General features: G+C 32.8%; 8 protein-coding genes, 2 long non-coding RNA genes, 1 other non-coding gene and 3 pseudogenes across 14 annotated transcripts; 8 read left to right on the top strand and 6 right to left on the bottom strand.

The window, feature by feature from the left end:
* Positions 1 to 8,770: 8,770 nt before the first annotated feature.
* Positions 8,771 to 10,182, top strand: LOC146912906 (F-box protein SKIP2-like). The gene has a single exon (XM_085720799.1). It carries the CDS (start codon positions 8,771 to 8,773, stop codon positions 10,154 to 10,156), a length of 1,386 nt encoding a protein of 461 aa, XP_085576925.1. The 3' UTR covers positions 10,157 to 10,182.
* A 2,949-nt stretch (positions 10,183 to 13,131) lies between these two features.
* On the bottom strand, positions 13,132 to 13,777 carry LOC146912905 (uncharacterized). The gene is made up of 2 exons (XR_015015217.1): positions 13,682 to 13,777; positions 13,132 to 13,520 (listed from the first exon to the last, which is right to left on the bottom strand). It is a non-coding gene; the product is annotated as an uncharacterized LOC146912905 (long non-coding RNA).
* A 3,217-nt stretch (positions 13,778 to 16,994) lies between these two features.
* Positions 16,995 to 19,903, top strand: LOC146912904 (uncharacterized). Its single transcript, XM_085716230.1, has 2 exons — positions 16,995 to 18,240; positions 19,630 to 19,903. The coding sequence occupies exon 1, from the start codon at positions 17,019 to 17,021 to the stop codon at positions 18,204 to 18,206; it is 1,188 nt and encodes a 395-aa protein (XP_085572356.1). The 5' UTR covers positions 16,995 to 17,018; the 3' UTR covers positions 18,207 to 18,240; positions 19,630 to 19,903.
* Positions 19,904 to 24,611: 4,708 nt separating this feature from the next.
* Positions 24,612 to 25,681, top strand: LOC146912903 (uncharacterized; annotated as a pseudogene).
* Positions 25,682 to 31,514: 5,833 nt separating this feature from the next.
* On the top strand, positions 31,515 to 33,516 carry LOC146912902 (F-box/LRR-repeat protein 16-like). The gene is made up of 2 exons (XM_085720798.1): positions 31,515 to 32,786; positions 33,122 to 33,516. The coding sequence occupies exon 1, from the start codon at positions 31,515 to 31,517 to the stop codon at positions 32,778 to 32,780; it is 1,266 nt and encodes a 421-aa protein (XP_085576924.1). The 3' UTR covers positions 32,781 to 32,786; positions 33,122 to 33,516.
* A 6,820-nt stretch (positions 33,517 to 40,336) lies between these two features.
* LOC146912901 (uncharacterized) lies at positions 40,337 to 42,299 on the top strand (annotated as a pseudogene). Its single transcript, XR_015013202.1, has 2 exons — positions 40,337 to 41,831; positions 42,165 to 42,299. The product of XR_015013202.1 is annotated as an uncharacterized LOC146912901 (transcript).
* A 9,429-nt stretch (positions 42,300 to 51,728) lies between these two features.
* On the top strand, positions 51,729 to 53,157 carry LOC146912900 (uncharacterized). Its single transcript, XR_015013200.1, has 2 exons — positions 51,729 to 51,842; positions 51,946 to 53,157. It is a non-coding gene; the product is annotated as an uncharacterized LOC146912900 (long non-coding RNA).
* A 1,129-nt stretch (positions 53,158 to 54,286) lies between these two features.
* LOC146912899 (putative beta-1,4-xylosyltransferase IRX10L pseudogene) lies at positions 54,287 to 59,006 on the bottom strand (annotated as a pseudogene). The gene is made up of 3 exons (XR_015016542.1): positions 58,948 to 59,006; positions 55,330 to 56,046; positions 54,287 to 54,991 (listed from the first exon to the last, which is right to left on the bottom strand). The product of XR_015016542.1 is annotated as a putative beta-1,4-xylosyltransferase IRX10L pseudogene (transcript).
* A 14,692-nt stretch (positions 59,007 to 73,698) lies between these two features.
* On the bottom strand, positions 73,699 to 73,805 carry LOC146912898 (small nucleolar RNA R71). Its single transcript, XR_015017064.1, has one exon. It is a non-coding gene; the product is annotated as a small nucleolar RNA R71 (small nucleolar RNA).
* A 2,786-nt stretch (positions 73,806 to 76,591) lies between these two features.
* Positions 76,592 to 80,430, top strand: LOC146912897 (F-box/LRR-repeat protein 16-like). The gene is made up of 3 exons (XM_085716229.1): positions 76,592 to 76,868; positions 77,415 to 78,750; positions 80,101 to 80,430. Exon 2 carries the CDS (start codon positions 77,490 to 77,492, stop codon positions 78,714 to 78,716), a length of 1,227 nt encoding a protein of 408 aa, XP_085572355.1. The 5' UTR covers positions 76,592 to 76,868; positions 77,415 to 77,489; the 3' UTR covers positions 78,717 to 78,750; positions 80,101 to 80,430.
* Positions 80,431 to 81,023: 593 nt separating this feature from the next.
* LOC146912896 (cell division cycle protein 27 homolog B-like) lies at positions 81,024 to 93,935 on the bottom strand. 2 transcript variants are annotated; one of them, XM_085716227.1, is made up of 16 exons: positions 93,748 to 93,935; positions 91,311 to 91,383; positions 89,562 to 89,671; positions 88,775 to 88,821; positions 88,424 to 88,521; positions 86,906 to 87,201; positions 86,502 to 86,669; positions 85,645 to 85,852; positions 84,985 to 85,211; positions 84,617 to 84,682; positions 82,834 to 82,953; positions 82,436 to 82,512; positions 82,224 to 82,343; positions 81,928 to 82,147; positions 81,537 to 81,818; positions 81,024 to 81,391 (listed from the first exon to the last, which is right to left on the bottom strand). In XM_085716227.1, the coding sequence occupies exons 1-16, from the start codon at positions 93,850 to 93,852 to the stop codon at positions 81,341 to 81,343; spliced, it is 2,268 nt and encodes a 755-aa protein (XP_085572353.1). In that variant the 5' UTR covers positions 93,853 to 93,935; the 3' UTR covers positions 81,024 to 81,340. The 2 variants fall into 2 exon arrangements, with proteins under 2 accessions (XP_085572353.1, XP_085572354.1); XM_085716228.1 differs by having other exon boundaries at positions 82,224 to 82,319.
* Positions 93,936 to 101,669: 7,734 nt separating this feature from the next.
* Positions 101,670 to 106,021, bottom strand: TSBTYPE2 (tryptophan synthase beta type 2). Its single transcript, XM_085716226.1, has 6 exons — positions 105,846 to 106,021; positions 104,514 to 104,841; positions 103,569 to 103,785; positions 102,864 to 103,401; positions 102,335 to 102,433; positions 101,670 to 102,202 (listed from the first exon to the last, which is right to left on the bottom strand). Exons 1-6 carry the CDS (start codon positions 105,961 to 105,963, stop codon positions 101,946 to 101,948), a joined length of 1,557 nt encoding a protein of 518 aa, XP_085572352.1. The 5' UTR covers positions 105,964 to 106,021; the 3' UTR covers positions 101,670 to 101,945.
* A 1,964-nt stretch (positions 106,022 to 107,985) lies between these two features.
* On the bottom strand, positions 107,986 to 110,754 carry LOC146912894 (DUF1262 family protein (DUF1262)). The gene is made up of 2 exons (XM_085716225.1): positions 110,414 to 110,754; positions 107,986 to 109,176 (listed from the first exon to the last, which is right to left on the bottom strand). The coding sequence occupies exons 1-2, from the start codon at positions 110,728 to 110,730 to the stop codon at positions 108,297 to 108,299; spliced, it is 1,197 nt and encodes a 398-aa protein (XP_085572351.1). The 5' UTR covers positions 110,731 to 110,754; the 3' UTR covers positions 107,986 to 108,296.
* Positions 110,755 to 115,271: 4,517 nt separating this feature from the next.
* Positions 115,272 to 118,640, top strand: LOC146912893 (uncharacterized). Its single transcript, XM_085716219.1, has 5 exons — positions 115,272 to 115,397; positions 116,490 to 116,665; positions 117,422 to 117,520; positions 117,613 to 117,764; positions 118,079 to 118,640. The coding sequence occupies exons 2-5, from the start codon at positions 116,495 to 116,497 to the stop codon at positions 118,464 to 118,466; spliced, it is 810 nt and encodes a 269-aa protein (XP_085572345.1). The 5' UTR covers positions 115,272 to 115,397; positions 116,490 to 116,494; the 3' UTR covers positions 118,467 to 118,640.
* The last annotated feature ends 25,539 nt before the right edge of the window (positions 118,641 to 144,179 follow it).

Genomic DNA, 144,179 nt, shown 5'->3' with positions numbered 1-144,179 from the left:
CTTCGTTAAATAACTCATTATTAGACATCACCATTTAACATGAGCATAACAGATATTGCACAAGCTTGATAAAAATAAAAATAGATATTGCACAAGAAAGGAAAGGGTTAATCACGTGACATGTCCTCCTCTTAAAACAATTTTCAAGGATAATTTGTTTCTAGAATTTTCGTATCAGTTACTATCATGTTTGCTAACAACTTATACGACAATTAATCATCACATGATCAGAAAAATAAAATAAAAACTGTTTGATCCAGAGTATAACAGAATTCATGGACTAAAAGATGAATCAAATACAAATTGAAACTAATATTGTCATGGTAGTTGCCGATCCAAAGTAATAAAACCAATGATAATTTTCTATGAAATAATATTATATAAATTCTTCAAAAACACCTAGTCATGTCACACGACACTAAGTACAATTTTCAACTATCTATTATCTTTCCAAATTTAATGATAACTATCATTTAATAAGTCTAGTTATATTGATTAACATGTATCAATAACAAGTGTATGCAATTAGGAACAACACTAGAAAAGACACGCAAATCTAAATTCAATTTGGCAATATCAATAGTAAAGTATAAACACACAGCGAATCAGAGTATGAGAATCAACAACAGATAGATACAAAAAAACCATAGCAAGGAATCATCAAAATCATAAATTCGGAGATAAAACATACACAAAATCAAGGCAACAAATTAGACCATGAATTTAACATGAATTCATTAACAGATCATACAAATAAAGAAAAGAATAAAAATACCCTTCACTATTCATATGTTCATACAACCCTAATTTCTCATAATGTCACAAACTCATCCTAAAGCATCCTAAAGCATGTTAGATGCAATCTAATGATTCACAGACCTAATATTAGTGAAAGATAGTCTCACCCTTACCTTAGATTGTTTTTCTGAAATCAAAAGCAGCGTTCTTCGTTCCTAGGGTTCTCTCTCTAAGTTCTCATCTTCCTCCTCTTTCTCCAAAAAGCAGTTTAACGTAAAAACTCTTTCTAACCTAAGCTACCTTATTTATAATACTAAATACTCTTCCTAAATCTATTTAGGCCCAATAACTTTTTCTTCTTTCTATTCTAACCCCCAAATCTACTTACTCTAATAATTCTCATATTCTAATAAATAATAGAATAAAGTCACTTAATAAAATACTAACACCTCATATATATAAATAAATAACATAAATAGATTCTAACTTAATAAAAATAATTAAATATCAAAGTGGGCGTTACAGTATAAGTCTTATTACTTAACATCTCGAGAACTTTTCGCTTGTCTCATGATACTTCTCATGAAGCTTCTTTACTGTTAACAACTTAACCGATTTACTTCCGTTGCGCTACTCTGATTCCCACCGGTTGTCTTTAACCAATACTCAAAATCATAGAGACGAGTGAAACTTCACGTTCTTTTTCTTACGCTTTATCATCTTCTTGGACTCTTCTAAATACCATTCATGTGACATCCAATGTCGCAACTTGCTTTCCATAAGGCCTTGTTAAATATAATCTCATGATAGACTCACCGTATCCTCATAACACTTCCTTATGGTTGAACTTTACATACTTAATAGTAGATTTACCTTCTGTCATATCAATACCATACTTAAATTTTATTCCTGAGCAAATCTCAAATTCCCATAGCATGCTTATATTGCACATCGTGCATACCTTTCATGAACATCCTATTTGCATCTTCGTCTCTCGCATGCTATGCTTTGCTTAATCTTACTAATGCTAGCTCGTTAATTTTCCTCTTGAAGAAAACTTCATAATTTTGCACACGGATCATTGGTGTTGATGTTTCTTTATTATATATATCTATGTAAAATATTGAATTCTGGGTCTCGGTCGTTACCATAAAATTCATGGAACGAGTTGATAACACAACAGTGTCATCAAATCTTGCTCCAAGTGTTCAAACTATTTTTCATAAGTAGTAACCGACCGGTACCTACAGAATTCCATTTAAAATTTAAGAACACCAATTCCAATCACCCATATGCGTATATCTTTTCTCAAATCTTATAAACTTTGCAAATATTTAAATTTGTCATGGTAACGAGCCTTAGTAAATTAATTAAGCAAACCATAGATTCGAGGGTAACTAATACTCCACAAAATCTGAGAATCTTGTGGTCTAACATAACTCTTCACGACCTTAACCTCTTACTTCATGCCTTCATGTCCGTTCCATATACAGGAATCTCTAAACACTTGGTCTAAACTCCTTTAAACTCTTGACAAATTAATCTCCCAAGTTGCCTTAAACTGTATTGACTCCGTTAATGGTTGTTCATGCTCTTTTTACTTTGAAAATCTTAGGATATGATATGCATTCGTTACTTGATGTCATAAAATATTTTTGTCACATAAAAGATTATTGCGAAGACATCTCCCCAATAGTCATTGCAAACCTTAGGAACGAATTGGTAGAAAACGAAAAGTTTCGTCCCCGGCTGGCTATTGGTGAGCTTCTCCGACTCTATTTTTTTTTCTTCAGAAACATTCTTTACATAAAGTTTTTATTTTCAAGTATACAATGCACATCATTCATTCCTATCATCGCGAAATATTCTATATCATTTTCATGGCAACATCACCCTTTTTCGATACAATTCTTGGCACGTCGGAAATCAATGCCTTAATCTTGATAACCTAAAACTTTCACTTGAATCATTAACTTCCTTCACATATTACTATTCCTGAGAGCCTCTTGTTTCCGCCAACATATGTCAACTTCTCACTATCTTGTAGCCTTGTTCTGACATTCCAGAATATCATAAACCCGTTCCAACAACAACTCTTACCGAATCTTTCGTTCATGATTAGTTATATATCCAACTTCTTCACTTACGATTACACGAAGCATCTCTAACATCTTACCCAACATTGTCGGAACGTTCCTTCTTAACATACCTTACATTTCCGGAGGATTCACACTTCTACTTACTTTGTTCACCGGCCACCTTTTGGCACGATCAAACTTCTTCATCACATACTTCGTTCCTCCTGGGTCCTATTCAGCTCTCAGGCATCCATTCCAATCGTTGAATGCTAAATTGAGTTGATCAGGCTCAACTAACAACAACAACTAGAACTTTTACCCGGAACCCAATGGTCCCACTACCTTAGTTGTAATTTAATGACCCAAGGCACGGTCTGAATCGACCTGCTCTGATACCAAATGTAACACCCATACCAGACGTATCTAGAAAGTCTAGCACGTGCGTTAAGTTTAGTACCGGATACATTAAAATATACAACAATAAAATTTCGATTGAATATTATTACGACAACATGCGTTCGTACAAAGATATACAACTCGTCTTTTCTAAAGTATAATAAATTGCATCCTTCAAATCCATCACATCATGCTGCAGGTACGAACGAACACTTGTTGAAACATCCATTCGGCTACTAGCTTGACATCCAACCTGTTTATCTAAAACAAAATAGGATTGGGATGAGACATAATGTCTCAGTGAGTTCCACCTAATCCTAGGCTATAGGCAACCACGGGGGAAAACCTACGGTCACCACGTGTCTATTTTACAACCTGCCGGTTGATTATACGTGTGTGGTCATATTTCCTAGACGGTAGTGCATGCTAGACCCGTCATAGGCTTATCTCACTTGTTATAGGCTTCTCATCCTATATGTGTCATGGCGGTCGAAAGGGAACCTAGAACCGCATTGCCAAAAATACGATCTACGTATCAAGGCCTAAACATATAACATGTTCATGACACCATCCTAAGCCAGACGATTAGGGAAACCTAAGATCGTCATCGGCATCACATTCTTTACTTAACATGTACTTGCACCTAACATATCATACTTGAGTTCATTCGTGATCATAATCATATAATGCATAATCGTGTCTAAGTTCATTAATCATTATGTTAGCGTTGAACAAACATCATTATCTTGATTCATTTTACGGAGAGTCCCGGGTGGAGTAACCCCGAGTACAATCCCACACATGACCGGCTTGAACCGTTCCCCTTAGGTCGAGAACCTCCCGTATCCCCCTGGCGTGGATAACAAGAGACACGAGCACCTACGTCTTGTTAATTTCAGTGACATGCGGGTCCCTTACGGCTTGAATCGTTCCCCTTAGATCGAGAACCTCTTGTATCCCCCTGATGTGGATAGCAAGAGACATGCCACCTACTTATTAGTCATGGTCTTGTCGTATACATAAGTTAAACATGTACATACTTGATTGTTTACCTCGGAACCTTAATCGAACCGATTAGTGGTAAACTCCTACTTGTTCTAGCTTATACGTTCTTATTCTTAGTGGAGATATTGACTAATCAATCCATGGCTTAATGTGCCAACTAAATGTACATGATCATATGCGAAGAGGTTACACTTCGCGTCTTAACATTCTAGGGATTCTTGCTTAACTTGCTAGTTCTCGACAACTAGTCGAGGCTCTAGTTCATTCCCTTACTTAAAGATTATCTTGCTACCCAAATCAAACATCATACTCTCGCTTACCATGCTTTACCATACTTTCCAAATACTTGTTTCATTTATAAGGAAGTCTCCTTTTAAAACTTTAACAATTAGGATCTTGGTTTGAGGGGTTTATTTCTCTTAAAAAGACTGCACAAGAAAAACAGCTCGCGAAACGCCGAAACGACCTGAGGCGAACAAAACAATGGGTTTCCCCACTGTGTTGCTCCCCTAGGCGAGTAAAATTACTGGGGAGGCGAGCTCCTACTCGCCATGGCGAGTTGGGGGCGAGCAGGACCCCCTGTTCGACCTTCTAGCTCGCCTTGCGAGCAGTTTACTCGCCGTGGCGAGCTGTGACAGTCCAGCAACTTCAAAATTGATATTTTTGACTTAAAAACCTCAAACCAAGCATCTCCAAGTGCTATATGACCCTTAGGATCATTAGAAACCTATAAAAACAGTCATGGAACAAGTACATACAAGTATAGCAAGCATGTCAAGAAAAGGGGCAACTAACTTACACTTTAAACCCTAGAATTCATATAGTTTCCTTACATAATTAAAACACATAAACCAAGGGTGGTAAGCTATCTAAGGAACTCACCTAGACAATTTCTTGAAGCATCTACAAGTCCCAAGCTCCAACAAGTCCAAATCCTAGCTTTTGTCCCACTTGCTTCCTTTGCTCCATCCATTTCTATCTTCATAATTCTTCTTTGATCAAGATGAAACCATATCCTATGCAAACTCTAGCTTCCACTTTACCATTAACAACCCTAGTTATTTATCTTGCCTTCAAGTCAACATCATAGCTTCAATACAAACCCAAGGCCTTAACTTCTTGATTCACAACTCCATGATACATGCTTCATCATAAGCTTCCATGTTCAAGCAACTAAAACCCTAGCCTCTTAATCAACATCCAAACCTTAGCTTTCATAACACATCTCTTGAGAACCAAAGTGAAAGGAGAGTTTAATCCAAACCCTAATACATGCAACTCCTTTCAAAAGCATCCAATCTTTGTAGATATTGGAGCTACTCCATTCTTAAAGAAACTTCATGCATAAACCTTTGATAATAACCACTACCAATCAAAAACCCTAATCCTTGTTTCTTTTCTTGAGAGAAGATGTAGAGAACCCAACAAAATCCATCTTCTAAAAGTAGAAGAGATCAAGGAAAACAAGATGAATTCTTATGCCATGGAAGGAAAAAGATTTGGAAGATTTGGTGGAGAGAAAGAGAGAAGGGCGTGGATGAAGAAGAGAGAAGGAGGAGAAACTTTTGGCCAAGCCTAGAGAGAGAAAGTGAGAAGATTGTGAAGATATTTTGGCCCCAAAACAATTAAATACTCCTGTGACGTGCAATTACCAAAATACCCTCGCCTCTAGCGTGTTAAATCCGACACTGATACTTTATCCATTTTAAACTGACATAACATAATAAATATTCTCCAAACTTACTTTCCATGAATTTAAATCCTCTGGCACGATCGACTGGTAATATTCCAATACTGACAGGCGGGATATTACAGTTATTGTCTTCATTTTGTTTCTTTGTGAAAAATACTATTTTACTTTATACGAATGATCTTTCGGATGTGTCATTCCTAACTCTTTTTAAATGATACAAGAATCTAATGACGATGTTAATACTCAAAAAGCAAGAATGTTTGATGTCAGATCATATTCATGATGAAAATTTGAGAGCCAGAATGTTCGTAATTTTTCATTGTATATTCATGACATGTATATAGTTTTAGTTTCATTTGTTTTTACCGCTTGGAACTTGGAGGTAATGCTAAAATGACATCCCTGCACACAACTAAAAATTACCATAATATGCCATTTGTATGTTCTCTGGTCATCTACATGCTTTAATCTATCTATTTTTGGATTTGTTTGTTAGATACTAAATTAATAGTATAAACTTAAGTTTGTCATTTATGATGCAGTTTAAGATATTAAACAGCAGAGAAGTTAGCTAGAGAACTCTACAATGGAGTAAGGAGACATACATCATTGAAGTAGATAGGCAGAAGAAATTAGAGACTCGTCCAAGAATTGTTGTCAAGTTTAGTTTGGAATATGTTACTATCAAAGTCAATTATTTTGGTTTTTGGCTCTTTTAAGGAAAGTTTTATCTGTTTAAATGAATTGCCTTAGTCTTGCATTAAACAATGCAAAAATCGCCTCAGTCTTGCATTCAAAATATTATGTCCGATACTGATTTATGTTTTCTTCTCTTTTGTGGAGTTATGATTATTTGTGTTTTCTTCTTTGACATGTGAACATGTGATAGTGTTAAACCAATGTGTTTCCCTTTGAAATAATTTAAAGCTCTAGTAAGTAAGCTATAGAAATATGAGAATTGTTTTATACTTGTTGTCGTCGGTGTTTTATCATAAGAATTACTTTATGCAGCTTAATTAATTAGGTCCATAATTTTGATAATTGACTATGGCTACCATGTTATTGGTTCAGGCATGACTGGTTTATGGGGCAACAATATTGGTTCAAGTATCAACAATGTTAAGTTTGTAGTCCATATAATTGTTCTCTCTTTATGTAATGTGAATTGAGAGGAAAACTAGAATTATCGTAAACATGCTGAAAGATAAAAGGACTTCCTAATTAAATATAAAATAGCTTCTAAGTGACACGCTAGAGTAAATTCTTGAGTTTTTGGTTTTTATCAACAGGTTAGAAATAAACAGAATATATTCATAACTACTGAGATGTATTGGTGGACACTATATAAAAGTGGCCCATCCTCAACATGTCCTAAGTTCAGCATCATCTAAAAGATTTGAACTTGAAATGAATAACTAAATAAATAACAAGGAATGAGACATTTAACCAGTGTGATTGTTGAATAACTAACTAATTGTCGAGATTTTAAGTGGTCCATCCTCAACATGCCCTAGACCGATTTCTTGCTAATATAACAATTTTTCGACAAATAATGGAGATTTTAGGTAACCCTGTTACGACATATATATACTCGAATCATATTTGAATGTCCTACAAAACTGAAGTCAATTATAGTGATCCGGAAGTGAATGTGATGACGGCTGCATGAATCCTATGTGACGCTTATTATCCACAATTAGCCGAAATTAAAGAAAATCAATGAAGATTCAGGTTATATGAAGCTTCACAATAGAAGCCCTGTTTGAACAGAATATGAAACTTCAGGTCACATGAGAAAATAAATGAAAAATGACATTAAAGTTGCAAGTGTTCTAGAGTGTTCCATTAACAGTCTAAAAATTTACAAAGCAATTAGAGAGCAGAGAAATTAGTGAACTGGGAAATCCCTATTGTATTTTGAAGCAATCAGTGTGTTATCAGATTCTAAATAATTCAGTCCTATTCATATTCTGAATAACTATCGTTTTGGTATTTTTATTGGTAAGATTTGTCAATTATACCCTTTCTCAAATACTCTTATCTTTTACGATAAAACTAATTAATATTATGTATTTCTTTAGGCATTTCAATGTTATGTATTTGGAAAATTGAAGTTGTATTTTTTAAACAAAGTTTAAAACTAAATGTATTTGGAAAATTAAAGATTGTTTTTGTTATCTTCAACGTTAAAATCTATGTCACAAGTGAAAATCTAGTATTGGTTGAAACCATAGTTGATATCTTAATCTAGTATTGGTTGAAACCATAGTTGATATCTTAATTTTGATTAAAGGAGTTTTTTTTTTTTTTTGTGGTGGTCCGGGTTTGAACCCCGGACCTTGCACATATTATGCATTGTCCCTACCCACTGAGCTAAGCTCGCGATGACAAATTAAAGGAGTTGAAAGAAAGTTAAAATTTTCTTAACTTTTGATTAATGTGAAATTGGAATAATTAATTTTTATTTTGCTTTACAATTATTTAAAAAATGTGTACAATATTTTGATTATTAATAATTGTTTGTTATAGGAGAGAGATAAAGTGTGTTAAAAAAAGAAATTGTTGGAGAAAGAGAATGTAACTAACAATTGTTTTGTTTAAAAAAAAAAACTCACAATTGTTTGTTATGAGAAAAAGATAACCCTTAATTTAGTGTTATTGTTCCAAAACGAATGGAGAAGGAGTAGATTATTAGAAAAAAATAAAAAAAAAATCTTCACTCATATATTTCATCGAGGTACAAAAGTGATTTACTCGAAAAAAGATTTACCACCATATATACAGTTCTCATCCAAAACCCTGTAACATAAACCCTGCAACAAATCACCGAAAGATTTACCACCAGAACCGACGGCACCATATGGTTTCTCATATATTCTATTTTCTTTCCCACAAGCGTCGACGGCGCTCATACAATTCACTGCCAACGAAAAGGAAGAAGAGAACTTCCCCAGAATCTTATTTACCCGATGAGTGTTGGGAATCTATCTTCAAATTCATCAATGTCAACAATGATGACGAAAACTTCTTGAATTCTCTCTCTCTGGTCTCCAATCAGTTCCTCTCCATCACCAATCGTCTTCGGTTTTCTCTCAGTATCAAAGATGGAACACGCCCTTTCCTCCCATGTCTCTTCAAAAGGTTCACCAACCTCACCTCCCTCGACCTCACACACTTTTGCGATGACCGCAACGCCAACGATTTTCTCACTCGTGAGGACCGCAACCTTGATGATCTTCTCACTCAAATCTCAAAATTCCCCTTGAAACTCACATCGCTCAAACTCCCAGATAGATGTCGCTTTCCCGCAAATGGGTTGCAAGTTTTCTCCCAAAATATTACAACTTTGACCTCTCTCACTTGTTACCGTGCTTATATTTTGTCTGAGGACGCTTTGTCCCCCATTGTTAATTGTTTCCCTTTGCTAGAAGAACTTAACCTCCGGTGCCCTATCGTACACTACATTCATAAGCCTAACTACATTGACAATGAGACTAACTTCGTTAATACAATTCACCGTTTGCTATCCAAGTCTCCATGTATACAACATTTGGACCTTATCAACACTTATTTTCTAAATGATCAACATGTTGTTGATTTCTCTCCGTTTCTTGGTAATTTGGTGTCTATAAACCTTAGTCGTTGTTGGCATCTCACTGAGACAACTTTGTTTTCACTCGTTAGAAATTGTCCTTCACTTAGTGAAATCAAAATGGAAATCACATGGATTGGGAAAATGAGTGTAGGGCATTCTGATTCTTTGGATGAGTTTGGTGTATACCCTCAATTAAAGTCTCTCTATTTGGCTTACAATTCAGGGTTAAGTGATGAAATCATCATCATGTTTGGTTCCATTTTCCCCAATTTAAAACTACTTGATTTGAAGGGTTGCCGTCAAATATCTGAAGGTATTTGTCATGTTTTACGGAAATGTTGTAAGCTTAAACATTTGAACTTAGCTTTCTGTTCAAAAGTGAAACTACATGGAATGAACTTTGTAGTTCCCGAGCTGGAGGTGTTGAACTTGTCAGATACAGAGGTTAATGATAAAACACTCTATGCGATCTCAGTTAATTGCTGTGGGCTTTTGAAATTACAACTTGATAATTGTAAAAGTGTTACAGAGAAGGGTGTGAAACATGTGATAGAAAATTGCACACAACTGAGAGAGATAAATCTGGCGGGGTTACATTTAAGTGACAAAAATAGGAAACTCTTCTCGCGTCATGGATGCCATATTTGCTAGTATTTTGAAATTGCTATGCTGAAGTTTGAACACTGTAAGTTCTTTTTGTTTCAACATTTACTTCTCTAAGAAATTTCCTTTTTAAAATGCATCGTACAAATTTGAATTATAGTTTCCTAAGTTAATAGTGTGACATGTTTATATAATAATGTACAATACAATACAAATAGTTGGCTGCAGTTTTGTTAAAAGGCTACGCCATGGCCAGATGATGGACTTTTAACAACCATTTTAGTCGATTTGTGAAAGAATGCCGATGACCACCATGGCAGCGCCATAAGCTGCAATTCAGCTGTCAAACTTAATTTAAATTTTGATTCAACTTGAAAGCTAAAATGAAGTAAATACGGCATATAGCTTATAAATTGATTAATGATATGTGTTTGAAGTATGATAACTCAAGTATGTTTAACTTGATAATATGTGTACGTGTGTGTCTTTTGTATGACTTTGAGATAAATTATCCTATAACCCATTCAATGTTTTGCATAACTTGCTATGATAGTCATTAAGATTTATATTTTGAGGACAAGGCATATAAAAATATCCGAAACATATTTTTGTGTGTGGTCATATGTTTGGGATCGACATAACTTATTTTAGCTCTCCTTCAAATTTCTACTGTATTCAAAGCTCAACCTCCTAACTACTTGGACTACTCTAATACCTATTATTTTATATTCTAACTGGTTACCTGATGGATAATGCCTATTCACTGATTTGTGTATGAGCTGCTATACAGTGATTTGTGTATGTCAAAATGAGGGGTTTATTCGGGTTTGAAAAGTTAATAATCTTCATTGAGACTATTGGATTTGGCCATAATATGCCATTTGTATGTTCTTTGTTCATTTACATGCTTAAATGTATCTATTTTTGGATTTGATTGTTTGCACCAACAGTATAAACATACGTTTGTCATTTATGATGCAGAGAAATTAGCTGAAGAACACTACAAGGGAGTAAGATGATATACATCATTGAAGAAGATGTGTGGAAGAGATTAGAGACTCGTTCAAGAACTACTATTGTCGAGTTTTGATTAGGATATGAAACTATGAAAAAAGATCTTCTGCCTTATGGATTGTATTTTGGAAGATAGAAGTTTTATCCATTTACAAGAATTGCCTTAGTCTTGATTTAAACAATGCAAAACTGAAGTTTTATCACCTTTATGCAGCTTAATTATTTAATGTCCATAATTTTGATAATTGGTAGTGTTGTTTGTCTATCACCTCTTTATGACTATTTTATTATCCCAGCTTAGGAATAAACTCAGAATATCTTCACACCTCTATTTTTATATGTGAATATATGTTACTTCGCCAACTCATCACTAATTTTTTTTTTTGAAGAAATCAAAAGCATATTTATAACCACAAAACTATCTTCCTGGCACAAGGTGTACCATAGAAGAAAGCCGCAAAATACAAGAGTAGTTCCAACAACAACAGTTCAAGTTAGTCAATTCCCTCACATAAGAATGGGTTTTGGCACCAATTATGAAAGCTATAATGAAATTATTGGTAGTGTTATACTTATATTCTGGCAAAATTTAATATCTAACTTTTGCTAGGATTTAAGCATATGCAACCAAACCAAATACTCATTTTATGGTCGTCATATTTGTCAATTAAATCCTTAACACTCCAAGATGAAATAAGTTTCAATTCGAAATAGTTTCTTGTTCACCGTTGGTGACACCCTGTTAGACACAACTCATTAAAGGTAAAATACTTCCTAACTACTTGTGTTGTGAAGCACTCTCTACTACAATTCATTAAATAGAAAAATAGCTTTTGAATCATGCTAGATGAAAAAAATTTGTGTTTTGTGTTAATTATGACTTAGTCATGTGCTCAAATCTTGCACTTCGAATGTTGAGCTACAAGTTGTCTTCCAACTCATCAGGCAAATACAATTTCTCAATGTCACGTGAGAAAATAAATGAAACGTGTTCTAGAGTTGTCAATCAACAGTCTACAAAATTACAAAGCAATCAGAAAGCAGAAAAATTAGTGCACTGGGAAATCACTATTTTAGTGCAGGGTACATGTGTTTGTTTTGGTCTTTTATGTTCATTTGATTGAAGTGAGTTTCTATCAATTTTGGGATCTAGTGTTCTGTTTTTGGGTTGCTACTGCTGTCCTACTTTTCTGGTTTTTCCATTCATATTTTGCGCGTATCTGGGTACATCTTGTGCTCGGGTATGTGATTTTAGTTGGTTTCCTTAGCTTATTTCCAAGTCTACTGTTCTGTTTTTGGGTTGCTACTTATATCCTACTTTTATGATTTTTCTAATCATTGCCTTTGAAATTTTATTTGTTCATGAATAAAAACGTGACGGATGGTTCATGAATTAAACTGAACGGAACTGAATTGATTCAATTTATTAACTTTCAATCGAAATTCGGTTTTTTGGTTCGGTTTTAACAATCCAACATAGCTAGTCAATTACTCACATGTCATCCTAGTGCTTGCAACCACCTAATTTAACTTCGATATTAGTTCGTGCTATGATGCACAAGTGAAAAATTTGTTGTACCATTCACAAATTTGATTCCACCGTTAGAACAATAGGTTTCAGAATTAATGATCCATTGGTGAATATCACTATTTTTACTTAGCATTATTGAATTAGCCTTTTCAAACACATTTCTTATAAGATATTTAAACACTTAACATTCAAATGTCTACCTAAAATGAAAATAAATGATTAATCACACATTTCTTTGATGAGTGAGTGAGTACGAGAAAAGAGAGTAAGTACAAACATGTTATAGTTTGTACTAAGACATCAATGCAACAAACTTTGATGATAAAGAAGATATGTTCAGAAAGTATAACATTTCCGGTCCATACCGTGCGTTATAATGTCTTGCGTCAACCTCAAATCAGCAACAAGTTTCACATTCATATCAGCAACACAAAATTCAGAGCCTCATATATTTAAACATCAGATGTATATACACAGATTACAACTATGAAAAATAGCTAATTTAAATACTTTGTCATTGCAAGATTAATACAATTTTTCTTTTCTTACATACAATTTTCGTAATGTGACGCATGTAGAACACTAAACTAATGTGACTTAAATTCGAGATACAAAAGCTCATCATCACAATCTCGGACTTCTCAAAATTATTTTGCAACTACTTCGCTTGGTATCTTTTAAATCAGATTTTGCAGGATTTAGAGTCTTACTCAAACTCTTTGCTAGAATTAACATTGCCACCCCTGACCGATGGCTACTGTGTTCTTGAATACTTATTTTGCACGAATTGAAGAATGTTGGCATGAATAAGAAGGTTTTCCAGAAACTAATGTCGCATTACAAATTGTTTTCCAGAAAAATGGCAGCCTGTTTGAACAGAATAAGAAGGTTTGGGTAACATGGGAAAATAAATGAAAAATGACAACCAGTATTCATCGAAGCAAAATCAGAAATCATGAAATTAGTCGACATGGAAAATGTTAGTGTTTTGAATCAGCCCAAATGGATTGCTCTTGTAAGCTAATTACCGTAATGGTTTTGAGCTCATCTAGGACTTCCAAAGCCTTGTCAAAGGTTTCCAAGCTCACTACTTTTGTCACACCAAATTGATCAGTTTATGCAATTCCAACAGTCATTTTAATTGATAGTCACACTAAGGGAAAAAAAAAACATATGAATGTATTTTAGTATAATTCTGAAATAAATTAGCAGAAAAAAAGAAAACTAATTCACCTTGGAAGGTATAATCGTTTGGGACATGGCTTCCTTGCTTCCTTTATGCCGTCTTGAATCCAGTGGTGCCTGACTACATGTATTTTTAACTTAAACATTGAACCATAAATGTGTATATATATATATATATATATATATATATATATATATATATATATATATATATATATATATATATATATATATATATATATATATATATATATAGGGTTTTTCTATCATGTGCAAATTTGCACATGTTAAGAAGTTCAAAATAGTAAATTTGTATTGTAACTTGTGCATTTTATATTAAATATGTAACTTTTCAATAAATGATTGTTGTTTTTCAATTAAAGGTTGCTACTTTTAGTTTCCTTAACATGTGCAATATTGCACATGTTAGACAAACCCATATATATATATATATATATATATATATATATATATATATATATATATATATATATATATATATATATATATATATATATAGGGTTTTGTTACAAGCCACCCTTTGGTGGTGTCTTTTAACAAGTCACACCTTAAGGTGTGATTTTCACTTTTTAGTTATAACTTTGCTAAAAGACACCTTCATAAAAGTAAGTTGGTGTCTTTTCGCAAATATTCATAGAGTAACTTGATAAAAGACACCTTCATAAAAGGTGTCTTCTATCATAACCCATATATATATATATATATATATATATATATATATACACACACACACACACACACACACACACACATACAGGATCCATTGACACCTGGTGTCAATGAATTCGTTGACACCAAATCTCAACTCTCAATCTCATTTAATCCAACGACTCATATTTATTTACTTGAAATCTCACATGATCACTACTTCACTTAATCTTTGCTTTGCCCAATTTCTGCATCACACAATATCAACTTTCAAGTTTCACGGATCTTGAATAAAGGTAGATTAAATTTTCTTTTTCCAGATAAAAATTACATCTTCTTCTCCATTTCAATCTAAAATTTGGAAATTCTAGTAAATGAGGGAGAATTATGATTTATGCAACAAAATCATCAAAATTCCATAAGATTGATCAACATAATAATAGTATGTGATTTATTCAACAGAAATCATCAAAATGTGCCCAATTAAAAACATGAACGAATTCTTATACACATGATTTGTCAAAATTAAGATTGATAAATATAGTGGATTATTTCAGAGACTCAATCGCCAAACCTAAAATCCCACAAAACAATAAAACTCTTCAATCAGAGACTCAATTGACAATTGCCAAACCTAAAATCCCACAAATACAATAAAACTCTACAAAAACATCCATAATCTTAGATTCACTAACTTTCTCTCAGGTTGCTATTGTTTTCATAAATTTGGTATAATATGTCATTATGGCCTGGAATCCATACGAGGAATTAGCTAAGAAGGGATAGAGATGCTTACAAGAATAATATTAACATGGGGTGGGTGTGGCATCATCATAAGAAAACAAATCCAGAAGAAAATAACCATGTTTTTTTTATGATTGAAAAAAAAATAATAGCATGTGATTCGAGAAAGGATACTCACAAAATAGAAACATGAATTAATTATGAGTCGTTGGATTAAATGAGAAAGAAAACAAATCCAGAAGAAAATAACCATGTTTTTTTTATGATTGAAAAAAAATAATAGCATGTGTTAAAGAGAAAGGATACTCTCGAAATAGAAACATGAATTAATTATGAGTCGTTGGATTAAATGAGATTGAGTGTTAAAGAAGAAAATAACCATGTTTTTTTTATGATTGAAAAAAAATAATAGCATGTGTTAAAGAGTCGTTGGATTAAATGAGATTGAGTGTTAAAGAAGAAAATAACCATGTTTTTTTTATGATTGAAAAAAAATAATAGCATGTGTTAAAGAGAAAGGATACTCTCGAAATAGAAACATGAATTAATTATGAGTCGTTGGATTAAATGAGATTGAGTGTTAAGTAAAAAAATAATAGCATGTGTTAAAGAGAAAGGATACTCTCGAAATAGAAACATGAATTAATTATGAGTCGTTGGATTAAATGAAAAAAAAATAATAGCATGTGTTAAAGAGAAAGGATACTCTCGAAATAGAAACATGAATTAATTATGAGTCGTTGGATTAAATGAGATTGAGTGTTAAGTAAAAAAATAATAGCATGTGTTAAAGAGAAAGGATACTCTCGAAATAGAAATAAATAGAAACATGAATTAATTATGAGTCGTTGGATTAAATGAGATTGAGTGTTAAAATTTGGTGTCGGTGTCAACGAATTCGTTGACAGCTGGTGTCAACGGATCCTGTCTCATATATGTTTACACAACCCCACAAAACCGGCTTTTGATGTGAGGATTGCCCCCACTTATAAACACATGTTCAAACCATATTTTATCCGATGTGGGACTATTTAACACACCCCCTCACGCCCAGGCCTAGATATCTGGAGCGTGGATATTAAATATGATGTGGGACTATTTAACACACCCCCTCACGCCCAGGCCTGGACATCTGGAGCGTGGATATTAAATGGTGGATTGCCCATAAATGGTGGATAGCCCAATGGATCTTGAAGGATGCTCTAATACCATGTTAGATACCACAAAACCGGCTTTTGAGGTGAGGATTGCCCCTACTTATAAACACATGATCAAACCAACCATATTTTATCTGATGTGGGACTATTTAACAGTGTGTGAAATCTATAATTTATTAAATAGGTAAAGCTCGTGAAAAAAAAACACCTTTGATGGATGTGTAACTAAAAGAGTCCAAAAAGCATCTTTTATTTAACTATATTTTTATCTTTTATTTTTACGAAAATCATTTTCATTAATTACATTAGCTGTTTATATATTTAAGTATATTTTGTAAAAAAATCTCTAAATAATAAAAAAAAAATATTAATATTTTGTCAAAAATATATATATTAACATTTATTGAATAAAATTTGTAAAAAACATGAATGTTGAATAAAAAAATAATAAAAGCTAAGCATGAAGAAATAGAAGTAATACCTCACCGTAAATTTACCCTCTCGAATTGTACGATTCCTCAAAACCCTAACTCATCAACTGCGTGGAAGACCCTCACACAATCCAGTGAAAAGGAAGAAGCGATCTTCCCTCTAATCTTCTTCACAAATTATGGTTTACGTAGAAACATATTCATATTTACCCGACGAGTGTTGGGAATGCGTTTTAGGATTCCTCATCAACAAGGATGACGAAAACTTGAGTTCTCTCTCCCTAGTCTCCAAGCAGTTCCTCTCCATCACCAATCGTCTTCGATTTTCAATCGTTCTCAAAGAGGCATCACTCCCTTTCCTCCCTCTTCTCTTCGATAGGTTCACCAACCTCACCTCCCTCGACCTCCCACTCGTTGACGACGATGACCTCGAAGATCTTCTCTGTCAAATTGCAAATTTCCCATTGAAACTCACATCGCTCAGACTCCCAGATCAATGCCGCTTTCCCGTAGATGGGTTGCAAGCTATCTTCCAAAATATTACAACTTTGACCTCTCTCACTTGTTACTGTACTTTTTTTGGGAAGAAGGATCTGACACCCATTGTTGATTGTTTCCCGCTGCTCCAAACGCTCAACATCCATTACCCATGGGTCGCCGATTACAATCAGACTAACTTCATTAATACAATTCACCGTCTGATATCCAAGCATCCATGTATACAACATTTGGTACTTAGTAGCACTCATTTTCTATATGATCAACAAGTTGTTGATTTCTCTTTGTTTCTTGGTAATTTGGTGTCTGTAGACCTTAGTGGTTGTTGGCATCTCACAGAAACAACCTTGTTTTCACTGGTTAGAAACTGTCCTTTACTTAGTGAGATTCAAATGGAAGGCACGTATATTGGGAAAGGGACTGAATGGCATTCTGGTGTATACCCTCAATTAAAGTCTCTCTATTTGGGCATAAATTCAGTATTAAGTGATGAAATCATCATAATGTTTTCTTCCATTTTCCCAAATTTACAACTACTTGATTTGAGATATTGCCCTGAAATATCTGAAGGTATTTGTCAAGTTTTAAAGAAATGTTGCAAGCTTAAACATTTGAACTTAGCTTTCTGTTCAAAAGTGAAGCTACATGGAATGAACTTTGCAGTTCCTAAGCTGGAGGTGTTGAACTTGTCAAATACAAAGGTTGATAATCAAACACTTTATATGATCTCAAAGAATTGTTGTGGGCTTTTGCAATTATTACTTGAAAATTGTAACAATGTCACTGAGGAGGGAGTGAAACGTGTGGTAGAAAACTGCACACACCAAAATAGGAAACTCTTCTTGCTTCGTGAATGCCTTGATTGCTAGTTTTCTGAAATTGGTATGCTGGAGATTGAACTTTGTAAGTGTAAGTTGTTTTCGTTTTAAGATTTACTTCTCTGAGAATTATAATTGCCTAAGTAATAGTGTAACATGTTTATATAATGTACAATGCAATACAAATAGTTGGCTGCAGTAGGCTACGCCGTGGCAGGATGACTGATTTTTAGCAACCATTGTAGTCAATTTGTAAAGGAATGTCGATGCCCACCATGGCGGCGTCATAAGTTGCAATTCAGCAGTCAAACTCAATTATATTTTGATTCAACTTGCAAGATAATATGAAGTAAATAAGGCATATAGCTTATGAATTGAATAATGATAAGTGTTTGGAGTATAATAACTTATTTAAGTATGTTGAACTTTATAATATGTATACCAACTAGCTTTGAGAAAAATCATCATATACCCATTTCAGTGTTCTGCAGAATTTGCTATTATAGTCGGTAAGATTTATATTTTGAAGTAAACAAGGAAAATAAAAATAAGTAAGTAATGATAGTGAAAACTGGTAGTTGCAATCTACCACTGAAATCATTGAAACATATTAGTGTATACCTCTGAAATCCTTATGTAATACTACTTTTGGTAAATTGGCAGTTTTTTTATATTTTGTTATGTTAATGGTTTTTTTGACGAATATGTTCATGAAATGTACCATTCTTGTTAGTGTTTTTTTTTTTCTTATGATAAATTGGCACTTTTATTGAAATCTTTGCATGTTGGTAAAGTTATCGTCATGATTTTGTTTCTTTATGAAAAATACTATTCTGCTTTATATATATATATATATATATATGATCTTTCGGATGTGTCATTCCTGCCTCTTTCAGATGTGTCATTCTTGCATGTTTTTTTAGTAAGATTCTGTCAAATTTTGTTTGCTATGATGTTTGTTAGTTAATTCATCAGTTTTTTTGGTGGGGTTTTTTATGCTTTGCCGCAGATGTTAGAGCATATATGACAGCAGCAGCGGTTACTATTGATGCAAATTATCTAATGTAGTTTAAATTTAGGGGCCTGCTGTTTGGTAGAAAGGTTATATGGTTGTTCGGTAGAAAGATTATAATAATGTCTTCTCAGTATATATTTTTTTATCCTCTATTCGCAAATGAACAATTCATTGATCCGCTTTTTGTTGTTTTCGCACAAAATCTGATTTTTTTTCTGCACATCATATGGTTTTCATAAGTTTTCTCATTGAGATTCTAATTAATAACACATTGAGATTCTCAATATAAGAATAGGATCCAAAGTCATTATGTTGCCATCATCGAAGTTCTGGTATCTAGCTGTTGGGTCTTTACTTTTCCGGTTGCAATTGTTAATTGTGTGTGGGTTTCTCAACCAATTGAGTGATATTTAAAAAAGGGGAAATTATCACTGTTGATTCATTTTGTGTCTGCTACAGGTTTCTGGAAATTCAGAGGAGATGGTTGGAGTTCAAACAAATTGAAGCAAGTATGATGTAGCGCACCAGATCGCCGGTCAAGTTCCAAAGCTGATATGGTTTTCTGTTTTGTACACTTTCTCATTCATTGTTTTGTAATAATTATTGGCGCGAAAAGTTTGTTTTATTGGATTTCTGTGAAGTTTTCCAACTGATTTGTTTAGTGCAAAGTTTTAATAACCTCGTTGTTATTGTGTATTCAAATTGTTGGGTTACCTATGCTTTATTTTTAGTACATGGTTCCCTCTATATGCTCATATAGTTGTATTAGTAAGACATGACTGCGAATAGTGAGAGAGGAATTGAGAAGCAAAAGAAGAAAATCGATAATCCTATAGGAATTGATGTTAGTAGTTATAACTACTTGAATGTAGCTTTAGTTATTCATCATATAATTGTAGACAGCATCAGAGGAATCATTATATATTGAGTAGAGGAAAATTGCATTCAAGGAAGAACTTGAATAACCACATAAGGCTTTTGTCAGAAAGTAAAATGCAAAGACTATATCCCATTCTCCTTATTTCCCTTTATTTTGGACATCAAAAAAGTTATATTTCTGTGAGATACAAACACTAACATTAATTTCATTAAGGTAAATGACATGTATGGCTTGTCTGCAAAAGGCCTCATCATATCCCAACTCACACAAGAAGCATTCGATTTCGGGGCCGTGGAGCTTTGAATGGATTAAGGATCACCATTGGGAGATGTTGGTGTCATCTTCACTCATAATGAGAAGAATAAGGTTATTCAAAAGCAACATCACAAGGGAGTTCCTAAATCTCAAATGCATATCCCTTCTCTGGTTAGTCTGAGGCGTGTAGCTCGAATGCCGCTTAAAGACCGACAAGCTTTGTTACGGATGTTCAGGAAGTATAAAAAGAAGAAAACAACCAGTTCTCTGAACAAGGGCAGCGCTGTTAATTTAGATTCAATGGGCACAAACACTTCATCTTCTACATCATCTGTTGGTGATTGGCAAAATTGGGTTATGCTCCATGATAAAACTGATGGGGGAGGTAGGGATATTGTGGATATTGGTAATTTAATGGTGAGTGCTCTAATATGTTTCAAGTTCTATCTCGGTCAAGTAACTCTGGTAGGAAGGTGCGGAAATAGGTGGTCATGGTGTGCATGGCGTTGATAAAAACCATGTTCCTTCTGTTGGTGGTTCAACTGGCTGTTAGTGGTTTTTTTGTGTTGATAGGTGATGGTGGTTAAAATGAAGTTTATTTCTTATAATATTAGAGGGCTGGGGAGTTGGGAGAAGAGAAAAGAAATTCAGAAGCTTGTTAAACAACATCGTCCTTGGATTTTATGTGTGCAGGAGACTAAGTTGGAAGTTATTAATGAATTTTTAAGTGTATCTCTTTGGGGTAATCAAAACTTTGGATTTTCTTACCGTCCTTCTGTAGGGGCCTCTGGAGGAATTTTGACTCTTTGGAACAAGGATGAGGTTGATGTTAGAATTACTCGAAGTATGGCTCATGTTATTATTATTCAAGGTTTTATGGTGAAGAATGGTGGGGGTTTGCTCTTGCTAATGTATATGCACCTTGTGATTAGTTGGTAGACAAGATGTTTGGTTATGTCTTGGTTTGCTTCTTAATAACCTTAACGAGTTGAGTTGGTGTGTGTGTGGTGATTTTAACGCCATCCGATCTTCATCTGAACGAAGAAGTAGAATTGTTGGCTCAAGTGTTCTAGAGTGGTCAATCAATAGTGACCATAAACTAGGATAATAAGTGGAAAATACAACTTATTCTAATCGTGACCATTTGAAACTTTGGAAAAGAGCTATTTACTCTCGTAAACACATTCTTTTAGTTTTTAATTTTTATTTGACAATATCATGATCAGATTGATAGATAAGATAAATAATTCAGGGATCGATTTGATAGTGAGTGACATAATTCAGACACCAACTTGATTTTTAATGAATAATTCAAGGATCCATTTGACAAAGTGACAGTTTGTAATGACTTTTGTTTAAAAAAAATCCAAAAGAAAAATCAAAATTTCTCGATCAAATTTGTCCAGTTACACGTGTAAGCTGACTTGGAACTCCACGTCAGCGCTTAATGTGACACGTCAAAACTGTTAACGGCGAGACTTGAAATTGAGCTATATGTGTACAAATTTGAGGACTATTTCGTAAAATTTGAGGATGAAATTGAGTGATGTGTACAAATTTGAGGACGAAATAATACGATCACTCCCAAGGGGCTTTTTCAAGAAAAAAATTTGGTGCGCCATAAATAAATTGGGTGGAAAAAAATATATATATATAATAGAAAAAAATATGCAAACATTCAAAAATTATAAATAATTTGTCAAAAAAAATATAAATATGAATTTTGAATCTATACTATATATAAAGAAAACTACCCCCCTTTCAAAAAAAATTAAAGAAAACTACCCTTTTTAGCTCTTTTGGGCTGACTTTTCTCTTTCCAAAAAAAACCCTCAATTTTCAATACAAATAACACATGTAACGAATAAATTTTTATTTTTTTTATATAAAGTTGTTGATGCAAAGAGCATCACCTATATATTAAAAGATAAAAAAAGCAAAAAAGAAAGGGGGACATAAAGCCAAAACCTTTCATCCATTTACAAATTTAAAGTAGGGAAGACCTAATCTATTTCTAATGTAATCAGTTCTAGCTTGGGTGTGGATCTCATTCATCCATAGAGTAGAGTTACAAGACATACCAATATTTGCTAATCGGTTACCTTCTTTGAAAATATGAGTCTCCAAAAAATTCATATGCCTGGTTAAAGCAAGACAGTTATCCCATTTGTTTCTAATGATCTAGGGAACCAGAGAAACTAACTTAAAAGCAAGAAGAACTAACATGATATGAATATATATGTTTAGTTTTTTGTTTTATCTTTATCATTTAAAAAGTGTAACAAACTAGATGAGTATATTTATACTTACTTTTTAATTATCCCAATTATACCCTTAAATAACTTTTTCTATAATAAAGATTGTTGTTGGTGTCATTAAAAAAAATTAGATTATATTTTTTTTATATTGTTGATGTCATTGAAATAGATAATAACGGTTAGTTTGCTTTGTTATAACTTGAAAACAACAAACATTTATAATTTTAGTTTTAATCAAAAACAAAATTTCATAAAATAAAAAAAAAACACTTTTCATAATTTTCAAACCATTTTTTTTTTTGACAGTAAAAAAACTTCATTCAATCAAAGGCAAAATTAATACAATCGATTGAGAGTTGGGACATTCTGTAACAGCCCGGGGCCCACCCGGTCTCACTATTACTCACAAGCTTAATCACTACCCCCCTCTCTAGTAGTGTTTTTGCCTCCCGTGGGAATCGAACCTAGTACCTGGGGATAAGTACTACTTCAATGCATTCCCACTACCAATTGAGCTACTAGCTCAATTGGTAGTGGGAATGCATTGAAGTAGTACTTATCCCCAGGTACTAGGTTCGATTCCCACGGGAGGCAAAAACACTACTAGAGAGGGGGGTAGTGATTAAGCTTGTGAGTAATAGTGAGACCGGGTGGGCCCCGGGCTGTTACACATTCCCCACACCCACAAATTGAGATCAGACTTAACAATCAAGATAGTAGGATACATCCTAACGATACATATATAAAGTTCGGAAAGCAAAAGGGCAACAATGATCCAAAAACAACACCCTAACAACCACACTAATTCCTTCGACCTATGGTCCAAGATCACCAAGCTTTTGAGATCCGCAGTCTTTGATATCATCCAACTCCGGAAAAAAGATTGTGCTGTTGTTCGCGCATATCGACTATAATTGATCTCTGGGATAACCAATACAACCATACGTTGAAAAGTCCTGTGTGAGGCTGAGAGGATGGTGGGTTTGATGATAGTCGCCATGAATTCCTTACTCGTAACAAAGTACCGATAAGACGAATCCTTCACTTTCTGCCCTAACACTGCAAAAATTTCCACCGCGTTGCTCTAAAGGAGAGAGGATTTCATTAAAATCCCCAATCATGATCCATGATGAGGTGATGTTAGCTCTTAAATTACCAAGAAATGTCCAAAGGTTGTTACGAATGGAATAAATTGGACTAGCATAAACTCCAGAACAATGCCAAAAAGCACTACCTCTAGAAATTTTTGTTGTGATACATTGAGGAAAAGAGGAATGAACCTGAAATTGTGCATGGGATGCCAAACTTGCCATCGCCCAAATCCCTCCTGAATGACCATTTGCTTCTTCAACTGCAATGAACATGTAGTCTTCCCGCTCCCAAAACATCTTGGATTTAGCTGAGTTATAGTGTGAGTCTCGTATAGGAATATTAAATCCGGTTTATAACACGAAATCAACTCGTGCATGTGTCGATTACTTCTCTTACTAGCAAAGCCACGAACATTCCAAGATATAATAGAGAAATCTTTAAATTCTATCATTAAACCAAGAGTTGGAGGATAAATAAATATCTTTATTCTACTTATATATCAAGGGGTGTTTCCACAACCATCTCAACACTCTGTTAATCCAAACTCTCATCATTCTTCTGATGCAATATGGCCCCATTTTTTTCTAAATTGAAATTCCCCATATTTTTATCAGGTGGCTTTGGATTAGCCAAAAGAATATCCCCCATTGCATTATTATGTTCGGATAAAAAGAGCAGAAAGATGGGCACAAGAGTGTCCGTCTTTTCGGTAGTAAAAAATAATAAAAGATAAGCATGAAGGGATAGAATTTTTAATTTTTTTTTTTTTAACAAAGCTGAAGGGATAAAATTTAAAAGTAATAAGAGCGTACCTCACCATAAATTCTCCTGACGAAGGAATAAAACCCTAACTCAAATTTACCGTATCTCAAATCATCATCGGAACACCCACTAAACTTTGACCATCTTCATCTTTCTTTTCTCAATTTTCACACCACCGTCTATCACTGATAATGATGAGGTTTCTACAATTTTTACGACACCGCAAAACCCTAACTCATCACCAGCATCAGAGGCACTCACAACAAATGGTTGACCAAGAAACATATTCATATTTACCCGACGAGTGTTGGGAATGCGTCTTCAGATTCCTCAACAACAACGATGACAAAAGCATAAGTTTTCTCTCCCTCGTCTCCAAGCAGTTCCTCTCCATCACCAATCGTCTTCTATTTTCTCTCAGAGTCAAAGTTGAAACATGACCTTTCCTCCCTCTCTCTTCAAAAGGATCACCAACCTCATTACCCTCGACCTCATACGCTGCTAAATTGACTGCGACTTCAAAGATCTTCTCATTCAAATCTCAACTTTTCCATTGAAACTTACATCGCTCAAACTCCAATATGGAGGCTGCTTTCCCGCAGATGGGTTGCAAGCTTTCTCCCAAAATATTACAACTTTGACCTCTCTCACTTGTTACGGTGCTGATTTTTTTTGTGAGAACGATCTGTCACCCATCGTTACTTGTTTCCCTTTGCTTGAAGAACTCATCCTATGTCAACCTTACGTCTACACTCACGTATTCAATAACAATCAGACCAACTTCGTTAATACAATTCACCGTCTGTTATCCAAGTCTCCATCTATACAACATTTGGAACTTAGTGCCACTTATTTTCTAAATGATCAACATGTTGTTGATTTCTCTTTGTTTCTTGGTAATTTGGTGTCTATAAACCTTAGTTTTTGTCATGATCTCACAGAAACAACTTTGTTTTCACTCGTTAGAAACTGTCCTTCACTTAGTGAGATTCAAATGGAAGGCACATCTATCGGGAAAGAGACTGTAGGGCATTTTGGTGTATACCCTCAACTAAAGTCTCTCTATTTGGGTTTCAATTCATGGTTAAGAGATGAAATAATCATACTGTTTTCTTCCATTTTCCCCAATTTACAGCTACTTGATTTGATGGTTTGCCCTAAAATATCTGAAGGTATTTGTCAGGTTTTATGGAAATGTTGTAAGCTTAAACATTTAAACTTAACTGGATGTGGTAGAAAACTGCACACAATTGAGAGAGATTAATTTGGGAACTATTCTCGTGTCGCGGATGCCATCTTTGCTAGTATTCTGAAATTGCTATGCTGAAGTTTGAACACTGTAAGTTCTTTTTGTTTCAACATTTACTTCTCTAACAAATTTCCTTTTTAAAATGCATCTTACAAATTTGAATTATAATAGCCCAAGTATTAGTGTAACATGTTTATATAATGTACAATGCAATACAAATAGTTGGCTGCAGCGTTGTCGAAAGGCTACGTCATGGTAAGATGACGGATTTGTAAAAACCATTGCAGTCAATTTGCGAAGGAATGCCGATGGCCACCACGGCAGCGCCATAAGTCGCATTTCAGCTGTCAGACTTAATTTAAATTTTGATTCAACTTGCAAGCTATTATGAAGTAAATAAGGCATATAGTTTATGAATTGAATAATGATAAGTGTTAGAAGTATAATAAGTTATGTAAGTATACGTGTTCTGAATTGAAGACAATTCATATAAAAATATCAGAAGCATATTTTTGTGTGGTAATATGTTTGGGATCTACATAACATATTCTCTAATTGAATTAATTAAGAAAATAAGAAATAATAAGGGTGAAGCCCTCCTTCAAGTTTCTACTCTATTCAAAGCTCATCCTCCAAACTACTGGGACTACTCTAATACCTATTATCCTATACTCTAACTGGTTCCTGAAACACTTACATGTATTTTGGTATTTTATACATTGATATGTGCCAGTATTGACAAAATAAAGCCAAATCCAATAAACTTCATTGTGACTATTGGATTTGGCTTTATTTTGTTGTTATAATTTAAGAATGAAAGATGTTGAACTATAATGTATTAGTTCATTCATGAGTGAATTGTGGACAAAAACAATTCAAGATTAGTAATACATAAGGACACCTTAGATTAATAAGTTTATTAGTTATTATTATTCTTTGAACTTTTCATTAGCAACCTTTTGTTATGTAATAACCTTCTTTTTAGTTCTGGATAGTTGCAGGGTTATACATATATGATCTTTTGGATATAATTGTTAGTAAAGTTATCGTCTTTATTTTGTTTCTTTGTGAAAAATACTATTCTGCTTTATATGTATGATCTTTCGGATATGTCATTCCAGCCTCTTTTAAAATGAGATAAGAATCTAATGATGATGTTAATACTCTTATAGTTAAGACGGGTAAAGAAAACATGTTTGATGTCAGAGCATATTCATGATGAATATTTTAGAGCCAGAATGTTTGTAATCTTTCATTGAATATTCATGATATGAATATAGTTTGAGTTTATTTGTTTTTACCGCTTGGAACTGTTGGAGGTAATGCTAAAATAATGACATTCCCTGCACACAACAAGAAAGTACCATAAAATCACATTTGTATGTTCTTTGTTCATCTACATGCTTAAATGTATCTCTTTTTGGATTTGTTTGTTTGATACTAAATTTATAGTATAAACATAAGTTTGTCATTTATGATGATGCAGTTTATGATGTTAAACAGCAGAGAAGTTAGCTGGAGAACTCTACAGTGGAGTAAGGTGACATACATCGTTGAAGTAGATATGCAGAAGAAATTCGAGACTCGTCCAAGAACTGATGTAACTATCAAAGTCAAAATTATTTTGGTTTTTGGCTCTTTCGTGGAATGTTTTAACCATTTAAATGAATTGCCTTAGTCATGCAATAAACAATGCAATAATCGCCTCAGTCTTGCATTCAAATAGTTCGTCAGTCTTCTACCACCGATTCAGATTTGTGGTGATTTGGTTATTTATTCTTTCTTCTTTGACATCTGAACATGTGGTAGTACTTTGGTGTTAAGCCAGTGTGTTAAACAGAATATATTCATAACTACTGAGATGTATTGGTGGAGACTATATAAAAGTGGCCCATCCTCAACATGCCCTAAGTTCAGCATCATCTAAAAGATTTGAAGTTGAAATGAATAACTAAATAAATAACAAAGAATAAGACATTTAACCAGTGTGATTATTGAATAACTAAATACTTATTGCGATTTGAAGTGGTCCATCCTCAACATGCCCTAGATGGATTTCTCCCTAATACAACAATTTTCACCAAATAATGGAACTTTTCGGTAACCATATTACGAAATATATATACTCGAATCCTATGTGAATGTCCTACTAAACTGAATTCAATTATAGTGATCCGGATATGAATGTGATGACGGCTGTATGAATGAATACACTCCATCATTTCTGACGCTCAGGTCACATGAGAAAATAAATGAAAAATGACAATAATCAGAAGTTTCAAGTGTTCTAGAATTTTCAATTAACAGTCTATAAAATTGCAAAGCGATCCGAGAGCAGAGAAATTAGTGAACTGGGAAATCCCTATTGTAAGCTAATCACCTTTGGTGGTAGCATCTGTTGCAGATGCTTTCAAATTCAAAAAGATGCTCTATCATGCATGTTACACCTTTTATAGATAATTCCCATCAAAGCAAATACACTACTTTCGTAGGGAGCATACTCTTTAAGCTCGTCTAGGACTTCAAAGCCTCGTCAAACCTTTCCATGCTCATTAATATGTTGTCCTTTTGATGCATGGGGAGTAGATTTTTCTTATTTCCCTAGAGATATTGCACACAAATGAACGAATACACTCCTCCAGCGTTTGTAATGCTCTTTATACACAATTGGCCGAAAGCAGACATGTTACTCAAATGTTCCACTTTAAATGTCAATTTACAAGTTGTGTTCCAACGCATCAAGAAAATACCATTTCTCAATGCATGTTGCACATTTTATAGATATTCCCCATCAATGCATAGACACTACTTTCAAAGGGAGCAAACTCTTATCAACTTGGACTTCTAAAGCCTCGTCAAGCCTTTCACGTCTCATTAGTATGTTTGCCTTTCTTATGTGCTAAAATAGCTCTCTCCATCATGACGAACCTATCATCACTTTTCTGAGAAATCATAGTAAAGCATAGTTTCAAAATCTTGAATAGAAAAACACAAGTGAACGACAACTGTAAGGTTGGCCTCAAAGTGGAGCAAACAATAGATGTATGCTTCTTACAAAAAAAATGTGTATAACCACACACGTAAAGTACGATTGATTATATATCCATTCCTTTCCAAACTATAAGGTTCATAATAGCATGACAAGTACTTAGCATACGCACCTCCAATAAGATGCAATATAAGAAACAGAAAAAAGCCATTTTAATAGCTTCAAATTCAAGCATAGGTATAAAGACAAAATATCACTAACTGCATATTGTATATACAATTGTACAAATTAAATAACTCAAAACTTTGACAATAAGAGGAAAGCCGGATGTTCTGATAATACTAACAAAAGGGCAGAAGATGCATAAGTAAAACTTCCTCAACTTTGGAATCTTTTTTGAAAGATTGAGGTGAAATCTTAAATTCCTTCAAATTGATAAATGAAAAATTCTCACACTAAAATCATGTAATTTTCCAAATTCTCTCAATTATATTATCCAAACGAGTGAATCATTCACAATTATGTCATTTTAGGAGGGAATCTTAAATTCCATCCAATTGGTAAATGAAAAATACCCATAAAAATCCTGTAATTTAAAAAAGAGAAATTCCACATCCGATTTTCTACAAACGCCACTTAAAACATATTTCAAATCATCCATCCTTAGTATACCTTTAGTCTATTCTCCAAAAACTTAATGTCTACCAAAAATACAATCTTACCCGTTCTTAATTTTTTGACACATTATCAAAATTATATCATTCTATGTGTTTTGCTTCAACTTCGCCCTATTTTTTATCTCTTAAAATCAAATTAAAACAAACTACCTCGATAAAACACATCAACTTAATCTTTTTTTTTAAAGAACAAACAAACTTAACCTTAATCCCAATCAAAACAAATTTTCCTACAATTCAAATTTGAAATATCTAAACAGTTAAAAAATATTACAAAATATTTATTAAAAGAAATATACCTACTTTTCAAAAAATTACACATTTTCAAGATCGCTTCTTTTCTAAATATAATTTTCCTTTGTTTTTTATTTATCTTTTTTTAGTCAAAAGAAAAATTATATTAAATAAAAAGAACTGGACAAAGAGTATGAGGACATTAGACCTGACTCAAGTACAATAAAAAACGGGGATACACCATAATAAGTCAGACCAAGTGGATCGACCCAAATCTATCGCAACAAAAATTCACTAATCAGCAAGCGAACTCGTATACGGGCGCGAAACCAGGTTTAAAAAAAATGGAAAGTGAACCTCTGCGAAAAACAATTAATAGATCGACCGTCAACACGGTATCAAAATCCAAGTGCCAACAACTCCCTAAACAAATCAACATGCATAAAAGCTCTTTCGAGCTTGAAGAACGAGAGCGTAGATAAACAAGACACATTGAAACCTGCAGATTTCAACATATTTAGAAACAACAAAGAATCAAAAAAGTCAGGCCAACATGTCATATTAAAAAATATTATTTTTTATTGTTGTAGATTATTAATTATTATATCTTTTAGAAAGATGACAATAAAAAACACTGAAAACATGATAAATTAGTCACTGGATAATATTGTTGTACATTTCATACACGAGACTCATAACGACATGTTTATCAATAATGAAATCTTTACTATATTAAATATTTCTACATAGTTTTAGTTTACCATTTCATAATATTTAATAACAACTATTTCAATGATTTTGTCATGGGAAAATTACACTAACCGCTCTTAAGGTCTTCTTAAATAACACAAACACCCGCTTTTTTTTTTAACTAAACACTAATCTTCCTTTTTTTTACTTTATCAAATTGACAAGAACTTTTCTTATAATAAAACATAGTTTCAATTTTGTTAATTCCATTTATTTTGAGCAATTAACTTCATCATACGAGTATGAACTAATTTAATATTCGACCATTTTTTCTTTTCATTTTTCACTAAGGTGATTTTTCTCAACTCATTGTTACTCAGTCAAGGTGTTTTAATTTTTAATCTTTAATGTAATAAAACGGATATATCGAAGATTATTTCCTTTTTATTAATCAACCATAATGCCCATCCACCAAAATTCTTCTCATTCCTATATTCTCTTTTGATCTCTTCTGTAATTGCCTATGTTTGATTCTATTTGGTGGTAAAAACAAATGTTGTTATTGTTTCTCCATTGTGAGAAAAAAACCCTCATTTAACTTCATTGTGAAAAGAGAAAATAGATACAAACAAACAAAGATAAAAACCTCATTTAACTTTTTTTTTTGTTCAAGTAGCGTAAGTGGCTAGAATTCATAATTTTCAATGTGAATAAGTGGGGTGTCCGGTCATTAAACTTAATTGTAAAAAGAGAAAAAAAATACAACCAAACAAAAATGACTGAAATTAAGGGTAGATTGATGTGTTTGGAATTTAAGAAAATCTTAAGGGAAGTCAAAGTAATTTGCCTTTTTATCATTAACGTCGGATTTATCATTAGTTTTTTTTCTTCTTATTTTCACAATTCACGTAGCATTGCAATGCGCTTTAATGCAAAGCCCCCATTTCGAATTAGCCCGTGCGGAGCGTGGGCCCGTGCTTAGCACCTGTTTGTTGCTAGTATACTAAATAATATTAACTTAAGCCCAACAATAACAATCATTCTTTTAAATCTCTCAAAAAAAAATCATTTTTTTTATTTTTAATTAAATTAGTTTAAAACAAATAAAAGGATTGCTCTACTTATATTGATCGAGTTTTGAGTCCAAAACAAAAAGCCCACTTTCTTTTATATATAAAAGGAACGAACAGTATTGTACGATACAAACTACCCCTTGTTCTGTTCTCACCAAAACCCTAAACCATCACCGAAACTGCCAATGAAAAGGAAGAAGATAACTTCTCTCAAATCTTCTTCCAAACAATTGGTTAAAGAAGAAACATATTTATATTTACCTGATGAGTGTTGGGAATCTATTTTCAATTTCATCACCATTAACGACTACGGTCGTCGATGTTTGAATTCTCTTTCCCGCGTCTCCAAACAGTTCCTCTCCGTAACTAACTCTCTCCTATTCTCACTCACTGTCCACAACTCAACACTCCCTTTCCTCAAACGCCTCCTCAAAAGGTTCACAAACCTCACATCCGTTGACATTTGCTACAGCATTGAAGTCGACAACAATCTTCGCTTAATCTCTAGTTTCCCATTAAAGAAACTCACATCGCTCGTTATTCGCAACCGCACCTTTCCAGCCAATGGGTTGCGAGCTTTCTCCCAAAACATAACAACTTTGACCTCTCTCACTTGTTATACCATGTTTCTCTACAACAACGACATGTTAGTCATTGCCAATTGTTTCCCATTGCTCAAAGAACTCAAACTCGAACACCCTTCGGTCAACGATGAAACTAATTTCATTAATGGAATTCGCTATCTATTATCCAAGTGTCAATGTTTACAACATTTGAATCTTGAGCGCACATATTTTCTAAAGGATCAACATGTTGTTGAGTTATCTCTTTATATGGGTAATTTGGTGTCTATAAGCCTCAATAAATGTCATCATCTCACAGAAACAACTTTGTTTTCACTCGTTAGAAACTGTCCTTCACTTAGTGAGATCAAAATGAAATTCACAGATATTGGGAAAGAGAGCGTAGGGTATTCAGATTCTTTAGTTAAGTTTGGTGTATACCCTCAATTAAAGTCTCTCTATTTGGGTTACAGCTCATGGTTAAGTGATGAAATCATCATAACGTTTGCTTCCATTTTCCCCAATTTAAAACTACTTGATTTGAAGGATTGCGATGAAATATCTGAAGGTATTTGTCATGTTTTACGGAAATGTTGTAAGCTTAAATATTTGAACTTAGCCTTCTGTTTAAAAGTGAAGCTACATGGAATGAACTTTGAAGTTCCCAAGCTGAAGGTGTTGAACTTGTCACATACCAGCGTTGATGATGAAACTCTTTATGTGATCTCAAATAATTGTTGTGGGCTTTTACAACTAATTCTGTACAACTGTGATCACATCACACAAACGGGAGTGAATCATGTGGAAGAAAAATGCACACAATTGAGAAAGATTTATAAGTGCAAAAATATGGAACCCATCTTGCATAGTGGATGCCTTCTTTCCTAGTTTGAAGTAAGTTGTTTTGTTTTTTAAGACAGATTTAATTTCCTTCATTGAAAACATTAGTCTGAAATATATTTTGCATTCATGATATAAATAAATAAATTTGCAATTACCTTACTTTTAAATGTAGTTTAATTATGTCGAGTTTTGGATTCCATGTAAACTGGTTAACTTTTATTTTTCTGTAACTAGAAATGGTCCAAAGGGCACGAAAAAGTGAACAAGTTGAGATATTGCTATGGGACAGTTTTAGCGTTATTTACTATGAACTTTAAGCATACTAAAGTTGGAATCCATGTTCTACGCGATGATTTTTGGTTCTGATTGGTCTTTTTCTTATGCAGCGGTTATTCATATTGCTTCTCGGTGAGAGTGTTTGCTACTGTTGTGGTTCTGCAGCTTTGTTTTGCTTCAGGTCTGGACTTTTGGTGGGGATTCTTTTGCGGTTCGAGTGTTATGTTTCGGTTCTGGTGGATGCTGTTGTTTCTGGATCGGAACAGCAGTTTTAGTGCAGGGTACATGTGTTTCTTTTGATCTTTTATGTTCATGTGATTGAAGTGAGTTTCTATGAGTTTTGGGGTCTAGTGTTCCGTTTTTGGGTTGCTACTGCTGTCCTACTTTTCTGGTTTTTCCATTCCTATTTTGCGCGAGTATCTGTGTACATCTTGTGCTCCGGTGTGTGATTTTAGTTGGTTTCATTAGCTTATTTCCAAGTCTAATGTTCTGCTTTTGGGTTGCTACCGATATCCTTCTGTTATGATTTTTCCAATCATTGCCTTTGTGATTTTGTTTGTTTAAGAATAAAACTGTGACAGATTGTTCTTAAATTAATCTGAATCAAACTGAATTGGTTCAATTTAGGAACTAGCAATCAAATTTCGGTTTTTTTGGTATTTTTTTAAACAATCCTACATAGCTAGTCAATTGCTCACATTTCATGCTAATGCTTCCAACAACCTAATTTAACGTTGAGATTTGTTTTACGGCTCGTGCTATGATGCACAAGTGGAAAATTTGTTTGCACTAGTTGCCTTATGACTGTTTGAGGAGCAAGTACAAACATGTTCTAGTTTGTACTACGACATCAAATGCAAGAGATTAACCTTCAAACAAGGCAAAACAGTTCCATAATACATAAGATTTTGGAATTATCATAAAATTAGAAATTATCATTGTTGGTTAAGTTTATGTATGCTACAGGTTACTAGATTTTTCAGTACATGGTTAGCTCTATAAGGAAGTTATAAAGACAATCCAAATTTTATGGTTATTTTGTTCAATAGCAAAAGTATTCCCTGGTGGGGTGAAAACAGCGAAACTCTGCATATGTAGGTTTAGTTTTCCGATTTCACCATTATTTTAGAAAAGAAAAATAGAACACCTTGTTTGGTGCCATGTTGCATGTGAGATACAAACACTAGCATTGCTTTCACTAAGGTAACTTGCAGGCAGAAAGTAATGTCAATAGATTAGAGCATTGCGCAAATTTGAGTAACAAAAGCATCACAATAACAAGCTCAGACTTCTCATATTGTTTTTGCAACTATTGTACAAACACTTGTAATGTAGCCATGATCCAATTTATAGAATATATTGTACCAACCATGAGATAATTGGCATATTCTTTATTATGATCGCAGTGCATGGCAAGCTTAAATGCATATATTGCAATTCTCCTTACAAAAAAAAAAGACGAACCAGTCATATGAAATTGAATTCATTTTCGAACAAAGCTATGAAATTCAATTCATATAGTAATTTTTTAGTAAGAATAGAAGATCCAAAGGGTTGACCTGCCAACAATTTAGTCAATGTCTTTATTTTTTAATTACATATGCTTAAACATATGTTTTCATGAGTGGATTTAAGCCACAAAAAGCTAACTCTTGTATACAAGTCACTTCCTTGAATCTACAACTGATGAATACCAGTCTTTCTTTATATATAAACATTAGTATCTATGGGCACAAACACTCTTTTAGATTAGGTGTGTTCCATAAAAAATGCGTTGGTAATTGATGCTCACATGATACTGTGGTTTAATAACACCAACAATATAGCATTATTATAACAAAATTTGTTTAAGGGTATAATTGAAATAACAAAATTTTCTATTAAGAATGTATGTTTCCCATTCACATGTAAAAGAGAACAATTGTAATAACCCACTCGACGATTATTAGAATATTACCCGTCAAACTTGTCAGATGACAAATATTAAGGAAAATAAGTATGATAGAAATGTTTATTACGTGATGTCAGCTGAATGCGAGTCAAGTATCAGTGACGGATTAAACATGTCTAAGACGAAGGGCGTTTTGGTACTTTCATGCAAAAGGGGTATTTAAGTAAGTTGGGGCCAAAATATCTTCATAATTCATATTCTTTCTCTCTCTAGGGTTTGAATTTGGCAATTGCTCCTCCTTCTCTCTACTCTCTCCATCGCCCCTCACTCCCTCTTCGCTTCAAGTCACCAAAATCATCATCATTTAACCTCCCAAATGAATATGCAAGCAAGTACCTTGATCCTCAACACTTTGTTAACTACTAACAAGCTTGGAAAACTCTCATCTTCTTCTTATCTCTTCTTAGACGATCTACCATCACCCTTCTAAGAAATTTGTGGTTTCTAGTATGATGATGTTAAAGAGATATTTATAACCATAAGTTTGTAATTGATGATTTGAGGATGAGATTGAAGATGAGGATTGTAAGTTTAGGCTTGGGTACATAATAAAGTTGACTAGGGTTTTAAGGAAAGCAAGAAGTGGGATTGGTATTGATTATGGTATGTATGACAAATTAGAAGCAACTAGTGGAAGATTGAGCACAAGCAAGAGTATGGGTTGTGATTCTTTGTAAACTTGGAGCTTTGGAAGCAAGGAAGCATGCTAGGGTTTGGTTATGTGAAGTGAAGATGATGCTTGAAATCTTGGGAATCAAGTGCAAATCCTGTTAGGTGAGTTCTATAGATAGTTTTTCACCCTTGGGATTTTGTGTTTAACTTGTAAGGAAAGTTATGAAATTTAGGGTTATTATGTATGAGATTAGTTGCCCTTTTTATGCCATGCTTGCTAATCATGTGAATACTTGTCCTAAGAATGTTTTCTAAGTATCCTATGAACAAATAAGATCAAATATGTTTGGGTCACTTGGATTTGAGGTTTTTGAGCCAAAAATGCAATTTTTGCAAGTTCTGGACTGTCACAACTCGCCGAGGTGAGCTATTACTCGCCACAGCGAGTAGAAAGTCACAGAACCATTGTTCTGCTCGTTTCAGGCAGTTTTGGTGTTTTACGTGCCGGATTTCCTCGGTGCAGTCTTTTTATGAAAGTAAACCCCTCAAACCAAGGTCCCATATGATAATCTTTTAAAAGGTTTTCTTGAAGATGAAGCAAGTATTTAACATAATTAGTAATGCATGGCACACGAGAGAATGATATGATATAAGTCGGGTAGCAAACTAATCCTTAGGGAAGGGAATGAATGTAGAGCCTCGACATAGCTTGTCGAGAATTAAAATGTTAAGTAAGAATCCCTATGTAGGATAAGACGCGAAGTATATTCTATTCGCTCATGATTAAGAAGGTTTAAGTACACAAGTTAAGCTGTGAATTGATAAGTTAATCTCTTCACTAAGATCAAGTATGTAGTTTACCACTAGTCGGATCAATTAAGGATCCAAGGTAAATAAGAAAGCATGAATAGGTTTAACCTTTCACGAATGTTTAAGACCAAGACTTTAAGAAAAGATGCATGAATAGGTTTAATCCGTAAAATGAACTCAGATAATGATTGTTTGCTCAACGCTAACATAATGAATGAATGAATGAATGAACGAATATGACCATGCATGATTATGATGCTAGATATGTATAAGTTATGTAATAGAGCCTTGACGTAGATCGTCGAGAACTAGTATGATGGCATGAATTCCCAAGTATGCCAAGAGATGATATGACATTAGACACATACAAGTTATGAATAGAACAAGTTATGAAGTTTATGCCGATGACGATCTTAGGTTTCCCTAATTGTCCGGTTTAGAATCGTGTCATGAATATGTTATGTTAGGCCTCGACGCGTTTAACGTATCTTGGCATAGCGGTTTTAGGTTCCCTTTAACCGCCACGACACGTATGATGTAGGCAAGACCTATGACAAGTTATGTTGAACCTACAACGGATCTAGTATGCACGACCGTCTAGGCAAGTATGACCACACACGTATAATCAACCGGCAGGTTGTATTGTAGACACGTGGTGACCGTAGGTTTCCCCCGAGGTTACCTATAGCCTAGGGTTAGGTGAAACTCACTGAGACATTATGTCTCATCCCAATCCTTATTTGTTTCAGATAAACAGGTTGGTTTGTCAAGCTAGTAGCCGAATGGATATATCAGCAAGTGTTCGTTCGTACCCGCTGCAGAATGCTTTGGATTTCAAGGATGCTCTTTTTATGTTTTAGACAAAGTTATGTATACTCTTATTGTACGAACGCTTATGATTGCATATGATATTCATTCGGAGTTTTATTGTTGTATCCAGTACTAAAGATAACGAACCTGCTAAGCTTTCTAGATACATTTAGTATGGGCGTTACAACAATCATTCATGAAAACAGAAACACTGAGTAATATTCTACTTCCTCTAAGGTGTAGTTTTTATTTAAATTGATAGTGTAAAAAAAGGTATAGATAACGAAAAATAATCGAAAGAGATAAGAACACATGAGAACGAATACCTTTAAAAAAAATCAACATAAAAATAAATAAATATGACAACTAAATATATTATTTTTAAAAAAAGATATAGAAAGTAAATATGAAAAGTTTTTTGAATTTTGACTTCAATACTATTAATGCTTTTTAATGACATCGATGAGAGAAATTATTGCGTGAACACAAAGATTTGGGAACCTCATTTTTTTTTAATATCACACACAAAAAAAGAAGAAAAATAATATAAAAACAATAATCAAAGAATCATTAGTTTTTAAATGATTATATGATATGCATTTTTTGTGTGCGACCAAACGAAGTGTCTAAATTCTTGTGATCATCCAAGAACTATTTCATCAATGATATATTTTAATGATTTGAAAATAAAAAAAAAAAGGAATTCAGAAAAGTAGAAGAACAAATGCGAGAAAAAACAAATATTATTGATATCCTATTGATGTCCTTTAACTCATGTCTTAGGTAATTATTGATATCCTTTAACTCATGTCTTAGGTAGAAATTTCAAATCAAAATTCATTTTGTATTTCTGAAATTATGAGCCTACTACATGGATCAATATATTATAAAAAGATAGTACGATAACAATAAAATAATTTATCAATGAAAAGAATAATAAATTTACACGAAATTTTTAATAAAAAGCGATGTATAGAGAAATATGGTAGACATTCAAATCTTGCTTATGTTGTTGAAAAAAAAGTTAATTTCATTGTCACTCGCATCAATCATTTTTAGTCTTTCTTCATATGAATGAATTGATCATCTGAAAGAAAAAAAAAAAGCAAAATAATTTGATTCGATGCACACAAAAAAACGAACAAAAAAAATAAGTGGTTGAATCTGTTGTGTAGTGAATGTTGTCACGTGGTTGAATCTGATGTGTAGTGAATGATTCAACACTAAGAGAATAAGAGAAGTTATCAAAATAATTTTCAAGATTAAAAAATATACATAATAATATGTGCAAGAAAAACAATATTGCATACATTAGATGATTCCGTAAATGTTATTAGCACTCCATGCTTTGTATTAATAAAAAAATTGTAAAATAAAAATTTATTGGATGTGTGAAGAAAGACCAAGTAAAATAAAAGTACAGAAAACATTTGGGTGACATGTATATATAGCGAAAACATCACTAAAAATTTGAAGTCAAAATAAGTACCCAAAATCAATGCAAAATTATTGTTAGACGCTTTTATTTGCATTCAATGAGTTCATTATGAAAAAGGAAGACATTAAAAAAAAAAGTTGCATTGACTTAGACAACTTGTATAAAATATTAGTACCAAACATAAAATTGCATTCACTAAAGTAACAGAGACATGAGCAAATGGTAGCAATTAAAAAAAAACAATTGAAAGCAATTCATGATAGAAAGCAGGATTATGTGCCAAGTGTACTAACGTTTATTGGGAAAGAGAGTGTAGAGTATTTCCAGTTTGGTGTATATCCTCAATTGACCCCTAGAGTAATAACGTTTATTCTTTTCTTCTGTTGGGCTTTGGCCGCTTTGATTCCAAAAAAAAAAAAAACATAAATGTTAAAATATGGGGGTGAACATATACATAAACAATTGCCATTTTTCATTGAATTTCCTAAAAAAGAAAAACTCATAGGAATGTAGTTATGTTGCATCAAATAGACTCAGTGTGAGTTAGAAGTACATGAACATCGTAAACTTATTTTTAGCAAATGTAAATTAAATATATGGCTCATTTTTTTATAAATAAAAAAAAATGATTTTGATATTCAATAATTTATAGATTATGTTTTAGCGACTTTATGAAAAAGCATAATCAATTTTGTGTTTGTTTGTAGTAATAACAATCACTTCTTTTAAAAAAAACAATTCAATTATTTGGTTACAACTATATAAAATGGATTTTTTAGATTGTTGAAAAAAAAACTATATAAAATGGATTTTTTTTTTTTACAAAATTACCTTTATATTTTGATACTTGTTTTCTCCTGCCTCTAAAAAAATATATTTTTTGAAAAGCTAGACTTAATATATTTTCATTTGAAACTGTTTTTTTTCGTAGATCTAGGTTTTTAAAAAAAAAAAGCTATAACAAACAAATACAATACTTTTAAAGTAATTTTTTTAAAAGATATAACAAACGGCTTCATAGAATCTGTTTGTTACGGATTGGAAAAAAATGATTTTTAAATTCAATAATTTAGAATTTTTTTTTTTTTGAAATTTTTATAAGAAAATAAGAATCTAGTTTGAGTTTTTTTTATCATAATAAAATATATATATTTTTTTGAAATAATTTAGTTTGTTTAATACAACTATATGACACGAATTTTTTGTTACAATATCACTTGAATCTTTTGACAATTATTTTAGTTGCAAATGATACAAAAAGGTAAAAATGCGTTGAGGTATAAAATGGCAAAGAATGATTTTGATTTTGATTTCGATAATCTAAAACACGGCGTGAATCCAACACAACCATAGAGCGAAACGAAACAATTCCGGTAAACAATTGAGAGAACAGACACAACCATATGAAGAAACAATTAATAATAACATTTTGGTTGATGCCTGGAAAATAAAAATCAAATCGAATCTTCCAGGTGAAAAAGGGTTTAAGAAATGCATATTGTGCGGACGTTTTCGAGAAGAAGGTGGGGGGTGAACGTTTCTTGTGAGGTTTCCAGAAAAAGGGTGGGGTGAACAAGTGAAAGAGTGATTGAGTTTTATTTTAAATAAAGGGTAAAATTGGAACTTTGTGTTAAAAGTTGGGGTCAAGGTATAAATGTAGGGATGTGGGGTATAACTTCTAAGATTTGTTGGTTGACAGGAAATTGAGTCCACAAACAAAGCCCATTTACTGGTTCGTATACATAGAAGGAACGAACAAGAATTACTTTACAAACTAACTAACCCTACTTCTGTTCTGATCATAAACCCTGAAACAACCGAAACCAATGACGCTCCAAATGAAAAGGAAAAGAACTTCTTCCCAAAACTCTTCACAGCAAAATTTGGCACCCGCGGAATTCACTGAAAAACCAATGAAAAAGAAGAAAAGAATTTCTTCTCTCAAATCTTCTTCACAACAATTGGTTAAGAAAGAAACATGTTTGTATTTACCTGATGACTGTTGGGAATGCATCTTCAGATTCCTCTTGATCAACAAGTGTTGCTGCTTGAAATCTCTATCCCTCGTCTCCAAACAGTTCCTCTCCGTCACCAACCATCTCCTATTCTCACTCACAGTCAGTGACTCAACAGGACCTTTCCTACACTGCCTCTTTGAAAGATTCACCGAGCTCAACTCCCTTGACCTTTCATACTACGACTATAACCTCAACAAGCTTCTCCGAAAAATCTCTCAATTCCCATTAAACATCACATCACTCAATATCTCCAACCATCCTTCAAAATCAAGAAAGCATGCCTTTCCCACTAACGGGATGAAAGCTTTCTCCCGTAAGGTCACTACTTTGACCTCTGTCAATTGTTCCCACATTCATTCTCTTAATAGCTCTCACCTCTTACTCATTGCCGATTGTTTCCCTTTGCTCAAACAACTCAACCTTGGTCACACTTTTATCCACAATCACACTAATGCATTTCAATCTCTATTATCCAAGTGTAGATACATACAACATTTGGATCTTTGTGGACTTCATTTTCTGAATGATCAACATGTTGCCGAGTCGTCTTTGTTTCTTGCTGATTTGGTGTCTATAAACCTTAGTACGTAAATGTCGATATCTCACAGAATCAGCCATGTTTTCACTCGTTAGAAACTGTCCTTCACTTATTGAGATCAAAATGGAACGCACCTCTGTTGGGAAAGCGAGAGTAGAGAATTCTGATTCGTTGGATATTGATGTATACCCTCAGTTAAAGTCTTTCTATTTGGGTCACAATTCATGGTTAAGGAATGAAAGGATCATAATGTTTGCTTCGATTTTCCCCAATTTGCAACATCTTGATTTGCGTTGGTGTCATCGTATATCTGAAGGTATTTGTCATGTTTTAAGGAGATGTTGTAAACTTAAACATTTGAACTTAGCCTATTGTAAAAAAGTGAAGCTACATGGAATGAACTTTGAAGTTCCCAAGCTGAAGGTGTTGAACTTGTCAAATACCAGCGTTGATGATGAAACTCTTTATGTGATCTCAAATAATTGTTGTGGGCTTTTACAACTAATTCTGTACAACTGTGATCATGTCACACAGACGGGAGTGAATCATGTGGAAGAAAACTGCACACAATTGAGAAAGATTTATAAGTGACAAAAATAAGGAGCTCATCTTGCATAGTGGATTCCTTCTTTCCTAGTTTGAAGTAAGTTTCTTTGTTTTTTAAGACAGATGAATTTCCTTCATTGAAAACATTAGTCTGAAATATATTTTGCATTCATGATATAAATAAATAAATTTGCAATTACCTTACTTTTAAATGTAGTTTAATTATGTCGAGTTTTGGATTCCACCTAAACTGTTTAACTTTTATTTTTCTGCAACTGGAAATGGTCCAAAGGGCACGAAAAAGTGAATAAGTTGAGATATTGCTATGGGACAGTTTTAGATTTATTTACTATGAACGTGAAACATACTAAAGTTGGAATCCATGTTCTGCGCGATGATTTTTGTTCTGATTGGTCTTTTTCTTGTGCAGCGGTTATTCATATTGCTTCTCGGTGAGAGTGTTTGCTACTGTTGTGGTTCTGCAGCTTTGTTTTGCTTCAGGTCTGGACTTTTGGTGATGATTCTTTTGTGGTTCGAGTGTTATGTTTTGGTTCTGGTGGCTGCTGTTGTTTCTGGAATCGGAACAGCAGTTTTAGTGCAGGGTACATGTGTTTCTTTTGTTCATTTGGGTTGCTATATTTTGTGCTCGGGTGCGTGATTTTAGTTGGTTTCATTATCTTATTTCCAAGTCTAATGTTCTGTTTTTGGGTTGCTACTGATATCCTTCTTTTATGACTTTTCCAATCATTGCCTTTGCGATTTTGTTTGTTATTGAATAAAACTGTGACGGATTGTTCTTGAATTGATCTGAATCAAACTGAATTGGTTCAATTTAGGAACTAGCAATCAAATTTCGGTGTTTTTGGTATTTTTTTAAACAATCCTACATAGCTAGTCAATTGCTTACATTTCATGCTAATGCTTCCAACAACCTAATTTAACGTTGACATTTGTTTTACGGCTCGTGCTATGATGCACAAGTGGAAAATGTGTTGTATCATTCACAAATTTGTTTGCAGTATTGGAAAAATATGTCTCAGACTTAATGATTCGTTGGTGGATATCACTATTTCACTTAGCAACATAGAATTTGCCTGATGCGTGTTTATTATTCTATCAACATAACCAGCAGCTACTGCAAGCTGCCTTATGACTGTTTGAGGAGTGAGTAAGATAAAAGAGATTAACCTTCAAACAAGGCAAAACAGTTCCATAATACAAAAGATTTTGGAATTATCATTAAATTAGAAATTATCATTGTTGATTAAGTTTATGTATGCTACAGGTTACTATGTTTTTCAGTACATAGTTAGCTCTATAAGGAAGTTATAAAGACAATCCACATTTCCCTAAGGTAACTTGCAGGCAGAAAGTAGTGTCAATAGATTAGACTTCTCATATTATTTTTGCAACTATAGTACAAACACTTGTAATGTAGCCATGATCCAATTTATAGAATATATTGTACCAACCATGAGATAATTGGCATATTCTTTATTATGATCGCAGTACATGGCAAGCTTAAATGGATATATTGCAATTCTCCTTGCAAAAAAAAAAATAAAAAAAAAAAAAAAAAAAAAAAAACGAATCAGTCATATGAAATTGAATTCATTTTCGGACAAAGCTATCAAATTCAATTCATGTAGTAATTTTTTAGTAAGAATAGAAGATACAAAGGGTTGACCTGCCAACAATTTAGTCAATGTCTTTATTTTTTTATTTACATATGCTTAAACATATGTTTTCATGAGTGGATTTAAGCCACAAAAAGCTAACTCAACCAGAGTAAACTACTTGCTTCTTACAAATCTTATGAAAATTAAAGTGACAATCATAAGTTATCTTCATGTATACAAGTCACTTCCTTGAATCTACAACTGATGAATACCGGTCTTTCTTTATATATAACATTAGTATCTATGGGCACAAACACTCTTTTAGATTAGGTGTGTTCCATAACACCAACAATATAGCATTATTATAACAAAATTTGTTTAAGGGTATAATTGAAATAACAAAAAAGTCAGTCTAAATTTTTTTTGAAAGGGGTTATTTTCTTTATATATAGTATAGATTTAGACGGACATTTCGTGTCCGTATGTCTGTTCTTCTTATTGTGTTAATGTGTATAAATTACGAACACTAGTTTTTATAAAATTTTGATTAAAATTTTAGGTATAGATATTTTGCACTTTTATACTGTAACAAACTAAACTTATCTTTCACCACCAAAAAAAAAAAACTAAACTTATATTTACAATTAAAACAATAATATAACAAATATTCCTTAAAAAAATATAACAAATATTTTTTATTGAAGAGGCTAAAATGATATATACTAGTTTAGAGACCCGGCGTTGCCCGGGTTAGATATTAAATAAGTTTTATAAGTTTGTGTGCACGAATACACGTGTCAGTATATTAGATTGAATTTATTTAAATTTACAATTATAATAATATCCTAAAAATAAATATAAATGATGAGATGGATGTCCAATGCAAGAATAATAACAAAATCAATAATGAATTAGTCCAAGTGGTAAGAGTTTTGGGTCCCTTTAAACATATGGTCATGGGTTTGTTTCGTGGCCCATGCATATGAGAGAGAAAAATCAATTGAAATGGAAGAAAGTGGTTGAAATATATATATATATATATATATATATATATATATATATATATATATATATATATATATATCAAAGTATATGTATGAGAAATAATAAAATTGGTGTTTGGCAAATCTGAAGAAGGAAAAATGTTATATGAAAAGAAGGTTTGGGTATTCTGCTTGTGCTCAAAATATGTAAATATGTGATTAACGAAAATTTATTTATTTATAGTTAACATTTGCATTAGAATATGCTACTAAAAGATAACATAATAACTAATCGAACCTTTTTTTTATCAAAAAAAACTAATCGAACCTTTTTTCCCTCAAACATAAAAACTAATTGAATCGAACCTTTTTTTCCCTCAAACATAAAAACATAAAAACATAATACTTTTGTTGAAAGTATTATGTGTAGTTTGTTGAGATATTTCTGCTACATAAAATATTAGAAATTCAATAAAAATTTAAAGAAAATATTGAGTGGATAAGATTAAAATGTCGTTGAGATATTTATGTTAAATAAAATAGGGTTAATTAAGTTTTTAGTCCCTATAAATATTCACAGTTTTGTTTTTAGTCCCTATAAAATAAAATCACACTTTTTAGTCCCTGTGACATTTTCCTTAAGCATTTTAGGGACCAAAAATGTTGATGGAAATTTTTTATAGGGACTAAAAATGCTAATGAAATTTTTTTATAGGGACTAAAAATGCTGATGGAAAATTTTATAAGGACTAAAAAGTGTGATTTTATTTTATAGGGACTAAAAACAAAATTTTGAATATTTACAGGGACCATTTACTTAATTAACACAATAAAATATTGGTTTTTAAAAATAGAAAAAATAATAAAAATATTGAGGGATATATATATATATATATATATATATATATATATATATATATATATATACTATTGATACTATTGATTGATGTGTAGTTTGTTGAGATATTTCAATTACATAAAATAATAGAAATTCAATAAAAATTAAAAAAAAATACTGAGTGCATAAGATCAAAAGTTTGTTGAGATATTTATGTTAAATAAAATATTGGTTTTTAAAAATAGAAAAAATAATAAAAATATTGAGAATGAATGTGGAAGTGACACGTGGCATAAATACCTTACTTTATATATATACTATTGATTAATACGATTGATGCTATTGATTGATGTGTAGTTTGTTGAGATATTTCTATTACATAAAATAATAGAAATTCAATAAAAATTAAAAAAAAATACTGAGTGCATAAGATCAAAAGTTTGTTGAGATATTTATGTTAAATAAAATATTAGTTTTTAAAAATAGAAAAAATAATAAAAATATTGAGAATGAATGTGGAAGTGACATGTGCCATAAAAAAACCTTATTTTATATATATATTATTGATTACCAAATAAAAATGTTCTCCCTAGCTCAAGGTGTACTAAGGAAGAACAATGATATTATATAACAAATATAATATCTTTTTTAAAAAAGTATAACAAATATATAATATATTTCAATGTGGAATTCAGATTTATTCTCCCCACTTTCCTGATAGGAGTTTTTAAGTTGGTTTCCTTACAAAACTCTTATTATTAAGGGTTAATAGTGTTTTTCACCCCTGTAATATAGGCCATTTTTGATTTTCGCCCTTGTAAAATTTTCGGTTTGAAATGCACCCTTGTAAAAAAAAAAATTCTTCCGAAAAACCCCCCTCCAACTCAGCAGATTCGCTTACGTGGCGGCTGACTTGGCTTTTTTTTTCATTTTTTATTTTTTTAAATGGCCAGGTGTAAAAAAAATCCACATCAGATTTTTAGTTTAAAAATATTTAAAAATAAATTTTAAAAAATAAAAAAATCCGAAAAATCATAAAAATATTCAGTTTTTTTTCCAAAAATTTAAAAAAACGAAAAATAATTTTAAAAAAATAAAAAAATCCAAAAAATCATAAAAATAAAAAAGTTTTTTTCAAAAAATTTAAAAAATCAAAAAATAACTTTTAAAAAATTAAAAAATTAAAAAAATAAAAAATAATCAGTTTTTTCCAAAAATTCAAAAAATCGAAAAATAATTTTAAAAAAATAAAAATCAGAACAAATATAAATCGCTGATTTAGATTTTTTTTCAAAAATCAGAAAATATAATCAGATTTTTTAAATTTCTGGAATTTAATTTTCAAAATTACAAAAGAGGTCAGATTTTTTGAAGAAAAAGAAAATCTGAATTTTTTTAAAAATCTGTATACAAATATAGAAAAAATTCAAATTTTTTATTCGAAAATTTTATACCACAATTTTAATAAAATATTGGGAAAAAAATCATTTCATTCCACAAATTATTATTTTTTTTGCCTAATGATTCTAACAAAAATCCATTTTGGGGTCATCGTCGTGGAAAGATTTTATGAGATTTATGATTTATGATTTCTACCTCCTCTAAGGAAGAGCTTAATTATAGGAAAAATGGAATTTCCATGACTTTTATAAAAACCTCTAAATTTGTATTCAGATTTTTAAAAATTAATTTTTTTTCAGAATGTTTTATAAAAAATCTGACCTTTTTTTAATTTTGAAAATTTACTTTTTTTGTATTTTGAAAATTAAATTCCAGAATTTTTAAAAATCTTTTTAATTTTAAAAAAATCTGATTATATTTTATTATATTTTTTCTAATTTTTTAAATTTCCAAAAAAATCTTAATAGTTTTTTTTTCTAATTTTTAAATTATTGAAAAAAATCTAATTTTTTTCCGGTTTTAAAATTTTTTGGAAAAAAAATATGACTATTTTTTATATTTTGGAAAAAACCTTAATATTTTTTCTGAATTTTTTAAAAAATATTTTTCGAATTTTTAAAATTATTTTAGAAAAACTGAATATTTTTATGATTTTTTGGATTTTTTATTTTTTAAAAAATATTTTTTGATTTTTTGAATATTTTTTTATTTTTATGATTTTTTGGATTTTTTTATTTTTTAAAAATTATTTTTCGGTTTTTTAAATTTTTGGAAAAAAAACTGAATATTTTTATGATTTTTCGGATTTTTTTATTTTTTAAAATTTATTTCTAAATATTTTTAAAATAAAAATCTGATGTGGATTTTTTTTTTTACACCTGGCGATTTAAAAAAAATAAAAAATTAAAAAAAGACAAATCAGCCGCCACGTAAGCGAATCTGCTGAGTTGGAGGGGGGGAGGGTTGTTTTCCGGAATTTTTTTTTTTACAAGGGTGCATTTCAAACCGAAAATTTTACAAGGGCGAAAACCGAAAATGACTTATATTACAGGGGTGAAAAACACTATTAACCCTATTATTAATTTTGCTATAATTCACTACCAACCTAAGAGCCCCACGTTTTTTCTTCTCCCGTTGATTGCCTGGTCTACTGAAACTAATAAGCAAGCTATTTTTTTATTTTTTTTGCTTGTGTTTGCTTGATGACATGTGCTAATTATTCTTTACATCTACAACATGGATAATTCGGATATGAAGAAGAATTCTCTGAAAGTGAAACCAAGAGGAATGATAGGAGCCCATGAGAAAGGGAGTTGCAGATATAATACAAGTGGGCCACCGACAAATATTACAAACTGTGACTACATCTCTTTATAAATTTTTAAAAAAACGTGCACAACTATTATTTCTTCTTAGTCAGATAGTATTGAAGCCCAAAATTTGGCGTAGTAAGTATAATGCATCACCGAGAATGTCTCCGTGAGCTTAGCTCAGTTGGGAAGGACAATGCATAATATATGCAAGGTCTTGGTTTCGACTCCCAGACACCACAAAAAAAAAAAAATGCATCACCAAGAAGAGACAAGGATGACACAATTAAGTCAAATGGCACTGTTGTATGTTGTTGTTTCGAGAGTTACCTCTAGAGAAGAGTTGAATATATTGATTATTGATGAAGACGATGTTATATTTTAATTAATGATACATTACTTCAAATCACTATACATTGTTGTTAAATTTCTTTCGTATTTTGCTTCGAGTATTCATTTTATTTTTACTATTACCAAATATATTAAGCTAAAAAGACCCGTGTGACGCACGGGTCACCAATCTAGTTTTTATTCAAAGAAAGAGGCACGAAAACCTATATATATTAGAGCCAAAGTTTGAGAGGTTGGAGCATGAGAAGGATTTTTTTTTTCTTTTTAGTAAATATGATGCAGATGATATACCCTATTTCTTATGTAGTTCTCTGTAACTTTAAATTTACTTGAAGTCGTTCTAATATTTCTGCTAATAAAGCATGGACACGTAATTTGTAAATTAGCTGATTTAGAATCGATGAACATTTACAAAATAGATTATATTTCAAATTTTATTAATAATTATTTTGTGAGCGATAGGATTTTTTTTTTGAGAGGTTGTGAGCGATAGGATGTTACATACTGCTATGGTAGTTTAGTAACATGGAGACACATGTATCCAATTGAAGCAATTTTTCCATTGTTCTTTATAATTATAAACGTGTTGATGAGATCATACGATATAGTATAAAAAAATATATTATTATTATTATTATTATTATTATTATTATTATTATTATTATTATTATTATTATTATTATTATTATTATTATTATTATTATTATCATTCCAAGCTTTGTTTCAAAAGGGGTACAATGCCTTAATGATATTCGTACTAGAAAATTGTACATTTCATTTTTTTCTAATTTTTATCGGATATCAGATTAAGATATGTGTCATCAACAGGTCAAGTTTATGTTTTCGTGAGCTTAACTCATTTCTCCACATTTGAATTGTGTTAGCTTCAACCACTAGACTATCGAAAAGAAAAAAAAGTATGGTTTAACAACAGTTGTTTTAGATATAGATATTTTGGAAACTTATGGTTTTAATTTCATAATTATGGTTTCTGTAAAAAAAAGTCATAATTATAGTGATTATGGTGGTTCACAAATGTATAAATTTTTAATCATGACTTCCATTGTTTTTATTTATTTTTCATTATAATTACGTATGATATTAGTGTGCAATTTTAAGGAGGAGTTGCAGCAATTCTTGGATCTAATTAGACAACTAAATATAGAATGTATTTGCTATTAAAAAAAAAAATTGGTGTTCTTTTATCAAAAAAATAAATAAATTTGGTGTTCAAAGAATTCTGATGTACAAATTTAAGGAGTTAAAGAAGGTAAATGTCTACTCTATGAGTAAATTTGGTGTTGATGCAAATCTTGGATCTTATCGGACATAAAACAAATTTGCAAATTTTGCTATTATTTTAATTTATTTTAATTAGGCAATATCTTGATTTGCATCAATATTTTGATATTAGTGTTTCAAACTGTGATAAATATTTTTTTGTTTACTGCATGAAGACTAATGATGTAATTATAGAAAAGCAGCAAGTACAAACCAGTAGCATTTTGTGTCACAAGTATGGAGAGTAGTAAGGTTTGGAAACTTGCAAAGTAGTGGTCCCTTGGGTCCTCAAATTTGTGGCTGAGATTTCATAATGCTTCAGAGTGAATCAAAATCTTGCTAAACTCTGGAGTTTGACAAGCTCATCAATTATCACCTATGTCTTCAAGTACAAGCATCAACTACATTCAATTATATTTTCTGCCACACACAGGTTTCTGTGATTCTATTTTGGACTGCTTGATAAAACCATTTTCACAATATTCCAGTGTGACCGTGCACGCAAATGTAAATGCCCTTCATATTTCATCATCGAGGAACACGTAATAGGAGTACCAATTAGGAGGTCCATGGTTCAAACCTTCGAAACTAATGTAATCCACTAACATAGTAACATTTGTCTACAAAAAAACAACCGACCTTAACATTATTTTCCAAAATACAAATTCAAGTATTTATGTATGATGACATGTGACTAGTCTTGTACAGTTAGTTGTATGTAAAAATGTCATATAATATATAGTTATTGTGAACATTTCAGGTGTCATGCAATTACAAAAAAGTGTCAGAATTCATTAAACATGATCTCATTGTGACTTCTTTTCTAAGAAAAGTAATAATTGCGTGATTTATCTTTGGAATTGGGTGAAAGCCTCTGAGAATATATCATAGTACATGTTAACAAAAAAAAAAAAAAAAAAGATTAGTTGTTGGAACATCTTAAGAAAATGGGTAATAACTCATAAGGGTGAAAATCTTCATAAAAATTTATTAGTAGCTGAGATCAAATTTGGATGTCATACATAATGCTTTTTGGATGTATCAACTTATACTGTATATTGGACTACTCTTTGATTACTTTATATTTGAGGAACTTTGTCACGATTCTAATATTTGATTTGATTCAGTGTTATAGAGGAAGCAAGAACCCGTGAGCTATTTCTGTGGTAAATTAGGTACACCCAGAAATTCTCACTTTCCATTTGCCCCACCTATACAGCAACTTATTATCACATATAGTATATAGTATTACTAAAATTGATAAAATACAAAATCTAGCTTGATAAACAAGAGTAATTGATGAATAAAACACACTAAGGTATCCCGTGAACTCTCCTCTTTCACAGTTCAATTATTCAACACCCCACCCCCTCACAAACTCAAGAAAAAAGTTTTTCAGCATAAAAGTCTTATCCTTCCAAGTGACTTTAGAATATTGTGGATTTCAATGATTTGGTTTTTTTATTATTTAAGAAAGTTTGTTTAGTTATGCATCGATGGTCCAAATGAATCCTTATGTCTTTATTAACATTTTTATAATCTTTCCTTTTCTTCATTCACATTACATTGATTTTTTTGAGAGGATTCACATTACATTGATGAGAAGTTGTTTTGGCCTCTTATCTTCTAATGAGAAATGTAATATGATTTTTACTAGTGTAGGATGTGACCCCCTTAGTATGAATGATGTGACCCCTTAGTATGAATGATCCTTGATCCAAGCCCATAGACTTGGCTATTTAATGTGTAACTTTCTGACATGAGAGGCTATGAAAAACCATAGTTGGAATTTAATCTGATCGATAACTGTAGAACCTACTATCATTGGTGCTTTCATCAATACACCCAATGCCTCCCAAAATCACTAACCCCACCCCAAAGGACCTCGATGACGCGATTCAAGCCACAAACCAAAGGCTTGATGAGCTGATTCAATCCAACCAACAATCCATGAATGCTTTGATCGGCCAAATGCACACCAGAATGGATAACCAATATCAACTCATGGATTCCAGATTCAACACCCTCACCACCATGCTTCGGCTTGATGAGCTGATTCAATCCAACCAACAATCCATGAATGCTCAGATCGGCCAAATGCACACCAGAATGGATAACCAAGATCAACTCATGGATTCCAGATTCAACGCCCTCACCACCATGCTTCAGGAGAAATTTGCTTCCCTCACCATACCACATCCACAAACCTGTGTTACTACTGGACCATGTGTTTGTGTTTCTGATAGTGAAACGGTTATGGATGGCGAGGCCGCCGTGAAATTTGTGTCTAGTCCGGAGATGTGGGAGGGAGAAGCAGGTGCGGTGGTTACTACTGGACCATGTGTTTGTGTTTCTGATAGTGAAACGGTTATGGATGGCGAGGCCGCCGTGAAATTTGTGTCTAGTCCGGAGATGTGGGAGGGAGAAGCAGGTGCGGTGGTTACTACTGGTAAGGTTTGTGGATGTGGTATGGTGAGGGAAGCAAATTTCTCCTGAAGCATGGTGGTGAGGGTGTTGAATCTGGAATCCATGAGTTGATCTTGGTTATCCATTCTGGTGTGCATTTGGCCTATCTGAGCATTCATGGATTGTTGGTTGGATTGAATCAGCTCATCAAGCTGAAGCATGGTGGTGAGGGTGTTGAATCTGGAATCCATGAGTTGATCTTGGTTATCCATTCTGGTGTGCATTTGGCCGATCTGAGCATTCATGGATTGTTGGTTGGATTGAATCAGCTCATCAAGTCGAAGCATGGTGGTGAGGGTGTTGAATCTGGAATCCATGAGTTGATATTGGTTATCCATTCTGGTGTGCATTTGGCCGATCAAAGCATTCTGGTGTGCATCTGGAATCCATGAGTAGTAACCACCGCACCTGCTTCTCCCTCCCACATCTCCGGACTAGACACAAATTTCACGGCGGCCTCGCCATCCATAACCGTTTCACTATCAGAAACACAAACACATGGTGGATGCTGGAGAAGGATGTTAATTAATATGTTTAGTTTGTGGCTCTATGTGGACAAGGAAAAATGGCTAGACAATATGAAAGTTACGATGAGTCTTGTAGCGACTGTAATTGCTACAATTACATATCAAGCTGCCATAAACCCCCCTGGTGGGGTTTATTCCACGGAAAAAATTACCAAAAGGTGCACCGTATGTGCTGGTCAGGCTGTTATGTCAGTGGTAGATCCTGAGGCATATTCTAAATTTTTGAATACCAACGGCATATGTTATTTGGCTTCACTAATAGTTATTTTCCTTCTCGTGAGTGGATTTGTGGGTTAGTCTTTATTACTGCATGTCATCTATCAAGTATAATCTTTTGGATCGTAAAATACATTCAAAAGCAGAGGAAAGAAAAGGAATCTTCTGCACCTCAATGAGCATCTCAAAAAAAAGTGTTTGTGTCATCCTAGACTGTCTTACTCTATTAGCAGAATTGGAAAAAGTTTCTGTTTCTTTTGTTAGCAGGAAAAGGAATTTAGCAGCTCACACTCTAGTTGGTGTAGCATCCTCTGTTGGTAGTAAATCTTGGGTGGGAAATGTCCCTTACCAAATTAATTATATCATTTGTAATGACTTTGTTTTATCTTAATGAAAGTTGTCTTTACTGTCAAAAAAAAAAAAAAAAAGAATGACTTAAGAAGGACACAACTCCTCGATGATGACTTGATATGAACCTGAGAATGACTTAAGACTCGTCAAAAAGTAGTTCGGATTTAAGATTGGAAGCATCTTAGCAACACTTCTGATTATGCAAAAGATTGACTTAGAACCAAAAGTTCAGATGCAATCTCAGTAAGAAAATGATCAAAATTCTTCAATCTCAAGTATCAAAATCTAGATCAAATTGAAGAATCATGACTTCATAATGGTACTCGAGAGTGGTAAGCATCATAACTTCATGATGGTACTTCATAATCATGACTTCATAATGGTACTTTAGATTCATGACTTCAGATCAAACCTTAATATCGAAATTGGCACATTATATTGAAGTACGTAATGAACTTCAAATCTAAGTTCTCAGTATTAGATCGAAGTACAAAATAAACTTAACATCAGACTTAGATTTAAGTTATGCACATCATATCAAAGTACACACCAAACTTCATACGAGACTTCAAAATCACAAATGGGAGCGTTAGTTCAAGAACCAATGGTAACCACTTGAAATCCAATAAATTCTAGAATTAGAAGAAGCACAGATGATAAGATTTGGTCAAGTGTTATCGATACAAAACACAGTGAGATGATCAAAATTCCAACTTCCATTATTATAAAAGTCATTCAAAAGATGAGATTCATTAATATGAACACATGGAACCAAGTTACAAAGGTCAATGGTACCAAAGAGAAACTTCATAGTTCACCTGCCCATTCTAATCTTGAAAATTGATTTCACCACCTCCACAATCTTAGTAATAGCCTTCCAAACACGAGGCGCCTGGAATCATGGTAGCATCTAAAATATGATCACCCTTTAAGTGCTTAAAGGATAAAAAGGTTCGCCCACAATTAATCTGAGTCATGGATTCAATCTCAGAAATGTTTACCCAGAATTAAATCCTAGTTTCCTATTGTGATGCAATTACTTATATCATCAAATTTTTGTCAAAAATAAAATCAAATTTGTTTACAAATTTTTGATACTTTGATTATCCAAAGCCGTGACCCAAATTACCTAATCTGGTATGCAGCACAAAAAAGAGAACAGGCACTCCTACTAGACCAGTGAACAAGTTTTGAAAGCATGCTATAGAGTATAGAGCAATCATGCTACAAGTTAGATTATAGTATCTAATGAATTGTGTGCCAAAATATCAAAATTTACAATGTCAAAAAAAAAAAAAATAGACACCTATTTACCAAGCCTTATTTTTATGAACATTTAGGGAGGATAGACCAAGACATGTAAAATTATCCTAATCATCTAAGAAAACTACTACAACTGTTACCAAGGTTTAAGGTCACCGACATGGCCAGCAGTCCAATTCAAGCTTTTCTCCCCTGGTTTCAAGAATACACTCCTGTCATGAGGCAACTTCCGCACAAGTTCATTTAGAACTTGATGGAAAGCGTCTCCAGCTTGAGCAGGTTGAGGGAATAGCATTGCTTGTTTCATGGAAGGGTTAGCAAGTAATCTCTGTTTCCTTAATATAACTTCTGGTGGGATCGATGTGAGTATGGTATCCAACTTAGGAACATCTTGCTCATCAACAAACACCCCAATATCTTCCCATGGTATTGCGTCGGCAAACGGCAGAACAATATCAACTGCAATAATAACAGGGATGCAACCAAAATACCACAGCTTCAACCAATCTTGGGCTCCAAGGGGCCCATCCAAGTGGGCATAGACAAAACTCAGCTCGTTGCATGTCCTCATAATATGTTGTTGGGTGCTCGGTAGAAATGTCAAATAGTGGATTGTCCTTAAAGTTCTCCCATACTGCTGCTCTTGCACCTCTGTAAAATTGAAAATCACAGCCAGTTTGAATAGTCAGGATTATTTGTTGTTATAAAAACATCTATGCATGCACCGAAATTCATGCATGCATCATAATTTTTGAACAAACCAATTTTATTTAGGTCATCAATATTGAATATAATTAATCTCACCATGCTTAACCAATTTTAATAACGACACAAAATGCAATTATATATTTAAATAAATCAAAATCATTATCTGTCGCCTTTTCAGAGTAGAAGGATGAGCCGGCTTTCTTATGCACACATAATATGATGATAAACTAAAATATGCCTATCAAGCCTCATTTGAAGTTTGAGCTTGTAATAAGATCTACCTTGCATAGTATCCACCTTCAGGGTCAATTCCAACATCATAAAACAGTCCTCGAAAGTATACAAAAATAGACCTGGGGATCTTATCAGGAATTAGGTGGGAATGCATGCATTTTCTGTGGTGGAGCATATGGAGGAACAGTAATTGAGCCCTCTTTCAAGCACACATGATTTCTCTGACCAAATGTTTGAACCAAGGTAGCACGCACGCTGTAGCAGTGGAAGGATCCCTCTTTCAATTGCCTCCTCTTCCTGAAACAAGTTGAAGAAATAAGTCATGAGGAACCACAAAGAAATGGTCCGCCCCCTCTGTTCGGTTCCAATAGGGCCAGTTTGAAGAAATAAGTTGTATGGCACTCCTCATCATTCGTGGTGATTTAAAGGGTAAAGGGAGGCCATTTGGTGTCAAGTCACAGGTTGTGTAGACAGGAGGATAAAACCAATCAGCCTCTTCAGGGTTAAGGGTTCGGACAGCACTAGATAAGAGAAACCGATGCATAAAGATCTCAGCAGCAAACATATGGGTGAGGCATCTTGGGTCCTTTTGCAGAATTTGCTTGTTATATTTACTTGGAAGTTCATAAACAAAAACCTTCAACCTTCCAACTGGATCATCTTCCAATTCATCGCCAGCACTACCTACAATTGGTTCAACCACAACATGCTTAGTAACCTCTTCACTAATAAAATGAAAATATACTGATTTTAAAATAATCAAACTCACAGAAAATTAAAATTAGAGTATTTGACTCCACTATTTCTCGAGAAATAAAATTGCTTAATTCAACCAATTAGAAACAATACACAAGACTGGCTTATAAACGACTTAAAACTCCAGGACCCCGGGGATGTGCTTTTGTTGTATATTACTCCCTCCGTTCCTTTTTAAGTGTCACTTTTGAAGAATTTTTTTGTTCCTATTTAAGTGTCACTTTACATAGTTCAATGCAACATTAAATGTTATTTTACTAATATTACCCTTATTTATTATTGTGGAGGGAGAAATATATGTAATGAGATATTAAATAAATAAGGTTATTATAGTAAAAATAAAAATTATTGTATCAAAAGTAGCAATATTTATTGATTGTCTTGGTTTGTGTAAAATGTCAAAATGTGACAATTAAAAAGGAACGGAGGTAGTATCAAACATGATCAAGTAATTTAATTCTTGGGTAAAGTGGGGGAAACTCTGAAAATACTTGTATTTTGATTTCACTATAAACATTGAAACTCCGAAGCCAGAAAGCCCCGGGATTCAGCAAGAATCCCTAAAAGATATGTCTTAAAATACATTGCATTTGCATCCGCACTTACGTAAGAGGTACACCATTGGATATATTAGATTAGCATAACTTTCATGTTTTCATTGGAAATCAAGCACGACCTATTAATTATCCTAAGGTCTCAATTTGCTTGGATTATCTTTGAAGGTTCACCACCTATGAAGTTATACACCTTCCAAACTCTTAAACTAGTTGCCACTTGCCAACATTTGAAGTACAGACACGATATGAGAATTCACATATCAAATAAGGGCATTCAACATTCCTTGAAAAATACAAGATATGATACGTTTAGGATAAATATATAAAAATAAATAAAAAATTCACATAATGTGATATATTACTGTGATTAAAAAAAATCCAAACTAAGAACATGTCTCTTAAACATTAATATTATGGGCTTAAATAGACAAACCGTCCCTGTAATTTGGGCGAGTTTTGATTTTCGTCCCTGTAAAAAAAAACAAATTTAAATACATCCCTGTAAAAAAAAATTTGTTTTAAAAAGGTCCCTGGCTCCACCCAAACGTTGAAGTGGCATGGTTTTGGCCACGTGGCAGTTGCTGACTGTGCAACTTTTGCCACGTGGCGCTGACGTGGCATGCCACATAATTATTTTTTTTTTAATTTTCAAAATTCTGAAAATTCTTTTTAAAATTAAAAAAATCTGAAAATAAATTTAAAAATCATAAAAAAATTAAAAAAACTGAAAATAAAATTATCGATTTTTATTTAAAAAATATTTTTTTTCAAAATTCTTTTTTTTTTAAATTAAAAAAATCTGAAAATAAATTTAAAAATCATTAAAAAATAGGGAAAAAACCAAAAATTAAATTCTATATTTTTTTCAAAAATTCTGAAAATCCTTTTTTTTTCGAATATTCCGACAAAACTGATTACTCGAACATCAAGCCACTCTCAAACTATTTCAAAACTGATTACTCAAAACTCGCCGGAATATTATTTTTTTGAAATATGAAAAAAAAATGGAAAATTATATTATTTTTTAAAATCAGAATATATAATTTCGAAAAATATTAAAAAAATCGGATTTTTTTCAAAATTGTAATATTAATTTCGAAAAAGAATTTTCAGAATATGATTTTTAAAAATCGTAATATTAAAAAATCAGAATATGATTTTTAAAATTTAAAAAAAAGAATTTTCAGAATTTTGAAAAAAAAATGTATTTTTTAATTAAAAAACGAAAATTTAATTTTCAGATTTTTTTATGATTTTTAATTTTATTTTCAGATTTTTTAATTTAAAAAAAATTTCAGAATTTTGAAAAAAACGTATTTTTTAATGAAAAAACGAAAATTTAATTTTCAGATTTTTTTTATGATCTTTAATTTTATATTCAGATTTTTTAATTTAAATTTTATTTCAGAATTTAGAAAAAAAAAAGTATTTTTTAATGAAAAAAAGAAAATTTAATTTTCAGATATTTTTTATGATTTTTAATTTTGTTTTCAGATTTTTTAATTAAAAAAATTCAGAATTTTGAAAAGAAACGTATTTTTTAATGAAAAAACGAAAATTTAATTTTCAGATTTTTTTATGATCTTTAATTTTATTTTCAGATTTTTTAATTTAAAAAAAAATTCAGAATTTTGAAGAAAAAATAAACAAAATGAATTAAAAAGAATAAACAAAAATTAATTATGTGGCATGCCACGTCAGCGCCACGTGGCAAAAGTTGCACAGTCAACAACTGCCACGTGGCCAAAGGCATCCCATGTCAGCAAAAAAGTGGGGTCAGGGACCTTTCTAAAACAAAATTTTTTTTACAGGGATGTAATTAATTTTTTTTTTTTTTACAGGGACGAAAATCAAAACGCGCCCAAATTACAGGGATGGTTTGTCTATCTAAGCCTTATTATTATAAGAAATTGCAAATCACCATCTTCAAAAAAATTCAACCATGTAGATAATTTTAAAATTAAAGAAGTAATGGAAGTTTGAAAATGAGTGAAGAAATGATGAAGTGATGATATAAATTGATTCAGTTGCAACTAATATATAACTAGAAGGACCAAAATAAAATGGTGATAATCATGGCATAAACTGCATTTGTTGCAACATTCATCATAGCTGTTTTGTGAGAGATTTCTTAGAAATGGGATTTCAATGGAATTAGCTGGAAGGAAAGGGAAATGGGTTGTTCAGAGAAGCAATAGAGACAGGTTATAAAGAGTGAGGATGCAGTAAAGAAGAGAAAGTAGCGATGTTGAAATGGAAGAGTGTGGAAGAAGAAGGTGAATTTTGCTGGTTTAGAGAGATATTGTAATTGTGTAAGGTTTGATAACAAGTCAATTTCACACTACCATTTACGCACCAAAATTCAACTTCTTCGCCTCTTTCTTGGCTTTCAACTTTAATTCAACCTTCATTTTTATTTTGCTATGTTTTTTTTTGGGTTAAATATGTTTTTGGTCCCTATAAATATGTCAACTTTTCGTTTTAGTCCCTCTAAAATTTTCCTTCAACTTTTAGTCCCTATAAAATTTTCAATCTTCACTTTTGGTCCCTCTTTTAAAGTAAACTCATATGTAGAATTCATATTATTTAATAAAATTTTCCAGAAAAATTCAAAATATTATAAGAATCACTCCAAAAAAAATTCAGAATTTTTTAACAAAACATGAATATAATATGAATTTTTATATGTTTTAAGGTTAAAAATTCATATTTAATATGTGTTTTGTTAAAAAATTCTAATTTTTTTTAGGAAATTTTTTTAGAATATTTTACACAATTCTGCACAATTTCATTAAAAAATACAAAAATTAAATTAAAAATAGGGACCAAAAGTAGTGATTGAAAATTTTATAGGGACTAAAAGTTGAAGGAAAATTTTAGAGGGACTAAAACGAAAAGTTGACATATTTATAAGGACCAAAAACATATTTAACCCTTTTTTTTTAACCTCCGGATTTCGGAAAGAAGGGATCTAATCCTGAGTTCATTTTAGGGTTAAATATGTTTTTGGTCCCTATAAATATACCAACTTTTCGTTTTAGTCCCTCTAAAATTTTCCTTCAGCTTTTAGTCCCCCAAAAATTTTCCATCTTCACTTTTGGTCCCTCTTTTAAAGTAAACTCATATCTAGAATTAATATTTTTTAATAAAATTTTGCAGAAAAATTCATAATATTATAAGGATCTCTCCCAAAAAAAATTAGAATTTTTTAACAAAACATGAATTTAATATGAATTTTTATATTTTTGACGGTTAAAAATTCATATTTAATTTATGTTTTGTTAAAAAATTCTAACTTTTTTTGGGAAAGATTTTTACAATATTCTACACATTTTTGCACAATTTCATTTAAAAAATACAAAAATTAACTCAAAAACAGGGACCAAAAGTAGTGATTGGAAATTTTATAGGGACTAAAAGTTGAAGGAAAATTTTGGATGGACTAAAATGAAAAGTAGGTATATTTATAGGGACCAAAAACATATTTAACCCTTCATTTTAATTGTTACTTTAAAAAAAATTATAGGTCTCAAAATAATTTTCATTTTAAAATATTTTTTTTGTCATTTTAAAATATCAACTCAACATTTATTATATTTTTCCACTAATATACTCTTATTTATTGAATTTCACTCTATTTAACTACTATACTAACTACAAATAACAAGGGTGTTCTAGTAAATTACACAAATTTTACCATTGAAATCAACTCAAATAATCATTTCCTTAAACAGGGTGCACAACTCTAAATCGACTATTAAAATAAGATTTAGTGAAATTCAAAACAGATTGAGTGGATGGAAACATCAGTGTCTTAGCTTGGCTGGAATACTTACCTTCTGTAAATCTGCTCTTAGTTTCATTCCCTACTATCACATGCAGTATGCCAAACTTCCAAAGACTTTGTGTGATGAGATGGAGAAAATACAAAGATGTTTCTTGCGGGGTGGCAATGACCACACTCGTAAGCCTCGTTTAATCAGTTGGGAGAAAATACAAAGATGTTTGTTGCTTGCCTAAGATGGATGAAGGTCTAGGTATTAGGAGCCCTCATCAAATGAATGAAGCCCTTCTTATGAAAATTTCGTGGAACATTATGAATAGTCCAGATGATCTTTGGTGCAAAGTCCTTTATAGTAAGTATGGTAGAGATAAAGATCTTCGAGTTTATATCAGCATGCAACCTTATGACTCGCCTTTGTGGAAGTCCTTAGCTAGCATTTGGGGCAAGTTCCAGAACCATGTCATTTGGAAATTAGGAGATGGTATGCATATAAATTTTTGGTTGGATAAATGGATGCCTAGTGATCGTTCTCTCATGAACCTGTCTACTCAACAAACAATTACCCTTGCATTAAAGATGCTCTAACAGGTGCAGGAGATTGGGATATCAATTTTCTTGCCACCCACCTTCCTCACAACATGATGAATCAAGTTGTGGCGATTCCAGCACCAAAGGACATGGATGGCCCATATGCAATAGGGGGATTGGAACCAATACTCGTCACTTCACTGTACAAAGTGCCTACAACCTCCAACGAGAGCGTAACATTTCCAATGAGGGGAGTTGGAAAAGCATATGGGATTGGAAGGGTCCTCACAAAATTCAAACTTTCATGTGGATTGCGGCCCATCAACGTCTCCTTACTAATTATCGTAGAAGCAGATGGGGGATTAGGGTGTCCCCCACTTGCTCAATTTGTGGAAATGAAGATGAAACGACAATCCATGTGCTAAGGGATTGCGTTCAAGCAACCCAAGTTTGGATTAGGTTTTTAGCATCTAATCACATTACTGATTTATTTTCTTTGAATTGCAAGGATTAGATATTCGAGACCCTAAACAACAAATTTGCAGGAGCACACAAAAATGGTTGGCAGACCATTTTTATGGTGGTGTGTTAGTACTTATGGAAGTGGAGGAACAAAAGCATATTTGAAGAAGGTTTTCAGCGTCCCAACAATCCTACAAATGTTATTCTCAAGATGGCAATGGAGATTGATAGCTCCGAACAAACACATGTGATTGGATGATCTCATCAAAATGATATTATTTTCATTGGGTGGAAATGGCCTCATGATGGTTGGGTCAAGCTCAACCGTGATGGTGCACATAAAAGCTCAATTAACCTTTCCGGATGTGGTGGCCTTCTTCGTGATAGCGATAGCAATGACATTTCCGTATGATGACCCACAACTTCCCAAACACGAGACTAAGACTTAGGTAAAGTGATTGATAGATGCATTCATGTACGTTGAAGGTATGGAGCTATATTTTGTACGATGATCCAGGATCAGAGATGGTAAAAAAAAAATGATGAAGAAAAAAAATAGAAGTTCAATGGCGTTATATCAATTTAATCCACATGCTTTAGTTACATAAAATTAAAATTACAATGACTTTCTTAAAAGTTTAACGTAGTTATATCAATCAATAAAAGTATAACGAAGTTATATCAATTTAATCAATAAGCTTTAGTTACAAAAAATTAGAATCAGAATGACTTTTTTGAAATGTGCATGAAACTATAGTAATTAGAAACTTATTTAACCCTATTTTTTTTTTTTTTGAGAGCTTATTTAACCTTAATTTTTGTTTATTGTAAAAGATCTCACAATATAAATTGGTTTAGACCTCTAAATTTGTTAAATCAACCCTAAACCAAATGTTAGAAAAATTCGACCGGTCATTAAGCCTCGTTAAACTGGTGGAGACTCCGACTTTATTAGTTTGGCTGGTCTGTAAAAACAAAAAAATTTAACAACATAGATCAATATCGTAGACCATTTGGATATAAAAGACTTTTTTTTTTTAAAGGAAGATATGAGAGACTTAAAAATATTTTAATCTAATAAGAGATGTTATATGAGACGAGTGTTTTTTTTTTGCGCAATATATATGACACGAATACCTCTAAAAAAAATATACGAGACGAGTGTTTTATGAGAAAGATTAGTTTAAAAGAAAAAGTAACCAAATACTAATAAGAGTTTGTCCATAGCAAATAATTTTTTAAAGTTATTATATGAGACGAGTTCAGTAACTTATGTGCTCCACACAAATTAAATGTCCAAAATCTGGTGCAATTAGTATTGATGGATAGAAGAATGGACACGTGTAGGTGGATGACCACAATGACCAAATAAAATTTAATAGTAATCGGTTTCTTTAACCACCAGATGAAGACCAGTCGCTAAAAAAATAAGTGGTGGGTCCTATCACTAAGTGGATCTCACCATCATTAATTTTTTTGCGTCTATCTCTCTCCAAATTGCATCAAATGGAACAAATTACAAATGGAGAGGATCTTAACCCATCTAATCTAGGCCACAAATTTTATCAACTAATTTTTTTTTATAGTACTCCTCTGTTTCTTTTCGAAGTGTCTGTTTCTTTAAAAAAAATATTATTTCTTTTTAGTCTATCATAAATTTTATCCGATAAAAAATAATATCAAATTAATTGCTCACATAACAAATTAATTCATCATATTGAAGGACCAATTTATCACATGTATGAAAGTACGATGCACTAATATGATATTATTTTTTGTCGGTGATAGATTGATTCGTAAGAAAATTAGGAAGGACTAAAATGAGTTTTTGTTCTTTCTTTCATTTGTCGTTTTGAAAATTCAAAATTAAACTTCATTTGCCTCATTATAAAATGTCACAATTGAGTTGTGCATAATTCTTGAGAAAATGATTATGGTAGTGTTGATTTTATTGATAAAATGAGTTTCATTTACTAAACTATTTTGTTTTCAAATTAATAAACTAGTAGTTTTTAAGTCTCTCACACAATATTTTATAATGAGGCAATTAAAAGTGCTTTGGACAATTTAACATTGAGGTGTTAGGTCCAAAAGTGATTATGAGATCAAACAAGATTACTTACGCACATTTTCTTCTTTATGTTTTTCAGTTCAAGCCTAATTTTATAGATAAATATTTTATCAACGATATTAGAAATCAAATAATAGATCAATTTCGTCATAAAACAAGATTGAATAACACACCTATAAACCCTAGTTTTGAGAACGGTGAATTTAGACTTAACAACTTAACATTAAACATTCATATAAACATTTTTTAATTGAGTTTGATGAAAATAAGATAATAGTGCAGATGTTTTATCACTTAAAAAACTAATTTGTAACCAAAAAAAATCAAAGTACTAACTTATATAGTTATATTCATCCAGGATTGATTTTATTTGTATTTGCCGTACTGGTAGTTAGTGTTATGGAGCGGTGCTATTTGTATCATGCATTAGGGTTGTTTTCAAATTCATTTGTAACATGTACTTGGTCTTTTTTCTTTTTTTTATCCTTAACACTCTTTCTATTGTACCGTCAGTGGCGGATCCAGGACCCTGAATCAGGGGTGCAAATTTTTTAACTTCATTAATTATTAATATTATGAATTTTAATATATATATATATATATAGGGTTAATTAAGTTTTTAGTCCCTATAAATATTCACAGTTTTGTTTTTAGTCCCTACAAAAATAAAATCACACTTTTTAGTCCCTGTGACATTTTCCTTAAGCACTTTAGGGACCAAAAATGTTGATGAAAATTTTTGACAGGGACTAAAATGCTGATAGAAAAATTTTATAGGGACTAAATATGTTGATGGAAAATTTTATAGGGACTAAAAAGTGCGATTTTATTTTGTAGGGACTAAAAACAAAATTCTGAATATTTATAGGGACTATTTACTTAATTAACCCATATATATATATGTCTGTGTGTGTGTGTGTAACCAATGAACAAGTAAAATATGTTATTATTCACTATAAACAAAATATGTTATTGTTTCAAAAAAAATAAAATATGTTATTTAAAATAGTAAGTAATTTTTTCAAAAACAAAAAATAATAATCATGTTATTTCAAATATTATGTCTTTTTTCCTTTCAAAAAAATATTGTCTTTTTTTAAAAAAAAAATTATAATTTGATTTTATATAAACAAGGTTATTTATGCCACACATAATTAACGTCAACAAATATAATTTTATATCACATAAAATAGTCCACATAATTTAATTTTTTGTCACACATTATTTATTTTTTTAATCAAATTTTAAAAATTGCTTAGTTCCTTCTCAAATTTAATGTGGCAACATATGAAAAAAAGAAAACGTAGGAGCGAAAACAAATTGAATTCTGCTCTTTACCCAAACAGTTTTGCTCACTCCCAAAGTAAAAGTCCAAAATGCCCCTACGCAACTTAACTTGCGCTAGTGTATTTTGCGCGCATGTTAAGTCACGCTACGTGACTTAACATGCGCTACGTGATAATTGATCAGAATACACTAGCGCATGTTAAATTGCGTAGGGGCATTTTGGACTTTTACTTTGGGAGTGAGCAAAACCATTTGGGTAAAGAGCAGAATTCAAACAAATTAGCTGTGTAAGAAACAACTATGTCCAAAAGATTTTTCTAAAGCCCATTATTTAGTACAAAATAAATAAATAATAAAACAAATGATTTATTGTTATTAAATTATTTTCGTGGGGTCCACAAATTGGTCACACAATACTCAACAAAAAGTATCAACAATTACTAGGTAATTAATCTTGGCCATCCAAATAAAATACTATTATATCAATGGCTAAAAGTGCAACTTTCCATCATGGAAAAAACTATCCATTCCCATACTAAACCTCACCGAAACTTATTTCACACATGTGTTTAATAATGTGTTGTTTGATCATTTACCTTCGAAAACAATAAGTTGTCATATTCATTAATTGACATAGAAGCAGATCATTGAATGCATGTACAAAATAACTGTAGAGTTAGTGCATAGAAATTAAACCCTTTTTCTTATTAATTTAAACTATAAATTTACATTTGTGTTACTTTTACTCAAAACCAATAAAAAATTGAAAATTTTAATTATTTTTAATTAATAATCTCATTAAATTTTATGATTTTTGACAAATTGTGAATTCAAGATTTACCAAAAAGAATTCAAAAGAGTAATATCATTTACATTCTATACAATTAAAAAAAATAGAACTAGAGAATAGAGTGAAATAATTCCTCTTAAAAAAGGAGGAGAAAGATTTTTGTTTTGAATAATATACATCATCTAACTTATGTTTGCAAAGATATAGAGTAAAAAATGTGTTTGATTGGTGTAGTGGATGATTAATTGTAGATGCAGTGCAGTCATATAACATGAATTCGATACTCCTGTTATTTTTGTTTTTGGCTTTTATTTAAGTGATAAAAATTTCCAAATAATAAAATAAATAAATAATAACACTTGAAAAGTCAAAACATCTTTAGTACTATCAGTGGCACATGTGGCGTCAGTATGCACACCAAACAATGCAGAGCCTGTGCGTGTTAGTCATACCAAGTCTTGGATGAGGTGGTGCAAAACAGAAATATCAGGGTGTGCAAATAACAATGAAAGCAAGAAAACTGATGCAAATTTCAGAAATCCAGGGTGTGCAGGTGCACACCCTCAATGCTACCTAGCTCCGCCCCTGTTACCGTGATAGATAACATCATATTAATATTAGGGTTATTTTTTTAATATCTCGGTTTCTAATAAAAATAATTGGAAATATTTATTTCTTATTATTTTCTGTTTGAAACCGATTAAGAAAAATCTGTAAAAAAATAAGTACTTGTATAGTGAGAAAATCTTCCTTGGACACAAGCATAACACATCATTCTTGGACACAACGAATGAAAATTTGACACATGTCAAAATCTTTTAAAAAGCAGTTTTTATAAAATCCGGCTTAAAAAGTCTAAAATAAAATAATGGAATTTATTATAAGTCCAACGGGAAAACTTATCCCTCAACCTTTTATTTTATGTCCCAATTATCAAGACATTACCTTAGTAAGAGCACAAATTAGATGGTGTGAACAAACGGCTGATTATTTTTTACAAGAATACTATAATCGCCAAGGCAATGTTAATTATTTTATATATAATGAATATATAAAAATGGCTAAAGATTTAAGAGATAAACTAAAAAAAACTAGCTAGATAAGATGAGTGAAGAACAAAATACACTCACAACTAAAGTCAAAGCTTTGATTGACGAAACTAAGAAATTAAATGAGAAATTTGAAAAACAAATTTCTTTTCTCGAAGCCTTACCTCAAATCTTTAAACAAAATAGTTTATTTACAAAAGATTATGAGCAAGGATTAGAAAGACCCCATGAAACTTGGGTAAATATGGAAAAAGATTTTCCATGTTATGACAAAAATGAGAATCATAAATATCCTCACATATATCATTCTTTTAATCATCAGTTAAATAATATAACTGATATGATTAATTATATTATAAAAAATTGTTGTTGCAAACAACATCATTCTCTTCAACTTAGAGGGGGAGAAGAATAAGGAAAAAATCGAAACTTTATTTACTCACTATAAAAAATGAGTATAGAAGAGAATATAAAGTATCAACTCGAAAAACTTGACCAACTTATGGCTACTTTAGACATAAGTGAAAAAGATTCTATTAAGGAAGAACCTGAACCTAAAGAATTAGATAATTATGTCTACGACTTTAGTTCTGATGATGAATCTAAAGACGATGGAAATTTCGTCAAACTAGAAGAATTAGAAATGGGCGAAAGCTCAGGAACAAAAAGAGGACCCTCTTATAATTGGAATACAGATTTCCATAGGGAATTTTCCAAAGTCAAATACCAAAAGGTACCCATGAGTTATGTTCCCAAGCATAGTGTAAACGATGGAACTGGAATTTTAAATATTGATTGTGTTGACAATCTTGTCCAAACTATAAGAAGTTGGTATAATAAAAATACCATCCAAATACAATTAGAGAAGGACAAGAGATTATTGAACTATTTTACCAAAATTTGCCAATGGCAATGTCTCAAAAAATTCAAAACGCATTTAATAGTGCAGTTTCTGAAGGAAAGGTTAAAAACACTTTAGGAGCTAGAATTTCTATTCTTAGAAATTGGATGCAAGAACAATGTCTAATAAAGCAGTCAAAATGAGAGGCGCAATTAGGATTGCGCTGTGATAGACTCCAAGAAAGAGTTGGAGCATATGGTTGTGAAAAAAGAACTAGGAAAAGGAGGAAATTTCCTAAAAGAAAGAAATTTAAAAAATTTACCCACAATAAAAGAAAACATAGGGTAAAGAAATTCTATAGAAGAAAAAGAAATTACCCTAGAAAAAATAAAACCTGTCCTAAAGGGAAAAAATCTTGTACATGTTGGCTATGCCATGAAACAGGACATTATGCTAACGAATGTCCAAAGAAAGTTTCTAAAGAAAAGAAACAAGTTTTAAACATGATATATAAAATTGGTTATGAACCAGTAGAATCAGATTCAGATTCTGATTGGGAACAACAAAGTTTCTATGAACTTTGCACAGACTCAGAAGATGAGAAAGACCAAGATCTTGAGTTAAGGTAACCCTAGTGCTACCTTTATAAAAGTAAAACTTCGCGAGAAGGAAATTTTAGCCTATTTAGATACAGGCGCAACATTATGTTTTGGTAAACGAAACATAGCAAGAAATTGGGAAAAATTAGAAAAACCTAAAGAAATAATTGTTGCAGATAAGTCAAAACATCAAATATGGTTTGTTTTGAAAAATATCTCGATAATTATAGAAAAATATGAATTTTTTATACCTACAATTTATCTCCATGATTCAGGCTTAGATTTAATCATTGGAAATAATTTTTTAAAATTATATGCACCGTTTGTGCAAAATGTTAAAACTATTTCTTTACTTTGGAAGGATTTATCAAACCCCGAAGGAAAGAAAAAAGTCATAACAACAAAAATTATTACTAGAAATGAGATTATTCAATTAATTTCTGAAAATCTTGTAAATTTCAAAAGTATTTGGGAAGAAGGAAAATTCTTTTTAAATCTCGAAGAGATAGAACAAAAACTTGATATTGTATGTTCAGAAGATCCTTTGGATCAACTGAAAAATATAAATAATGAACTTGTTACTATCAAATTACGAGATCCTAACAAAGAGATCAATGTAAAAAATAGAATGCCTTATTCTATAGATGATAAAAAAGAATTTCAAAAAGATCTAAAAGATCTTCAAGAAAAGAAGTTGATTACTCCTTCTGCAAGTCCACATTCAGCACCCGTTTTTTATGTGACAAATCACAATGAGATAAAAAGAGGAAAAGCTAGAATGGTGATAAATTATAAGAATCTCAACGATGCTACAATCGGAGACTTTTATAAACTACCACGAAAGGATTATATTTTACAAAAAAGAAAAGGAAGTAATTGGTTTTCATCCTTTGATGCAAAATCAGGATATTATCAGCTTAGACTTTCTGAAGAAACTAAACATTTAACAGCATTTTCGTGTCCACAAGGTCACTATGATTGGAATGTTCTTCCATTTGGATTAAAACAAGCACCATCTATATACCAAATATTTATGGATAATGCTCTCAGAGGATTAGAATATATATGTTTGGCATATATTGATGACATTTTAGTTTTTACAAAAGGTTCTAAAGAACAACATCTTAAAGATGTAGAAACTGTTTTAAACAGAATTTCAGAAAAAGGAATTGTCATTTCTAAAAAGAAAACACAACTTGCTAAAAAAGAAATCGAGTATTTAGGCCTCATTTTGAAAGAAAATGGCACTCTCGATTTATCTCCACATGTTCAGGAAAAAATTCAAGCATTCCCTGATGAATTGCAAGACCGAAAACAAATTCAAAGATTTTTAGGATGCTTGAATTATATTGCCAATGAAGGATTTTTCAAAAATTTGGCAAATGAAAGAAAGGTTTTACAGAAAAAGATATCTGAAAAGGTTCCATGGTCATGGACTGGACAAGATACTCTAACTGTAAAAGCTATAAAAAGAAAAATTGAAGTTTTACCCAGCTTATACAATCCAACAGAAAATGATTTTTTAATTGTTGAGATTGATGCTGATAAAACAATCTGGGCAGGTTGTATGAGAGCTCTACCTAATGGTAAAGCGATACTGAATCTAAATGATTCAGGAGACTATGCTGGTGATGTTACCCATCAACAAGGAATAAAAGATACTGGAGCAACCCAGTACGCTAAGTCTGATAGCTCGAAAGAGAAATTGGACAAACTATCTGATTTATCAGAAAAATTGGCATCGAAAGATACCAAGATTGAATATTCTTGTGAAAAAATCAAAAATAAGATAAAAGACAAGGATCTTTTACTTTGTAAATATATTTCAGGATCATTTACAGATACCGAATTAAGATATCCAATTCATGAGTTAGAGACATTAACTTGTGTTAAGGTTTTAACAAAATGGCAAATGGAATTAATTCCATCCAGATTTTTATTAAGAACAGATTCCACATATGTAACTGGATTCTGGAGATATGATCTTCATGCAAATTATAAATCCGGCAGACTTGTCAGATGGCAAATGAAACTTCAACCGTGTCACCCATATATTGAATATATAAAATCTGAAAAGAATTGTTTTGCAGATGCATTAACAAGAGAATGGAAGCAGCTATAAAGACATTGCGGAATTCTCTTAGGCAAAAGCAGGAGCAAATTGCCTCTGCAAAAAATCATCTAGAAACTCTTCTTTCTGAAGAGGGGGAGATGATAGAAACAATACAAAACCTTGAAAAACTTTGTAAAAAAGAAACATCAACAGTTTCAGAACCCAAAAATACTGAAAACTGGGATCTACTAGGACAAGATTCTGGAAAATACAACTACTATGTAAAATACACAGTCCCAAAAGAATCAGAAACCCCAATTGAGTCAATAGCACCAAGTGGATGTAATTCAACAAAAGAATCTTCAACAAACCCAACAACTGTCCTTGCAAAATTACCAAAGACATCTTGGGCTGACAAAGTAGAAGAAGATGAAAGAAAAAATGGAAAAGAAAAAGAATCCATTGATCAACAGATAAGCCAAAAAATTGACAGTCAACTTGGAGGCAAAAAGAAAGTTTATGTGATTTTTGATGGACCCATGAAAGGTATCTATCATAACTGGGAAACCACAAAGTTACATACAAATGGCAAAAATGTCAGATACAAGGGTTATGAGACTCTTGATGAAGCAAAAGCAGCCTACAACGTTGTTTACAAAGAAATCGCAACAACCAGCAACATAGTCAAACCGTCAAAAATGGAGACAAAAAAGAAAATATCTGTAGATAGAATTATTTATGGAGAAAGCCAATTTGTCAAAGAAGTCACCATTGGAGACTACTACAAGAACTGGAGATGGTTAACTAACTACTCAGAAGAATTAAAAACAAAATATTTTTATCCTAGCAACAACGGGATAGAAGTAAAAGTTGTAACAGTCCCATGCATAAGCAAAGAATTAGTCAGATCATTCTATGATTGTGGAATGATTAAAACAATGTATCTTCAAGAAGATGCAGGAAGAAAAATCTATGAACTAGAACTTCCAAAAGATATAGGCGAAATCGCTTATAAATTCAACAATAGCTTCGCAAAAGGTAAAGAATTCTTTTTATCTTTTACTTCAACTTATCCATGGTTTAAAGACGATGAAGTTATTAAAGCTAGACACCTAATCAAGATTGGCATTTCAAATCATTCATATCCAACCAATGATGGAAGAGATGTGAATCCTAAACCAGAATGTTTTCTGTATCAAATGGAAAAATTCTATGATACTCTCATCAAATTTGGAGTAAAATTGTCAAACTTCAAGGTAATTACTGCAAAAGAAAGTTTTCTAGTCTATAGTGATTCAAGAAAACAAGCAAAAGAAGAACATCTTCAACAAATTCTAAAGTTCGAAGAAAACTTTAGTGGGCTAGAAGCAGACTTGGGTCGTTTACCCGACCCAATCCAACAAGAGTGTTGTGAACACTTCCAAAAGTACAAAGGACACCAATGCAAATGGTGTGAAAAGGACATGAAAAACGTGGCCGACAAAGAATCGTTGTATGACAGTGACGCATCACCAAACAATGAGGAAAATGTAGAAAGTTAGTGGGCATGGGACCCATTTAGAGATAAGTCTTATCTCTAAGGCAATAATGTAACATATTTTTCTACGTTTCTTTTTCTTTTTGTCTTGTCATTTCTTTTTCGTGTGTTGTAAAGGAAAGAGACGTTGTGCCAACTATGAGTGCCAACTTGTGAGTCTCTATGCCTATAAATAAGAGCCTCGAAGCTCATTGATGAGTCATAATTTAGTCTGTTTTAATGCATTATTTAGTACCGTTTTATTTAGATTTAGTTTTATTTTATTTTAGTTTTATTTCCTTTTTGAATATTTTACTTCAAATTGCATTTTATTTTATTTTAGGAACGAATATATGGTGGAAGGTGTCTTGGAGCAAAAGAAAGAGGACTGGAGCAAATACAGTGCGAAAATACGAAGATACAGAGACAAAAATATATCTCCACAAAGTCAGAAGCTTGGCACGGCCCGTGCCAACATGTGGCACGGCCGTGCCACCCTCCAGATGCTCTTTTGCTGCTTTTCTTCAAGCCTAAGTTACTTTGTTTTAGTTTTATTGATTAGCCCTTATAGTTGCTTAGATTTTAAGTCAATTGTAAAGCTATAAATAGAGGAGCACTCCATCATAAACATTCACCTCTTCTTAGAATATTTTAGTGAATTATTTCAATAAAGTTCTTTTATTTCCTTTAATTTCTTTCTCGCAATTTATTTTATTGCTTTCTCTCTTCTTCCCCCATGTCTACGATGAACATGAGTGAGTAGACTTCTTTGTCTTGGGATTGTTGGATAAGTCTAATGACGTAATCCGAATTATTGCTTTCTCTCTTCTTCCCCCATGTCTACGATGAACATGAGTGAGTAGACTTCTTTGTCTTGGGATTGTTGGATAAGTCTAATGACGTAATCCGAATCCAAGCCTTAAACCCTAATTATATGTTACCTTAATTCCTAATCACAATTCACCGTTTTAACATGAATTAACTATTATCAAACCGTGGAAGCGAACGCGGAGGGTTTGATAATCGTTAATTCATCATCTCAAATATCAATTCATAAAGCGAACGCGGAGCTTTGATATTCGAACAAGTGAATTTAGACAAGGTTTGCGAAACATGAGAATAGTCTAGCAAACCTTGAGACATATAAAGTTTCGATCTTCAAGGGTCCCAAAAGCAATCACCCATGAGAATAGGTGTGGTTGTTGGAGGGATACACTCACTGACTTCGAGAGAAGCTTTGATACGCTAAAGAGAAACTTGTCTTTAGAAATTAAGAATAACGTAGAATTATAAGTTTAAGGCTTGCTTGTGAAGGATTCGTTGTTATGACGAACCAATGATCCCAAAGCTCTTTTATATTATTGTTATTTACCTTCAGCAACTAAACCCCCTTTTTTATAACTTTTCTTCTCCTCTAATCATTCTTTTAAAGTTAGTTAAATTGAACAACTCCCTAGCAGAACGATACTCTTTTACTACTATTACTTCGATAGACCGTGCACTTGCGGTTTGGCCTATCAAGTTTTTGGCGCCGTTGCCGGGGAGTTAACTAATTTAATTAACTTTTCTTTAGTGATTAGAATTCTCTCTTCTTCTTTTTCTTTTTCTTTTTATTTTTATTTTCTTATTTTTTCTGTTATCGTTAACTTCTTGGGTTCTCAATTTTTTATGCGAAAAACCAGAAATTGAGTGGTATTAATTCCCGAGATCGAAATGTATTTGCATAAAAGAAAGAGAGAGAGGCACAAAATAATACCGCCATGGCTAATCACACTCTCAAAGAGTATGCAACGCCGTCTACGGCTGAGCCACAAGCTATTATTGTGTACCCAACGGTTGAGGATGACAACTTCGAAATTAAGCCTGCCCTACTTAACTTGGTGCAGCAAAACCAATTTTCAGGATCCCCCATCGAGGATCCCAATCTTCACATCTCTGTTTTCCTACGAATTAGTGGAACCATGAAAGAGAACCAAGAGGCCGTAAAACTTCATCTCTTTCCCTTTTCCTTAAGGGATAGAGCTAGCGCTTGGTTCCATTCCCTCGAAGTCGGTTCCATTACTTCATGGGATCAGATGAGGCAAGCATTCCTTGCCCGGTTCTTTCCCCCATTCAAAACTGCTAAACTAAGGGACCAAATTACTCGGTTCAATCAAAAAGATGGGGAGTCTCTCTATGATGCGTGGGAGCGTTTCAAAGAAATGTTCAGACTTTGTCCCCACCATGGTCTAGAGAGTTGGCTCATAGTCCACACCTATTATTATTATTAGTGTTCAGAGATGTCAGATATTCATGATGAATATTTTAGAGACAAAATGTTTGTAATCTTTCATTGAACATTCAAGATATGTATATGGTTTTAGTTTCATTTATTTTTACCGCTTGGTACTTGGAGGTAATGCAGACAATTAGAAAGTACCATAATATGCCATTCGTATGTTCTTTGTTCATCTACATGCTTAAATGTATCTCTTTCTGGATTTGTTTGTTTGACACTAACAGTATAAACACATGTTTGTCATTTATGATGCAGAGAAATTAGCTGTAGAACACTACAAGGGAGTAAGATGACCAACATCTTTGGAGTAGATATGCAGAAGAGATTAGAGACTCGTCCAAGAACTATTGTCGAGTTTTGTTTAGGATATGAAACTATGAAAGTCAAAATTATTTTTGTTTTTGGCTCTTTTGAGTTAGGAAAATAGATCTTCTGCCTTATAGATTGTATTTTGGAAGAAAGAAATTGTATCCGTTTAAAAGAATTGCCTTAATCTTGAATTAAACAATACAAAACTGAAGCTTAATTATTGTCGTCAATGTGGCTGCTTCCAATATGGATCTGAATGTTTTATAATGATAATTACTTTATGCAGCTTAATTATTTATGTCCATAATTTTGATAATTGGTAGTGTTGTATGTCTGTCACCTCTTTATGACTATTTTATTATCCCAGCTCATGAATAAACTCAAAACATCTTCACACCTCTATTTTTTTATGTGAATGTCCTACAAAACTGAAGTCAGTTATAGTGATCTGGAAATTAGATGTGTTGCAAATGTGATGATCGCTGTATGAATGAATATTCCTCCAGCATTTCTGATGCTTTCTATACATGATTAGCCGAAAGCAAATATATCTTACACTTTAAATGTTGAGCTACAAGTTGTCTTCCAACTCATCAGGCAAATACAATTTCTCAATGGTAGCCTGTTTGAACAGAATAAGAAACTTTAGGTCACATGAGAAAATAAATGAGACAGGTTTGCTTTTTACAAAGAAAATGTATGTCAACTCACATAAAGGACGTTGAGTATATATCCATCCCTTCCAAACTATTAGATTCTCACCAAGAAACTGACAGTTTTCACTGGTAGATTTTCTTTCAATCCTATCACCAGCATAATCAGCCAACTTATAATCTAAGGATTTCTTATAAAGAAGTCCCAGATTAATTGTTGCTTTCAATTATCTAAAAATTCTCTTAACAACTGTTAAATGAGATTTTCTAGGATCTGATTGAAATCTTGCACACAAACATACACTAAATAAAATATCAGATCTAGATGCAGTTAGGTATAACAGAGAACCTATCATACCTCTGAACATCTTCTGATCTACTTTTGTTCTTGTATCTTCTTTGTTTAAGGTGCAGGTTGGATGAATTGGAGTGTTCATTTCTTTACAATCATCAAGCTTGAACTTCTTCAGAAGCTCCTTGGTGTATTTGGATTGATGAACATACACTCCATCTTTGCATTGGTTTATTTGAATTTCAAAAAAGAACTTTAATTCTCCCATCATACTCATTTCAAAACTCATCCTGCATTAACTTAGAAAACTTCTTGCAAAGAGATGCATTAGTATAACCAAATATTATATCAACATAAATTTGCACAATTAAGATATCTTTCTCAAATGTCCTTCTGAAAAGTGTTGTATCAACTTGACCTCTTTTAAAACATTTTCAAGTAAGAAATTACTTAGTCTATCATACAAAGTTCGGGGAGCTTGTTTCAAACCATATAGTGATTTCTTAAGCTTATAAACATAATCAGGATATTTTATATCCTAAAAACCTGGAGGTTGTTTGACATATACTTCTTCAGAGATCACACCATTGAGAAATGCACTATTAACATCCATTTGATATAATATAACGTCATGATTAACTATATAGGATAGAAGTAACGTGATTGCTTCCAATCTTGCAATTGGAGCAAATGTTTCAGTATAGTCAATACCCTCTTGTTGACTATATCCTTGTGCAACAAGTCTTGCTTTGTTTCTGACTACTTCTCCTAGTTCATTAAGTTTGTTCCTGAACACCCATTTTGTTCCAATAATGTTCTTATAATTAGATTTAGCTACCAGATGCCACACATCATTTCTTTGAAATTGATTGAGCTCCTCTTGCATAGCCATTATCCATCCATCATCTAAAATTGTGTCATCAACAGTAATAGGTTCTATCACTGATAACAATCCCAACATATAATGTTCTTGTCTGATGGATGATCTTGTCCTTTCGGGGGCTATCTTTGTTTCCAATGTTAGATCTTCTGGATGTGAAGACTTGTATTTGAAAGTATTTCTGGATTGAATAGCTTGTTATGAACCATCTTGAGTTTCATCAAAAGCTTATTCATCTTGAGCCTCTGGAATGGGTTCAGGTTCTGGACTATCATCAGACTCAAGTGTCTGATTAGGTTCTGAAAGTTCTTCAGGCTCCTTGTCATCAAAGTATAAACATTTGTTAGTTACTAGTATCATTTTTCTTCAATGACAAAGTATAAAAATTAAACTCTTATTATATAATAATTTGTAGCAACTAATGATTAATTGTATATTTAAGAAAAATAAATTTTTTTTTTGAGAAAAAAAAAATTAGCTAGAAAGACAAAACAGAAACGACCACTTTTTGTAATAAATAAATAAACATTTTTTGGTACATAAAGGAAAAAAGAAACATTTTTTTGATAAAAAAAAATAAAAATAAAAAATTTAGACAAAAATTAAACAAAAAAATATTCAGCCAAAATGAAATCCAGACCGCGAAGACATGTTTACATTTCCTTCTCACTCCATTTTCCCACTCTGAGCTTCTTCACTCACTAACCCCATTCACTCGCTAACCCCTCTCTCTCTCTCTCACACACAGATATCGCAAACCCCTCTCGCAAACCCGCAAACTCCCTCTCTTTGTTTACAGCTCACAAATTGAGGATTTTCTCATTTGGAAGGAAGTTAGGGTTTTGTCTAGGCTTCTTCAAAAATTGTCACTTGGAAGTTAGGTAAATCTCTTCCCTGAATTTTGTTTGGGTCTTCATTGATTTTATGTGGTGACTTTTTTTGGTTGATTTCTGATAGGGTTTTTTTGTTTCTAATAATGGGTATTTAACCTTTTTATGTTGCTAAATCCTTGGTTGATTTTTATTGTTGTGCTATTCTGCTATCTGTATTTGGTCCTTGTTCATGGTGTTTTTGTGCTTAGACCCGGATTTGATTTAGTCCTTGTTGTTGTTGTTGTTGTTGTTGTTGTTAGGCGCTACTGCTGCTTTACCTGTTTTTCTTTAACATGAGTGTATTGTTTTTCTCATATTTTTTTGGCCCTGGTTTCTAATATCAAAGACTATTTTAACCAATGAAGTGTATAATCAAGGACTATTTTAAAATTTTGATACAATCAAAAATTATTGTGACTATTCGTTACACAGACCAATATAATTATTACCCCATTTTTATTATTCTTATCAGTATTAGATTTTACATCTTAATTTTTTATTAGTCTCAAGTTCAAGATGTTTAGACTTTCTAACATTTCATTTGATTGTTTCCAGTTAACAAGTCACTGCCTTCCTTCCTTCCTTCTCCGAAAACCCTGCAACTATCACCGACAGAAGCAGCGGCACCAAATGAAAAGGAAGAAGAGAACTTCTTCTCTGAAATCTCACTTACCCGATGAGTGTTGGGAATCTATCTTCAAATTCATTAACGATGACAAAAACTTGAGATCTCTATCCCTTGTCTCCAAGCAGTTCCTATCCATCACCAATCGTCTTCTATTTTCTATAAGAGTCAAAATGGAAACACGTCCTTTCCTCCCTTTTCTCTTCAAAAGGTTCACCAACCTCAACACCCTCGATCTCACACACGACCGCAACCTCGACGATCTTCTAAGTCAAATCGCAACTTTCCCATTGAAACTCACATCACTCAAACTCCCATTCAGATGCCGCTTTCCCGCAGATGGGTTGCAAGCTTTCTCGCAAAATATTACAACTTTGACCTCTCTCACTTGTTACCGTACTGATTTTTGTGACAAAGATTTGTCACCCATTGTTGATTGTTTCCCTTTGCTAGAAGAACTCAACCTCCGTTACCCAATTGCCTTCGGTACCAGTAAGTCTAACTTCGTTAATTCAGTTCACCGTCTGTTATCCAAGTCTCCATGTATACAACATTTGGAACTTAGTCGCACTTATTTTCTAAATGATCAACATGTTGTTGATTTCTCTTTGTTTCTTGGTAATTTGGTGTCTATTGACCTTAGTGGCTGTTGGGATCTCACAGAAACAACTTTGTTTTCTCTTGTTAGAAACTGTCCTTCACTCAGTGAGATTAAAATGGAAGGCACATCTATATTGAAAGAGACTGGAGGGCATCCTGGCGTATGCCCTCAATTGAAGTCTCTCTATTTGGGTAGAACTATATGGTTGTCTAATGAAATGATGATACTATTTGCTTCCATTTTCCCCAATTTACATCTACTTGATTTGCATGATTGTCATGACATATCTCAAGGTATTTGTGAAATTTTAAGGAAATGTTGTAAGCTTACACATTTGAACTTAGCCTTCGGTTCAGAATTGAAACTACATAAATTGAACTTTGTTGTTCCCGAACTGGAGGTGTTGAACTTGTCGCATACAGATGTTAAAGATAAAGCTCTTTTTGCGATCTCAAAGAATTGTTGTGGGCTTTTGCAATTACAACTTGATAATTGTAAAAGTGTCACAGAGGAGGGTGTGAAACATTTGGTAGAAAACTGCACGCAATTAAGAGAGATTAGTTTGGGGGATATCTATGTAAGTGACGAAAATAGGGAACTACTCTCGCGTCGTGGATGCCATATTTGCTAGTATTCTGAAATTGCTATGCTGAAGTTTGAACACTGTAAGTTCTTTTTGTTTCAACATTTAATTCTCTTAGAAATTTCCTTTTTAAAATGTCATCTCACAAATTTAAATTATAATTGCCTAAGTAATAGTGTAGCATGTTTATATAATGTACAATGCAATACAAATAGTTGGCTGCAGGGTTGTTAAAAGGCTACGCCATGGTAGGATGACGGATTTTTAACAACCATTGCAGTCAATTTGTGAAGGAATGCTGATGCCCACCATGGCAGTTTGCAATTCAGCTGTCAAACTTAATTTATATTTTGATTTTGATTCAACTTGAAAGCTAATATGAAGTAAATAAGGCATATAGCTTATGAATCGATGAATGATAACTTATGCATGTTGACTTCTGATAACTCAAGTATGTTTAACTTGATAATATGTGTACCTGTGTGTCTTTTGTATGGTTTGAGAAAAATCATCATATAGCCAATTCAGTGTTCTGCATAACTTGCTATTATAGTCATTAAGATTTATATTTTGAGGACAAGGCATATAAAAATATCCAAAACATATTTTTGTGTGTCGTAATATGTTTGGGATCGACATAACTTATTTTAGTATCAATTAGTGTGAATTCAATGAATTTCTTTAATTGCTTCTGCATGCCTGCTCTGAGTGTTCTGTTTTGACCTTGGACAAAAAAAAAAACCAATTGAATTAAGAAAATAAGAAATAGTAAGAGTGATGCTCTCCTTCAAGTTTCTACTACTTGGACTACTCTAATACTTACATGTGTAATGTGTTTTGGTATATTATATATGAGCTGCATACACTGATAATCTTCATTGAGACTATTGGATTTGACTTTATTTTGTTGTTATAATTTAAGAATGAAAGATGTTAAACTAAAATGTATTAGTTCATACATGAGTGAATTGTGGACAGAAACTATTCAAGATTGGTATTAGATATAGACACCTTAGATTAATAGTTTTTTAAGTTATTATATTATTTGAACTAGTCATTAGCTTGTTACTTCTGTTATGTAACGACCTTCTGTTTAGTTCTCTGATTTAGGATAGTTGTTGGGTTATACATATATACATATATATAAGGATATTTATTATTATTTGTGTTCAGAGATGTCAGATCATATTCATGATGAATATTTTCGAGCCAGAATGTTTGTAATCTTTCATTGAATATTCATGATATATATATGGTTTTAGTTTCATTTGTTTTTACCTCTTGGTACTTGGAGGTAATGCACACAATTAGAAAGTACCATAATATGCCATTTGTATGTTCTTTGTTCATCTTTATGCTTGAATGTATCTCTTTTTGGATTTGTTTGTTTGACACTAACAGTATAAACATACGTTTGTCATTTATGATGCAGAGAAATTAGCTGGAGAACACTACAAGGGAGTAAGAGGACTAACATCTTTGAAGTAGATATGCAGAAGAGATTAGAGATTAGAGAACTATTGTCGAGTTTTGTTTAGGATATGGAACTATGATAGTCAAAATTATTTTGGTTTTTGGCTCTTTTGAGTTAGGAAAAAAGATATGAAACCATAGAATGTATTTTGGAAGAAAGTAGTTTTATCTGTTTAAAAGAATTGCCTTAGTCTTGAATTAAACAATGCAAAACTGAAGTGTTATCATGACAATTACTGTATGCAGCTTAATGTTCATAATTTTGACAATTGGTAGTATTGTTTGTCTATCTTCTCTTTTTGACTATTTTATTATCCCAGCTTATGAATAAACTTAGAATATCTTCACACCTCTATTTTTATGTGAATATGTTACTTCTGGCAAAATTTAATATATAACTTTTGCTAGGATTTACGCATTTGCAACCAAACCAAATACTCATTTTATGGTCGTCATATTTGTCAATTAAATCCTTAACATGCCAATATGAAATAAGAAGTTTCAATTCGAAATAGTTTCTTGTTCACCGTTGGCAACACCCTGTTAGCCACAACTCATTAAAGCTAAAATACTTCCTAATTACTTGTGTTGTGAAGTACTGCAACTCATTAAATAGAAAAATAGCTTCTGCATGCTAGATGAAATAAATTTGAGTTTTGTGTCAATTATGATTTAGTCATGTGCATGACTGGCTTAGAAATAACTTGAGGTATGTTTATACAAGCTGGTACAAGCTGAAAACCCAATGTTTGTAGGAAAAAAATCTAAAGATGTATTCGTGGACGCTATAAAGTGGTCAATCCTCAACATGCCCTAAGTTCAGCATTATCTAAAAGATTTGAAGTTGAAATAATAACTGAACAAGTTACATGGAATGAGGCATTTAGCACAAAATTTAACCGGTACAGTTGTTGAATTATGGATAAACTAATAATACACGGATACATGGATTTCTAGCTAATACAACAATTTTGTACAAATATTGGAGTTTTCGATAACCCTATTACATCATATATATGCTCGAATCCTATGTGAATATCCTACAAAACTGAAGTCAGTTATAGTTATCCGGAAATTAGATGGTTGCAAAAGTGATGATGCCTGCATGAATGAATATTCCTCCAGCATTTGTGATGCTTTCTATACATGATTAGCCGAAAGCAAATATATTACTCAAATCTTGCACTTCAAATGTCGAGCTACAAGTTGTCTTCCAACTCATCAGGCAAATACAATTTCTCAATGGCAGCCTGTTTGAACAGAATAAGAAACTTTAGGTCATGAGAAAATAAATGAAAAATGACAATAATCAGAAGTTCCAAGTGTTCTAAAGTGGTCGGTCAATCAACGGTCTACACCTAGTGAACTGGGAAATTGCTATTGTAAACTAATCACCTTAATGGTGGCAGCATCCGTTGCAGATGGTTTCAAATCCAAAGCAATACCATAATGAAACATGGCTCTCTCATGCATGTTACGCCTTTTATATATATTGCCCATCAAAGCAAAGACACTACTTTCGAAGGGAGCGTACTCTTTAAGCTCATCTAGGACTTCTAAAGCCTCGTCAAACCTTTCTAGGCTCATTAGTATGTTGGCCTTTTGATACATGGGGAGTAGATTTTTCTTATCTGCTAAAATAGCTTTCTCCATCACGGCCAAACCTTCCTCGCTTCTCTGAGAAATCAGAATAGCATAGTTTCAAAATCTTTGATACAAAAACACAAGTAAATGACAATTGTAGTTGTAGTTTGTACAAACACATTAAGTGCAGCAAGAGATTAACCTTTAAAAAATGCAAAGCAGTTCCAAGGTACGACAATATCACAGAAGATTTTGGGTTGATTCGGAATGCCATACGGAAATGATGTTCAGAGAACTCAAATTTCTCTTGGTGGAGATATAACATTCCAAGTCCATACCATGCGTTATAGTGCCTTGGGTCAACCATGAGTGCTCTCTGATAGCTCTTGATCCCATTTTCAAAATCTTCTTGTGCAACATACCTGCAAATGGCAACGAGTTACGAGACAGATCATGTAGTAGGAATGTGCACCTTAACGAAAAGGACAATTTTCTTACTCATGTCCACAAAGGGTTTGTGCATATGCAAATCTTGGATTCAGTTGAACTGCTCGTTGAAAATTTTTCAGTGCAGTTTCATGATCTTTTTGCAGGCTGTAGCAATTTCCCATGGCACACCTGCCACAACATTTAATAGAAATAATAAATCAGGATAAATGATTAGATGGTAGCACACCGAATAATAAAAAGAAAGTTCCACGTGTACCTACCAGGATTGAGGGGCTAACCGATCAGTTGAAATCAGTTCCTGGGCCAGGTAGCTTAGCTTCATATCTTCCTTTAAATGCTGAAGCAGAGACAAGTTTTTTGGTCAAGCAGTAAACTTGCAGATATGCATGTAAAATTCTATATTTAAAGTGGGATCTGGAAGGTAAAGAAATACAAGGATGTAGTGTTTGTTTTTTTTGAAAAAGAATACAAGGATGTAGTTTTAAAACGTATAGCCATATATAATTATCAATGCTAAAGCTTATTTTGTATTTGTACATGACAATCATCAAACAAGAAACCTTTAACATAAATAGCATCAACATCAAATAATGTAGCCTCAAACATGCAAACAAAGAGACGGGTTTTCTTTTCACAAAGAAAATGTATGTCAACTCACATAAAGGACGGTTGAGTATATATCCATCCCTTCCAAACTATAAGGTGCAATTTGACGAGCAAGACTAAAGGCCCGATCAGCTTCTAAATTATCAACTAACTCATAGTGTGCCTTCCCAACCTGCGTCGAAACATATTCAAAGTAACATGACAAGTTATTAGCATATGCACCTCTAAGAATCTTCAATATAAGAAACATCACAGAATCCAGTGGCATATAAAATGAACCAGCTTTTACAACAACCGCCAAACCTTTTCTTACCAAGTGGGTAAAATGAATCAAATTAACCAAATAACCATACACACAGAATCATGAAAAGTTAAAAAATTCTTCATACCAAATATGACAAGATTAGCCATGAAAGTATCATTTTAAAAGCTCTAAACTCAAGCATAGGGCTATTGAGACAATTCCCCAAAAATCAATTTTAAAATTTAAAAACACTTGAGAGAATGTCATATTAATGAATGAAGAAAATAAATTAGGGTGGAGGTTAAAATTTCCGCTAGAGGCTTTTATGACGGCATCAAGGTAATAAAATATTATAATTTTATTATATTTCATACTATATATACAATTGTACACGTTAAATAACTCAAATCCCACGCAGAAATTTGACAATAAAGAAACTGAATACTGATTGAACCAAGATGCATATTACTTCAGCAATAATTGTGATGACCACGAAAGCAAAACTGGAAGAATGCGGGGAAAAAAACAAGACGAAAGCCTGATGTTCAAATTGCATTAATAAAAGGCTTAGTCATTGCGGGATCCAAATATCATGGAGACTATGTTGTCAGTCAAAGATATTGGAAAGCCAAAGCCCAAAACTGGGATTGCAAGGTGTAGGATGGCCACTATTCTATAGTATACAGCATATATAAAAAAGTCATGGGTCTTAAGCAAAATACAATATAATAATAACAAGTTAATTTGATTTTATACATTTACTAATATTACTGTTTTTTTATAGAAGTTCGCACGTAGAAAAGCGGAAAACCAAATGTGCAGGATATTGCATGAGAGAATATAATTAGAGAAGAATGAGGATGCAAACTGTAGCGCCACAGTTGCACTGTGATATCTAGCAATGAATGTGGCGGCAATGGTTATTATTACTCACTTATGGGATGCGGCACCGCGTAGGTGCAGCCACTCACTGTGGTGCAACACTCGGGCGCTATTTAACTCTAATGGCAACATAGACCAAGGGGATAATAATTAGTCGATGCGAAGGGCAGAAGTGCATAACTATTAAATACAGCTTCCTCAACTTTGAAAACTAAAAGACGATGAGGGGAATGCCTCTTACATAAGCACGCCATTTATACATTCATTACATTCTAGGTGCGCCGAACAAATATGAGAATACATGAAAATATGAGAACATGACATCTTAAGCCAGAAGCACTATATTATTATGAGTGTATACATATTTAGCCTCAAGTAGTGTCTCTGAATCAATGCCTGTGAGTTATGACCAAGAATTCCAATGTGTGTGTTAAGAGCTATAGGGCTATAGGGTTTAGACCTTTAGGGAGGGAGGGAAAAATTACTCAAAATAGTAAATGTTTTGATGCCAATGTTAATGATATATCATAATACTTCCAGAAGATGTGATATTAATCCTTATTTGTATTAATATATTAGACTCCTAATCCAAATAAATATATACAACAAACCAATTCTGATAGATAATCCAATATGTTAAAAGATATATTTTCCATATATTCTAACACACTGAAAGACCAGCTAATGAGAGCTAAACCACTAAAATTACCTGAGAAAGAACCCATCCTGTATTGTAATGCCTCTGTGGAAGTTTCAGATAGGTATCCAGTGCTTCCTACTCCACCATAAACAGACAGATATTAAGAAACACAATTGAGGACAAGGTACTAACCTGATTTTGTTTTTCCTTTATCATGGTCCTTTTTATTTTCTAAAACCTTATTCTTATTCCTAATTTAACTTATTTAATAAATAGTTGTTAGAATTTGGGTTTGGATTAACTAAACCATATGGGATACCTCATACCTCCCATTTATGAATATTTTTCAGGCCATCTCTTATGAATATAATGTGGGACTCTGAATAATAGTTAATATAAACGATATCTGGATTTTCTCAAAAAAAATTATATCATACCTTGCACCTATACAAGCAGGCAAGCCTATAGCCTTCACCAAGAACTCTTAGAAGGGTCAATATTTCGGATGCACCAGCGATGACTTTAGACTCAGTTGTTGCTTGCCCACTAACTTGAAGAGTTGTTGCATCTTGTTCATACGCTTTAGCTTCAATGGCAGCAGATGAACAAGAAGTTGTTGATGTAATATTTAAACGACTAACATCCACAGCATCATTATGAATCCCTAAAATAAAGAAATGGGAGTCATTATTGGAAATAAAGGAAATTTAAGACAATTATTACCTTAAGATAGAATATCTGCAAACCCACAATTGCGAAAGGAAACAGAAACATTTCATCTAATCAGAGTTCAACATGTTAGGTTGCCATTTGGCCGTAGAATCATAATTCTATCTGGCATCACCAAACTATATCAACAGATATCAAAGGCCTTAGCACAACCATCAATGATGTTGATTTCCTTGTGATAATATCTTTAGAAAGATAATAGCATAGAAGACAAATGATAAAAAGAACTATAAATTCACCAGCTGGGAAACAACATGCTAAAGTGAATGAAGGGCTTAATTAACATTACATCAACACTATTTAATAAGGCATTTGCAAACACAGGAATTAAACTGATGTAATAAGTAGTGAGATATAGTAACTATCACCTCCATCCATGTTTTCATTGGCCCATGATTGTCCCTTTCGAACTGTCATGGTACGAAATGTCATAGGGCCAAGCTTTGACCCTCCCTTATAAGAGTTACTAGTTCCGTTTCCAGACACCATTGTTGCATTAGCATTTGAACTTACACTTGCTTCACTAGAGAGTCTTGAACTACGTCGAGGAGAATCAGAAAATAACCTACCCGAAATCTGAAACAAAATATATACATATTTAGAGGGGGGGAAAATTTGGTAAAATCATATTTTTGGTTAACTAGTTTTTGTGAACAAAGAGGAGAGAATATAACATCATACAGTCTGTACTCTGGAACTATCAAGCATTGAACCAAAAGTACATATCAGCTCAATCATGCCAACAATCCTTTAAAATGCTAAATAGAAGAAATGGTCAACTGAGTAACACTACAGTATGAAAAATACACTTATAAACTCATCTTACAATGCATGCAATATAATGCTTCTGATAAAGATTGTGAGGGAATAGGAGGGGCACTTGGTTATCTTGGAATTGGTTGGTTAGGAGAGACTAGGCTCTCAAATTTGTAGGGAACTCTTATTTATCTTCATCCTTCTCTCCATAAATTCTAGAGTATTGCATTCTCTGTTATAATTGATTTCCAAGAGTTATACCTCTCAGAAAAGAAGTATATTCAGTGTATTAATTGTTTATTCAACCAGTTCTATCATACTACTGTCAAGAAAAATGTATCCGATATTGCCATTGTGTACTTCAGATTAAGCCACTTGATCAAATCAATGTCTATTACATAGAAAATGCCACATAATATTGATGCGTTTATTTAGTTAATACAAATAGAGGCAGAACATTTGAACCAACCTTTCGTAACTTTCCTTCACCCACAAACTTCCTTCGAGGGGCTTGAATAGGAGCTTGAATAGTAGAGTTAACTGTCGATTTAGGAGAATTGTCAGAATTAAGTGTGCTCAGATTTGGGCCATTTGGCATTACATTCCTACACAAAGGGGGTGGAGCAACAGATGACAACTGCAAAAGAGGACAGTATAACATGTCATTTGTAATGGGAAAAAAAAAAATTGAACATCAAATACACTACTTGACCAAGGAACCTGCATTCTCATTTAAGGAAAAATAAGACGCATTTACACGTATTTGAGTCCTACTGATCATATCAAATTTTAGGAAACTATAACTTGGCATAGTTTAGCTTTCCAAAATTGTTATAGAAAACATCAATAGGCCTATAAAAACTAGACAGTTACCTGTGTGGCCATTGGAGACGGGGTGTTATAAAATGACATGTTAGATGAACCACTACTGATAAGTTGACTAGCAGCTCCTCCAATTATAGATGATCCGTGAGGGTTTGCAATATCCTTAAGACCTTGCATGAGTCTTAGTTGCCTTGGACTCACGTCCTCGGAGACACTGTGTTTGGTCGCAACTACATTACAATCTTCAGCTGACAAATTTGGAGAGGTTGAGCAATTTAGATATTGCTTGTGTATGCAAAAAGAAGCTGCTTCACCAAAAACTGTAGTAGCTTCTTCAGCATCACCTAAATTAACAGGAAACAGTAGTCATAATGATGATGATGACAACAACATAACACATGAAAGTAAAAAATATTATCTAGATAACTAGATTTCTTTTAAAAAATTAGACAAGCAATTAAAAACAAGTATACTTTCAAACTACTTTCATGGCAAACTTTTGCTTAGCATTATCAACGCAAAATTACAACCGCCGTTCTTTAAGTCCAACCTTTTTCCCAGATTGGTCGTTTAAGTTTTTATGTTCCTGAATTGATCCTTTGTTACATTATACTTTTAATGCTAGCGTTTTTAACAAGTTTCGTCGAAATAAAGCATGTGTGACACTTTAATATCGAGAAAACTTACATAGACATGTCATATATGTGTATATCCTTTCTCCTGTCGCTTATTTAAATCTAAAATCTCAAATCTAAAAACTTAAAAACCAAAGTATCTCATTGTTCGCAAAAATGTCTTCATTCAGCCTGAATCGTTAAAATTTACAAACTAAAACAATGAATCATTTATCTCTGGATTGAGGTGTGATGAATGGACACCTGAATGTTGTTAATCTCTAATTGTGCAACAATCACATAATATAACATGAAGGACTGCAATGCAACAAGAAGATAACATAAAGGCTAACATTGCAAACAAAATGTATCATAAAGGACCAATTCGGGAAAAATAAAACTTAAAGATCGATCCGAAATAAAGGTTAAACTTAAAGGACCGCATGTGTAATTTTGCCTATTATCAATTTCAATATTAGTGGAACAGCAGGCACTTCAGTGGTTCTGTTTTTTTTTTCATTTACTGCCAGTTATGGACAAACCACAATAAACACATGACTGATACTTAATCACTGACAGAAAAAGTTTAAAACATTTGTGCATTATGATAATACATCCTACAAAGTTAAATATGTTTGCTTTGTTTTAAGCAGCTTTATTTTATTTTTTTAAGAAGCTAAATTAGCCCACCCAAATTAGCACCGGAGAGAATGGAACCTGAGACCTTGAGGAAGTGCACACTCCTAGGTCCCAAGTCAATACCAACAGGCTAACCCAAGTGGGTTTTTTTAAGCAGCTTTATTATCTGGTCAAAGCTAAAAATAACCATGTGAACTTGTCCGAAATGAAAATACAGAACTCTAAGCAGCCCTCTAAACTAAAAAAATTCCCCAATAGGTTAATCAGGTATGCGGAATGAGATTTGGGAATCAAGTGAGTTCATCTCACAGACCTAATATACACAACTCCTCGTATGCAGCCCACATTAGAGGATCCTTTAATAGTGCCTGCTTAAAATGATCTATGGCCCTTTTCTTTCTGTCAGTGTACCTGGAAAGGCAGAATAGTAATTAAAGAGAAGGTAGAAGGGTGAAATCATATGAAAATGGCAAGAGGTAAAGTATAAAGAAAAATATTTGAAGATGATTTAAAGAAAATCAGTTCCAACAAAAGAACAAATCTTCACATTATATAAAGCACAATACTGAATACTGTATTTGTGTACATGTATGATGTGATTTAGCCAAATTATATCACTAAATTAACAAAGTAAATTCAAAGGGATTTTAAGCAGGACTGAAACCTGTAAACCTGTCCCAATAAATAATGACCAGGTGCACCATTTGGAACCTACATAGTAAAAAAAATCAACAAAATCAAGTCATCACCTTCTCCTACAAAATGCACCAAAAAATTATAACAAAAAACAACTAAACACATTGGCATGTGATGGGACCGGAAAGTCCACTAACTCACCTACTTGGAAGGTAAAGATATACTACATAAGAGGGTATATGAAGTAGAACTGTGTCATATGGTAGTTATGTATTTAATTAAGCGGGGTAGTTATGTAGATCATGTGCATTTAATCTGGCAGTCAACTCATGTAGGACAGTTATGTATTTAATTATGTAGGAGAATTATCTACCAATTATGTATCTAATTATATGTGACAATTAGTAGAAGTTAGTAAATAAATGTGATGTATCTCATATATATGATGTAAACTATGGGGTTAGGAGACAGTTATGGTGTGCATTTGGTAAGTTTGAACATACTTCGTTCTCTGCAGGAGCTTCGCAACTCTGCAACAGCATCCTTGCTGTAGTTTGAGTAAAAAAGTGTTTAATTGTGCTAAAGAAACTAAACACCAATTTCAGTTGGTGTTCTATCAGCATGTCCGATGTCATGTGATAAATAGCAAAACTGAACTAGAAAATAAAACATTAAAAGAAAGATAAAAAAAAATAAAAAATTGTTTGGGAAACAAAATATTGTCACCTATCATATTTCTTTATAAATTTAAATTAATAATAGGGTCAAAAATCATCAATTTGGAGTACATTCTAAATTGAGCTATAAATTTATACCTCTGCACCCGGCTCATTAGCAGGGCACAATGCTGCTTCAGCTTCGCCAAGAAGATTCATATGAAAACATGATATTGCAAACAAGTATCGGGATTGAGGCATTTTTGTTCCTTCAAGCAATAAAGAAGAAAAATTATGAAAAATAATTACTTAAAAGACAATAGCAAACAATGGAAAGAAATCATTCTTTTAAAAGCTCATAAAAGAAGCAGAAAATAAATAGTTATATTGAAAGGACAAAAAATATATAAAAAAAAGGAACCAATGTTGTCTCGAGGCAGCATGACATTGACAGGGCAATTTTGTGGCAAAATGCTATTCAGAGGCCATTGTGTGGTTGCTTTCACATGGTCAGAGGCAGACATGTAAACGGTGGCAGAAATAGCACCAAAATCAATTTTGTGAGTGGGTGAGGGGCACGCAGGATTGATCTATTTTAAAGTTTAAACAGTAAACACTAATAGGCACCGAATTCAAATCCAGTGAACATAGTTCTAGCTAACTGCATTTTTCTTCAATACCTTTTTGTTCTGCCTTTCCCTATTTTTTTGAGTCTCTCAATTCCTCCCTCCTGTTTTTGTTCTGTATATCTCTCGATACTCCTCTATCTCTTTCTCTCAGTTCCTCTCTTTTGTAAATCTTGTGTTTTTCTTTCTTTTTTAAAATATAATGGGAATAGTGTGTAGTTTTTTTAGTATACTTTGGTGTATGGTGTGTCTGTTTGAGTAAATCTGTACGAAATTTTTATCAGGTGTCATGCTTCTGCCCATGTTGCCATCTGCAACATTAATATGAAATTTTTTTACTTCCCACCTGTGAGGCTTGAATACTTTAAAATTGCTAAAGTATCAGGTCCAAATATATGTCCAATAACAATATGTACACTACACCAAAATACATTTCAGGGAGTATCAGCTAATTTTTATTTATTTTTTTAAAAAATTATCGAGTGATATGTTAGAGATACAGCTTCAATATGTTTGTGTATGCAACTCCAAAAACATGCCTTAAAACATCTACAGCCTTATTTTTCACCATGTTAGGAAAGGAAATAGAGTACACACTCCTTTACCCATTCTTCGAGGAGAAACCAAAATGAATTCAGAAAGGACAGATTATTTGGTTTATGTGTCTTCCAACCTTTGCCTCAAGTCTTTACACTAAAGCAGAAACAAGGTTGTAGGACTTAAATGGATATATACATTATCCACTTAAAGGTGGGAGTGGACTTGTCTCTTGAAGAGACAATTAAAAGCTACGCTAATTTGGATGAGGGGAATGGAAGAGATAAAATATTGAAATTAGAATTAGAAAGTGAATAGTGGGAAATACTATGTTTTTTGTGGCATGTTTATGGCAAAATAGTTCTTTTTAAGAGTTCCTCGTATCAAGTTGTATTGCCCCGATGTCGTATTAAGTATCTGGACTTCATAGCTTGCCCTATGCACTGCTTGTCTGTTATTAACAATCAATAATATTAAACCACTAAGGTTAGCCTGGTGGTGTTGGCTTGGGACCTTGGAGTGTGCTCCTCCCATGGTCTCAGGTTTGATCCCTCGGGTGCCAATTTCAGTGGGCTAGTCCATAAAGAGCTTTGCTCCGGCTTTAAATGGGACCCCCACAAGTGGACGGTGGGATTGGACCCCTCGGATTAGTCGGTCCTTGGGCCAGATACCGAGATTTCAAAAAGTAATCACTAATATTATTAACAAGAACTTAACTCCAGAAATGATAGAGAAATAAACTTACCCTTTAAAATATGGTATGCGGAATAAGCTTGATTATTCTGCAAGTAACAGGCAGCTAATAATTGCAAATTTGTCTGCACAAAACAAAACCAAACACTAACTTAGAGTGTGCAAAAGAAATGTCCTTCACCAAGTATTAAAGACTTTATATATAGCTAAATAAAGGGCAAAAACAAATTCCACAAACTACACTTAACTAATAATTGAAAAACAATACAAGGATACAAAATTCTTTGTTAAGCACATTGAAATACATGTTCCTCAGGAACAACGAAAAAGAAGGAAACCTATGAATTTAAAAAGAGTAGGTCAACATGTATAATAATATGGGTCATGCTAATTTGTGCCCTAAGGGCACAAGTTAAGAAACTAAAAAAGGAAATAATAAATAAATTTTGTATTGAAAATATAAATTATTAAACTTTTCCAACATTAAATACACAAGTTCCAAGAAAAAACTTCTATCTTTAGCTTTTGAACTTATGCCTTAAGGGGACAAGTTAGCATTTCCCTAATAATTATTATAATTATAATTAAAAATTACAATTAATATTACACATTTTGAAAGTGCAGCTCACACTTGATATGCTCTCAGATTCTCTATTCTACTGCAATCATATATTCAAGTGTTCACTGCAGTCAACAATTCAGAATGACTCGCATTCAAACGGCAGTGAATCGGATTAAAACAAGAACTTTGAGTGTATGTCATCTGATCTTAATACAATTCAACTGTTCCAAATTGCTGACAGCAGCAAATCTGTGAGCATGAGACAACAAAGATCATGATTCCACTTGATACGGACATTTTCCAATTCTGATTTTCAATTTAAATGTTTGATTCACATTTATCGCTAACAAATCCAACATATTAATGTTGGTTTACGTTAAGTCCTCAGGCAACAATCTTCTTTTCAAAAAAGTAGCACAAAACACCGTCCAATCCTTAACCTAAAATATCTACAATAAAACAGATTCATGTACTGCCAAACAACCATTTAAAATCATACCAAAACTTTTAGAAACGGGTATAACAAGTACCAAGAAGCAGCAAATAGCCTTCAAACACAAAGAAACCCCTTTAAGTTTTACTCCACAAGAAACTTCAAATACCAACAGAGGGGGAAAATCATCATATTTCATCATCATAACTTTACATCTATGACTATGAAACACTAAACATGACACGTCATCGATTAGAAGTGCTGGTGCCACATAGCTTTACATCAACGTTGGCGATCGCATATGATGAAAAAATAATAGTTTGTTCAAATTCCGCTACACTAAAGCGCTATAGTGCTGATATACAACCAATATTTGACAATATTTTATTTTATACTAAATAGCGTATCAAGGAACTATAGCGATTTGTCCAAATTTTGCTACGCCAAAACGCTATCCAACAACACTTCTTCTCATACAAACATACGCTATTTATAAGCTATCTTTAAGTAAAGAAGTGTTGTTAAAAAATTTTACAGCGCCACTACAACCACTATTTGACAAAGTTTTATACTACATAACATAGTAGTGAATTAAAACAATTTGTTCAAATTCTGCTACACCATAACACTAATTTAACAACATTACTTTACACACAAACATACATAAACCTAAAGCAAAATCCAAATCCCAAATTAGCCAAAATATGCCAAAAAAAATCAAAAACAAAAATGATTCCAAATCAATTCAAAGCTACCAACACAACACTCGATCCTAGAAACTTCCACAAACACAAACGTGGACACTACACTTACACTGACACGTCGACAATGGTGTTAATTTAAGAAAATGTCATAATTGAATGTAATCACATATGTCATTGTCAGACACGCCTTCAATAAAAAATGCCGGTGCTTCAGATACTAAAACAAAACCGAATCCAAATCAATCCAAAGCTACAAACACTCCATCTCGAAACTTCCACAAATCAATTAAACCAAACAGTTTCTCATAACCTAACTCAACAAACACATACGTGGACACTACACTACACTACACTTACACTGACACGTCGACAATGGTGCTAATTTAAGAAAATGTCGTAATTAAATGTAATCACATATGTCAGTGTCAGATTCGTCTTCGATCAAAAGTGCCGGTGCTTCATAGACTAAAACAAAACCGAATCCAAATCAATCCAAAGCTACAAACACTTCATCTCGAAACTTCCACAAATCAATTAAACCTAACACCTTCTCATAACCTAACACAAAATCACCGAATCTCGATTCACAGTAACATAACAAACTATCAAACTAAAAATCAAAATAAAATAAAATACAATAAAATAATCGAAGTTAATTAAGCTAGTAAAGTTACGCAATCGAACTCGTTTTTCAGTTAGATTTTCGAAATGAACAAAAAAATGTGAAAAAATAGAGAAAAAAAAAGAAGAAGTAGTGAAGAGAAGAGTGAAGAAGAAGAAGAAGAAGAACCTCGGAAGGGAACTGAGCGCAGAGAAGTTGAGAGATGAAGATAGCGTTGGAGTGCATGAAATGGTGAAGATTATTCTGAACGCAGTTTATGAGAATCGATTCCATGGTGGATTTGATTTTTTTTTCGCGTTTTCGAATTTTGAGAGAGAAATGAGAGAAGAGGGAGAGGAAAGTTAAGAACTGAACTTGAAAATGAAATGTTGGGGTTTTTTTTGGGTTTTGGGTTTTTTTTCTGGGTTTAAATTAGGGTGGCACGTGACCTGACCGTAGTTTTCAAATTAGGTCACGTGACTTTGGGGTTATGAAAATTGAAATGAGTGCTGCTAACTTGGTTGGTGTCAGTGACATTATCAATTCAAGATAATTGCTTTTCTCCCATCTGTTTTTTCATCCGGTCAAAATAGTCGAGCTTAAGTTAACTTACACATATGTATATTTAGTGTGAGAGTTAACTCATGTAGGTGTATTTTTCAGCGTACGTTAACTTCACGTAGGGCAGGAATGAACAAAAACAGATGGGAGAAGAGCAATTCTCTTGATTTAAATCTTATTCTTACGGATTATAAGAAATTAATCTTTGATATTTGATAATCTTGAGTTTGATTTTTTAAATTAGTTAAAAGAAAAAGATTTCTAAGAGAAGCTTCTCAAAACAATTTCTCATTTGAAATAGATTTTAGATTTTTTTTTCATATTCTTATTTTTATAAGAATATGTAAAAAAAAATAATTGATTTTTTTAGAGGATAAAAAAAATATGAATATTTTATTTCATACACCCTCCGGTCACTATTATAAGCAAAACTTTACATTTCACATTCATTCAATTAATGATGTATATAGTCTTTATTATAGACAACATACATCGGGATTTGATCGGACGAAGGAGATGGATCTCCTAATTCTCTCTCTCTCTGACTATGTCACCGGAAACCGTTTCTTTCCGTCAACCTAACAATCTCCGGCTTAAGTCCGGCGATCCCTCTTTTTACATCTGTACTACTTCTCTTCACCTCCTCACGGCGGTTAGCTCCTCTTTTCTCCTCCTTCCTTCGTACCTTAGCTACTTGAAGCAGTTCTCCATCTCGAGGATCTTTTCCGGCAAAACTTCCCATGGCTTGTCCGTGGCCGTTCATGGCGGCGTTTGACTCACCGATGCTTAAACAATCCGACGCAACGGTGCATCCACCGGTTTCCAACAAGTCGTTTGCTCAAGCCCTCTCAAGCGGGGTTTCTGACATAGCCAACGGTGGAACTCTCCGATTGCCTCCGAAGGTGGTTATGGGAAACTCGGTTCATGTTCGTATCTCTAAGGCTGCTTACGAATCTGGCCTAGCATCTTGCAGAACTCACCTCCATGGAAGATTAACTCTTCACAAAGGGGATTCACCTATGACTACACAGACTCTGAAGACGAAGCTCACCAAGCTTTGGCCGCAGTTGCAAAATTGGAATCTGACTCCACTGGGAAAGGGGTTCTTTGAATTCAATTTCAGTTCAGTTGAAGAAATGCAAAGTATCTGGGCTCTTGGAACGATCAATCTCAAGCCAGGCTTCATGCGCTTCTACAGGTGGACGAAGGATTTTGCTCCAAATGCTCAAGCCCAAACTCATGTACAAATTTGGGTCAGATTTCTGAACCTCCCACAAGAGTATTGGGGAAAACAAACTCTATATGAAATTGCATCTGGGTTAGGCAATCCAATTACCATCGATGAAGCTACGCAACAAAGGCGTTTTGGAGTCTTTGCTAGGGTTCTAGTTGATGTCGATTTAGCTGATAAAATGTTTGAGTCCGTGGTTATAGAAAGAGAAGATAGTGCTCTATCAATTTCAATCCAATATGAAAAGCACCCCATGTTCTGCTCTCATTGTAAAATGATTGGGCATATCATCCAAAACTGCTCTAAGCTGAATACCAGTTCCAAAAAGGATGGTCCTGACATGAGGAAGACCCAACATATTACAAACAAATCCACCCCAACAACTGGTTTTCAAAACACAGATGCACAACAAACTGAGCTCAATGGGCAACACTCTATCCCTGGAGGTAATAGCATGTTGGAGGGTCATACCGGTACTATTAGCACTGGTCATATAGCAACTGCTCAGGTGCCTTTACAGGTTTCTGAACCGGTCAAGGCCCCAACCACGGGCCTTACATCTATTACCACTCATGAAACCATGCCTGATAACTCTGTTTTCCAGGAAGACACTTTTGACTCAGCTGATGATTTTGAAGAGGGTGAGTGTTCTGATTTGAATGAAAATGTGTTGGTTCAACACAGACCACTTGGAGACAATCTTCAGCTGCATAACTCTTTTGGGTTGCTAGAATCTGGATCTGAGCAGATGGAGCAGGTTATAGGGCAAGTTAACGCCAGTGAAAAGGAATTGAACTCTGCTGTATTGGATAAGCAAATTGGTAAAAATCCAGATGTGGAGGATAATTCCTTGGAGATGGTTATTTTGACTCATAACACAAACAGAGAGCACCCCAGTAAATTGGTAAAGGGGACCTCTCAACCTGTTGTTATGAACTCAAACAACTCTCTTGAGCAGGTTAGCACAATTGGGAGGAGTGCAGTTCCCAAAGCTACTGCTGTTTCACCTGGCTTAGCTAGGGGCCCTCTTTTTGATGGTACTTCTGTATTGCAGCCCATTCTTTCTCCCATTACTTCTCAGGAGGAACTTTTGAGGCAAGATAAAAGTAAGATGCAAGGTATTGCTGGCACTAGCAATGTTTCTGCTGTATGCTTAAGAGATGGTCAGATTATGAGCAAGTTTTGGGGGGATGTAGACACAGATACCACAGACTTGGACCTTGATACTGACAATGATTCACTGAAACCCACCTCTAACCCTCCACAACCTGACATTTATCTGATATCTGCTTCTGGTAAGGTCAAGACAGGCAAAAGAGGCAGGCCTAAGAAGCACAAAAGTCCTACCTCTACAACTGGTGACCCAGCACACAATATTAAATCCCCAAAACCCTCTAAGGAAACTACACATACCAGATTTCAAGCTGGCAGCAAATCACACCTAAAGCACAACATTCCACAATGAAATGCATCTATTGGAACATTAGGGGAGTAGGAAACCTAGAAACACAAATACATTTATTTCATATGCTCAAAATTCACAAGCCAGACTTTCTTTTTTTAGCTGAACCCCTTATTGATTTTGCCTCTTTTCCCTCATGGTTTTGGCACAGACTCAACCTTCATAACCATGTTTTAAACAATAATAACAACATCCCCTCTATATGGTGTCTCTGGAATAAACAATACAATCTTTCAATCTTGCTCAATACTTATACTGATGCTGGCACTTCCATCTTTATTGCTGTCATTTATGCTTCTACTTTCTACATCACCAGAAGAACGCTCTGGTCTGATCTTTCAATCCTCCTTCAAGACAACCCTGGGCCCTGGATGTTTGTTGGAGACTTTAATTCTGTAATTGGTGCTCAAGAAAAGCTAGGTGGGAGAATGCCTTTACATATTTCATGTGATGAATTCTTGAACTGGTCCAACAGGAATTCTCTGGTGCACATGGATACCAACGGTGCTAGATTCACCTGGTCCAATAATAGGGAAGGAGGTGCTTTCATAGCCCAACGGCTGGACAGGGCTATATGTAATGATAAGTGGATAGATCATTGGACTGTGATGAGTTGTAACACTCTTGTCAGGTGTTTTTCTGATCATTTCCCTTTATTGCTAACCTTGCATCAGCAACCTCCCATCATCATCATACCTAGGTTTAAGTTCTTTAAAACTTGGACGAGTTTTGATAGCTGTGAAACAATTGTTTCTGATCACTGGGCTGCTCAGGTGCCTGGCTCTCCTATGCATGTGCTGCACTACAAGCTCAAAAGTTTGAAACCCAAATTGCAACTGTGGAATAAAGTGGTTGTGGGGAATCACTATGATAGAGTTAACACTGCTCAACAACATCTTAATGAAGCTCAATTAGCCATTGATCAGTTAGGCTTCAGTGTAGACAGATCACAAGAAGAGCTGGCCTGTTTAGCAAACTACAGTCAGGCCCTGAATGTTCTTAATAGTTACTGGCAGGAAAAAAATAGGAATGCTAAGTTCCTAGAGGGAGACAGGAATACTGCCTTCTTCCATAGATCCACCAAAATAAGGGAAGCTCAGAGTCATATTAGCCTTATTAAAGCTGGTGATGAGGATTTGACCAACCAGGAAGACATGGAAGCTCATGTGTTAAGCTACTTTACAAACATCTTCTCTGCTCAATCTGAATGCATTATTAATGACCTCCCTCAGAGATATATTCCCCATAGTGTCACTGCTGATGACAATGCTATGCTAACTGCCATCCCTTCACTTGATGAGATCAAACATGCTGTTTTTGATTTAAATGGAGAGGCAGCACCTGGCCCTGATGGATATCCTGGGCACTTCTATCAACATTTCTGGCACATAATTGGTCAGGATGTGGTCTTATCTACTCAACATTTCTTCAAACATAACTACATCATGCCCAACCTAAATTCTAATTTGGTTGTTCTCATTCCTAAAATTCCTGGTGCTGACAGCATGGATAATTTCAGGCCTATAGCTCTTGCCAACTTCCAGTTTAAAATCATTACCAAAGTGCTAGCTGATAGATTGGGTCTAATAGCTTCCAGAATAATTTCCATCCATCAAAGGGGGTTTATTCCTGGGAGACATATACAAGACTGTATCATGACTGCCTCTGAAGCAGTCAATTTACTACACAAGAAAACCTTTGGGGGAAATATTGCTTTAAAGATAGATGTCAGGAAAGCTTTTGATACTGTTAATTGGCAATTTTTGTTGCATGTTCTTCACTGCTTTGGTTTTAGTCCGATTTTCTGCGACTGGATTCTCACAATTCTTCATTCAGCCAAAATCTCTATCAATTTTAATGGGAAAGCAATTGGTTTTTTCAATTGTACTAGAGGGGTGAGGCAAGGGGATCCTCTATCCCCTTTACTTTTCTGCATAGCTGAAGAGGTTCTAAGCAGGGGGCTTGAAGCTTTAGTCTCTGAAGGCAGGTTGACTCCTATGAATGCATCCAGACACCTTCTGATTCCCAGTCATTGTCTGTATGCTGATGACATACTTATATTCTGCAAAGGCACCCTGGCTAATGTTAGACACATCATGCAGCTATTTGAGCTTTATGGCCAGTACTCAGGGCAATTTGTCAATGCTAGCAAAAGTAAATTTTACACAGGGGCCATCCCTCTATCTAGAACTCGCACTATTGCATCTATTACAGGATTTAGGCATGGGAGCTTACCCTTTACTTATTTAGGTATCCTTTTATTTAAAGGCAAGCCTAAAGCTATACATCTAAGACCCATTGTGGATAGAATCAAACACAAGTTGAGTGCTTGGAAAGGGAGACTTCTCTCTATAATGGGACGTGTGCAGCTCTTGAATGCGGTTATTAGCAGCATGTTCACCTACTCATTTCATGTCTATAAGTGGCCTTCTAGTCTTCTTATTGAAGTTGCCAAGCTTATGAGAAATTTCCTTTGGAGTGGGAATATAGAGCAGAGGAAAATTTGTACTGTGGCTTGGTCTGTCATCTGTAAACCTAAAAATGAAGGAGGATTGGCTGTCAGAGATCCCACTACAACCAATCAGGCTTCTCTCCTTTTCTTGGCCTGGAAGTTAATCAACTCTGATGAGCAATGGGCTCAGATCTGCAGGGATAGGTTTCTTAAGAGGGGACATCCCAAAAATCATTATGTGGCTTCTTCTATATGGCCTGGCATAAAACATTGTTTTCAGCAAGTGCTGGATCACTCCACTTGGTCAGTGGGCAATGGTAAATCCATTCACTTCTGGACAGACAAGTGGCTTGACCGCCCTATTGTGAACCTTTGGGGTATTCCTCAGCATTTATATTCATCTCTGCACATGATGATCTCTGACTGTATTGAGGAAGGCAGTTGGTGTCTCCCTACTTTTATCATTCACAAAGATGTGGCTTTGGCTACACAAATTTGCAACATCACCCTTCCTATTGTTGATATTCCTGACACGTTATGCTGGACATCTGCCCCTGATGGTGAGCTCACCAACAAAATTGCTTATAAGCACCTTGCAGGTTCTGGTCCTCATGTCCTTTGGGACAAGCTTCTGTGGAACTCATATATCCCTCCCACTAGATCTTTCATCACTTGGAGAATGCTGCACAATAAGCTCCCAACTGATGAGAATTTGCGAAAAAGAGGCTGTTACATAGTGTCTATCTGCTGTTTCTGTATGCAGGCTGCTGAGTCTACTCAACATATATTCTTGGAGTGCCCTATAACCGCCAAACTTTGGGAGTGGTTGGAGAAAGGTACTGAGCAGACTTTGGATTGCAGTAATTGTTTACAGTTAATTATGGGAAGCGTAGGAATAGGCAGCAAACTGGTTCAACAAATTATCAATTCTGCTATTATTCACACGATCTGGGCTATATGGATAGAGAGGAATCAAAGATGCTTCCACAACAAACAGCAGGCCATGTCAACACTTTTCAACATTATTCTTGCTGAGGTAAAGACAAGTTACAGCTTATGTTTGGTCAAAGGTATTTCAGCTATGCAGGACTACAAAGTGGCTAAACTCTTTAGCATTCCCTTCAAAGTTAAAAGAATCATCCCATCCCAAGATGTTGTCTGGAAACCTCCCCCTGCTGGTTGTGTAAAAATTAATTGTGATGGGTCATCCATTGGTAATCACCCTTGTGGCTCTTTGGGAATTGTTATGAGGGACTCTTCTTTCAACTTTTTAGGAGCCATTGCTTGTAATATAGGCACTGCTTCTTCTTTAGAAGCTGAGTTCAGTGCTGGAATGATGGCGTTGGAAAAAGCTAAGGAAATGCAGCTCACCCATATTTGCTTAGAAACTGACTCTCTCAAAGTGGTTATCGCTTTTAATAAAGGGCTGGGTGTACCGTGGCAAATGAGGGCCAGATGGCAAAACTGCTTGAGTTTCTGTCAGAGTATTTCCTCTTCTTGCGTTCATATACTTAGAGAAGGCAATAGAGTTGCGGATGCGCTAGCCAAACATGGACAAGGGCTCTCTCTGTACCACACGCAATGGTGGCCTGCCCCACCTCCTTTCTTATCTCCTTTGCTGTTGAGGGATAGGATGGGTTTACCACACACTAGACTTGTGATGACTTGATTTTTGGCCTTTGGTTTTAGTTTGTGTTGCTGGTTGTTTTGTAGTTTTTGGACTATTTGTATAAGGTTCAGGCCTCTCCTGGTTTTTAATGTCATTTTAGCTTTATCAAAAAAAAAATAGACAACATACATCATTTATTGAATGAATCTAAAATGCAAAGTTTTGCTTATAATAGTGACCAGAAGGTAAGTATTTACATGTAATTTAACTTTTTCTGTTATTCGGCCGGTTCTCACTCAGAAATTTTACATTCCAATCTCTATTTTAGTTCAGCACATATATCATAAAAATAGTTGTTTCAATTTGATCGCTCAGTAAAGAAATAAACTCGCTATTATGTGAAACTCATTTATCAAACAAAAAATTGATATGTCTACCATTACCGATTTTCTTCACCACATCAAGCTGAAAATCGTTCCAAAACACTGATAGAGATTTCCATATCAGGGAGTAATAAGGTTGTGCATTGCAAGATTAGATGAGATCTTTATCTCTCTCATATTTGCTAAAAGAACACCGCACCACAGATCGTCCAAATTGTGAATAAGGTTCCACAACATCTTTATGAGAAAAGTATCATTAATATCCTAGGGCTTCTTAATTCCTAAACCACCAAAAATAAAAGAGTCGTAACAAATGAGCCCTTAATTTGCATCTTCTAACATAAGTGTTCATTATGTTGCGCAGGTTTAAATCTAGTTTTATTTAATGAAAAGAGACTCCTAGCACGTTAAAATAAATGAGTAAAACTCCAAAACATCATCAATAGCAGCTGTTGTGACACATTCTTCAATACACATTATTTTGTTACATTCTTTGTTATTGATCAAAATTCATTTTAGTCTCACGAAACTAGACCTTTATTATTGATGGAAGAAATTCATGTAAGTCTCACTTAAGAAACTAGACCAAAATGATTTTGTCAAACTCATCGATAATTTTACATAATACGCCGTAAAAAGATTGCTGATGGGATCTCTCTCTCTCTCTTGGTACTAAAATGAGGCCCAACTCATGATGTCACTTGAGAAATATTTGCTAGTGAAGCTTTCAACTTGTCCTCTGAGAAGGAAAGGTCAACCATATCACCTTGCAAATACTTCTCATAAGCTGGTAGGTCAAAATGGCCATGTCCACACATTGCTGTCAAAATAACCTTAGCCTCTCCAGTTTCTCTACAATGAAGAGCTTCTCTAATGGTTGCAGCTATAGCATGAGTTGGTTCTGGAGCTGGTATCAACCCTTCAGACCTTGCAAACTGTATAGCACCTGAAATAAAAATACACAATTTTATCCTATATCATTCTGTCCAAACTTGCATGTCTTTCTACTTTCGAATAATAGCAAAATCTTAGTCCTTTTTCTGCAAAAATGACGGTTAAAAAGGAATGGCGGAATTACCTTGAAAGCATTCAGTTTGTGGAATAGAAATTGCTTCCATTAAACCTAACTCAAAAACATGTGAGATCAATGGTGCCATACCATGATAGCGCAACCCACCTACAAGTAAACAAAAATGTCAATACAAAAGATATATTAACAAATACGACATGAGAACACTAGTTGGTCCAAGTGGCAAGGAGTTTACTTTCCCTTAAACAACATCTCATACTCGAGTTTTGTGAATGAAATATTAGCCACTCCGTAAGCTTTTCTCGCTTCTATAGGTCCTTGTGGCTCTACTGAGAGTCTATCTAGCATAGACACTTTAGATTGAAGAAGTGTCTGATGTCTAACATGTATCAGTGTCAGACACATACACGACACCAACACATACATTCAATCACTTCTATATTCTCAAATTATTATCCATATCTAAGTGTCAGTATCGTATCCAATGTTCGTATCTATATTGGGGGTTCATAGTTGAAGGGTTTAAACAAAGTAAATAAATATGAAACAAACTATCTTAGCATATAAAATTAGTTACCAGCATGAATTGGATCAGGAACAAAGTCATGGCCAAGTGTATGCATTTTCATCAAAGGAGTTAATCCTGCTGTATCACCATAATCATAAGTATATATCCCTTTTGTTAGTGAAGGACATGCTGTAGGTTCAACAGCTCTAATCACAGGATTAATTTTGTTATTAAGCTTCTCTCTAATGAAAGGAAAACTAAGTCCTGCGAAATTTGAACCACCGCCAGTACATCCGATGATAACATCAGGAGTTTCTCCAATAGCTTCCATTTGTTTAATGCATTCTTCTCCAATAACACTTTGGTGAAGTAAAACATGATTAAGCACACTCCCTAAACAGTACTTAGTATCAGCATTTTTAGCTGCTATTTCCACAGCTTCAGATATAGCTATGCCTAAACTTCCTGGACTTGTTGGATCATTTTGAAGAATTCTTTGACCTGCCTCGGTAAGCATAGATGGAGATGGATGTACATTTGCTCCCCATGTTTGCATCATCAATCTTCGATATGGTTTTGAATCGTATGAAGCGCGTACTTGCCACACCTGCAAAGATTAACAAACTAACTAAACATTACAGTTTCATGGCTTGTGTAAATTACAACCAGAATAAAGGCGCGTAACACACATAGTTAAATGTAACAGTACTAGCAAGAAGTTAGTAAAACAATGAAGATAAAATCTTCATGAATTTAATACCAATAGTTTCATACCTCACATCCAAGGCCAAATATGCTGCAAGCAAAGGCTAATGCACTTCCCCACTGTCCAGCACCAGTTTCTGTCACAACATTCTTGACACCTTCTTGTAAGTTATACCATGCTTGTGGAACAGCAGAGTTAGGTTTGTGTGACCCTGCTGGACTTACACCTTCGTATTTGTAGTAAATTCTTGCTTGTGTATCAAGAAGCTTTTCCAACCTCTTGGCTCTAAAATCGTAATAAACATGTATATAAGATTCCTCTGGTTAGAATTCAAAAACATGAAAAGGAAAAGAGTTATATGTGTGTGTGTGTGTGTGTGTGTTTGTGCAGGGTTTTAAAATAGTATTAAACTTGCATGCAGTGATACAAGTACTTTTTTTTACCGTTCCTCTCTCAAAGTACTTTTTTATGCCGTTTCAGAGTATTATCCATTCTAAAAAGATTTGCGACTAGGACTGTTTCAATACCAAAAACACGAACCGAACCTAAAAGAATCTAATTGTGACTGATAGTTCAAGTTCAGATAGTGAGCTATCTGTCACAGTTCGGTTCTTTTTGGAGCGGTTAATGGTTCAGTTCAATTTTTTGTTTTCTTAAACATGCCAAATATTTGATATGGTTCAGTTTTTTTCAACAGTCCTAGTTATTAGTCGATAATAGTAACTTGGTACAGTTCGGTTTTCTGTAAATGTAGTTCTGGTTCAGAACCACATAACCAATGCACTGAACTTTCATACCACTTCTGTTCACAACGATCAGTTCAGTTTTATCGAGTTATTATAACTGTTCAATATCCAGTTCGGTTTTCCTTTTTTAATCAAACGAAAAACAGCCCTATCTACAATCGCAATTGAGGTTACATCAGGCATCAACCATATTTCACCGCGATTTTCCACAACATCAAACATCATCACAATTTAAAACCTTAGACATATGGTAGATATGAATCAAACCTGATGAGAGGAGTCGGGCGCCAAAGCTTGTAAACATCACGAACTTCATCCGGTATATCTATGAATCTATCAGTTGTCACCTCTTGTCTGATCAACTCATCAGGAAAAAGAGGTGACAAGTCTTCTGGCTTGATTGGTTCAAAAGTCTTGGGATGCAATGGTGGTGGAGGTTTAATAGGAAGATCAGCTACTAGATTGTACCATTGATGAGGAACTTCAATTGATTTACTATTAGTATCCAATGTTGCTCTCACTTTGCAGCCATTTGAATGCCTTAGATGCATTGGCTTTGTACTCAAGGCAAATCTTTGAGGCCATTGCTTTTCAACTGAAGTTCAAAAACAAAAAATGTAACACTGATAATCATTCTAATTCTAGTCCTTATAGTACTTGAATGTATTGAAATACAAAAATATCCCTAAATGTGTCTTCTTTTGATTTTTTTTTTTTTGCAAACCCTTCGTTTCCTAAGAAAAGGGGGCCTGCTAATCTAGAGTTCAGCAGTGAAGTAAATATAGTCTGGCCAAGAATTGTTCCGCCCAGGAAAATGTGTTTTTTGTTATGGACCAAAGACTTTGTCTAATGTGCGCAAGCACAAGTTTATTTTCCACTATGGTACCATTAAATATCATCGTATTTCATTTAATTTAATAGTGGGACTATTGATCCAATGGTAGAAACAACTACATATGTCCCTTGTGCACCATAGACTTGGTCTTGACCAAATTGACCGACAGAAGACACATTTCAAACCAAACTAACTAACAAAAGACATGTTTTAGGACAAACTGAGTAACAAAAGACGCATTCAAGTATATTTTGTAATTTTGATACATTCGGAGACAATTTTAACATCAACTCGCACCCTTGATGACCAAAATGAGTGTTTATTCATTAACCAATTAAATTAGCTTAACCATGCAGCTACTTTTAACTTGCCAGGATTAACTTTCAAATTTCCATTTTTGTTCAATGTTTCTTGGATAAGTTATTACTTTTTCTTTTATTTAAATTTTGACATTTAGCTGAATCTGAGTTAAATAACAAAAAAAAATCAATTATAAAATAAAAAATAGTAGCTGGAGGTGTTTAAACTATCTGCATTATAAAACCATATAAACATTATTAAAAACCTTAAGCTATCTTGTATTGTGTCTACTCGAAATTTGTCAAATTCAACAAACTCATGTGAATTTAATTACAGCATATTTGCATGTTATTCAGAGTTAACAACAAACTACAAAAAAAATTAATTAAGATTAGATCTGCCTAAGTTTAATTAAATTAACTAAAAAAATGTGTATAATTAAAAAAACAAGGGTGATGGTGTACCTTGAAAGTTGAAGTAAGGTGATGAATTAGGAAGTGAGTTAACATATGAAATATTACTGACAGCTTTCATTTTGTTCTCTGAGTTTGGATCTTCAAACCATGTGAAATGTATGGACATTGAAAGTATAGTCAGAAGAGTTGTTGAAACTTGAAATGTAGAGTTAAGAAATTGCACTAAATTTAAGACTTTTGAGTCATTGACTGTTACTACTTACTCATGTGACACACTAAAGACAAAAATGTTGTATGGATTTGTAGAATATTGGAAGTTACTGAGTCAGCAGTCCAACTCAATTTTGTTTCTTTTTGTATTTTCTTAAAGCATGTTTGATTGGATTGATGGTATACAGTATATTGTGTAAAAGAGTGAATGAAATTAATAAGCTATTTAAATTTTTAAAAGTAGAAACCAATGGATTTTTTTTTAACAAGCCAAAATGAGATACATTAATAAAACATGCAGATCACCCCGCACAAGGTGTGTAAAGATGATAGCCTCGAACCAATTTACAAAGTCAGTGATGCCAAAAAATTAGAGGCACCACCAAGAACCAAAACAAAAAGATTACAAGTGGACACCCATACACAAAAGTGGGTCTTTCCACCAATCATGAATACTATATATGAATGTCACCTGATTTGATTTTAACCATAAAAAAGAATTGAGCTTAACCTTCTCAATAAGTGTTGTTGGGTCAGAAGATGTATTTTTAAAAACACGGTTATTTCGCTCCTTCCAAAGAATCCAAACACATGTGAGCCATATGACCTTGAAGAAGATGTAAGTAGATCTCAGCATAGCCGCCATAAACGAAAACCGAACAAAATGTTGACTAATAGTATTGGATGCTACAAAGTTTGAATATTTAAAGAGAGATATCCACATTTAATATTGGACACATTTCAAATAAGATCACTTTAAGTGGATGAAACATATACCTTTTTTTTCTAATTTTTTATAAAAAGAGTAAATATTGGTTTATATGTTCCACTCCACTTCTTTAAAAAAAAAAAAAAAATATTGTTCCACTCCACTTTATTCTCCATCCTATAGCACCAATTTAAATATATTTGGACAAACAAACATTTTGGTCTTGGATGTGTAAGACGTTTTTTTAAGGGTCAAGTCGCCGATCGATTAGAGAAGCTCACCTTAAAGGTGAATAAGTGGGTGTTTGAGTTCGAACCCTGAACTCTACATATATTACTCATTATCTCTTATCAAATGAGCTAAGTTCATGAGGACATGTGAGACATTGTTTTATATTCCTTAAATGTATTGAAATTATCTACACGCTTCCAAATATCTTTTTCATTAGTGATTTTATGGAATAAAAACGAAAAACACTTATAAAAACTAACTAATCAACAAAATACACGTTTATAGATCAAAATAATTAACAAAAAACATTTAAATGTTTTTTTTTATTTACATTCAAGAACGATAGTGATGGTGCCTCAGGAGGCATGGTAAGATTTGATTGTGAGTTATTATCAATTAATTGATGCCATTGAGTGGTTGGGGATTCTAGGAACTTCTTTTATAGTACTAGGAGTCATTCATAGTCCACGTTTCATTTCTATTCTGTGTTTGGTAGTGTTGTAATTGGAAATAAATAAGAGAGTCCCACATGCTAAAAAATTGTGGATAAATGGGCACTCACATAGGTGGACTAATAAGTTTCTCATTAGGCCTCTACATGTATGAGTTTATACTCTAAATAATCTAATAAGGATTTTTATAACCAAAACTTTGCAGATAATTCCAGTGTCCTGAATCAGACATATTCATTTTATTAATTGTCACAAGACATATATTATGAACCAAAATTTTATGGCCGTTTTTTTAATGACAAACATTAGTAGTTTAATGTTTGATTAGTATTTACTCATTTATTCGGATTTCATGGTAGCTTATATACTAAGGGTCTGTTTGGATTGAGCTTATGAAAAATAGTTTATGCAAATAAATAAGCTTTTATGTTAATTTATAAGATCTTACTAACAAAAATTGTATATTCATAAGTTGTTTTTTCATAAACTACTTTAACAAACCTATAAATAATATATTAATGCTTATTATTTGCATAAGCTCTAAAATATACCAATCCAAACGGACCCTAATAAGCAAACAACAATATACTAAGTTCAAGATAGAATTTAAACTTTTGTGCAAACCATAACAATATGTGGTTCTAACATCAAAAATCTAATAGCATATTTCGATATCATATAAAAATACACAATTTTGTACCCAAAAAAAAAAAATACACAATTTATAAGAGGGCAATGTGACTCTGTTTGTTATCGCATTTGTGCTCCACGTCGGCCCACCTCTCCGATTTCTTGCTTCGCAAGTTGCCTAAGAACGTGAGAATGATTAGTGTACCGTGTTACCAAACATAACCTTAATGTATTTGGAGAGTGAAAATCCAAACCCTTAATCAATTCTTACTCCCATTTGCACTTGATCTTATGAGTATGCCTAAAATCATATCTCAAAACCAACTTCCCATCTAATGTCCTAAGACAAAAACTTTCAACCAAAACATAACAACCAAACCTATTCCATTCATTTTGACATGTTACCTCTTCTTTCACTGTCACAACCCTTTCTCTCCCATTTCCATAAACCCAGCCACCTTGCTCTTCAACCCATCTCATATTCTCAATAATTGCTGAACTTAAACCAACACTAACCCTTCTCTTATTATAAGGATTATAAACCCTAAACAACATAAAACCATTATTATCAATTGTTCCATTCTTTGTAGCTTCCATTCCACATATCAATACCTTTTCTCTTTCAACATATACATTCACAATCACAACATCATCTTCATTTTGATTATCATTTTCATGTTCATTCCTTCCACATGAATAAATCTCTTCCCATTTTTGCTCTAGTGTCATACTATAAAACATTGACTTTTTCATTTGTTGTTTGACTTTTCTCGCACTTTCTTTCACAAATATAAATGGAATATACCATTTTCCTACAACTAAAGGTGGTGAGTTTTTTCTTGAGATAGGAAAGTGAAAACTTGGAAGCTTTTCTCTTAGAGGAACATCAACACCTAGAGCTTCATTTAGTTTGCATGATCTATATGAACCTGAAATTCTAACTTTCCATCCTTTTTTTCTTAGGAATTTTGGTGGAATTCCATCTGGTGTAATTGATTTTGCAAAGAAACCACCACTTTGGTGAGTATGAATCTTGAAAATTTGGTACAAGTCTTTTAGATTGAATGGCTTTGGACTTTTGTCATTCAAGAGGTTGTTGAAGCAACAACTCACCATGTCACCTTCTCTTGAACATTTGTATACTTTCCTACAAAATCACAAAAGTTTCAACATTTTGTGAGTAAGTGTGAATTTTTACGAGGCACACTTGACACTAAAAAATTTATTTGACATTGCGAGGCGATGTGCATGTCAGGAATCACAATGAGTTTGACGAAATTACAGTGACACTACGATTTTGTTGAAGCTTTAAAGATCAGTAGCTTTTGCCTTGATCACGATTGTACATTGTAACTTTCTGACAAACTCAACACCAATTCAAACATACACGTATAAAGAATCCTATAAATCTATAATAACTATGAGGTTTTTTTTAAACATTAATGTTTTTTAAACAATAGCTTTTCATATAAGTTAAAATTAGTTATTTTATCTCAAATCTCTTAGAAGCTATCTCATTTGAGTTTCCATATACTTATAGAAGCTTATAGTGACTTCTTTTTAAGAACTATAAACTTAATTGAGAAACTCTCATAAGTTAGATATTAATCCATAATAAGCCATAATCTTACTTATGAATTCAGCTTATGCTAATTGCTAAGCATAACAACTAGATAAGCTACTGAAGTACTGATAATAATAACAGACATTAATGTCAGCACAAAAGACTTAAACAACCTTATAAGCTTGAGCACATGATCAATTATAGTTCTATACTGACAAAGAAGATCATATGGCACATATTGTTGAAAAGATATAAAATCTCACATCAAACAAAGACATGTAACTAAGTGCATGTTTGGTACTGCGTTTGCAAAACGGAGTTTGATGAAAATCACGGCAACAAATCACGTTAGTGTAGAAGCTAGTATTTGGAGCTTCTGGAAATCATGGCAAAAATGCATTGGGAAGCGTGCAAACGTGCTTTTCTGTGTTGCAAACGTGAAACCAAACACACACTAAGTAAGAGTGTTTATAAGCATATGGAAGAATTAAGTTCAATTGGTTTGAATTCTTGAATATGTCAAACAGTGTCACTATAGTCTCTACGAATATATCAAAATTATAAAACATCCCTGAATATGTATTTTGTTCGTCAATTTTGTCTTCAAACATGTGTTCCGTTTCTCCGTTTGGTCCTTAAAATTACTAGCAGAAGACACATCCATAGATATTTTTGAAGTTTTGATACATTTATAGACTATAATAGCACTATTTGACACATTTATGGACCAAAATGACAGTTTACGCATATACTAATACGAAGCAACACTATACACATTCCAAATTTATGAACCTATGCAAAAAATTTAATACATACATACCCTTTGTGTCTGCCTTTGGCTCTGATTACGTAGTATCTGTTAGAAGACAAAGAATGATCAGGAACAGGAAGAAACCAAACCCTAATGCTTGTAGTTTGTTCATTCTCTGAAGGATGAAAAACTGAGAACAATTTGTCTTGAGGGAAAGGTAGCTTCTTCACATTCTTCCGCCGACATATTCGCCAACAACATGTGTCTTCATATTCTGCTTCTTCATCAGTGATTACTAGATAGCCTGAATATGGTGCATCTGGTGGTGGTATCTCCAAACTACTAGGAGATTTTCTGTACATAGACAAAGGTCTAGTCACATACATTTTTTTTCTTCTTCTAAGAGTTGCGACATAAATTGAAATCTTTAGGGGAATTTATATATCATTTATAAGTTATGATAAGTTTTAATTCCTTATGAGTGAAGATATGAAATGATAAGACACATTATTAAAGTTTAAAAAAAATATTGGATAACGTTTCAATTATTAATTAGAAGGTATACATTTTTCATATACCAATGTATAATTTTTTTTTCCTTAAAGTAGTAGCATTAACTCGTTTCATTTGATATAATAGGAGTATACCGTGTATACATGTAGGACTATCACTCAAAATGTGAAAGTTAGTTACTATGAATAAAAACGGATACGGATATACGGACACCTGACACGACACGGACTCTGACATGCCGATACTGCTAATAATTTGAGAAAATGACATAATTCAGTGTAATTATATGTGTCGGTGTCGTGTTGGTGTCAGACACGACACGTGTCGTGTCTGACACCGGAACACGTCTAATCTGAAGAGTGTCCTTGTTTCATATTGGACCTATGGTCACTTGAGCCAAAGCATGAGCAAATTCGTTAGCTTGTCGCTAAAATTATGGCACTAGTTAGAGACTTCATAATGTATGTGAGGGATGAAAAGTGTAAACACGTTGCACTAGTAATAATGAAGCTAGTGTATGACTGAATTGGTAAAAGAGTAAAGAGAATTGAAGAGAAAAAGGAAAAGAAAAGAACCCTGCTTTTACTTTAATTTTTCTGCTTTTTTTTAATGCTTGTATATGTTAGTATACACAAAAATAAAGAGTAATTAGTGGAGGTTTAAAATTTTCAGATTAATGCAAAATGAATTACATTTACTTTATTCTAAAAGAATTAGTGGATGTTTAAAATTAAATACAAATTATGTCATGATCCACTAGATGAACTGTTTGGAGTTACATCATTATGCATGTATTTGATAGTAGCATTTATTTACTTGTTTTTTATTTTTCAGTAGTGGACATGAACATTTTAGTGAATTTAGAATATAAATAGTGAAAGTTGAAGCACTCGGATTGTCAAAAAAGAAAAAGTTGTAGCACCACAATATTTAGTGAAGGCTCTTATCATCAACTTTCCAAATCAGCTGTTCCCCTTCCCTCAACTTTAATAATATCATCAACAACTAGGAAAAGTTATATACAAAAGAGTCCTATGCATGTTAATATTTATCACATTGCCACTATTCTTATCTATTTTGTAATATGACCCTAAAATGCAGCATTTGATAGGAATTTCTAACGTTTTGCTGCAATATTTTTTATAACAAGTTTTTTTTATAGAATTTATTTATAAACAAGTTGTTCTTCACATTCTACGAGATTAAAGTATAAGTAGTTGTGCTTAATTTTATAACATTCAAGGAGATTTTTAACCTACAAGTTAAAAACAATTAGTTATATTATATATTTACATACATAGAGTAAATTATACATGAGTGGTTAAAAAACGGGTAATAAGTTGTGCCATTATGTTCTTTTTAGATGGCAAAATCAATCTTCGTAAGTACAACATTTATGGACATAAGAAACATAATATTGTTAAGCATGATCATTTGAACTCTATGTAGAAGGTCCACAACATCTTGTGTGTTAGGATCATAGATGCTAGAATAATGAATCCTCTAGTTTATTCTAAAAGTGGATCTTTTAAGCATATTCTATTAGTTTGTTTGGTAGTATTGTTATTGTGTGGTTGATGTACTTATCTTACCATGTGCATACATCAACCTATATAAGTATGGTATTGTCACATTAGAAATGAATGAAGAAAAATGAATGAAAAGTTATTTTATTTTATCTTAGTTAGTTTTATTCTTTTTATCATTTAACTTAGAACTCTAGTTTTATCATAGTTTGTTAGTGATAGCTTTTGGCTCCTATCATTGTGCTGTGAAAGCAAAATTGTCAAGCGCAAATTGTATTAAAACATGTTGAATGTCATAACATGTTTTTTCATGTTCTCAGCCATACATGTTTTTTTTTTGTCAAGTAGTTTTGCGGTTAAAAATTTACCTTTTAAAAATAAATAAGTGGAGAATCTAAGGGTCAAACCGCGACCCTTACATATATAATGGAATGTTTCTACCAATTAAGATAAAGCTCGTGGAAATAGCCCTACAAGTTGAAATTATCTTCTTTATTGTTTCTTGATAAAAAAAATTACCAAAGATATTTTAGTAAGACCATAAAATAATTTTAATTAAGAAACTCTCACAAAAACTAATCCAACCTAGCTCAAAAGAAAAGAAAAGAAAACAAAGAACAATATAAGTAGCAAATGGAATACTATTTCTTTCCCTAATTCCTTTTTTTGAGATAGGACATTTTTTTTTTTATAAAAACATAAAAATAAAGAAAAGTTGTTTTTCCGTTAAATTTATGAACATTATTCATATTTTTTTTTCAAAATTATCCTTCAATTATTAAGATAATGTTTATTTTGTTCCACTTCTAAATGAGTTAGAATTGATTTTAAAAATGAATAATTAACTCTGGCATGTTTGATTGTTTTGTTAGAGAGTGTTCAAAATCGATTGTTGTTAACATTTCTATTAAAATTAAGGATTAAACTACTAAATTAGTCTATGTTTTTGTAGTCACTTTCAAATTTGTCCTTGGATCTATTGATATTTTAAACTAGTCTTTGTATTTGTCAAAAGTTTCTCAATTAGGTCATGTTTTTAAGTTTTTGTCACATGATGAATGATCCTTAATAAAGTTAGAGATTAATTTAAGAGTGATTAACAAAGACATAGATCAATTTAATGGTTTTTTTCTCTTAACGTACTTTGCACCAAAATAAAATGGGTTAATATGTGTTTACCCCCTGTAATTTGGGCGAGTTTCGGTTTTCCCCCCTGTAAAAAATTTTGTTTGAATTGCACCCTTGTAAATTTTTTTTTCCGGGAAACACCCCTCCCCCCTCCAACTCAGCAGATTCGCTGATGTGGCGCTGACTTGGTTTTTTTTTTCATTTTTTAATTTATTTTAAATGGCCAGGTGTAAAAAAAATGCCACGTCATATTTTTGTTTTAAAAATATTTAAAAACAAAAAAATCCAAAAAATAATAAAAAAATTTAAGTTTTTTTCCAAAAATTTAAAAAATCGAAAAATAATTTTAGAAAAATCCAAAAAAACATAAAAATATTCAGTTTTTTTTCCAAAAAATTTAAAAAATCGAAAAATAATTTTGAAAAAATAAAAAAATCCAAAAAATCATAAAAATATTCAGTTTTTTTTACAAAATTTTAAAAATCCAAAAAATTCAGAAAAAATATTAAGATTTTTTCCGAAATATAAAAAAGCAGAAAAATAGTCATATTTTTTTTCCAAAAAATTTAAAAATCGAAAAAAATTAGATTTTTTTTCAAAAATTTTAAAAATTAGAATTTTTTTTGAAAATCATTTCATTCCACGAATTTTTTTTGCCTAATGATTCTAACAAAAATCCGTTTTGGGGCTATAATAAGAATTTTTATTCTCAAATAATATCAGAGGGTTTTGTCATCGTCGTGGAAAGATTTTATAAGATTTATGATTTATGAATTCTACCTCCTTTAATGAAGAGCTTAATTATAGGAAAAATGGAATTTCCACGACTTTTATAAAAACCTCTAAATTTGTATTCAGATTTTTAAAAATTAATTTTTTTCCAGAATATTTTTTAAAAAATCTGACCTTTTTTTCTAATTTTGAAAATTTACTTTTTTTGTATTTTGAAAATTAAATTCCAGAATTTTTAAAAATCTTTTTAATTTTAAAAAAATCTGATTATATTTTCTGATTTTTTTCTAATTTTTTAAATTTCCAAAAAAATCTTAATAGTTTTTTTATAATTTTTAAATTATTGAAAAAAAATCTAATTTTTTTTCGATTTTTTATTTTTTTTGAAAAAAAAATATGACGTGGAAAATTTTTTAAAATTATTTTTCGATTTTTAAATTTTTTGGAAAAAAAACTGAATTTTTTTATTATTTTTTGTATTTTTTTATTTTTGAAAATTATTTTTCGATTTTTTACATTTTTGGAAAAAAAAACTGAATATTTTTATGTTTTTTTTTATTTTTCTAAAATTATTTTTCGATTTTTTAAATTTTTGGAAAAAAAACTTAAATTTTTTTATTATTTTTTGGATTTTTTTGTTTTTTAAAATTTATTTTTAAAACAAAAATATGACGTGACATTTTTTTTTACACCTGGCCATTTAAAAAAAAATAAAAAATGAAAAAAAAAAAAGCCAAGTCAGCGCCACGTCAGCGAATCTGCTGAGTTGGAGGGGGGAGGGGTGTTTTCCGAAAATTTTTTTTTTTATAAGGGTGCAATTCAAACAAAATTTTTTACAGGGGAGAAAACCGAAACTCGCCCAAATTACAGGGGGTAAACACATATTAACCCAAATAAAATTAAGAGGGACTTAGGAATTTTTTTTTTTGAGGAACGTGACTTAGGAAAAATGAAAATGTAATTCAAAAAATAAAATAAAAAATCGAAAAAACAATACAATAAAAAAGAGAGAAAGAAACATTCCAAATACCGTTTTTGCCTCTACAGCAGTTGTTGTTGTTGTTGTTCTTCTCTCCGTTCTCAGATCTCACTTCTTTCCTTTCGCCGGAAACAACCCTTCCTCTTCTTGTTTCCATTGCCACCACTCTCTTCAGGTTCGTTCTTTCTCTTTGCACATTCCAATTTCTCTCGATCGACCCATCATTCATTTTGACATTTTTTTCTATCTCTAAATATAAAGTTTGCATCTTTAATCTAATTTACTTAATGGGTCGTTTTCAAATTTTATCTATATTGCTTCAGATTTGTATGCAACTGTGAATTTCATTGTTTTTTATGTAAAAAATGGGTTTTTAAATCTGTGATTGTTCTGGTTTTATTTGTTTTGTTTAAATTATTGATAATTGAAAAAAAAATGGTGAAATGGGTGTTCATGTTGTCTATGATGTTCTTCTTTGCAATCTTATGAATGGTTTTGTTATTTTTATTGATTTATTCAAAATGTTGGTTTCTATGATTAATGGAATGCAAATTTGAGTCTGATTAGTGCATGTTTGGATTCACTTTTTGGGAAAAGTGATTAATTGATTTTGGTATGTTTGAGAGTTTCTGATTAGAATTTGTTTTGCCTCTAGAACTGATTCTAACTGGAAGGTAGGATTTGTAGTTTTTGCCTCAAATGTTATTTGTACACTCAAATTTAGTATATGTTTCGTTCCACTTTTGAATCAACCAAAATTGATTCTAGAGATTTATACTTGATTTTAACAGTTTGGTTGCTCTCACGAGTCGAATTGATTTTGTCTCCATAATTGATTCTAACTCGAAGCTAGAAGTTTCACCTTTTGATTCTAGAATTGAATTTTATACTCAAATTTATTGCTCAACTCACTTTTATATCAATGTAATAAGACATAAATCATCTTACCTTCAACTCATCTTAGCTAGAATCAATTCACTCAAATTTAATTTTTGTCACTGCAGAACCAAAAGTTATTTTTACACTCAAATTTATTTTTCAACTCACTTTCACATCCAAACATAAATCATTTTACCTCAAACTCACTTTTAATTATTGATTTTCATTTTCAAAATCAATTTAATCACATTGATTTTTTGCCACATCTGTTTTCATTTGAAGAAGGTTTCTATGTTTTTTACATATTGTTATGTTGATGTGGATGCTGGTTTTGATGAACATTGAACTTGTTTCTGATTACTTCTTTTGTAGTTTTTTTGTGTGGCAGTAAGAATGTATAATAATGTTGGATCACAACCTGGGGTTGTGCAGCCTCCGACAAACACACAGCCTAATCCTTTTGGGAGTGCATTTCAAGTTGCTGGTTCAGGACTTATTCGAGGTGGCTTAGGTGCATATGGCGGCAAAATATTAGGATCCAGCTCGGAGTATGTCCAGAGCAATGTAAGAACAAAATGGCTTTTTTCCCCGTCTAATTATTTATTTAATTTGCCTAGGGGTTCATAAGATTAGATCTTTATATGTTCCCTTAAATTGATATTTGAGTAAAAATACTCAAATCGGTTCTCCAAAGATATTGGGGTGTAGGGAATTTTTTTTCTTCATAGTGTAAAATATGCTTTAGTTTAGTGACCAAATTGATGTGCATAGGTACATAGAGAAATCAAATTAATAACATCCATTTAAAAGAACAGGGTCTAATTTGATGTTCAAAATTATATTCAATGAAACCCGATGAACCTAGTGGAAGCATGCTAGGTCCGCAAATGGAGAGAATGCGTATGTGTCTAAGAATATTCCTTAAAGGGAGGTCTTTGGTTTGATTCTTTGTGAAAATTATATTTCTTATGATGTCATACCTTTGTTGCTTTGTGGGTCTTGAACAAGATTGCTTCCATTAGGACTTAGGAGGTAACATGTGGTGGATTTCATCTGAATATATCATATTCCATGATTTACTTTTGAAATCTAATTCATGTATACTCTAAGTAATGATAATGATTACATATTGATAAATGTAGGCTTGACTGAGCGAAAAGCAAACGTATCTGAAACATGACATATAATAGCTTAATGTACCCTTATTTTCTATCTTCTCTCATGTCATGCCCTGATTTTCTATCTTCTCTCATGTCATGTATAAATAAGGTATAAATTCAAGGTTTTCATTCTAAATGTGTCTTGTATATTGAATTACAGATAAGTCGGTATTTTTCTGATCCTCAATACTACTTTCAAGTGAATGACCATTACGTTAAAAACAAGTTGAAGGTGGTTTTGTTTCCATTTCTGCACAGGGTAAGTAACTCTTTCTATTTCTCTCATATTTTTCATTTTATTATCTTGTTTCATCTTCATGCTTCTCTTATCTTGTTTGTTTTGTGATTCAGGGTCATTGGACTAGAATCACTGAGCCAGTTGGTGGTAGACTCTCCTATAAACCGCCGATATATGACATTAATGCCCCAGACCTTTACATTCCATTAATGGCATTTGGTACCTACGTCGTTCTGGCTGGCCTCTCATTGGGTCTTCATGGGAAGTACGTATTCCTCTTCATCTACCTCAATTCGATAATTTAGTCCTGAGCTGAGCAGACACATTTTCTATTTAGTTTTCTCAAATTTATATGGTTCTAACACACAACTCATTTAGAGTCTGTTTGGATCGACTTATTTGAGAAACTTTATGGAAGCAACTTATGACATGTCTATAGGCTCTTAATTCTTATCAGCTTATTCATAAACACTTTTATGATAAGCGCTTAATTAAACTATTGAAACAGGGTTCCATTTCCCATTCGTTTCTGTAGTTTATTTTGCTTTGGTTTCTTACCGATCCTGTATCAATGTCCAGGTTTAGTCCAGAAGCATTGAACTTGTTATTCATCAAGGGATTACTTGGCTGGTTCATGCAAGCTGCACTGCTTAAAGTGACATTACTTTCACTGGGAAGCGGTGAAGCTCCTTTACTAGACATCATAGCATATGCTGGATATACTTTCACCGGCATTTGTTTGGCTGTCCTTGGAAGGATTGTATCTGGATACTCCTACTACTTTTTAATGCCATGGACCTGTTTATGCATGGGAGTATTCTTGGTAAAAACTATGAAACGAGTCCTTTTCGCGGAGGTCAGAAGTTACGACTCAAGCAAACATCACTATCTCTTGCTTTTCATCGCTCTGGTTCAGTTCCCATTGTTCATTTGGCTTGGAAACATTACTATCAATTGGCTTTTGTAGAGTAGCTTTTTACACTGTAATGAAGTAGTTCACACTTCACAGTAAAATTCTTGATTGTTGATGTTGGTCAGGTGTAACATGGAATTTTTTGTTTCCCCATTTTTTGTTTTGTTTGTATGGTTGGGGAATAAACCTCATTAGAAATGCACAAGCACGTGCCTTTTTTAGTTTTAATTGATTGAATAGGGTAATACTACAATGAGTGGTTAAGCTCTCCATAATTTTTTTAATGTTGATGATGCATTCTCAAAGGAGAAATCAAACTCATAATCTCTAATTAAGTTGGAAGAAAATCAAATACGTTAAAATTGAAAAGGAAAAAAATGCAATAATTTTACGTGTGCATTAGTGACAATGTGTGTGTATATCTATATCAAATAATGATATTTGTACAACTATTTTGCAACAATGTTTAGAACAACCTTCTTAACCTTCTTATTGGTTAAAAACAATAGACAAACAAATACAAATACAGTGAGAGTATGAAAGAGAGTTGTTTAGAAATTATTCGAAAATAGTTGTACAAATATCATTTCTCACATCTTTTGTGATTGATTGTTTTAAGGTTAAATAAATTTTTGGTCCCTACAACATAATCAATTTCATTTTTAGTCTTGAAAAAAAGTTATATGTTTTGGTCTTGATAAAAAATTTCTAACAGGTAATTTCAATCTTGTCAAATTAAAATTGTTTTAATTATGTTTAAACTTTTAAATTTTTTAACCATTTTTTATAGACTTGTTTAGAAATCAATATAAGTTTGCCAATATTAGTCATGATTCACTTGACCTGAACTTAGCTCAATATTTGTCTAAGTTTTATGACTGAATCAAGACATGTTTATCCATTTTGTAATCCAAGTTAAAAAATTCAACAAAAGTTGCAACTTTGCCTAAAATAACAAAGGAACTAAAAAATATATAAATTTTTACGCATGTGTTTGGTTGTGCGGTAAAAAAAATTGATTTTGGTTAACTTTTTGAAGATTTAATTTATGTATAACGGGATAAATCACAGTTACTAGACATGTTTGATTTGAGCATGCCCTCGTCGAGTTACTAGATATTGACCTCATCGACAATGGAATGTAGCATGACAATGTTTCACTCATCAATTAAAATAGTATTAAACTTTTTTGATTGCATTTAATTTTAAAATAAGTTTTCTTTTTTGAAGAAGAGTTTAAAATAAATAATACTCTCCAATATAAATATACACAAAAAGCTAAATGGATTAAAACGTATATTTTTTACTTAAATTTATGAAGCATGTAATAAACATTATATATTATATACGCATTGTAATTGAAAAACAATACATTTTATTCACAATGTTTTTCAACACATCACTCACTAATATTTATAAACTACACATTCAATCAATAAAATTTAATTATCTAACTGCCTGTCATCCAACTAATATTTATAAATTAGTTCTCGTGAGCCCACCACCTCAGTTTGAGTATGTCGTATAAAACGACACCTGTCTTTTGCGTCCCCACGTCCAATCCCATTTACAATGTTATTTTCAGATATATCCCATTTACAATGTTATTTTCAGATATAAAGAATGAATGCATGGTAGATCAAAGTTTAGGATCGCCAACAACACTATCAACAGCACGGTGTGCCTTAATCAAAGAAATCACGGTCGTTACATTGATAATATAATCACATAAGTCATATCTACAGCCTCTCAGATCTTCAAGCATGCACTGACAAGTAGAGAAATGACATATAGAAAAACAACGGCTTCAGAAGTTGTATCAGATAATACAATATTACATCACGAGATGATTGTAGAATATATATATATATATATATATATATATATATATATATATATATATATATATATATATATATTGTGTGTGTCTGTGTGTGTGGATTGTGAACTGTGGTTAAACCAAACTTAGAGGTGAGATTGAGTGGATTTGATAAGATCGAATGAAGAAATAGAAAACTTTACAGAAGAGTAGATGGTTCTAGGGTTTGATAAATGGATAATGACAAGGGGTGCGGCTGTGTGGGGAACGGGTTAGGGTTATACTTTCTTATAGAACAAGTATTGGGCCTAGTTAACTTAGGATCCATTACCTTATCATTTTATGTTTTTTAGTTTTAGTCACCTCAAAATTACTCATCTTATAAAAAGTGGTCAATAAGAAGTTATGATCTGATCAAATTTTAAAAATTAAAATAATCGATCGAGAGTTACGTTTTGATCAGAAACATAATTAAGGTGTCTCTAGAACAATTTTATAGAGAAAAAATAAAATTTAATCTCTTATAAAATTTCTCACAACCCAATTTACTTCACAGAAGTAATGACTAAATTAGTATTTGTCATTAATTTGATGGTAGCGTGTATTAGTGACTGATTTCTATGAGGTGATGAATTGTTTTAGAATAATAACATTAATTTTTTTTAACAAAAATGACGAGCTATTAATTTAGTCCCTCAAGTCATTGATACATAGGTATATTTATCGAATATGACTTGATCTATAATATTTTCAAAACTTAAAAAAAAAATAGCTAAAAAATACACGTTTTTTGGACTTTGGTCAGCTTTTCAACACGTTTTTTTTACCACATTTATGGTTGTTATAACCTATACTACCAATTTCCACCTATAAATACCTCTCTATACTTCCCTATTTTCTCACACCATATCACTTTCTCTCCCTCCTCACTCTCTCCCCTCTAGTCACTTTTTACCCCTTTTGAGGTATAAAGTTGTCAGTTTTGAGGTAAATGGTGAGTAGCCGACTTGGGGGAAGTGATCAACCTTTGGGATAAAATTAAATTTGCTTCTTTTTACCCCAAAAACTTTTTACTGTGGGTAAAAAGAATCTTCTTGGGTATAAAAAGAACCCGATTTAGATTTAGCCTAAGAGTTGATGATGTATTTTCCCCAAGAAGGCTGTTCACTATTTACCCCAAGGCTGATCACTTTTTACCCCAAGAGGGTAAAAAGAAAATAAATAGATTTAGTGAATTCGAATAAATGTATCAATTATTGTATGAAATTCTATTAATAAAATGTTATATGTATTAATTTTGTTCATTTCATTTTATTTATTTTTACTTTTATTTTTTGATTTTGTATTTAATGAATAAATTCGAATAAATATTAATTTAGTTCATTTCTTTTTATTTATTTTATATTTGCATTTATTTAATGAATAAATATTTATTTTATGTAAATAAATAAATTAGAATATCATAAATAAATAAATTAGAATGAAGTGAACAAATAAATTAGAATAAAGTAAATTATTTAAGTTGAATAAAGTAAATAAATTAATTAGAATAAAGTAGATAAATAAATTTGAATAAAAGTGAACAAATTAATCTATATAATATAAATTTACGACCAGTTTCATGGCCCTTTATGGAAATGATTTTCTATTCTTTTGGTGTTGACATGTGTCACTCTTCCTTTAATATGTTAGTGTTTTTCTCAATCGCCACGTGGCACCTTGAGCCAAACCAAGCAATTTGGTGAGTTTGGCAATTAATGAGATGACATTGTTTTGTTTTATTTTGAGATTTTATTTTAGGTAATGATAATAATAATTATAATGATAATCATAGTAATAATATTAATGATTTTGTTTCTAATTTCAAATGTATGACTTTTAAAAAAAAAAAGTAGGACCAAAATTTATGTTTAATTTCGTAGTAATTTTTTTAGGAAGAATATGATGATAATAATGATAATAGTTTTGTTAGAAAAAAAGTAATAACAATAATAATAAAAATATGTATCATGGTATGCTTTTGTGATACCAGTATATGTTATGCTTTTGTAATAATTAAGTTTCCAAATTACAACAAAAAAAACGTCTTTCTTTCATTGTTAGTTATATTAGGAATATAATTTTACAATAAAACATATTATTTTTTCTTTTTTGAGGAAACATTAAAACATATTATTGTTAGTTATATTAGGAATCTTTATTATAAACATTTGCCTTAATTTTTTTTGAAGAGTACATGTGACATCTTTACATTCTTCAACTTATTTAATGCTTTCTTATCATCCAATCAAATTGAATTATGACTCATTCATTTTTTTATTAGCCAATCAAGATGAACCATGACTAATTTAGTTTTCATCAACCAATCAAAATTGATCATGCCTTGATTTTTTTTCCCTATATATAGACAATTTGTTTTTCATTATTTTCATGTGTCTCTTCCCCCATAATTTTTATTTTGTAATAACAAGTATTTTATGTGTTTTAAAAGCATAGAAGTTTAACCATTCGGTTGTCCTCTCAAAAAAAAAAAAACCATTTGGTTGTAGATTATAGGGTTGATTTTCTTTTTTATTTGTATCTAATTGTTAATTGTTGATGCTACTTTCTCAGGGTCCCATTGGAGAGCATGTGTCTACATTCTACGACTTCAAGACGTTCAACATCAACAATATAATTTTTAGTCAAGACAATGTTTTGTATTTGATATAGAATCAAGATGTTAGAGTTTAGATATCTTAGGTTGATTGAATATTTTTAATGAATTGATATGTCGAAAAACTAATCTCAATAAATTGATTTAGTCTTTATCTATATTTATTTTATGAACTTTTGTCTTACACAAATGATATATTACACATGAACTCTTATTTGATGAATCATAATTGATGATTTTAAACACATCTCCAGACATGTCCAGATATGTTAAACATCATCCTAAAGGTTGCATACAATTTGTTCACATCATCTAATTTGGACAAACCTTTTCTTATAAGAAGACATCTAAACTTCATCATGTTTTACTATGACGGATTTTCACTTAACATAGTTTCTTCAATAGAATGTATCAAAAGCTTCAATCAACCATTGATCAATAATCATGGTTTATTTTTTATTTTTTTGACAATATAGGACATGATCCTTTAAGTGTCATTTCATCTCATTTATTTGACGATCAATATATGACTTTTTTTCTCCTTTAATTTGTCAATTAGATAGTTACTATTAAATAATTTTTTTCAGGGACTATTAAAAATATTGTTAATTTTGCTATCTACACTGTATTATAAATAACCTCCATTTGCAAGCAATTCCACTCACAATTTCAATAAAAAATTGTATTCTTTTCAATCTTTTGTCTTAATGTCGTGTCTTTTTTCTTTTTGTTTTCTTTTTTTCTTTCTAAGTTTCACGTATTTGGTATTATTAACAAGCCAAAATGAATTATATTAACACGAAAGTTTCATATATTTGTATACTTAATAATATTATATAGTTCACAAATGTTTTTTTCCTTTTATTAAGGATAATAATGATAAAACAATTTAATAGTAATTAATATGTCATTTAATTAAAATTATAATGATTTCATAAAGGTTAAAATGTCTCATTTAATTATTAAAAATGAAAATACCTCATTTGATGGATGAGAAGGAAAAAGAAAACAAATTAAATAATAGCGTTAATTATAACCCTTAATTAAAGGAAACAACTAAATCAAAAAAAGATGGAAACAAACAAATATTGAAGTATATTATATCAAATAAATGAAAGATATTTAAAATTCAAAAAGTTAAATTTTTCTATCCGTATAAAAAAACTGAATTATTTGAATCTTTTAACTTTTTTTATTAATGTTTTACCTTCATTTCTTTTGAGGTACTATTTAATTTACTAACAAAAAAAATTGCCATTAATTTTGAAATATTATATTTTTATAATTTATAATAATTATATTTTATGTGTCATTTTAATTGGGTTGATGCTATAAATATTAAATTGTGTCGTTTAATAGGCCAAACATTTTTTTTAAAGAGGTCAACCAAAAAATTAAAATGTTCTTTAAATAATATCCTTAATTGTAGCCATTAATTAAACGAAATAAAAAATTTAAATTATATTGCAAAGAAAGAATGATGTGCTATCGAAATTCAAATAATTGAGTCATGAGACATGTCCTGACCTTGATGTGTTCTCCCGAGTCTAACTCACCTAAATATTTTATAATAAAAAAACAAAATTTTGTTTAAATTGTAAATTATAGATTCCGATAGTAGTCGTTGAAAAGCCTCAATCTTTTTATGAAAAATTAAAGTCTGTTCGGCGTATTCGAAATGAACTTTTTTTAAAGAAATAACAATAACAAACACAATATAAAAGGAGAATTGAATGATATCCAAAATTAAATTTTAGCTATAATTCAGTGATTTTTCAAATTCAATTTTACGAATTTTCGACAATGTTTATCTTGTTTTTTTTTTAAATTATGTCATGTCTTTTAATAACAAATGCACGTAAATGTGTTTTAATACAAAAAAAACTATTTAATACATTTACGGCTAATTTTAAAAAAGAAAAATGTACACGAGATATCACTAATGATCATTGCACCATAATGATTATTAGGGTACAACATTTATGGTGAGAGAGTGTTCATTTTGTCCAATGTAGGAAAGACCTTAGACCATCCACACGGAGCCTATTTTAGGTGCTTAAGTGGGTCATATATATACACATCATCAATTTTACAATTTTTAAATATTAAAACTGAATAAGCACTCAATCTCGCCAACCGAGCACCTCACAAAAAAATGACCAAATTAGTCCCACCAATAACTCTAAATCGTTAAATTTCAACAATTTTTTATACAATTTATTTAGGTAGGGCCTCAAAAAAGTGAAGAGAGAGAGAGAGAGAGAGGGTGCTTCCATAGCCACCCTTCTCTACAAGCATCATATTTATTTGCTCCATAATTTGGTGCTTAATATGGTGCTAAATCGATGAAATACCCACCATTGTGGATAGTCCTAGAGATAAAAGAGCACTCAAAAATATATTTATCTATCTCCTAGGATACTAACAGAGCTCGAAACTCTGAATCTCGAAATTTAAAGTTTTTCCTTCTACTGCTAGGTTAAACCCTTAAGTTGGAAAATTGCCGTGAACTTGAAAATGAATTTTTATTTCAAATTAATCATGAAAAATGAAATATCCCTTATACTTAAACCATCTCTAATCTTGATTTTTTTTTACTGAAAGAATGTGTTGGTTTAATCATTCATGCTAATTGGGATTGCTCGGTCAAACATATTGTCCGAAAGTTGTTGGTAATTTTATGGTTTTTTTAAGGAGTTAAAAAAATGACACCACATAATGAACCAAAATCTAAGCGTGTTTGTTTCAAGGTAAGAAATTACATTCCTTGAAATGATATTCCTAGGAATGATATTTCTAGGAATAGCATTCCAACTCATGTGTTTGTTAAAAATTTAGATTTCATGGAAATGTTTTAGAAATTATTTAGTTAAAAAGATAAAAATGAAAATAAATGTGAGTGGTAGTGGGAGGTTATGGCAAGCTGAGTTCTATTCTCATGAGAATGTTAGATTCTCATCCTTTAAGCATGGGAATAACAATAGAAGAAATTATGTGCAAATAACATTCCTGGGAACAAATTTTCAAAACTTGAAACAAACATGGGAATGTTGCATTTCCAATGTCACATTCCAGGGAATCATATTACAAACCTTGAAACAAACACACCCTAAGTCATCAGGTATATTGGTCATCTCACTTATATGTTGTTTAACATCTACTTTTGCACCCAATGTGGAACTTTAACTCACATTTGATATATTAACATCTCTCCCTTAACTGTGAGACTCTTTGCGACCCTGATATAGAGACATAACAATAATGTTAGACGGATGCACGACATGCTAAAAAAGGTAGGTTGATGGCGGTTTCATGCAAATGGTTTTTTTCCCTTTCTTTCATGAGAAACAAAGGATTAAGCAAATGAAATCCAAAAACGAAGAAAACAGTTCATCATAATGTAACGACTTTCGCGGGAGCGTAAACTGAGTTGCATAATCATATTAGACTAAGAGAAACTACTCAAGTGAGATTAACATCACATCTTCATTCAAATCCTAAAGGCATTGGATTTATGGATCATCTCACTTATATGTTTGTCACTATATTCTCTTGCATCCAATCTGAAAGTTTAACTCATATAAGACATATTAACATCTTTCCCTTTAAGTGTGAGACTCTTCCCTTCTATGATTTGGTAACAAAGCCAAATAAAATTAAATGAAGACATATCATGGTAAAGAAGGTGGGCTGGTGGTGATTTAATGGAGGTAGGTTTATGTCCCTTTCATGAAAAGTTATGAAATAAATTAGAAAAGGAGAGAAGATAAAAAAATAATTTGAACATGAGAGAAGTGATAAGGAAAATAAGGAGCGTCTGCTTTTCTATGAGCGTGTAAGGAATAGAGTGAATTGCCTATAATTTTACTGGTTTGATTAAGGAGTTGGAGATTTTTGAGTAAATATTTAACCAAAAAATTAGACTAACTAAAAAAACGCAACATTATTTTAAAATTTTTAATAAGCATTTAATTTGTCAATTCAACAACACACATATGCTTATTTCCTTTGTCAAATTTCACCAAAGAATAAAAGTGAAGGAATTTGAAGTAGTTGAGGTTGAATAAAAAAATATAGCATGAAAGAGAATAACATCCAATAACTAAATTTTAAGATAATAAAAAATAAACAATTGACAACCGAAACTAACAAAATAAATTATCATAATGTTGGGATTTTCATGTGATTTTTTACCGGGTTGGATGATCGTATTAGGTCAATAGCAACCATACAAATTAAATGAGATTGACACCACAACTTCACATGAAACCTTAAGACATTAGGTATTTTGGTCATCTGACTTATATGTTGCTGAAAATCTATTCTTCCATCCAATGTATAACGTTAACTTACATTTGACACATTAACATATCCTAATCAATTGTGCATCTATCTACGTCCGTAATTATGTTATGTAGTCAAATAAGGTCAAAATTAGACACAACATGTTCAAACAAGTTGAATGATGGTGATTTCATGAAGGAATGTTTATATTCCTTTCATCTACTAGAATAGAGAAAGGAAACTAGAAAGAAAAATAAAACAAATATCAAGAAAAAAAATTAACATGAGAGAAAAATTAAGGTGAAAAATATGTACTGTGTGTTTTATCCGTGAGAGTACATAAAATAGATTGAATTATCGGTAATTATGTGGTTTTGTTGAAGGAGTTGAAAATTTTTGGGTAATTATTACCAAAAAAATTAGACTTAATTAAAAAAATGTTGTATCATTTTAAAATTTCTAATAAACATGTATTTTGTAAACTCATCATAGCACATGTGCATTTTCCATTGTCACACCCCAGCATAGACCATATGTGAAGGAGTTTGAAAAAATATAGGTTGAATAGAAGAATAGAATGAAAGCGATTGACATCCACAAATGAAGTTTTACCGAAAAAACGGTTAATTAAGTAAATGTTTCCTATAAATATAAAGATTTTTTTTTTTTTAGTTTCTTGAAAAAAAATTGCATTTTTTTAATCGTTGTAACATTTTTATTTGGCATTTTTAGGGACCAAAAACACGGACTGAAAATTTTACAGGGACTAAGAATGCTGATAAAAAAACTTGACAAAGACTAAAACTGCTGACGAATTTTTTTACAATAACTAAAAAGTGCGATTTATTTTTGTATGGACTAAAAATGAATTTCTGGATATTTATAGGGACCATTTACTTAATTAACTCTACAAAAAAAAATAACAAATGAAATCAAAACACCAGTAAATTAGTTCGTCATAATGTTGGGACTATGGAGGAAACCTACATTGGGTCGGAACATCATATTATGATAAGAGCAATCACACAAGTGAGATTGACACCACATCTTCACCTGAAATGTCTAATAAGCATGTATTTTGCCAACTCAGCATAACACATCTACATTTTTCCATTTTCAGATCACACCAAAGACCAAAAGTGAACTAATTTAAAATAATAAAGGTTGACTAAAAAAATTGCGTCAAACCAAATGACATTCGAAAACTAAAATTTTAACATGATAAAAAATTAAACAAATGACATCTAAAACTAACAAAACAGTTCATCGTAATGTTGTGACTTCCAGGGGGAGCCTAAAATGAGTTGGATAATCACATTTGGGTAAAAGCACCCATAAAAGTGAAACTAACAACACATGCATCCTCATCCAAAATTTTAAGGCATTAGTTATTTGTGTCATCTCACTTATATTTTTTTTGACCACCTACTCTTGCATCCAATATGAAACTTTAACTCACATACGACAAATTAACTTCTCTCTCCTAAATGTGAGACTTTCTACATCGGTAATCAGGTGACATAACCAAATAAAGTAATATTGAGACACAACATGGTAGAAAAGGTTGGTTGATGGGGGTTTCAAGAAGAGATGGTTATATTCATTTATTTCATGAGTATAGAGAAAATGAACCAGAAAAAGAAATAGATAAAAAAGGAATTTTAACATGAGGGAAATGATAAGGAAAAAAATGAGTGTGTGCTTTTACCGTGAGAGTACATGAAATAATGTGAGTTGCTGGTAATTTTGCGGGATTGTTGAAGAATTAGGAGTTTTGGGGTAATTATTTTACGACAAATTAGACTGAATTAAAGAATCGCAACATCAATTTAATTTTTTTAATAAGTATGTTTTTGTCAACTCAGTGGAACACATATGCATTTTTCCATTGTTAGATTATACAAAAGACCAAAATTGAAGGAATTTGAAATAAGAGAGGTTGAATAAAAAAAATAGCATGGAAGCGAATGTCGTTCAATAATCAAAATTTAGGATAATTTTTTTTAAAAAATGAGATATAAAAGCTAACAAAACAATTCATCATAACTTTGAGACTTCCAAGGGATCTTACACTGAGTTTTATCACCATATTAGACTAAGAGATACCATACAAGTGAGATTGATATCACATATTCACACAAAACCTTAAGCCAGTAGTATGTATATGAGTCATCTCACCTATATGTTATTCAAAATCTACTCTTCTATCCACTATAGAATTCTAACTCACACTTGACACATTAACATCTCTTATTCAAGTTTGCAACTCTCTGTGTCCATAATTACGTGACATAGTCAAATAATATCAAATGAAGACACCATATGTTTAAAAAGGTTGGTTAGTGATGGTTTCATTGAGGGAGGTTTATGTTCCTTTCTCACATGAGAAGAGAGAAAGGAAATTAGAAGTAAAAAAAAAGATACGAAAAAAGGATTTGAACATGAGAGAAGATAAGAGAAAAAAACTAATCATTGTGTGTTTTGTTTGTGAAAGTATAGAAAACAATGTGAGTTGTATGATAAATCTATGATTTTACTCAAGGAGTTGGAGATTTTTTGGACAACTATTTTACCAAAAAATTAGATTCGATTAAAAAAACACCACATATTTTTAAATATATAATAAGCATATAATTATCAACCCAACATAACACATTGGCAATTTTTCATTATCATTTGCCACAAACGGCCAAAAGTAAATAAATTTGAAATAATTGAGGTTGAATGAAAAATTCACAAGAAAGAGAATGACATTCAAAAACTAAATTTTAAGATTGAAAAGTTAAAGACTTAATTGCAGATTTAGTCCCATATTTTCAGCAACTCATGAATTGGTCCGTTCATTTTAAAATCACTCAGCTTCACTGCTAGGAAAAGCAAAATTAGGGAGGAAAATTAGTGACAGAAAAAATAATATCCCTCACAAATTCCTTGGTCGCAAAATTTAGTAACATAATTAGAGAGGGATTTCATGTTATCCCTCACTAATTTTTGTTTTTTTAGTGGTATTTTGGTCCCTTTCTGCTATTTTTAGACTAAAAAACAATGATGCGACATTGTCATACCCCAATTTTTGACCTAAGATCCTACACTCATACATTCATTTGCCATTTGACCCTGATTAGTCGTTGACTTTTCAGTGAAAAATTCGGCAGAGGGGTATTTTAAAATACCTCATTTTTGTTCCGAGTTCGGACCCACTTCGCACTTTTTATTATTATTTATTAGTCTTTTATTCATTTTTTTTAGTTTCCATCTTTTTTTATATATTTTTTATTTTTATTTTCATACTTTTCCCATTTTTAGTTTAATTACACTTTTAGTTTTTTTATTATTTATTTAACCTTTTTTTAATAAGTCCAAAAAATTTGTTGTCCAAGGTCCTTTTGTTTCATCTCAACCGTGCCATGTTTCTAGCACTCAGGGTCAAATATTTCTTTCCAGAATATCAGACGCGTATCATTCAATTACCATCAAAGCCATTAACCAGAATTTCCTCTAATCCCTTCATATTTTTAGTTTTCTTTAGTTTTTATTATTTGTTAATTACTCTTTAACTTCCATCTTTTATTCCTTTTTTAAATTTTAGATTTTAATTTTAATTTCCATTTTTAATTTTTGTTTTAATTAGTCATTTTTTTCTTTTATTTTTAAGTCATTTTTTTATATTTGTCCAATGTCCAAAAGTGTCCAAAAATTCAATATCTCTAAAAAATCTTTCTCTTCTCTGTGCCACAACTTTAGGAGCAAGACACTTTGTTACCAAATCCAGAAACGCATTCTCTTCTTCACTAAGTTATTTCCATTTCTACGTCAAACCTAATCCTATAAATACACATCATAACCAACACACAAAGACACACAATTTTACCCAGCAGCCAATTGTTCACACGCACAAACATTCCAAAAAAACCTGCAAACCAAAACCCTAGCCGTCACACAATTATATAATTTCAAAACCTTTTAGCCACCGTAATTTACAATTCAGTTTCTGCGTTTTCCTTCGAAGTTTTGCATTGTTTACTTTATTTTCATCGCCACTGTTCATGGTTTGATTCCATTCATTCAATTTAAATCTGCAGCCGCTGATTGATATTGATGTATGAATTGGAGAAACCTTATTTCATGTTTCAATTGTCCTTTGTTTCTTTTTTAATTCACGTTGCTTCTTTCATGTTGTTGTTCTCATATTTTGCTGCTATGATTAATTCTTATGCATATTGTTTTCACTATTGATGTGTCACCTCCATTCATATTGCTTCCTTCATGTTCCTGGTGCCGTGAGCCTTTGTTAATGTTGTGTGGCTAGCTGATTCAATTTCATCGATAAGATTGCAATCCTGCCGTACAATTTCAGAATTTCTAGTTTTTTTTTCAATTTTATTATTTCTTTTGTAACTTTTTACTACCAGAGTTCTGATTTAATTCACGTGTCATGTGTGTGATTAGTTCCTTATTGGATTGAATTCCTCTACTTCACTTTGCTGCATGTTCAATTTCATTGTTGCCGCTGCACTTTCATTCATATATATTGCGGCACGTTGATTTACTATTTCAGGTGCTCCCCTTTTACACGTTGAAGTTATTCGGCTACTATTGAATTATGGTGCATCGCTGCTGTTGTGTTTTAGGCCATTATATTCAATTCAGATTATCAAGGGCCGTGGCTGCTCTCCAAAATTTAAGAGATACCATACTAGTGGTCCCTTTGTATTTCTTTTTAATTTCTTCTTCATGCATTGTTATTTTCTCTAGCATTTTATTTTTCTTTTCTCATGCATTTTTAGATTTATTATTCGGCATCTTTATTATTTGTTTATGCATATTTACCTTTTCGTCATTGCATAGATTTAGATTGTAAATAGGTCCTATGTAACATATAAACAAAAAATAGTGTGTGTGGGTGTGTTTTATTGCTTTATTGTTATTAGGGACTTCGTGGCGGTCCAATGACACCACAAAAGTCCATGCGCATTTATTTTTTCTTGGTCCGTTAGCTTATTTTCATGCTTTAATTAATCAATCAAACATCAAAAACTTTTTCACAATAAACCTTGGTTCCAAAAACCAAGTGATCTTTTCTTTTTTATTTTCTTAATCAAATTCTAAATCAACTTAATCATATTTCAAGTCTATTTTCTTCCAAATTAAAAAACACAAACAAGCTTACTTGCCATTTGGCTTTTAAAATCTTTTCAAAAACTAATAAAAAATACAAAACCAACAAAAAATCAATTTCTACCACGAACTACGTGATTTTGATCCCTCACGGGTACGTAGGCAGAGGACTTTGTTCTTCCAAATCAATAAAATGTAGATAATTAGGTCCTCCCTTTTTCCATTTTTTTTTTCTTCTTTTCTTCAAAAAAATAAGCAAGTTATAGCACACGAATTAAATGAAACCAAGAGGTTCCCGTAGAGTACTACGGACATAAAGGGTGCTAACACCTTCCCTTTATGTAACTAACCCCCGGACCCCCAATTTAAATATTTTTTTTTTCAAAGTCGTGAAATAAAAAGTGAGTCAATAAGCTAATCAAATAGCCTTGACCTCCGAAAATTGACGCGACAGAAATGGCGACTTCACTGGGGACCCCCCTAAGAGGGTTGAGCCTAACTTGGTTTTATCTAAATTTTTGTGCTATTACTTGCTAAAAAATAAAAAATAAAAGATGGAAATATATGTATGTATATTCTCTCCTTCTTCTTTCTTCTTTCTTTTAACGTGAGTGGTGAGATAAGTCCTACACCCGGACTTGAGGGAAATTAAGATAGGACCGGGTATAATCATAGTTTCCATGCCAAGAGTACTCTTCGGTATTGGTACATGTGATAACCCACTCAATGGAGGGATCTTGGAGGTATACTTTTGTCGACGTGAGTACTCGCGTATGGCATGTTACTTTCAACTGACCGTCGAAGTTGAGAACCTTTAGTCACCTTTAACCCATCTTGGCCTTTTAGGACGTAGTGCGGTGGCTAGTCGAGAGTACTCTCGTATTGGTTGACACGCGATACTACATCCAAACGAGACTAACCTACGAATGTTGTTGGAACGAGAGTACTCTCGTCACCTAACAAATATTCGGAAGTGGTTGAAAACTTTGGGAACTTTGTAGAACCCGTGATACAGGTACATTTGAAACCATAGTCCTTACCAAATGGCATTGTTACCCTTGACTCCAACATATGGACTTAAACCTCACCATGTTTTCACCGTTCTTGTTGCATAATCATGCATACATGCATTCATTCATAAACTTTTTCTCATTAAATACCGAAGGGCTTAGATAAGTTTTAATAAATATCAGAGGTATGGACCTTGTAAAAAGGAATACCAAGTAATACAATTTCATAAGTCTTAAAATAGACCTTAGCTTTGTTGGGGACTTTGTCTTTGGCTTTGCTTTGTTCTTAATGGAACTGTATGTAATATTTCAAAATAATCAAATGAAATAACATTCCTTATGATGTTTACAATTACTTTGACAAGTCATTCGAAAAAAAAATGTTTTTTTTTTTTTTTGCATTTCATAGTCTCAATTCCGAGTCTCACAAATTCTTCTTTTCCATAAAAGGTCAACACTCCAGGCCTAGTTAAAGAGACTGAGTACCCTGGTAGTTTCACTGGTAGCTTCGCAATTCCAGCAAGGGCTCGAACGACAATATCAACAGCCTCGACAACAGGCTCCAAGGATGCAGTTTGACCCAATCCAAATGACATATGCGGAGCTGCTTCCCATCTTGCTCATGAAGAACCTTGTCCAAACTAGAGCGCCTCCTCGGGTGCCTAACGAGTTGCCGGTTTGGTATCAACCTGACCTATCGTGTGCCTTCCATCAAGGAGCACCCGGCCATGACATTGAGCACTGTTTCTCTTTGAAAATTGAAGTCCAGAAGTTGATTGAAGCAAATATTTTTCTTTTTGAAGATTGACTTCGGACATACAAGTCAATCCACTGTCGGATTATATTACCTAGTGTTGTGACACAGTGGGTAACCGCAATTGGGTTGTTTCTGATGTTCCTTCTACTACTTATCTATTCAAATAATGTGTTTGTTTGTTGTTTGCTGCTTTTCAAAAAAAAATCCTTTCATCCTGCCCGAGACAAAAGCGAACTTGTGTAGGGCTTTTTGCTTCATGTGTTTTCCATCATTAATGAAAAGGTCGTTTTGATCCCGACTTTATTTTTATTTTGTGCTTTTTCTGGAAAAATGGTAATACAAAAAACCAAAAAAAAAAAAAAAAACTTTTAATCATTCTCAAATATCTGCATAATCATAACTTGTACTTGTCAAAATCAATAATCAAATCATGCATTAATAAACCCGTTGAACACATTGACCATGTACTCTCTTCCAACTTTGAGCTCCTTGTATCCAAAGCTGAAGAAAACAAGAATGAAGAGACTCCCGACAAGATCTCTCGCATACTGGGGCATCTTAGCCATCAAAGCTGTCAAAAATCTAGAAGATTGTACAGAAGATGACATTCACTTACAAAGACTAGTATGAGATGTTACTGTTGCCTCGCATGGATATCGTACTTCAGCACACATTTCAACAAGGGCAACCCCCCTCCTTCCCCAATATACAACATGGAGGTCGTGCTTCCTGTGGAGGTCGAGGTCCCGTCAATAGGAGTACTGCTGGAATCCTAGCTTCGTTGAACTTTAAATGGATGACGAACTTGTACAATTACATCAAAAGAGGTTGAAACAAACTTCCAACAAGAAGATTTGTCCCCGTGAAATTCAAAAAGGAGACTCTGTGCTAAAAAAGGTACCATCTTTTCAACCGGACTCCAGGGGCAAGTGGATGCCTAACTATGAAGGACCATGTGCAATGAATTTTGTGACTACTGATAGTGACAAACACACACATCCTATGAATGTCGGTGCAGTCAAGAAATACTCTGTCAAAAAAATATGAGCTCGATAAGTCGCAAACCGGAAAAGGCGGCTTAGGTAAAAATGAGCGTCTCGGTGGACTGAAAACCCGAAAGGGCAGTCCAGGCAAAAATTAGAGACAAAAAAAAATGATGATTATCCTGATAGGTTGAAACCCGAAAAGGGCGATCTATGCAAAAATTAAGGATCATGACAAAGTAACTGCATCCAGTCAGGCAAGATCCACTTGGGGCATATCTGCTATCAAAGAACCTCCAACTTAAGCATCTACAAATCCAAGACTCAGAACAGGGGCAATTCAAGGTCGCATCCGGTCAGGCACGATCCACTTGGGGCATCCAGCTATCAAAAGACCTCCGATTCGAAGCATCTGCAAATCAAAGACTCAGAACAGGGGCAATTCAAGGTTGCATCCGGTCAGGCACGATCCACTTGGGGCATCCAGCTATCAAAAGACCTCCGATTCGAAGCATCTGCAGATCAAAGACTCAGAACAGGGGCATTCAAAGTTGTTAGGGAGAATAACGGTTATTGTGTTCAATGTACCTTCCCATATATTTACTATTTTCCAAATTTTTCAAAGATTTGTGGGGCCACGCCATTGGCAGGCCACCACTCAATTCATCAAATTTGAGCCTGTGCCCATTTATTTGGAACTCTCATTTATTCTATTTGCAAAATTTCTTCTATTTTTGATGGCAATACTTGAAGCAAAATTTTCACAATACAAAACCTTTTTTACATCTTTTGAAAAGTGTGAACAACAAACACATCCTCTTTGAACTCGTGAGTAGGTGAAGCGTACATCCGCATCCGCCTCGAGAACGGTTACACTCCGGAAGAGAAACATAGCTAAGCACTATGGAGAGGACCTCTGCTTTGAGCAAGACGCAGTCATAATCCAGAAATTCAAAAAAGAAATACAAAAAAAATGAAAAGCTCGCTAAGTTGAAAACCTGAAAAGGCGACTTAGGCAATAGAGAGCGTCCCGGTGGACTGAAAACCCGAAAGGGCGGTCCAGGCAAAAATTAGGGGCACAAAAAAGGAATATATTCCCGTTGGACTGAAAACCCGAAAGGGCGGTCCAGGAAAAAGTTAGGGATTTTCAAAAAAAAAAAAAACATGACTGCTGAAGCATACCAGTGGAAGAACACTCTGCGTCGATTTACAAATGGCGACTTCTTCCAGACTCTTGGTCAACAATGGGCTTTATCCCCAGGAGCATCAGCTGCTACCTTGTGCCAGGTTTTGCCCCGTCAGCGGCTCGATTTGTTCGAAATACTATCATCCCCAAGGAAGTCTACCGAGTGTTTGTACTACGATGTCAGTTCGCCTCCCATCTTACCTGTTTTGTCTTGTTTGTCAAGTCACCTGTCACAATCCAGTCCATACATTCATACATTCATGCATTCATACAATCATCCATTCATACGTTAATACTTTCACACATTCATATACTCATGCATACATAACATACACACGGCATCATTCACACATGATTGCATTAGTCACCAAAATCTTGTTTCAGTCGTGTCTCCTCAGTTCGGTCTTTACTTATCATTGCGTCAATCCGCAAGTTTCTACACATGAACATCCGACATTTACCTTCTCATCATCAAAAGTGTCATCCCCAGTATGTCTGGTCAAGAGATGTCACCCGTCAGTATCAAGTGGCAAGTCCTAAACAGCGGACTGCTTGAGTTTACCTTTATCTTGTTTCAAGTGGCAAGTCCTAAACAACGGACAGCTTGAGTCTACCTTTATCTTATTCCAAGTGGCGAGTCCTAAACAACGGACAGCTTGAGTCTACCTTTATCTTATTCCAAGTGGCCAGTCCTAAACAACGGACAGCTTGAGTCTACCTTTATCTTGTGTCAAGTGGCAAGTCCTAAACAACGGACAGCTTAAGTCTACATTTTATCTTGTGTCAAGTGGCAAGTCCTAAACAACGGACAGCTTTAGTCTACATTTTATCTTGTGTCAAGTGGCAAGTCCTAAACAGCGGACAGCTTGAGTCTACATTTTATCTTGTTTCAAGTGGCAAGTCCTAAACAGCGGACAGCTTGAGTCTACCTTTATCCTGTTTCAAGTGGCAAGTCCTAAACAACGGACAGCTTGAGTCTTTTTTATCTTGTTTCAAGCTGCCAGTCCTAAACAACGGACCGCTTGAGTTTACTTTTTATCTTGTTTCAAGCTGCTAGTCCTAAACAACGGACCGCTTGAGTTTACCTTTTTGTCTTATTTCAAGCTGCTAGTCCTAAACAACGGACCGCTTGAGTTTATCTTGTTTCAAGCTGCCAGTCCTAAACAACGGACCGCTTGAGTCTACTTTTTTGCCTTGTTTCAAGCTGCCAGTCCTAAACAACAGACCGCTTGAGTTTATTTTTCATCTTATTTCAGGCTGCCAGTCCTAAACAACGGACCGCTTGAGTTTACCTTTTTGTCTTATTTCAAGCTGCTAGTCCTAAACAACGGACCGCTTGAGTTTATCTTGTTTCAAGCTGCCAGTCCTAAACAACGGACCGCTTGAGTCTACTTTTTTGCCTTGTTTCAAGCTGCCAGTCCTAAACAACGGACCGCTTGAGTTTACTTTTTATCTTATTTCAAGCTGCCAGTCCTAAACAAATGACCGCTTGAGTTTCCTTTTTGTCTTGTTTCAAGCTACCAGTCCCAAACAACGGACCGCTTGAGTCTACATTTTGTCTTCTTTCAGGTTGCCAGTCCCAAACAACGGACCGCTTGAGTTTACTTTTTCATCTTGTTTCAAGCTGCTAGTCCTAAACCGGACCGCTTGAGTTTCCTTTTTGTCTTGTTTCAAGCTGCCAGTCCTAAACAACGGACCGCTTGAGTTTACTTTTTATCTTGTTTCAAGCCGTTAGTCCTAAACAACGGACCGCTTGATTTTCCTTTTTCAAGCTGTCAGTCCTAAACAACGGATAGCTTGAGTCTTTTTTATCTTGTTTCAAGCTGCCAGTCCTAAACAACGGACCGCTTGAGTTTACTTTTTATCTTGTTTCAAGCCGCTAGTCCTAAACAACGGACCGCTTGATTTTCCTTTTTCAAGCTGCCAGTCCTAAACAACGGACCGCTTAAGTCTACTTTTTATCTTGTTTCAAGCTGCCAGTCCTAAACAACGGACCGCTTGAGTTTACATTTTCAAGCTGTCAGTCCTAAACAACGGACCGCTTAAGTCTCCTTTTTATCTTGTTTCAAGCTGCCAGTCCTAAACAACGGACCGCTTGAGTTTACATTTTGTCATGTTTCAAACGGTTAGTCCCGACCAATGAACGATTTGAAATCACATTTTATTTCCTCCAGTGTCATCCCCAGTTTAGCTGTTCAAGTGATGTCGCTAAAATGTTTCGTCTTCATTAAGTTATCGTTCCAAATCAATACGATAGTAGACGGTCATTTTCCCCAGTGAAACTACATTCCCCCCTAGCGGAGTCGGATCCCATTCTTCAACGAATTTGGGAATCCCGTTGATGTTTCTCATCCCAGTCAAAGCATCTTTACCGTCCTGCATTCATACAAGCATTTCACGAGCATTCATAGCATCTTAGGTCAAAAATTGGTGTACTTTGTATTTAAGTCTCTTCGGTCCGATCGAATCAAAGATTCCATCTTCGAATCTCCGGACGAAGAAACTTAAATAGGGGCATCTGTCATACCCCAATTTTTGACCTAAGATCCTACACTCATACATTCATTTGCCATTTGACCCTGATTAGTCGTTGACTTTTCAGTGAAAAATTCGGCAGAGGGGTATTTTAAAATACCTCATTTTTGTTCCGAGTTCGGACCCACTTCGCACTTTTTATTATTATTTATTAGTCTTTTATTCATTTTTTTTAGTTTCCATCTTTTTTTATATATTTTTTATTTTTATTTTCATACTTTTCCCATTTTTAGTTTAATTACACTTTTAGTTTTTTTATTATTTATTTAACCTTTTTTTAATAAGTCCAAAAAATTTGTTGTCCAAGGTCCTTTTGTTTCATCTCAACCGTGCCATGTTTCTAGCACTCAGGGTCAAATATTTCTTTCCAGAATATCAGACGCGTATCATTCAATTACCATCAAAGCCATTAACCAGAATTTCCTCTAATCCCTTCATATTTTTAGTTTTCTTTAGTTTTTATTATTTGTTAATTACTCTTTAACTTCCATCTTTTATTCCTTTTTTAAATTTTAGATTTTAATTTTAATTTCCATTTTTAATTTTTGTTTTAATTAGTCATTTTTTTCTTTTATTTTTAAGTCATTTTTTTATATTTGTCCAATGTCCAAAAGTGTCCAAAAATTCAATATCTCTAAAAAATCTCTCTTCTCTGTGCCACAACTTTAGGAGCAAGACACTTTGTTACCAAATCCAGAAACGCATTCTCTTCTTCACTAAGTTATTTCCATTTCTACGTCAAACCTAATCCTATAAATACACATCATAACCAACACACAAAGACACACAATTTTACCCAGCAGCCAATTGTTCACACGCACAAACATTCCAAAAAAACCTGCAAACCAAAACCCTAGCCGTCACACAATTATATAATTTCAAAACCTTTTAGCCACCGTAATTTACAATTCAGTTTCTGCGTTTTCCTTCGAAGTTTTGCATTGTTTACTTTATTTTCATCGCCACTGTTCATGGTTTGATTCCATTCATTCAATTTAAATCTGCAGCCGCCGATTGATATTGATGTATGAATTGGAGAAACCTTATTTCATGTTTCAATTGTCCTTTGTTTCTTTTTTAATTCACGTTGCTTCTTTCATGTTGTTGTTCTCATATTTTGCTGCTATGATTAATTCTTATGCATATTGTTTTCACTATTGATGTGTCACCTCCATTCATATTGCTTCCTTCATGTTCCTGGTGCCGTGAGCCTTTGTTAATGTTGTGTGGCTAGCTGATTCAATTTCATCGATAAGATTGCAATCCTGCCGTACAATTTCAGAATTTCTAGTTTTTTTTTCAATTTTATTATTTCTTTTGTAACTTTTTACTACCAGAGTTCTGATTTAATTCACGTGTCATGTGTGTGATTAGTTCCTTATTGGATTGAATTCCTCTACTTCACTTTGCTGCATGTTCAATTTCATTGTTGCCGCTGCACTTTCATTCATATATATTGCGGCACGTTGATTTACTATTTCAGGTGCTCCCCTTTTACACGTTGAAGTTATTCGGCTACTATTGAATTATGGTGCATCGCTGCTGTTGTGTTTTAGGCCATTATATTCAATTCAGATTATCAAGGGCCGTGGCTGCTCTCCAAAATTTAAGAGATACCATACTAGTGGTCCCTTTGTATTTCTTTTTAATTTCTTCTTCATGCATTGTTATTTTCTCTAGCATTTTATTTTTCTTTTCTCATGCATTTTTAGATTTATTATTCGGCATCTTTATTATTTGTTTATGCATATTTACCTTTTCGTCATTGCATAGATTTAGATTGTAAATAGGTCCTATGTAACATATAAACAAAAAATAGTGTGTGTGGGTGTGTTTTATTGCTTTATTGTTATTAGGGACTTCGTGGCGGTCCAATGACACCACAAAAGTCCATGCGCATTTATTTTTTCTTGCTCCGTTAGCTTATTTTCATGCTTTAATTAATCAATCAAACATCAAAAACTTTTTCACAATAAACCTTGGTTCCAAAAACCAAGTGATCTTTTCTTTTTTATTTTCTTAATCAAATTCTAAATCAACTTAATCATATTTCAAGTCTATTTTCTTCCAAATTAAAAAACACAAACAAGCTTACTTGCCATTTGGCTTTTTCTTTTAAAATCTTTTCAAAAACTAATAAAAAATACAAAACCAACAAAAAATCAATTTCTACCACGAACTACGTGATTTTGATCCCTCACGGGTACGTAGGCAGAGGACTTTGTTCTTCCAAATCAATAAAATGTAGATAATTAGGTCCTCCCTTTTTCCATTTTTTTTTTCTTCTTTTCTTCAAAAAAATAAGCAAGTTATAGCACACGAATTAAATGAAACCAAGAGGTTCCCGTAGAGTACTACGGACATAAAGGGTGCTAACACCTTCCCTTTATGTAACTAACCCCCGGACCCCCAATTTAAATATTTTTTTTTTCAAAGTCGTGAAATAAAAAGTGAGTCAATAAGCTAATCAAATAGCCTTGACCTCCGAAAATTGACGCGACAGACATATTTTAGATGACCTTGCATTTAGTCTGATGATGTAGAATGATCAATACCCATGTAATTACATGAAAACTCCTTTAAAGTTTTAATTTAAATATGACATATCACCATTTTTAAGTTCAAAAATCTGAAAGAGGCACCAAGACCGTGTAATTTTGAAATGGAAGGACAATTTCCGTGAGTGAGTGAAAATAGAAGAACCAAAACTGCAATTAAGCCAGAATTAAACAAATGACATCCAAAAACTAAAAAAACAGTTCATCATATTGTTGTGAGTTTCGGGGGATTGAGTTTGATCATCGCGTTAGATTAAAAGAAACCAAACAAGTGATTAGACACCACATCTTCACCCTAAAGCTTAAAGTAGTAGGTATATGAGTCATATAACTTATATGTTGTTCAACATCTACTTCAATTTAATATTAAAATTAAATAAATGACATCCAAAAACTAACAAAACAGTTCATCATAATGTTCAGAGTTCAGTAACAAAAAAAAAATGGTCCAAAGTTCTGAAGGTGACTACAATGAGTTGGATCATCACATTAGGTTAAGGTTAACCATACAATTGATAGCACATCATCATCCAAAATCTTAGTGTACTAGGTATATCGATCATCTCACCTATATGTTTCTTAACATTTACTTTTGCATCTAAGGTGGAACTTTAAGTCAAAATGGACACATTAACATATCTTCCTTAAGTGTAAGACTCCTTGTGTTTGTGATATGGTGACATAGTAAAGTAAGATCACATGTAGGCACAATATTGTAGAAAAGGTGGGTTGATCATGGTTTCATGGATGAAGATTTATTATGTTCCCATGTTACATTAAGTGAGAGAAAGAAAAGTAGAAAAAAAATATAAAAAAACAATTTGAACATGAGACAAATGATACAAAAAAAGTAGCGTGTTTTGTCCATGGTAATATTAGAAATAGAGTTAATGGTAATTTTTTGGGTTATTTGAAAGAGTTAGAGATTTATGAGTAATTATTTCATCAAAATTATAGTCAATAAAAAAACGTTCACATTAATTTAAAATATCTAATAAACATGTACTACAACTAAACATAAAACATATGTATTTTTCATTGTCAGATCGCGCTAAAAACCAGAAGTGAAAGTACTTGAAATGTAGAGGTTGGATAAAAAAAATTGCATGAAAGGGAACAACATCCAAAAACTTATATTTAATATAAAAAATTAAGCAATTAAAAACTAAAAAAAGTTCATTATAATGTTCAAAGTTCAGAGGGAGCCTATAATGGGTTTGAGCATCATATTTGACTACGAAAAAAATCCTACAAGTTAGATTGACACCATATCTTTACCCTAAAAGCTTAAGACATTAGATGTATTAGTCTTCCCACTTATATGTTGTTCAATATATACTATTTCATTCAATTTATAATTTTAACTCACACATGGTACATTAACATCTCTCCCTTAAATGTAAGACTCTCTGTATATCTGATATGGTGTGATAGTCAAATGAGGTCAGAGGCACAACATGGTAAAAATGTGGGTTGGTGGCTGTTACATATATGAATGTTTTTGTTTGTTTTTTTTTTTCATGAGAAGATATAAAGTAAATTAGAAAAAGAAATAAGATGAAAAAGGAATTTGAACACGAGAGAAAAGATAAGTGAAAAACTAAGGAGTGCGTGTTTTATCCGTGATGGTATAGAAAATAGAGTGAGTTGCATATAATTATATAGATTTGTAAAAGGTGTTAGAGATTACTGAGTAATTATGTTACCAAAGTATTAGTCTCATTAAAAAACATCAATTTAAAATGTCTAATAAACATGTATTTTGTAAACTCAGCATAACACATCTATATTTTTCCATTGTCATATATCCCACCAAAAACCTAAAGTGAAGGAATTAGAAATAATAGAGGTTGAATAAAAAAACCTGGCATGAAAGTGAATGACGAACTAAAATTCAAGCCAAAAGAATTAAATGACACTCAGAAACTAACAAAATAAATCATCATAATATCAGGACTTATGCGGGAGTCTACAATTGATTGTATCATCACATTGGGTTAATACTAACTACACAATTGAAATTGACATCACATCTTCTTCTGAAGTCTTAAAACATTAGATATATGAGTTACCTCACTTATATGTTTCTTAACATAAACTATTTCATACAAAGTGAAATTTTTACTAACACTTGACACAATATCTGTGTTCCACCACCAAGAACTTCTCCCCCGCAATGTTAAACATAAATAACATACCATCGTTGGACTTTCTGGAGGAGCCAGCACCAGTCGATCGACACATTTGAGAAGGAACAATAACACAAGTGAGAATGATATTGCATCTTCATCCAAAAATTTCATGCTTAAGTATTAGTTTTTTTTTCCTCTTATTATTTAATAAACCTCCGTTGTTTTATCCCATGTTTGAATTTAACTGACACTAGATACATCATAATATTCTCTCCCTCAACTATGACGAAATTCTAGCCCGTGCTTGGCACGGGTGTCCATACTAGTTAGAATAAATTTAACCCTTGCGTTACTTAACTAACGCATCGTTGGTTAAGTTGCGCAGAATTAAACACTTGTGTTACTTAACTAACGCAAGAGTATTTTCGACAAATCAGTTGGGCGCGAGCACAACTTGTTGGAAGAAGAGCAGAATTCATGACAAGGTGCAGCTGTATTTGTTTGAGAAAATGAGAAATGGATGTTGTGGTGAACGGTTAAGGTTACTTTCTTATAGAAAATGTATTGGACCTAGTTAACTTAGGATCCATTACCTTATATTTTATGGTTTTTAGTTTTAGCTACCTCAAAATTACTCATTTTACTGAAATTAGTCGAAGTAACGATCCGATCGAATTTTAAAATTTAAAATAATGGATTGAGAGTTGCATTCCGATTGGGAGCAAAATT

Source organism: Medicago sativa, chromosome 6 (assembly GCF_051527215.1).
Source record: "Medicago sativa cultivar Bolivia chromosome 6, Bolivia_mono, whole genome shotgun sequence".
Taxonomy (NCBI): domain Eukaryota; kingdom Viridiplantae; phylum Streptophyta; class Magnoliopsida; order Fabales; family Fabaceae; genus Medicago; species Medicago sativa.
Note: the sequence above shows the minus strand (reverse complement) of the source record. Positions and strands in the feature narration are given on the sequence as shown.

Excerpts from the sequence above, each read along its gene's own strand:
- LOC146912906 (XM_085720799.1), top strand. The coding sequence starts at position 8,771 with ATGGTTTCTCATATATTCTATTTTCTTTCCCACAAGCGTCGACGGCGC.
- LOC146912893 (XM_085716219.1), top strand. The coding sequence starts at position 116,495 with ATGTATAATAATGTTGGATCACAACCTGGGGTTGTGCAGCCTCCGACA. Across the intron at positions 116,666-117,421 it reads CGGAGTATGTCCAGAGCAAT|ATAAGTCGGTATTTTTCTGA; the intron begins GTAAGAACAAAA and ends ATTGAATTACAG. Across the intron at positions 117,765-118,078 it reads TCATTGGGTCTTCATGGGAA|GTTTAGTCCAGAAGCATTGA; the intron begins GTACGTATTCCT and ends ATCAATGTCCAG.
- LOC146912904 (XM_085716230.1), top strand. The coding sequence starts at position 17,019 with ATGGTTTACGTAGAAACATATTCATATTTACCCGACGAGTGTTGGGAA.
- LOC146912897 (XM_085716229.1), top strand. The coding sequence starts at position 77,490 with ATGAAAAGGAAGAAGAGAACTTCTTCTCTGAAATCTCACTTACCCGAT.
- LOC146912894 (XM_085716225.1), bottom strand. The coding sequence starts at position 110,730 with ATGTATGTGACTAGACCTTTGTCTATGTACAGAAAATCTCCTAGTAGT. Across the intron at positions 109,177-110,413 it reads GCCAAAGGCAGACACAAAGG|GAAAGTATACAAATGTTCAA; the intron begins GTATGTATGTAT and ends GTGATTTTGTAG.
- TSBTYPE2 (XM_085716226.1), bottom strand. The coding sequence starts at position 105,963 with ATGTCCATACATTTCACATGGTTTGAAGATCCAAACTCAGAGAACAAA. Across the intron at positions 103,786-104,513 it reads CGCCCGACTCCTCTCATCAG|AGCCAAGAGGTTGGAAAAGC; the intron begins GTTTGATTCATA and ends TTACGATTTTAG. Across the intron at positions 103,402-103,568 it reads TATTTGGCCTTGGATGTGAG|GTGTGGCAAGTACGCGCTTC; the intron begins GTATGAAACTAT and ends TAATCTTTGCAG.
- LOC146912902 (XM_085720798.1), top strand. The coding sequence starts at position 31,515 with ATGAAAAGGAAGAAGATAACTTCTCTCAAATCTTCTTCCAAACAATTG.
- LOC146912896 (XM_085716227.1), bottom strand. The coding sequence starts at position 93,852 with ATGGAATCGATTCTCATAAACTGCGTTCAGAATAATCTTCACCATTTC. Across the intron at positions 89,672-91,310 it reads CGCATACCATATTTTAAAGG|GAACAAAAATGCCTCAATCC; the intron begins GTAAGTTTATTT and ends TATTGCTTGAAG. Across the intron at positions 82,344-82,435 it reads CGGTTAGCCCCTCAATCCTG|GTGTGCCATGGGAAATTGCT; the intron begins GTAGGTACACGT and ends ATGTTGTGGCAG.